This window comes from Ziziphus jujuba, chromosome 12 (genome assembly GCF_031755915.1).
Source record: "Ziziphus jujuba cultivar Dongzao chromosome 12, ASM3175591v1".
Lineage (NCBI taxonomy): Eukaryota > Viridiplantae > Streptophyta > Magnoliopsida > Rosales > Rhamnaceae > Ziziphus > Ziziphus jujuba.
Genome location: NC_083390.1, coordinates 23237109 through 23376024, shown reverse-complemented (window position 1 = coordinate 23376024; position 138916 = coordinate 23237109). Strand labels below are relative to the sequence as shown.

The window sequence follows — 138916 nt, the reverse complement described above, 5'->3', positions numbered from 1 at the left end:
GTTTAGATGCACGGACTGCAGTTTTATATGAGTCTCTTTCATCAGGATGCATATCTGCTGGATATATACATATATCATCATTATCATCATCATCATCGTCACCATCATCATAATTACTCCGAGATGGAGCTAAGTTACCCCGTAATTCATTACGAATGTCTTCCTCCATTGCCTTTTTTTTCAATTTTGCATGTTCTTTCTTCTTCAAATAATGGTAAATCTCTTTCTTCACTTCTGGAGATACATTGGGGCACTTCTTGACATTACTTTTTGGATCGGAATGTGCTAAATGATACTTTAATCTTGTTATTCCACCACTTTGCATTTTATGGTTACAATATTTGCAAATTGTACCATACTTGTTACCTTCAATTGGAATACAATGTGACCAAGCTGGATCTGCTTTTCCGCTACTACTTTCCATTTTTCCTTTTAATAATCATACATAATTATTAAGTTAATAATAATATTAAGAACAACAATAGGAATAAGAAAAATAATAATAATAATAACAAGTAAAAAAACAATAAAAGTAATAATAATTTCAATAATAATAAGAATAACAATAATAACAATATTAATAACAATAATAACAACATTAATACTAATAACGATAATAAATATAATAAGAATAATAATTAGAAGAAAAATAACAATAATAATAATATTAATAATAATAATAAACAACAATAACAACAACGTTAATAATAATATTAATAATAGAAATAATAATAACCACATTAATAAAAATAATAACATCAACAATAATAACAACATTAATAATAATCATGATAATAATAACAATATTAATAATAATATAAATAATAACAACATGATAATAATAATAATAACAATAGTAAGAAGAATAATAATAACCATAATAACAATAATAACAACCTTAATACTAATAACGATAATAAATATAATAAGAATAATAATTAGAAGAAAAATAACAACAATAATAATAATAATAATAATAATAATAATAAACAACAATAATAACAGCGTTAATAATAATATTAATAATAGAAATAATAATAACCACATTAATAAAAATAATAACAACATTAATAATAATCATGATAATAATAACAATATTAATAATAATATAAATAATGACAACATGATAGTAATAATAATAACAATAGTAAGAAGAATAATAATAACCATAATAACAATATTAATAACAATAATAACAACATTAATACTAATAACGATAATAAATATAATAAGAATAATAATTAGAAGAAAAATAACAATAATAATAATATTAATAATAATAATAAACAACAATAATAACAACGTTAATAATAATATTAATAATAGAAATAATAATAACCACATTAATAAAAATAATGACATCAACAATAATAACAACATTAATAATAATCATGATAATAATAACAATATTAATAATAATATAAATAATGACAACAAGATAGTAATAATAATAACAATAGTAAGAAGAATAATAATAACCATAATAACAATATTAATAACAATAATAACAACATTAATACTAATAACGATAATAAATATAATAAGAATAATAATTAGAAGAAAAATAACAATAATAATAATAAACAACAATCATAACAAGATTAATAATAATATTAATAATAGAAATAATAATGACTACATTAATAAAAATAATAACATCAACAATAATAACAATATTCATAACAATCATGATAATAATAACAATAATAACAATATTAAAAATAATATAAATAATAAAAATATTAATAATAATATAAATAATAACAACATGATAATAATAATAATAACAATAATAAGAAGAAAAATAATAACCATAATAACAATATTAATAATAATAATAACAAAATTAATACTAATAACGATAATAAATATAATAACAATAATAAATTAGAAAAAAAATTAACAATAATAATAATATTAATTATAATAATAATAACAATATTAATAATAATATAAATAATAAGAATATTAATAAGAATAATAACAATAATAATTAGAAATTGTTAAATAAAAAACACAATTTTAACAATATTTATTATTGAAATGCTTACTTTTGAGGATCTAGAAATTGTGAATTGATAATTTTTTTCTAACGTGGATCTTCCAAAAGTTCTTCCTTTTATAAATATAAATGTTGAATAAAGAAAGAAAAGAAGATTAAAAACTAAACTTCGCGTGCACTCAATTTCATTTTTCTGAAGCTTTATGTTTACTCTCTATGATTTATGCTGAAAGTGAAACAGACGGATTCAAAATATCAAAATATAGCTGAGGTGCTATACACCCATATTTATAGTACATTCATTTCCTTACCTCTTGAAGATTATAATTGTCTCGTGAATGTACTTTAAAAAAAAAACAAAAACGACAGCACCAACTTACCTATAATAACTTTATTTTATTATTTCTTTCCGCAATTCTCTCATTGTATTATTTGTTTCTGGAATTGTTTGATGATTTTTTTTTGTCACTTTTACTTTTTCAGTCAGAGGCTCAGAGGCTCAAAGCATGTGAACTCACAGTAAATTTATTATTTTTTTCATTTCAAATTTTTTTCCTATACTTTCGGTATCATACTTGATTAATATTTTGAAAAAAAAAAAAATCAAACAATCAATCATTTCGGCTTTCTTCAATTTCGGCTCTCACCCTCTCAATTAATTTTTTTTTAAGCCAATAACAACCAAAAAAGCAAAAAAAAAAAAAAAAAAAAAACCAATTTCCCAATTTCGGCTTCTCTCTTCTCTTCTCTTCTCTTCTCTTCTCGTCTCTTCTCTCTGTGAAACCCCCATCTCTTCCCCCCCTCCGGCCGGCCCTCTCTTTCCCCTCTTCTCTCTTCTCGGCCGGCCATCTCTTCAAGCTTCTTCTCCCGGCCGACCAAACACACAGCAAACACACACACAAACACACACACCCGAGACTCATAACACATGGAGTTAAAAAAAAAAAAAAATTTCTTTGCCTTGCTAGCAAATTGACAGATGGTTAATGGTATTCAAGAAGGAAAGATCATAAACAAAAAGAGAAAAAATTAGCTAAACGGTGGTGGAATTGAAGAAACCGACTGCGTGCGTCAGTGCGTGAAGGGGAGATATGGGAGTAGCGTCGCTGCCTCGCTGGAGCCCTGTGTATTCCTCTTTCTCGCTGTTCTGCTCTTCTAAGTTCTAAATTTTTAGTTTTCTTTATTTTTTCTGTATTTTTCTTCTGCTGGGAAAATTGGATTGATTCTTTCATTTCTGTTTGCTGCATCAATTTCCCATCATTCTCCCCGAACCGAATGATCCCCTCATTCCCAATCATTATTTTCTTTATTTTTTCTGTATTTTTCTTCTGCTGGGAAAATTGGATTGATTCTTTCATTTCTGTTTGCTGCATCAATTTCCCCTCATTCCCCCCGAACCGAATGATCCCCTCATTCCCAATCATTATTTTCTTTATTTTTTCTGTATTTTTCTTCTGCTGTTTGGTTAATTGGATTGATTCTTTGTTTGCTGCATCAATTTCCCTTTATTCCCCCTCCGAATCGAATGAATTTTTCATTCCCAATCATTATTCTCATCTCATTTCATATGTAAATATAATTATCTTCGATTAGTAAAATTGTAAAGGTATGAACCAGTCGGCCGATATATCCAGAAATTTCCACATTTTCCAGTCGACAACCGGCCCGATCTTTCCACCTTATCCACCCAAAATCCGACATCTTCACCGACAATGGACGATTCCGTCGACTTCCATCGATTCCGGCGACAGATCGACGACACGCGTGCAAGAAACTTCTTCCCCCCCCCCCCCCCCTGTCGGTGTCGGACAGCGTCGACAACGGAAATTGTCGTCGACATTTCCACTGTCTCGCCGATTTTTACTTCCCTGAGTTCAACAAGTATTTTATATTGAAGATCTTCAAGATGGTCTGTTGTTTCAACTTCACCACAACATCGTACTTTTGTTGAAGAATAATTGATTGAAAAAGATGTTCTTGACCATACTACAATGGCTCACAATCCATTTGTTATATAGTTGTCAAGTATCGATGAAAATGATAATGAGGATGAATGTGAGAGTGGCTATGTTCGCCAAATCTTAAAAACAATGGTAATATTTTTTAAATTTTTATTTACTAAATTACTTTTTAATAATTAATATTAATTTATTTATTTTGCATAAGTGTTAATAATTTTTATTTTTATTTTTTCATATGCAGTATGAAGGTATAATATCGTTAACAAGAGGATGTCAACTTCCATCTCAATGACTATACATTCATGGAAGTTTAATTAATATTATTTTTGCTTTTGCATATACAATAGTTTACCAAATTGTAAAAATATTTCATGAGATAATATTTAATTTATTTGATAATTATTTTGTTATGAAAAATGTTTATTTTAAATTTTTGTATTCTAATTATTTTGGATGAATCTAGTTTTAATTTTTTTGTATTTTAATTTTTTTAATTTTTTTGTATTTATAATATTTTAATCAATTTTAAAAAAAAATTATAACAAGAATTTTTTTTTTTTTTAAAAAAAAAGGGCGATGCATTAGAAGAAGAAACGAGTCACCTAAAATATATTTTTAGCAACACATTGTATAAAACGGTCGCCATTTGCGACCTTTAGCGATGCATTTATCAAGCTTCTTCTTTAATTGTTAAAACACTGCAGTTTTTAGTGACGCTTTAATATAATTTTTAGCGATACTTTTTTTGTGTCGCTAAAGGTTAAACATCAAATTTTTAGCGTCGCATGTCTCTTGATATTTAGTGATGTGTTTTCGTAAGCGTCACCGTTTCTTTAATATTAGGCGATACTATTAATGCGTCGCCTTTTGTCTTATGATTTTAGCGACACGAGATTAGGTGAAGTTTTATGTTCGCGTCTCTTTTTATTTTGTTTAATGCATTAATTGCATCGCCTATCATTGCGATTCTTGTGATGATATATTCCTCAAACGTCAAAATCATGCTTATGTTAATCCTCATGAAATTAATTTTAGTTTCTTAATTAGTTATTTATTGTCAATTTGGAAAGCGTCCAATTATTACATTTTTATATATTGCAGAACAATAAAACATACAAGTTGATATTTTCTCAAAAAAAAAATATATATATATATATATATGGAAGTTGAGGTTAATTAAGTACCCTGAGAGTATGTAGTTAAAATAATAGAACTGATCTATTAATTATATTGGAAAGACAAAGAGACATTTTATTCTTTTACTTGCTTATCATGACTTATATATACATATATAATCGCATTCTCCTAGGGACAAAGCCTAGAATGACATATTATGTGGCATTTAAGTGCTTAGATTATCTTAGGTTTTTCATTTCTGAAAAAAAAAATCCTTCAATTTATTTATATAATTCTTCTATAACGTGCGTAACTAATATCAAGCAAAGCCTTCATTAATTTCAATAGCTCTATATTTATATTTCAACAAATCTTATCATATACTTCTTCCTCTTATATAATTAAACAACTTGTCACTTAAATTATAATTTACTAGTAAAACCATATTTCATATATGTAAAAATACATTACATATATTTAGAGATATTATATATAGAGATATAGTAATCTCCGATCAAATTAGTCAATTAAAACCTTCCTCATTAGTCATTAATGGACTGTTATATATATATATATATATATAAATAAATACTAATAACATTTTTACATTGAGCAACGGCTATGTCAACTTAGTGGCAATCAGTCTCTACAAAGACAGCTTAATGGAATTAAGCCACTGTTTCTCCGGATGAAGATTAATTGAAAAAACAAGAGACCAAAAGAAAGTAGAACCTTAATTTTTGTCAAATTTGCAAGTGGTTTTATAAATTAATAATGATGGATGAAGGTTCTAATTTGGCTCACATAATATATATGATATGCAATGGACTATTCAAACGTCCACTCTATTATTTTCTCTGGACAAAAGACAACATAACATGTAAAGTCAAAGTTTTGAATGTTCAAATATTGGAAAAAATAAATGGGCTTCTTTTATTCTACCATAATTCCAAACGTTATATTTAGTAAGTCACTAATTTAACTGTTCATTCACAGAACCACAAAATCCTTTCTCTTCCATTTTTACCCATACCTTATAATCAATTAATTGTTTTCTTAGTTGAATCATATAATTTACATATATCCAAACACAGATATATATATATATATATATATATATATTTTTTTTTTTTGGGGGGGCCGCCGTGTCCTTTTCATTAGGCGCAATTGAACAAATATATATTTATATATTATTTTGTATGTCCAAAGTTTTTTCCTTGTTCCTATAGGCTGTTGAATAGTCCTAGCTCGGAAATTTTTTGTTTCAGAATAAGATTGGAAAAAAAAAAAAAGCAAAAGAATTATTAATCAACTTTTATCTACCGAAAATATATTATTTTCAAGCAGCAGACCAATATATATATATATATCTATATATATACATATAAATTAAATGAAATTCAACAAAGCAAGAATAGATTTGAATTTTTAGAGATATTAGGCAACAGACAAAATATGCCTATATTAAGGCATGGTATGGGGGCATCAAAATTCAAAATATAAGCTTTTGAGAGGTATAGTCATTAATATATTTTTTTTTCCCTATAGAGAAAGAAGAGAGAAAGCTAGCCATGGCTTCGGAAAAGAGCAAGATTCTGATATTTGGTGCAACTGGGTATCTTGGGAAATACATGGTTAAAGCAAGTGTTTCTGCGGGTCACCCAACTTTTGTCTATGTCCGACCCATCAAACCCAATACCGATCCTTCTAAGCTTCAGCTTCACAAACAGTTTGGATCTATGGGAGTCACCATATTCCAAGTACTTTGTTTTTTCTTTCTATTTTCTTCTTATATATATATATATATATATATATTGAGTTTTGAGCATTACAAAATATTATATGTATTTAGAATTAATGAAAGGTGTTTGGGTTTGTGGGAAAACAGGGTGAATTGGAGGAGCACGAGAAGCTTGTCGATGTGCTTCGGCAAGTGGACGTGGTGATATCTACTGTGGCTGTTCCTCAACACCTTGAACAGTTCAAGATCATCAAAGCCATGGAAGAGGCTGGTAATATCAAGGTGCGAAAAAGTCACTATTAACATATATACATATAAATAATTATATTTAATATGAACGATCATGGACTTAACAGCCTAATAGCATTGATAGGTGCCTATTAATATTGCTAATAAGTTCCTAACAGCGCTAATAGGTTGTTCTAGGACTAAAATCTAGGATCTTAGATTAGAATCTTGCTGTGTGTTTGTGTCTATATATATATATATATATATAGTGACCAAAGTCGTGTTTTGATGGATCATATAATGAAAACAGAGATTTGTACCATCCGAATTTGGAAACGAAGTAGACAGAGTGAGTGGTTTGCCGCCGTTTGAGGCACTGTTGGAAAACAAGAGGAAGGTGAGAAGAGCGACGGAGGCGGCCGGAATTCCATTTACTTATGTGGCGGCCAATACTTTTGCTGCTTATTTTGTTGATTATTTGCTTCATCCCGGTGAAAAGATCCAAGAAGTCATTGTCTATGGATCCGGTGAAGCCAAGAGTACGTATCAACCTTATGGTACATTTTTTCTTTATTATTATTATTTTTTAATGGAGTAAATTGATTAATAATTATAGAGGTAGGAAAAGACACATCCCACATCATTCCTCCGTCCATGCCGAAATTGGTTAGATTAATTATCACTTTTCAATACCAACTTTTAATAGTCAATAACATGCGTTTTGAGATTAGTGGTTGAAAATCCTTGCAAAAAGAGTTGGCTATTCATTTGAAAAACTTTGGAACATATATATATATATATATATATATATATTTATTTATTTATTTATTTTGATGATTATTGAATTATATCAACAGATGAAATTTAAAATTTAAAAAAAATAATTAATTATAAATTTAGTGATATAATAAAATTTATTTTGAAAAAATAAATTTTATTGAAATTTAATGATTAATAAATATAATTTTAAATTTCAATATTTAATGCAATATAAGATTGAAAAAAATATACTGTTAGATCTCATATTAAAGATTTTATTAATATTAATTATACATATATATATATATATATTAATGTAGAGGTAAAAATTATGATATATATATATATATATATGTGAGTTAGTTTCACATTATGTCCGTATGATAGTTACATCAAATCTTTTTTTTTTTTTAAACTTTAAATCACATCAATTGTTGGAAGTTAAAATTTAATTACTAATCAAGGTGGAAATTAATTTTATGACATACTAAATCAGTAGATATTTGGACAAAGTATACATGGTAGAAATCCAAAAAATCATTTACGTGTTTTTAGACTTGTAAAAATTTAAAGAATTATTTACATGTTTTTATCTGAAAAATAAAATTCTGATTTTAAATAAAAATACTTGTAAAAATTTATGTGTTTTTATTTGAAAAATAAAGTTCTGATTTTAAAATTATCATATTGACTTGATACGAAGCTAACTATATATATATACATATATATATATATATATATATATATATCTATGTATATATAATTTGAGATTAAAATATTTTCTATGAGTTTATAATATGTATCCATCTCTTCTCACATTCACATCAAGTTCATAATTTTAAACTAAAAATACGCATTATATCAACCATGTAAATATATTTTATAAACTTTCTGAATCAGTCAAATTTGTCTCAGACACCCTAACCATATTAGTCAATAAAGTATATAGGACGATGCATATAATATGGAGTTTTGATTCTGAAATTTTAAATTGCTGAACAAACTTTATTATTAATTTATTAATACAGTAAAATTTGATAATTGCGATTCTACCAAGTTAAAAAAAAATAAGGGGAAAGCATCCAAAAATATAAAAACAATATATACATGATCCAAATATGAAGACAGAGAAAAAGATATGGCAGACCCACTACTCCTTTAATAATTTTAATATATGGTAGACCCACTAATACTTTAATAATTTTTAATATTTGATTGAAAAGAAAATTATCGGATAGATGTAGAGGGATATTTGAAGAAATTATTAAGTTGTGTTAGGAAAACAAAAAAATGTGCAGCGGTTTTGAATTACGAGGAAGATGTGGCGGCGTACACGGTAAGAGCAGCAACAGATGAGAAGGTAGCCAATAGGGTTATAGTTTACAGGCCACCAAGGAATATTGTCTCTCAATTGGATCTCATCTCTGCCTGGGAGAAAAAAACTGGACTTACCCTCAAGAGAACACATGTTCCTGAAGAGGAAGTCATCAAGCTCTCTGAAAGTAAGTCATTAAGTTTCTTCAATTTCATTATTAAATTACCATTATTTGATTCCTTTCTCTTTTTTATTATTTTCATAAAGTTTCTTCAATTTCTCTTTTTTATTATTATCATATTTGTCAATTTTTTTTTAATCACAATTTTACTTTATAAAAAAACGAAGATAAAGTGTTTTTGAACCCATAATCTTATAGGTAAAAATGTGAAGGATATATTGACAGAGATAATCTCTTTTAATTTCATATTTATTAAATCGAGGGATGAAATTTTTTATAGAAATGACCAAATAGTCAAAAGAAAGTCTATCTTGGCAATCGGTCATAGATTTATATATGAATCAAGATTTTTTTTTTCCTTATTTATTTGTCTGTTTAGTTTTAAAAAGTTAACTCTATTTTAATAAATTCATCAGCTGCCCGTGGCACTGAAAGTAGGTCCACTTTTTTGCATGTGTCACGCACCACGTATATATATATATATATACATACCTATGGTTGTTGTCTTAGTTATGCTACTTTAATAAATTCATCATGTGGCCATGGTACTGAAACTAAGTCCACTTAAATTACCCCAAAAAAAAAAAAGAAAAAAAAAGAAGGAACTAAGTCCACTTTTTTATTTTATTTTAATTTTTTGGGGTCGGGGTATGTGTTACATACATTTTTTTTCTTCGATAGACGCCCACTTGGCTGTCCACATGTTAACAATGTCAAGGGAGTGGGACGGACCTGTTTTTTAAATCTCATCCGCGTCCCGTGGAGAATTCTCTATCTTGTCCTTGTAATTTTTTTTTGTTTCTTTAAAGGCTAGACAAGGACAAAGATTTCCCAATCAAGAACGACACAACACATTTCCCGCATTGCCACCCCCTTTTTTATAATTGATATATATATATATATATATATAAACTAGTTCAAACTTATGTAAAAGCCACCGCCACCTTTGGAGGAAGGAGGCGCGTCGTCTATGGAAGAAAGTGTAGTGGCGGCCATGGGAGTCGACGAGGGGGTGGTGGTTCTTCTCCTTCCATCCATGGCCGTGCGGCGGGTGCGTGATGGTGTTGGAGTTGCTTCGGAGGAGGTGGCGAAACGAGATTACTGGGCCATCGATGGTGTGCCAAACGCCGACGGAGTAGTAGATCGGGTCTGCCTTCTCCGATGAGAAGCATCCTTTGAACCCTTTTTGATGAATCAGGGTCCAACAGCGAGAACACCTTGGATTTCAGTACCAGATCTTGCAACTCCCAATTGAAACCTTCGGCGAGTCGGTCTTTGAATTTAGTCAACAACCTCACAGTCTCTTCATTGGCTTTCCCCGAGAATCATGATGGTAGTTGTTTGTAAGCGTTGTGAAGGTGATGATCGGCGAGGTTAAGTTGATGAAGGTGAAGCTTGGTGGCGGCACTGTTAGGACTTAGGGTTTGTAAGAAGACAAAATAATAATATATCAACATTCAATCATTCACATTATTACATAAATGAAAATATAAAAATAAATAAATAAATATGTAGATATATATATATATATATATTGGGTCATGGTTCTTATTTCCTTATCCCAGTTTAGGTCTTAAAATGTTGAACCAAATCCGCCCTGTAATCATGATTTTTTAGGGAAAAACAGCCCCATTAGGGATGATGTACCGCAGCATTCGGATTGTGCGAGCTAAATTGTGATTCCTACCACATATAGTTGTTGTCTTGTGTCTCTGTCCAAACTCCAAAGGCAAATAGAATGGGTCAAAGTCCAATTAATATTTAATGTTGGCAAAAGTTTCAGGAAGTTGTGAATTATATATGATATGCATGCATGTGTGCTTGGTCTAGGTTACTTATCTGTTTTTCAAAATTGTACTTTATATGAACAAATTCCATGTTCATTTAATATATTCTTTTGGGTTTCTGTTCTAAAAACCTTTTTTTTTTTTTGTTTTTTTTTTAATTTCTCTACTACTTTGCAGCTGTACCTTTCCCAGACAATATACCAGTTGCTATACTTCATAATGTATTCATAAAAGGAGATCAGACAAGCTTTGAACTAACCGCAGATGACTTGGAAGCTTCTAGGTTATATCCTGATTACAAGTATACTTCTATTGATGAATTCCTTGACATTTGCTTGGTTGCCCCTCCCAAGCCCAAACTAGCAGTATTTGCATGAGTTTTCTACTTTATTCATTTTCATTACCTAGCTAATTTCCTATACATATTATACATAATTTTGTATCCTTTTGAGGAATGGGTAATGTCTTTTGATTTGTTGTATGAGAATTACTTGTGTGATACTCCACTAGAGAGTCTATGTGATGAATAATATCATCTATGCTTTTCAATTATTTTGCAAAATTATTAATTCCAATTTTCTTTGTTTATTTTCTTTTAATTATATTAATTTTAAGTGACTTTAAACATAACTATATATATTTTTTTTTTTTGGGTCAACTTTTATTGGGCTCTTCCAACAAACTAACAACAGAAATTAGAATTCTTATTGTTATGTAAGAGATTCCTCATATGGCGTCGATGATTAATTTAAAAATTCAATAATTTTAGATCAAAACCAAACAACTAATGTCTCTCATTTTGGCCAAACATATCTTTTCTCCCAAACATCCTTAGTTTCAACATAAAAATAGGCAGCATCATGTCTGATACTCCACTAGCATTTGAATCCACATAAAGGAAAATCCCTTTTAAAATTGAAAACATCAAAACTACCTTGCACATTTTCCCACTTCATAGGCACCAAAACAATGTAGTACCCAACCAGCTATAGTTAATGACCATTGGACATACTGACCTTTTGCAAGATCATGCTGTCCAATGTCAGAATCTGCAGATTTGCAGTGAACATGTCCATCCTTGTGCTTATGTATGACTGCTAACTTTCTTTGTTTCCCTCCTGGCACCTCATGTAACAGCCCAGACCACCCGTATGCGATATTGTCCGCTTTGGGCCCAGCCCGCACGGTTTTGTCAAAACGCGTCGTAATAGTTAGGGAGAATCCTCTTACAACCCCTACCTACCAGTCCCACTGGCACGGGCTTCCAGGCCCAATCATGATATTGTCCGCTTTGGACCCAGCCCGCACGGTTTTACTTTCCCTCATGGGAACGCATCACAAGGGAAATGTGTCTACACCCTCTTTTAAGGCATGCTTCGTTCCCCTTTCCAACCGATGTGGAATCTCACAATCCTCCCCCCTTGGGGCCTAGGGTCCTCGCTGGCACACCGATCTGGGTATTGGCTTTGATACCATCTGTAACAGCCCAGACCACCCGCATGCGATATTATCCGCTTTGGGCCCAGCCCGCACAGTTTTGTCAAAACACGTCGTAATGGTTAGGGGGAATCCTCTTACAACCCCTACCTACCAGTCCCGCTAGCACGGGCTTCCAGACCCAATCATGATATTGTTCGCTTTGGGCCCAGCCCCGTATGGTTTTACTTTCCCTCATGGGAACGCATCGCAAAGGAAAAGTATCCACACCCTCTTTTAAGGCATGCTTCGTTCCCCTTTCCAACCGATGTGGGATTTCACACCTCGTCTCCATTAATGTTGTCATGCTTGTTTGTTTGACGAAAATCTTCTTCAGGTGCTTCCATGTATTATGGTGGAATGCTGTTTTTGAATGATCATTACCATCACCATCTTCATGATGGTGATGATGGTGGTGGAAGATGAGTCCTAGCTTGTTCTTAAACATCTTGAACTTTCCAACCGCATTCTTGGAATTTTTTCGACCCCTCGAATGAATGTTTTAATTGGACTAACATTATGAGAGCTCACATTGGTTGGAAAGGAGAATGAAGCATGCCTTAAAAGAGGGTGTTGATACCTTTCCCTTTCGACGCGTTCCTATGAGGGAAAGTAAAACCGTGAGGGGTAGGATTGGGCTCACCACCTAACTTCCAAAGCGGACAATATCGTGATTGGGCCTGAAAGGCCCGTGTCAGTGGGACTGGTAGGTAGGGGTTTGTAAGAGGATTCCCCCTAACCATTGCGACGCGTTTTGACAAAACCGTGCGGGCTGAGCCCAAAGCGGATAATATCGCATGCGGGTGGACTAGGCTGTTACAAACATTGTGTCGATGATTTTGTTTGGGATACGAAAAGCTACAACTTTCTTCAGAGATTCTAAAGCTCTGTGAAAAATTATCACGACATTCTCTGTTGTGTTGAGTTGTCCAACTTGAAGAGCAAGATGAAGGAATTGGACTTGAGCTAGTCTCCTCCAATCCTGACTGATATTGCAGATTCTTCTTCCCCGATATCACACAAGCTATTCTGTTCATGGCATTAGTGGACTCCTACTCCAACAGAATGGGCCGAATGATCATTTGACGTTTCAAGTTCTTTCCTTTCCTATTTGTCCCTTGTATCAAAGCCAGTTTCAGCTTGTGATTAGAGCCAACTTGGTTGTAGACACTACAACAGACTGAGGTGGCAGAGGAGGTATATATCTTACTGCCTTCTTTGTTGTCCCTCTGAATGAAGATGTATTCTGATTGGGACTTCCTATTGAAGTTTGATTATTATGCATTTTCCCGTGCGAAGTAGGGCTGAATCCTGGGTCATCATAACTTAGAAAGACCCTTAATCCATGGACATAACTTGACATCATGTCATTCTTCTGACTTTCCGGTCGACTCAATGATTCCTTTCTCTCTGCCATGTCCTTCACATTGGGTTCAAAAATAGGATTTGTTCTTGGTTTTGGCAGTTTTGTCCTTTGAATTTCAGTCCAGCAGCATTGCCACTCTTTACAAGTTGCTTGGAAGTATCAATGACTGGTAATCTTCCGTTATACGAGTTATTTGAAACGAATGCAGGCTTGCCACATTTGCAAGGCACCTTTTGGGCTAGACTTGAGGTCTCATACTTTCGAGTTGTAACAGCCCAGACCACCCGCATGCGATATTGTCCGCTTTGGGCCGAGGCCGCATGGTTTTGCTCTGCGACCCCTATTACACGGTGGGTCCACAAAAGGCCTCGCAAGGGAAAGGTATCCACACCAACTTATATGGCATGCTTCGTTCCCCTTTCCAACCGATGTGGGATGTTACAATCCTCCCTTCTTAGGGCCCAGCGTCCTCGCTGGCACACCGATCCGGGTCCAGCTCTAATACCACTATAACAGCCCAGACCACCCGCATGCGATATTGTCTGCTTTGGGCCGAGCCCGCACGGTTTTGCTCTGCGACAGCTGTTACACGGTGGGTCCACAAAAGGCCTCGCAAGGGAAAGATATCCACACCCACTTATATGGCATGCTTCGTTCCCCTTTCCAACTGATGTGGAATGTTACACGAGTAGACTGACTTGCTTGTGGAAACAATGCTTCATTTCCACCACCAACAGAGTCACCTCATGACCTTTCTTGATCAAAGCAGGGTGAGATGCACCAATGCTGGCAAGATGATCAAGCAGTTTTATAGCCAAAATTTCCGACTCTATTTGGTTGATTGAGTCAGAAACTTCCTTTGAGAATTTACTCTCACCTATCTGGCGAGTGAGGCCAAATGCAGATGTTGTTTTATCAGCACTGGTTGAAAAAGAAGTAGAGGAACATCCAACTGAACCACCAATGCTTGAATTACCAACCATTTCAGAGGTTCTTTTCTGTCTTGGCTCTTCGCTGCCTTTCGCCTACTTTACGACATTTTCATTCAGTTCTATCAATCCATTTGCTTGCTGATTAAGTAGCCGATCTTGAAGGCCATTTTTGCTTGGAATCCTGGCTATCTCATTGAACGGTTTCAACTCCTTAGATGAAGCCTGTTTTTGAAGACAACTTTCAGGTTTTTGACATGAGTTGCAGGGTTTAGAGAGCTTTAAAACTTCACCTTGTAACTTCTTGTTAGGTGTTTTCTCATCATTTTGCAAAGTGATTGTATGTCTTTCAGAATCATTTCCAGAATTTTAAGTTGAGATGGGAAAGGCTTTGAATTCGTGCGGTATAAGAGGTGTCAGGACCCGTCCAAAATTCCTCACCGTAACCCTAGACAAACCCTGATCCCAGGGAAATACCACCGAACCTTCCAATGGAAAATCCGGCAGCACCTCCCCTAAGGGTAGGACTAACCAAAAATTTCCTGCACTAAAAACACACTTCTATAAACATCCCCTTATTCCTCCCACATTACTACAAGTTAATTTCACAAACTTATAGCACTCCAAATGAACAACAGGGAATCAATGCAGTATTTAATAAAATGCATCCAATACAGTATACAGAGCGTCTTACAAATAAATATGGAATTAATATAATGACCGATAAAGAAGTAATACAAGATGGAGAGGAAAAAGGGAAGAAATATTTCTTGGACTTTCGGTAATGAACTGAGACATTGGGCTCGCCCCGGACGATCAACGTCTCCCAACCTGGACCTATGGGAACAGAATTTAAAAACGTGAAATGCTAATTATATCAGTGAGTGACCCTATCTACTGAACACCTTTAATATTATTAATATAACAATTAAGGGAAATTAATTAATAAGTACCCAACAGTTAAATAATAAATAATAATAAACGTTGAAAAGTAATAATTTCTCTCAAAACCCTCACTATTCGTTCCGTTGGAAATGTTTCCCTTTTAAAACATTTTCACAAAACCCGTTATTCGTATTTCCCGAAAACCAAGAGATCAAAGAATTTAATAAACAATAGATAAATACCCCAAATATAAATAAAATGTAATAAAATATAATAAATAATTTTTGAACACTTTGAGGTTTGAAATTTCTATCCGAAAAATTTGTACTTGACGCACCACACCATATACCAGTGATGCCCTCCGATACACAGCGTCCCGAGCACCGACTGGCGGGGGGTTAAAGAGAGAAACTTGCAAACGGCACTTCGGCGTCCCGACAGTACCGCTGCTGAAACCGTCATCCCGGCTAAGGAGGGGGACGGCTATGTGCACTATAAAACTTGCCTGTCCTCGGTTCAATGGCAACTCACGGGAAACATAATAACTTGCGTGCTAACCACATATACACCGGAACACCAATACTGTATGAGTGCGTCTAAAATAATTATTAAATTAATTATTACCGTACCGATTTTCCAAAAATTACCGTGGAAAATATACCAGTTTTCAATTTCATCATCCTACATATTTTCTTTTAACATACCCGGTACGAAACCATCGATAACAATATAAAAATAATTTTTTTCTCGAATCACAAAATCCATCAAATAATATTCCACGGGCATAATTATAAAATTTAAACCACCAATTAAACAAATATTTTTCTTAAAATATTTAAACCAATTATGCCCAAGAATAATATAAAAATCAAAACACAATTAATTAATGAAAATACTTTGCTCATGTGTAATAAATGCAATTAAATCACAAAAAATTAATAATCGGAAAATCCTTAATAATCCAAAATTGCATTTAGCATCAATGGGTAAATATATATAAAATAATATTTTTTTCCCGATTATATTCAAATTCTACCACATGAGCATAAATTCCAGATATCAATTTAACACCACATAAATATAATTAATTACCCAAAATATTTTTAAAGGTGGGTCACTCACCTGGAGCACGCAATTAAACCACGATCCACCATGGGATCAATTCCATGACTCACCCGTGCCCCTAGAACAACAACATTACACATCTTAAATAAAATAATATTTTATTCGGGTAAATAATACCCGGTACCCGGGGGGCCTAACACAAACGTTAACCAAAATTAACAAATTATATGTGTACGGAAATCTTGTGAGATGAAGATCACATTACCGACCTCCATTGAGCTCAATTCGACAGGCGGTGGCCGAAATTTGGCTGGAAAGCTTCGGCCGGTCTTGATCTCCTCGTATCTCACGAACCACTTCGAATTTAAATGATTGGAGACCATAATTGAACTCAGAGGACCCAAAATAGGGAGAAAGGGGTGGCAATTTGGACTGGGCTGGTCGGAAACGGCGAGAATCACTGGAAAAATTCAACCCACCGCCGCCGGCTTCACCGGCCCGATCTGGGCGCATCGCCGGCTGACCGGCCGCCAAATTTGGCTGGTGAGCTCACCGGCGTGTGGTCTTCGACGATGGCCGGTGCGTGTGGCTTGTGGTGGCTGGAGAAAGATGAACACGGGAGAGAGAGAGAGAGATGGCCGATGGGAAGGAAGAAAGAAGGAAAGAAAGAAGAAGAAGAAGAAGAAGGGGAAGGGGCACGTGGCCCTTTTTTCCCACATGGGGGAAAAGAGAAAAAAAAAAGAAAAAAAAGAAAAGAAAAAGAAATAAAAAGAAAATAAAAGAAATAATTAAATAATAACAAAATAATATTATTATATAAAATAACAACAATAAAATAATATGGTATTAAGCATGGTTGACATGTGGCATCTCAACATGGTGACACATGGTCACATTTATTAAGTCACACGTTGCACATTGTTACACGTTTAAAAAATAATATTAAAATAATACAGTATTTGAAAAACTCTACAGGTCCATAACTTTCAAACCACATGTCCAAATTGGACGTGCCGCTAGTCTACGGACTCGTATCGACGAGTACTTCACAACCATGCATGAGTCAAAGCTCAACTTTGCATGAAAAGTCAACTCTGGCATCCCTTGGACAGTCTGGACCTCAACTTGTTTTGCTCATAACTTTCAAACCGTAGCTCTGTTTTCAACGTGCTACTAGTCTACAAACTCGTGCCAATGTGTACTTTGTAACGGTACCTCAGTCAACCTAGAATTCCATCCGAGTCAAAAAGTCAACTTTTGACCCCTTCGGTCAATGGTCAATAGTCAACAGTCAACCTCGGTCAAAGTTGAAAATTTTCCGTTGTACTTTGGGACGGGGTGTTACAAGAGGAGGCTTCAACTTCTGGACAACTTTGGCTTGCTGACGATAGGAATTGAAGGACGCATTTGAGACATCAAAATGAGCTGCTATGATCTGTGACACAAAGGACTTAGGAAACATTAAGAAAATAATCATGAAAGGTCATGGATTTTACAAATGAATGTATAAATTCAGAGAGAATATGAAAAATTGAAAAGTGTCAGCTAAGGAATTATTTATCGTTTGCAGCTAAAGTTGAGAACTAATATTGATTAAATCTCACCTTTGAATGAGTCCTTGAAATTCTTTCAGTAGCATAATCCAATAGATTCTTCAATAGTTGTCTAGCTCTCTTATCTAGCAAATTTACACCCTTCACAAACGAATATGGAAAATTAGGGACTAAAAGGTTACCCAAAAAAAAAAAAAAAAAAAAACTCTTTGCGAGTATTCTCGGCCCAAATTTTAAGGAACTTTGGACCATTAATAACTCATGGCTTTTTAACCCATTAGAAGTCAATAAGCTACTCAGTCCACCACCAAATCGGTTGTCCCTATCATCCTCTTTTACAGTGTTCTTACATGTGGAATCCATACCAAAACTCAGACGAAATTTGCTAGAATTCGAATGCATAACTTCTTCAAACAGATATGATGCGTCCGTCGGCTTTCTGCCACCTGATCCACCTCATTGGTGTAAGTAGAGATGGTTGTGGGTTTTAAACTAGACAACCTAATATATACGTGGCTTCAAAATAGAGAATGTAACTTAATTTGAGTTTATGCGTCAGCTTATTTATTCATGATAATTTTATTTATTATATGTTTAAAGTGTCGCTGTGGCATAATTACATTGGAATTCTAACTTAGATCATGTTTTGCAATATAATGTTACTATATTGTTTTACGTGTTTAACTTGTTTTTCCACTTTTATTGATAACGTTTACATGTATAACTGTGTATACAATGTAATATGTGACATCATATATAGACAGTTTGACTCTTACTATATTCTATATGTGTTTGGCAGTTATAAAATTAACATTGATTCATAGTTAACTATAATATCTTATGATTTTCATGTCTTAATCTCATCACAAAAACTTCTAGAAGTTTTATACGAAGTTAACTATTCATATATATCTTATGATTTTCATGTTTTAATCTCATCATAAAAGCTTCTAGAAGTTTTATACGAACTTGAATCTAAAAGCATTTATAAACATATGAGAAACAATGAATTTACATACTAGCTTTAGATCTTTTTTATTTATTTTTTTATTTTTTGTTAATTTTTGAATGGCTTTACATAGAATCGAATTTTAGTGGCCGGCCATTCAAGATGGCCCATATAAGGTACGGTGTGGCTACCAATTTATCATGAAAAAGTATGTGTATAAACTGAAAAATTGACCTAATTAATATTATCTATCCGTCTACAGTGTGTGGTTGAAAAACTAAAACACAAGCTGAGTGTCTCTATGCCATGAATATATAATATATAAACAAGTTCAACTCATTTCAACCAAAAAAAAAAAAAAAAAAAAAAGGAAAAAGAAAAGAACAAACATTTCAATGTTGTAGCTAGTGATACAGCTTTCCTTCAGATAGCTTTTCAAGGCTATTATATGGTAAGAGACGTATCCGAACAGAATTCCTAACAATCACTCTTCAGATAGCTTTTGTAAAGAACTTGTCCGTATATCTGTAGCTTTACCGTACCAAGAAAACAGACATATTCAACAACCCATTATTTGTTTGTAATAGATGTATTATTATTTTTTTTTTAATCTAATTATGCGCTGCATCTATCTGCAGTATGTGAACAACATTAGGCAAACGAGAAAATGTGTTAAAATTTATTCTATATTTTTGCTGGACTCATTCTGATTTTACTTTTATATTGCTAACCATAATATTAGCCATGTATAGAGCTCATTAAATTAGAACTTAAATATATTTATATTATATGCCGTCATGATCAGCAAACTATTAGGAATTTAGCAAATGCAAGAAAGTTGGTATAGAAGGAAGGCACACAATGGAAAATTCAACTTCATCTTTGTTAAAACACATGGTCGACTTTAATTAGTAGTAAATTAGCTAGTAAAAGACACACAAAAGTTGGGTGGACAAGTAGAAAGGATTACAACGACATAAAGTGATAATGGCCACCATGTTTGATAAGAAACACAGGGCATGCGGAAATTGGGTCGCCGAGGTTGATTTTTTGATTAATTAATTTTTTTATTTTTTATTTTTTTTGTGTTTTTGGAAGGTACTTGGACGACTTGTCATATTAGTAGGTTTTTTATTAATCAATTTCTTGTAAAATAACTTTTTATTTTATTTCCACTGAATAATTAATATTGTTGGACTATCAATTCAGTAGAAATGTATGGTTTCAACTGGGCTTTAGACAATTTGGCTATCACGATATTCCTTGATTGTTCTCTCTCTCTCTCTCTCTCTCTCTCGCTCTTTGGGCCTACTTGATTTTCAATTAATTAATGACCATACGATACACACATACAAGCTTAAACAATAGAGGATGTGAAGCACATTTACCCAAAAAAAAAAAAAATAGAGGATGTGAAGCACATGTGTCCCGAATTTTGTCTACTTTTGCCGATAAAGATTTCAAATTAATTAACAACTAACAAAAATTTAAAACTAAAACATATATAAAATTACACATTAGATACAAATTTGTACATATCTATATTTTGTATAGAATTGAAAAAAATACTATTCTAACCCTAAAAATAGTGAAAACAATGACAATTAGTATTTTACATTTTTTGTTTTATGGCACCGAGTAAAGAATAATACTGTTGCAAAGACTCAATAAGAATAATAATAATAATAATAATAAAGCTTGACTCTCAAAGTTTTTTGAAGTAAAAATCCGAAAGGAAATTAACACAGAGATTTTTTTTTTTTTTCCTCTCCTTTTTTTGAGAGAGTGAGGACAAAAGAAGATGGACTTTTTCATGTGTTGAGCAGTTGCACGACTAAAAGTATCAGGAATAATCTTTGTTAACTTTTTTTTAGGATGGGAAAAATGGTCCACAAAACCTTTTAAATTCTTTAAGCCATGTGACCACTTTTCATCGTATTATAGTTAGGATCTTTGGTTTTGATGGTAATTTCTTGTCTGTTCTTTGTACCATTCTCTTTCTCAATTTGTTACTTTGTTACTAAATTTCCATCAATTAATAGTTTGTTTTAGTCTAATAATAAAATTCCTCAAACAATAATTCTGGCTTTATATTCCTTTACCCATAAAATAAACTAAAAAAGATTTATATATTTTGAAATTATATATATTTTGGAGTGCACCAGCCGTGAAGGTCAGAAATAATATGTTTAATTATTTGTTATTTTTTTAAAGCTATCTTCATTCAATATAATATTATAGGTTATCAAAATTATCTAAATTGATATATTCATATAATTTAAGTGTAAAAAAATAAATTTCCAAATTGAATAAGTAAATTAAAAAAATAAACCAATTACATACTGTCATATCATCTACTATACTATTTGATAAATAAAACAACATTTTAATAAAATAAGCATTATTATCTCATTTAATACATTGTTTCGAGTAAAAAAGCTTTGAGACTAGAAAGAAAATCCCATTACATATAAAGTACTGGATTTGTTCTTCTATTTTCATTTGTGCGTTTTATTTATTTATTTATTTATTACAACAACAAAGGGGGGGGGGGGGGGTTAATCCTCATGCTTATGTTAATCCTCATAAAATTATTTTCAGTTTCTTAATTAATTATTTATTGTCAATTTGGAAAGCGTCCAACTATTTACTTATTTATAAATTGCAGAACAATATAACATGTAAGTTAACACTTTCTCAAAAAATAAAAAATAAAAAATATTGGAAGTTGACGTTAATTAAGGAGTATGTAGTTACAATAGTTGAGTTGATATATAAATTATATTGGGAAGACAAAGAGACATTTTATTCTTCTTACTTGCTGAGCATGATTTTACATTGTATAGAGCAATATATATATATATTTATATACATCGTTCTCCTAAAAACAGAGGATAGAATAATATGTTGTAGGATGTTGTAGGACATTCAAGCGTTTAAATTATCATAGGTTTCATTCCTCAAAAAAAAAAAAAATAATAATAATAAAATAAAAATCATCCTCCTGTATATATATAATTTTTCTATAACAGATGTGTTTAATACCAGCTAGCCGAAGCTATATATATATTGTTACGGAATTGGGAGAAAAAAAACAAATAGCAACGGAAACAAAGAAAGCGAAGAACAAACACACAATTTATGTGGAAACCCTTGACGGGAAAAACCACGGGCAGGGAGAAGCAAATCCAATATCGAAAAATTGGTACAAAGGTGAGCAAAATTGCGCGATATCCTAAAACCCCAATTACAGCCGAAAAACCCCAAAAGCATCACGAAAGACACCTTAACATTGAACGCGGGGGGGGGGGGGGGATAGCTGTGAGCGATATCCTAAAACCCCAATTACAGCCAAAAAACCCCAAAAGCATCACGAAAGACACCTTAACATTGAACGCGGGGGGGGGGGGGGGGGGATAGCTGTGATTTAATAATCTTTGCGACAAACAATAAAAGGGACACACCAGTTGCTAACGAAGTTGGACGGCAGCTTAATGTTTATGATATTACGTTTGAAGGGGTCAAAGTACAATACAAATATAAGTTTTCTCAGGTGACTGTCTCTTAAAAACGTTGACGAAGTTTTGAAAGATTAATATATTTTTAAAAATTATTATCAACCATGCACTTAAAAACATTGACGAAGTTTTGTAAGATTAATATATTTTTAAAAATTATTATCAACCATGCACTAAAAAACAAAAACCAATTTTTTTAGTAAAGGAGAAATGAGGTTGGTTGAATAATATGTTATTTTCCCTTTAATATTATAATTATATTTCAACCTGATTAAAAAAATTAAAAAAAAAACACTTTTGGTGATTTCAACTTTTGCTTTCATTACGAAAGAGATAATACATACTTTTTGCAGTCAAAAAAATTGTGATAGTACCTACTTTCTATCCAATAATTATATACAATCATATCGAATAATCCATCGTTCCCTACTTTATATTCTATTCATTCTTCCAATTTTCTCTTTATTTTGTATACCCGACCGAATTGTGGTTTATGAGCTTACCTAAGTTAATTAATTATCAGTACGTTCGAAAGTTCTTGAAAAATATTTTTGTGAATATTGGTGGACGTCAAATATATATTCCTCATACTCAGAACATCAATATCATGCTTATGGTAATCCTCATAAAATTAATTTTAGTTTCCTAATTAATTATTTATTGTAAGCGACCAATTATTTAGTTATTTATATATTGCCGAACAATATAACATGTAACTTGACATTTTCTCAGAAAAAAAAAAAAAAAAGATGGAAGTTGACGTTAATTATGGAGTATGTAGTTAAAATAATAGAATTGATCTATTAATTATTCATTCTTCCAATTTATGTAGTTAAAATAATAGAATTGATCTATTAATTATTCATTCTTCCAATTTTCTCTTTATTAGCAAGACTTTCGAAAGTCGTTGAAAATTATTTTTGTGAATATTGGCGAACGTTAAATAGATATTTCCTCATATTCAGAACGTCAAAATCATGCTTATGTTAATCCTCATAAAATTATTTTCAGTTGCTTAATTAATTATTTATTGTCAATTTGGAAAGCGTCCAACTATTTACTTATTTATAAATTGCAGAACAATATAACATGTAAGTTAACACTTTCTCAAAAGATAAAAAATAAAAAATATTGGAAGTTGACGTTAATTAAGGAGTATGTAGTTACAATAGTAGAGTTGATATATAAATTATATTGGGAAGACAAAGAGACATTTTATTCTTCTTACTTGCTGAGCATGATTTTACATTGTATAGAGCAATATATATATATTTATATACATCGTTCTCCTAAAAACAGAGGACAGAATAATATGTTGTAGGATGTTGTAGGACATTCAAGCGTTTAAATTATCATAGGTTTCATTCCTCAAAAATAATAATAATAATAATAATAATAATAAAATAAAAATCATCCTCCTGTATATATAATTTTTCTATAACAGATGTGTTTAATACCAGCTAGCCGAAGCTATATATATATTGTTACGGAATTGGGAGAAAAAAAAACAAATAGCAACGGAAACAAAGAAAGCGAAGAACAAACACACAATTTATGTGGAAACCCTTGACGGGAAAAATCACGGGCAGGGAGAAGCAAATCCAATATCGAAAAATTGGTACAAAGGTGAGCAAAATTGCGCGATATCCTAAAATCCCAATTACAGCCGAAAAACCCCAAAAGCATCAAAAATATATATTGTACGAAAGACACCTTAACATTGAAAGGGGGGGGGGGGATAGCTGTGATGTGATTTAATAATCTTTGCGACAAACAATAAAAGGGACACACCAGTTGCTAACGAAGTTGGACGGCAGCTTAATGTTTATGATATTACGTTTGAAGGGGTTAAAGTACAATACAAATATAAGTTTTCTCAGGTATATATATTAGGCTTGAATTTAAGGTGACTGTCTCTTAAAAACGTTGACGAAGTTTTGAAAGATTAATATATTTTTAAAAATTATTATCAACCATGCACTAAAAAACATTGACGAAGTTTTGTAAGATTAATATATTTTTAAAAATTATTATCAACCATGCACTAAAAAACAAAAACCAATTTTTTTAGTAAAGGAGAAATGAGGTTGGTTGAATAGTATGTTATTTTCCCTTTAATATTATATTTATATTTCAACCTGATTAAAAAAATTTAAAAAAAAAAAAAACACTTTTGGTGATTTCAACTTTGGCTTTCATTACGAAAGAGATAATACATACTTTTTGCAGTCAAAAAAATTGTGATAGTACCTACTTTCTATCCAATAATTAAATACAATCATATCGAATAATCCATCGTTCCCTACTTTATATTCTATTCATTCTTCCAATTTTCTCTTTATTTTGTATACTCGACCGAATTGTGGTTTATGAGCTTACCTAAGTTAATTAATTAGCAGGACGTTCGAAAGTTCTTGAAAAATATTTTTGTGAATATTGGTGGATGCCAAATATATATTCCTCATACTCAGAACATCAATATCATGCTTATGGTAATCCTCATAAAATTAATTTTAGTTTCTTAATTAATTATTTATTGTCAATTTGGAAAGCGACCAATTATTTAGTTATTTATATATTGCCGAACAATATAACATGTAACTTGACATTTTCTCAGAAAAAAAAAAAAAAGATGGAAGTTGACGTTAATTATGGAGTATGTAGTTAAAATAATAGAATTGATCTATTAATTATTCATTCTTCCAATTTATGTAGTTAAAATAATAGAATTGATCTATTAATTATTCATTCTTCCAATTTTCTCTTTATTAGCAAGACTTTCGAAAGTCGTTGAAAATTATTTTTGTGAATATTGGCGAACGTTAAATAGATATTTCCTCATATTCAGAACGTCAAAATCATGCTTATGTTAATCCTCATAAAATTATTTTCAGTTTCTTAATTAATTATTTATTGTCAATTTGGAAAGCGTCCAACTATTTACTTATTTATAAATTGCAGAACAATATAACATGTAAGTTAACACTTTCTCAAAAAATAAAAAATAAAAAATATTGGAAGTTGACGTTAATTAAGGAGTATGTAGTTATTAATGATGGATGAAGTTTCTAATTTGGCTCACATAATATATATGATGTGCAATGGTCTATTCAGTACATCCCCGCTATTATTTAAAATGCAACGTAACACGTACGGTCAAAGCTTTGAAATGTTCATATTTTGGAAAAGTAAATGGACTTCTTTTTCTTCTATTATAATTCCAAACGTTACTACCATTTTTCTCTGGCCGCCATGTCCTTTTGGCCTCAATTGAAAAAATATATTATTTATATATTATTTTATATGTCCAAAGATTTTCCCTGTTTGCATACGCTGTTAAATAGTCCTAGCTCGGCAATTTTATTTTTTTTAAAGAATAAGATGAGAAAAAAAAAAAGCAAAATAATTATTAATCAACTTTATCTACCGATAATATGTTATCTTCTTGCAGTAGACCAATATATATATATATATATATATATATATTGTAAAAAATTGTAACATTAATTAAATGAATTTCAGTAGAACAAAAATAGATTTCAATTTTTAGAGATATTGGGCAACAAACAAAATATGCCTATATAAAGGCATGGTGTGGGGGCATCAAAATTCAAAATATAAGCTTTTGAGAGGTATAGCCATTAATATTACTTTTTTCCCTATAGAGAAAGAAGAGAGAGAGCTAGCCATGGCTTCGGAAAAGAGCAAGATTCTGATATTTGGTGCAACTGGGTATCTTGGGAAATACATGGTTAAAGCAAGTGTTTCTGCGGGTCACCCAACTTTTATCTATGTCCGACCCATCAAACCCAATACCGATCCTTCTAAGCTTCAGCTTCACAAAGAGTATGAATCCATGGGAGTCACCATATTCCAAGTACTTTGTTTTTTCTTTCTATATTCTTCTTATATATGTATATATATATTGAGTTTTATGTATTACAAAATATTATATGTATTTAGAATTAATGAAAAGTGTTTGGGTTTGTGGGAAAACAGGGTGAATTGGAGGAGCACGAGAAGCTTGTCGACGTGCTCCGGCAAGTGGACGTGGTGATATCTACTTTGGCTGCTCCTCAACACCTTGAACAGTTCAAGATCATCAAAGCCATGGAAGAGGCTGGTAATATCAAGGTGTGAAAAAGTCACTGTTAACATATATACATATAATTGTATTTCTTAGGAAGGATCAAGGACTTAACAGCCTAATAGCGTTGATAGGTAACTATTAATATTGCTAATAAGTTCCAAACAGCGCTAATAGGTTGTTCTTGGACTAAAATCTAGAATCTTAGATAAGAATCTTGCTGTATATATATATATATATATATATGACCAAAGTCGTGTTTTGATGAATCATATAATGAAAACAGAGATTTGTGCCATCCGAATTTGGAAACGAAGTAGACAGAGTGAGCGGTTTGCCGCCGTTTGAGGCACTGTTGGAAAACAAGAGGAAGGTGAGAAGAGCGACGGAGGCGGCCGGAATTCCATTTACTTACGTGGCGGCCAATTCTTTTGCTGCTTATTTTGTTGATTATTTGCTTCATCCCGGTGAAAAAATCCAAGAAGTCATTGTCTATGGATCCGGTGAAGCCAAGAGTACGTATCAACCATATAGTATATTTTTTCTTTATTATTATATTTTCCACATCATTCCCCGGTCCATGCTAAAATTCATTGGGTTAACTTTTACTTTTCAAGACCAATTTTTAATAGTCAATAACATGTTCTCTGAAATTAGTGGTTGAAAAATCCTTGGCAAATGAGTTGGCTTTCCATTTGAAGCACTTTGGAACATAGGGTGTATATGTGTGTGTGTGTGTGTGTGTATATATATAATATAATTAGACTCAAAAAAAGGTTCATTTTATTCTAACAAAGTAAAGCCTCTTTTGATAACTATTAAATTAGATTGAAAGTTAAAATTTAAAAATAAAAAAATGATCATATATAAATTAAACGATATAATAAATTTCTAATATAAAAAAATAAACTTTATTAAAATTTAATGATCAATAAATATAATTTTAAATATTAATTTTTAATGTAATTGAAAAATTTTTTAAAAATATTATTTTAGATTTCATATTAAAAATCTTATTGGATCTTAATTATATATATATATATATATATATGTGATATATATGTGAATCAATTTCATACTATGTCAATATGATAGTTTTACTATTATATATTTTTTAAATTTTATCAGCAATTAAAAATTAAAATTTAATTAATAATAAAGTGTAAATTAGTTTTATGGCATACTAAAATCATAGGCATTTGGACAAAGTAAACCGTGTAGTAATCCAACCAATTATCTGCATACTTTAAGCTGAAAAATAAAATTTTGATTTTAAAATTATCATTTTGATTTGATAAGAAATGGACTATTTATACATATATTATTTGATATTGAAATATTTTCTATTTATAATATATATCAATCTCTTCTCACATTCACATCGAGTTCACAGTTTTAAACTAAAAATCTGCATTAAATCAACCATGTAAATATATTTTATAAACTTTTTGAATCAGTCAAATTTATCTTACACACCCTAACCTTGTTAGTGAATAAAGTATGACCAAATATATAATATGGAGTTTTGATTCTGAAATTATAAATTGCTAATCAAACTGTATTCATAATTTAGTAATACAATAAAATTTACAAAAAAAAAAAAAAAAAAAAGAAGAAGATATACATGATCCAAATACGAAAGACAGAGAAAATTAAAATTAAAGATATGGTAGACCCACTAATACTTTAATAATTTTTAATATTTGATTGAAAAGAAAATTACTGGATAGATGTAGAGGGATATTTGAAGAAATTATTAAGTTGTGTTGGGAAAACGAAAAAAATGTGCAGCGGTTTTGAATTATGAGGAAGATGTGGCTGCGTACACAGTAAAAGCAGCAACAGATGAGAAGGTAGCCAATAGGGTGATGGTTTACAGGCCACCAGGGAATATTGTCTCTCAATTGGATCTCATCTCTTCCTGGGAGAAAAAGACTGGACTTACCCTCAAGAGAACACATGTTCCTGAAGAGGAAATCATCAAGCTCTCTGAAAGTAAGTCATAAATTTTCTTCTGTTTCATTATTAACTTACCATTATATGATACCTTCCTTGTTTTTTTTTATTCTTATCATATTTGATAAATTTTTATTTTTTTAATTTGTAACAATTTTACTTTATAAACACAGAGGATAGAGTGTTTTTCAACCTATAATCTTGTAGATAAAAATGTGAAGGAAATATTAACGGAGCTAATCTCTTTTAATTTCATATTTATTAAATGGAGGGATGAAATTTTTTTATAGAAATGACCAAATAGTCAAAAGAACGTGTTTGCTATCTTGGCAACCGGTCATAGATTTATATATGAATTAAGATTTTTTTACTTATTTATTTGTATATTTATTTTTAAAAAAGTTACTCCATTTTAATAAATTCATCAGGTGGCCGTGGTACTGAAAGTAGGTCCACTTTTTGCATGTGTTACATACCACATATACATATATATATATATATATAAAGTTGTTGTCTCAGTTGCGCTATTTTAATAAATTCATTATGTAGCCGTGGTACTGAATCTATGTCCACTCTTTTTTCTTTTTCTTTTTTTTGTGGTATGTGTTTCATACATTATTATTATTTTTTTTTTTTTTTCTTTGATAGACGCCCCGCAAGATATTTGTATTAATATACTTGGCTGTCCACATATAGAGTAGTTGTCTTGTGTCTCTGTCCAAACTCCAAAAGCAAATAGAATGGGTCAAAGTCCAATTGATATTCAATGTTGGCAAAAGTTCCAGGAAGTTGTGAATTATATATGATATACATGCATGTGTGCTTGATCTAGGTTATTTTTTTAAAATTATATTTTATCATAAATATATGAACAAATTTCATGCTCATTTCATTTATTCTTTTGGGTTTTATGATCTTTTTTTTTTTTTTTTTCCCTTAATTTCCCTACTCCTTTGCAGCTTTACCTTTCCCAGACAATATACCAGTTGCTATACTTCACAATATATTCATAAAAGGAGATCAGACAAGCTTTGAACTCACTGAAGATGACTTGGAAGCTTCTAGGTTATATCCTGATTACAAGTATACTTCTATTGATGAATTCCTTGACATTTGCTTGGTTGCCCCTCCCAAGCCCAAACTAGCAGCATTTGCATGAGTTTTCTACTTTATTCATTTTCATTACCTAGCTAATTTCCTACACATATTATACATAATTTTGTATCCTTTTGAGGAATATGGGTAATGTTTTTTGACTTGTTGTATGCGAATTACTTGTGTCATACTCCTGTCACACTCCACTAGAGAGTCTATGTGAAGAATAATATCATCTTTGCTTTTCAATTATTTTGCAAAATTATTAATTCCAATTTTCTTTATTTATTTTCTTTTAATTATATAATTTTTAAGTGACTTTATACATAACATTTTTTTTTTTTTGGGGTAAACTTTTATTGGGCTCTTCCAACAAACTAACAACAGAAATTAGAATTCTTATTGTTATGTAGGAGATTCCTCATACGACAGCGATGATTAATTTAAAAATTCAATAATTTTGGATCAAAACCAAACAATTAATGTCTCTCATTTTGGCCAAACATATCTCTTCTCCCAAACATCCTTAGTTTCAACATAAAAATAGGCAGCATCATGTCTGATACTCCACCAGCATTTGAATCCACATAAAGGAAAATCTCTTTTAAAATCGAAAACATCAAAACTACCTTGCACATTTTCCCACTTCATGGAGCACCAAAACAATGTAGTACCCAACCAGCTACAGTTAAATGACCATTGGATATACTGACCTTTTGCAAGATCATGCTCTCCAATGTCAGAATCTCCAGATTTGCAGTGAACATTTAAGTTAATTCCATCACCCAAATCATTTTCAACCCTCACAACTTTCTCCATGAGTGACTGTCCCTCTCCCTGGATGATTATCATCCCAGCTGCAACCAAACACAACCATTGAACAATAATGAAAGAAAGCTTGGTCATGTTTCTGGTTTTCTATTAATTTTTCTTCTTCTTCTTCTTCTTCTGATTCTCAGTTCTAATGGTTTGTGAACCTTTTATAATCCTGGGGGAAATAAATTAGATAGCAATAAAAGGAAAAAAAAGAAAAAGAAAAAAAGAATTGGAATAGTAATGCATAGTTTACATTAAAGAAAAGTGAAGAGAAAACAATGCATAATGTAATAAATGATTTTTGCTAACTTTACATAAATTGCAAACATTAATTGGGGTTTTCCATGAGTGAGGTCTACATTAATGTTTAAAGGATCCTTTTTTTTTTTTTTTTTCCTTTTTTCTTTTTGGGAGTAAATTAAGGCAGATTTTAGCTGCCTCTAACATTTAAAATGTTCACTAGAAATTAATATAATAACAATGATGATGATTCTCAATTTTATAAATTAAATAAATCATTGTCTAAAAAGAGGAGCAACTTTTATTTTTCCGATTTTTGCTGTATCTCCTCAAAGCCAAAGACTAGACTAGAGATTAAGTTTCTCATTTGAACCAGCATATATTACTAATGAAACCATTTTCCTGATCTGCAAATTTTGGTGTAATGAACAGTTAAAAGGTAAAGAGTTTTTACAGAACAAATATAGATCACAAATTCCAAAGCACACCAGTCATTAACTTTAATACAAAAAGTTGCTTCTTTCAAATGTCTCATAAATTGTTTATATATAATAAGGTAGATATGATCTATGCTCAAGAAACTCAACTTTAAGAAAACTAACAAAAACAAAGAAATGAAAAAAAACAAAAAAACAAAAAAACAAAAAAAAAAAAAAAAAACAAAAAGTAAGCAAGAACATAAACTATAACCCCATTGATCATCATAACAAATGTTTGGGGATGATGCTCCTATTTGAAAGCAACAAAGGCTTGCAATCATAAATGAGATGATAAAAATGAAACATTTTCTTTTATACAACATATGCTGATTTCAATATCCAAAATCACATAAAAACTCTGTTTTGTTTTGTTAGTTCATCTTAATCTTTGGTCTTTTATGGGCAAAACCAACTTTAACACGCCCTTTTCTATTAGGCAGCTTCACCCCACCATGATTCCTAAACTTCTGCCACCAATGCAACCTCTTTACAACCTTCTTCTTATGGCCAATTGGAACTTTGCCCCTACCTCCTATCCCTCCTCCTCTCTGCCTGTTTAATTTCTTTGAACGCCTAAGATGTCGAAATAGACCTTCCATGAGCGCATGAACATGTCCATCCTTGTGCTTATGTATGACTGCTGACTTTCTATATTTCCCTCCTGGCACCTCCTCTCCATGGATTTCGTCATGCTTACTTGTTTGATGGAAAATCTTCTTCAGGTGCTTCCATGTATTATGGCGGTATGATGTTTCTGAATGATCATTACCATCACCATCTTCATGATGGTGATGATGGTGATGGTGATGATGGTGGTGGAAGATGAGTCCTAGCTTGTTCTTAAACCTCTTGAACCTTCCAACTGCATTCTTGGAATTTTTTCGACGCCTCGATATGAATGTTTTAGTTGGACTAACATCCCTGTGTCGACGACTTTGTTTTGGATGCGAAAAACTACTACTCTCCTCAGAGCTTCTATTGCTCTGTGAAAAACTATCATGACTTTCTCTATCGTGTTGAGTTGTCCAACTTGGAGAGGAAGATGAAGGAATTGAACTTGAGCTAGTCTCCTCCAATCCTGACTGATATTGCGGATTCTTCTTCCTCGAGGTCACAGAAGCTATTCTGTTCATGGCATTAGTGGACTCCTGCTCCAACAGAGTCGGCCTAATGATCATTTGATGTTTCTTGTTCTTTCCTTTCCTGTTTGTCCCTTGTATCGAAGCCGGTTTCAGCTTGAGATTAGATCCAACATTGGTTGTAGACACTACAACAGAATGAGGTGGCAGAGGAGGTATAGATCTCACTGCTTTCTTCGTTGTCCCTCTGAATGAAGATGTATTCTGAATTTGACTTCCTCTTGAAGTTTGATTATTCTGCATTTTCTTATGTGAAGCGGGGCTTAATCCTGGGTCATCACCACTTAGACAGACCCTTAATCCATGGACATAACTTGACATCATGTCATTGTTCTGACTTTCTGATCGACTCAAAGATTCCATTCTCTCTGCCATGTCCTTCGCATTAGGTTCAAAAATAGGATTTGTTCTTGGTTTTGGCAGTCTTTGTCCTTTAAATTTCAGTCCAGCAGCATTGCCACCCTTTACAAGTTGCTTGGAAGTATCCATGACTGGTAATCTTCCCTTAAACGAGTTATTTGAAACGTATGCAGGCTTGCCACATTTACAAGGCACCGTTCTGGCTGGACTTGAGGTCTCATACTTTCGAGTAGATTGACTTGCTTGTTGAAACAATGCTTCATTTCCACCACCAACAGAGCCACCTTCATGACCTTTCTTGATCAAAGCAGGGTGAGATGAACCATTGTTGGCAGGATCAAGCAGTTTTATAGCCAAAATTTCCGACTCTATTTGGTTGATTGAGTCAGAAACTTCCTTTGAGAATTTACAATCACCTATCTGGCGAGTGAGGCCAAATGCAGATGTTGGTTTACCAGCACTGGTTGAAAAAGAAGTAGAGGAACATCCAACTGAACCACCAATGCTTGAATTACCAACCATTTCAGAGGTTCTTTTCTGTCTTGGCTTTTCACTGCCTTTCACCGCCTTTACAGCATTTTCATTCAGTTCTATTAATCCATTTGCTTGTTGATTAAGTAGCCGATCTTGAAGGTCATTTTTGCTTGGAATCCTGGCTTTCTCATTGAACGGTTTCAACTCCTTAGATGAGGCCTGTTTCTGAAGACAACTTTCAGGTTTTTGACATGAGTTGCAGGGTTTAGAGAGCTCTAAAACTTCACCTTGTAACTTCTTGTTAGGTGTTTTCTCATCATTTTGCAAAGTGATTGTATGTCTTTCAGAATCTTGTCCAGAATTTTGAGTTGAGATGGGAAAGGCTTTAAATTCGCGCGGTATAAGAGGAGGCTTCAACTTCTGGACAACTTTGGCTTGCTGAGGATAGGAATTGGAGGACGTATTTGAGACATCTAAATGAGCTGCTATGATCTGTGACACAAAGGACTTAGGGAACATTAAGAAAATAATCATGAAAGGTCATGGATTTTACAAAAGAATGAATGTATCAGCTAAGGAATTATTTATTGTTTGCAGCTAAAGTTCAGAAACTAATATTGATTAAAGCTCACCTTTGAATGAGTCCTTGAAATTCTTTCAGTAGCATAATCCAATAGATTCTTCAATAGTTGTCTAGCTCTGTTGTCTAGCAAATTTCCACCCTTTCACAAACAAATATGGAAAATTAGGGACCAAAAGGCTACCCAAAAAAATAAAATAAAAACAATTTTCTACTCATTTTTAAGTTTTTTCCCACCTCAAAAACTCATAATTTGCAAGAAAATATCACAATCAGAGAAAGAAAAAGAGAAAAACTACATTAACATACAAACTTTTTCAAACAATCATTTCTAAAACTATATATATATATATATATACACACAATTCTATCGTGTTGCAAATATAATTCCTCACTAGTCAAACACAAATGAATTTTACAAACTTATGTATAACAAGGTCAAATTACTAGACATTTTCCCTCAAAATAAACAATAACACATGATTATAACACAATATATACACGCACATGTATATTTATATACCATGCTCTAGGTTTGTGAGAAAACATACATTTTCTAAAGCCAAGTCATCGATGCCATTATTCTGAAGGAGTCGATATAGTTGTTTCAAGGCAAAAAGATCAGACTCTATTTCCTCAAGTTCCATATATATATATATATATATATATGATAAATTCAAATATTTTCAAGCTTATTAATTAAAAAAAAAAAAAATCACGGAAGATAGAGGTCTGTGAAGAAGATAAAAGTGAAGAAAGGTTTTATTTGTTATGTTTGCTGCGACGGTTTGTTACTCAGGCGGTGCAACCGCTTCCCTTTCACTGCCACAAACCGTCCAACAACCCAATTCTGATACCGGGCCGGGTCTAGTAGGTTAATTAATTTGGACTTAATTTGGGCCTGGACCTTCATTTGAGCCCAAATGGTTCAAAAATTTCCAAATGCACCTCTGGCCGTCTGTATGAAAAAAAAATTGTTGCAGCGGATTGCTTCCACACTTTTCTTGCCTGCCTGTCTGTTTGTATTCCCAAAATGCATTTGGAATTTGTATCAATCTTCTAATTAATTACCTGCACATAATTCATACAAATTTTGGGATTTAAAGGCTCGTTTAGAATGCTGACCTGTATTTAATCACCAAAAAAAAAAAAAAAAAACAAAAAGAAGCAAAAAGAATGCTGAACTGTATTATTTGATATGTAATTTTTTATTATTTTATTATGGCCCTGTAATTTATTCAAATGAGGATTGATAAAGTAATAATAATACAATAAAATTACAAAGGAATGTTGAATATTATGGTCTAATCTTCACTCAAGATGGTATTTGTAATCATAAAAAGTAACTTACTAATTTCTTTTATAGAAAAAAGAAATTTAAAATGATTATATATTTTGCTAAGAACTTAAACTGGTGATATATTCATATATTCACTTCAATTTACACTCAATTCATTATAAAAAAAAAAAATGCTACAAATTATGTAATATATATAACATAATATATAGAAGCCAACTGTACTCTATAATGCATGTGGTAATAGATATAAAGAGTATAGCTTAATTAATAATTAGACAGATAAAAATAGGCTGATAGCTAGCAAGACCTACCGAAAATATAAATTTAATTCCTATTTCAAGTCGATCTCCAAATAAGAAATTAAAAAAAAAAAATAATAATAATAATAATAATAATAATAATTACTTCCTGATCTTATCGCTATTCTGATTGTGTAAACACCAGGAAAAATTGTACTCCATTTTGCATTAGGACTTAGGAGGAAAATAAAAATATACCTTCTTTAATAAGCCAATATAATAAAAATAAAAATAAAAATGAAAATTAGCTGGACGTAACAAAAATAGTAGTTTGGATTCCTTTAAATTTTGACAGATTCACTTAATAATTAATATCCCAAATAGAAAAAAAAAAATTACATGTAAAAATCTTATTGGCTGATAATAAATTGTCAACATCGGAATCAGTAACTGATGCAGTCTCAAAACTCTCCTAGCCGTTCAAATCCTACACTATTTTAGCCCGAAACCTAGTAGAAGTTGAATCCTATTGGGATTCTTGTTTTTTTCTCTTTATATGTCATTAAATATGAACTTAAAACCACTGCAACAAGCACATAAACAAAGAAAATAGAAAAAGAAAACAACAATAAATAACCAAAACCCAAATACCAAAAACTCATATAAAAATCAGATCTTGAATAATAATGGAGAGAAGAAACCCAAGGAGTAGTGAATCAGAAGCCATGGAAGCCATGGAAGAAGGAGGCAAGAAGGCCATTGATAACAATGGTGATGATGAGAAGGTTATAGTGGAAGAGGCTTTTAGGAACACTGCTATTCCACCATGGACTAAGCAGATCACATTCAGGTCCGTTGTAACGAGTTTTGTTCTGAGCATTGTGTTCAACTTCATCGTTTGCAAGCTTAACCTTACGACGGGTGTTATTCCGTCGTTGAATGTCGCCGCTGGGCTTTTGGGCTTCGCTGTCGTAAAAGGCTATTCCGGCATGCTTGAAAAGATTGGGATTCTGAAACAACCTTTTACCCGTCAAGAAAACACTGTCATCCAAACGTGTGTCGTTGCCTCTTCCGGCATCGCTTTTAGCAGTATGTTTCTTTTCTTCATACTTTCTTTAAAAAATTAATAATAATAAATAATTTTCTGATCTGAAATTGAACCTGAATTTGTATTTTTCAAGAAACCTAGAAGAACATAATTTATTTTTTTGCTTAAAAATTAAAATTTTAAGTAATTCAATTTTTTTTGTGTAGTCTATCTAATGTTTTCACAACATAAAAAGACAAAAAAGAATAATAAAAAAAAAGAATAAATAAATAAAAGATTCCAGTAGTATAAAGCAGTTTTGCGCCTTTTTTTTTTTCTTTTTTCTTTTTTCTTTTGTCAAGATTTGAAGTTTAACATATATAATATGTTTTGGAATGAGAGAATGGTAGAATAATAACTTGGTTTATGGAGATGAAAAGGAAATCATTGGAATTGTGATTATAAAACTCTGTTACGTTTTCTTCAATCTTTTGTCTAACATGCTTTTTGTATGTTTTTGGTAAATTCCGAGGGTTATTACCGAGTTGTTTTGCACTATACTATAGAAATTTGACTTTTTGTTTTTTGTGTTTTTTTTTTTTAAAGGCAAATTTAAAAATTATACATATAATATGTTTATTGTGTTTTTAATGATGACTAAGCATCATTATACTATTTTATCCAATTTTAGGCAAGTGAATGGATATGTTAATGGCCCATATATTTTCTGTGATTTTGTAGTTTTTGGGTTTCTCAAATTGTTAACGAATTTATTTTATATAATTTTAATTAACAATTTTGATTTTTTTATAATGATTATAATATTATTTAGGTGGAACTGCAAGTTATTTACTGGGAATGAGTGGAAAAATAGCAGCACAAGCAGAGGAAGGAAACACTCCATCCAACGTGAAGGAACTCTCTATTGGTTGGATGATTGGATTTCTCTTTGCTGTGAGCTTTGTGGGCTTGTTCTCTATTGTGCCTCTTAGAAAGGTAGGAAACCTTTTATATCCAATTGTAAAATAGATATTATCTTCTTGATTATTTTCCTTTTTAATATTTTTAAATTTTGTTATATACCTAATTTCTCAGAATATTTTTTAAAAAAAAATTTTGAAATTTTTTTTTTTTGGCCCCCCAATAGGTGATGATTCTGAGATACAAATTAACATACCCAAGTGGAACTGCAACAGCATATCTTATCAATAGCTTTCACACCCCAAAAGGAGCTAAGCTAGCAAAGTAAGTTTACCAATCACCCTTTAGAAATGGATTATTCTTTTTTTTTAGTACAAAGTATAGATTTATAAACCACAAATTAGTGTTTTGTAACATGTGATCACAAGTCAAAACAAATTTTTGGATTAATATTGATTTAAATAATTTTTATACTTGTAGTGAAATATGATAATTGCATTAGTGCTTTTTTTTTTTTTTTTCCCCACTGACTTCATTCCCCTAATATATTATTTATGCGAAAAATTGCAGGAAACAGGTTGCTGTACTCTTCAAAAGCTTCTGCTTCAGCTTCATTTTTGCATTTTTCCAATGGTTTTATGCTGCTGGTGATGGCTGTGGATTTGTCAACTTCCCAACATTTGGTCCCCAAGCCTACAAACAGAAGTAAGTCTTAATTTTCTTTTTTCCACAAAATATTAACTATTACCCAAAATTCTTCATTAATCATGGGTATATATTGTTTCTTAATTTCTAAGTTAACAATTGAAATAACTTTTTTTCCCCCACAGTTTCTACTTCGATTTTTCATCTACATATGTTGGTGTGGGAATGATTTGCCCTTACATGGTAAACATATCTTTGCTTATTGGAGCTGTTCTTTCATGGGGAATCATGTGGCCTTTGATTGAGAACAAGAAAGGTGATTGGTATAGTGCTGATTTATCGGCTAGCAGTCTGCATGGAATCCAAGGCTACAGGGTACGTTCAAAAAATATATATATTCAACTTCTCATATATAAAAATTATATATGATTTTATGTGTATTTCATATTCATGTAACTCAATTTAATCATGGCAGGTTTTCATTGCTATAGCTATGATGCTCGGAGACGGTCTATTCCATGTATTCTACATGTTAATCAAAACAATCCACAGTCTCTCACAACAAAGTTCCGAGAAAAAAGACTCATCCACAATCAATCCGGCCATGAATTCTTCCGACTCAAACTCCGATTCTCTCCCCGACAACTACGACGAGCAACGCCGGGTCGAGTTCTTCCTCAAAGACCAAATCCCCAACTGGGCAGCTTGTCTCGGATACGTCATCCTCGCAATTGTTTCCATAGTTGCAGTGCCTTTCATCTTCAAGCAGCTCAAATGGTACCACATCTTGGTCGCCTACCTTATCGCCCCTGTTCTCGCCTTTTGCAACGCATATGGTTGCGGCCTCACTGACTGGTCTCTGGCCTCCAACTACGGCAAATTCGCTATCATTATCTTCAGTTCTTGGGTCGGTCTAAACCATGGAGGAGTCATCGCAGGCCTTGCATCTTGTGGTGTTATGATGAGCATCGTTTCTACAGCTTCTGATCTAATGCAAGACTTCAAGACCGGTTATCTAACTTTGGCTTCTCCGAGGTCTATGTTTTTCAGCCAAGTGTTGGGAACAGCAATGGGATGCGTAATGTCACCATTGGTGTTCTGGTTCTTCTACAAAGCTTACCCAATTGGTGACCCCAATGGTGCATACCCTGCTCCTTACGGGTTAATGTACCGAGGCATCGCTTTACTTGGGGTGGAAGGTATCTCTTCTTTCCCCAAAAACTGCCTCAAACTCACCATACTCTTCTTCGTCATCGCCATCGTTATGAATCTAGCTCGGGAGGTGTTGCAGCATTACAAGATCAATGCTTATAAGTACATCCCGAGCCCCATGTGCATGGCGATTCCGTTCTATCTCGGAGGGTATTTCGCCATTGATATGTGCGTGGGAAGCTTGATTCTGTTCCTATGGCAGAGAAAGAACAAACAGAAAGCTAATGATTTCGCTCCGGCCGTTGCTTCGGGACTCATCTGTGGAGAGTCTCTGTGGGGAGTTCCTGCTGCTATTCTGGCTCTTGCTGGAGTGAAAGCTCCTCTTTGCATGAAGTTTTTGACTGCGTCTGTGAATGACAAGGTTGATGCTTTCTTGAATCCCTCTTGATCATATTCATCATCAACTTTTGTTTGTACATTCCATATATATATTTTTATATTTGTGCCAGTTATTTTTATTTTGTGTAGAACTGAAAAGATTAGAATTTTTAGGATTTGGTAAACAGAGTGTTATTCTATTTGATAGTGTATTGGAAATCTTTCATGTTAGTTTAATCTCTTTACTGGAAATATGATTTGTGGGGGTTATTAATGTTATTTATGTTATTGGGAAATTACCACGTAACATTATTTTGGCCACTGGTTTGAGATATATCAACTTAATTACTTATTAATTGTACCTTTTTTTTCTTTTAAACGAGATATCCGAATATGTAAGAATTAGTTCTTAAATATATATATATATATATATATATATATGTATGTAATACTTAAATTGGTTGGTTTCACTAGTTTTCACCATTATACTTTATAAAACAACAATTTTCTATCGGGTAAATTTAGTGAATATGACTTCTAATAAGATAAAAGTTTTAAAGAAAAAAATTGTACACAATTTACTATCAAATTCCAAATTAGATAGGCATATACTGAAGTTGTTCCTCATAATTTACACATGGAATTCCATTAATTGACCCCCTACAGTACAAATAGCATAATAAAGCTTAAAGAGACTTATTTATCCAGATTTCGATAAAACCTAAAAGTTGCATCGAGAACTTGAAAATTTTCATAATATTTAAAAGGAAAACTAGCCCAAAAAAAAAATTACAAAATTATAAAATTAATAACTAAAGGTTTAAACTTTAAATACTATTTATAAAATTATAATTGTCATGGTATATAGATAGAGGAGTTTAAATCATGTTTTTCACTATCAACATTAAATAATAAAATCAAGAAGCCGTACTTGCAACTGCTTGACTGTTGAGCAACAAGCTTCGTAAGTTTCTTTTCCATCTTCTTCTTCCGGCTCAAAAGTCACCTCTTTCCACTCAATGTGCAAACTGAGCTGCTCTTTAAGGCTTTCTAACTCCTCGTAGACATCACGAGGACTCAGATGGACAGATGATGCAGAGGGACCGTCTTCATCAGGTTCTGGTTGTGGTTGTGATTGCAGCAACTCCATCATTCCACTCTGCAATGTTGAGAAAACTACACTGTTAACAATATAAAAATATATATTATTATATATCGCAAATTACATTTAGTGTTATATTATACATATTTCCAATATTAATTAATCATAAACAGAATATGAGTTTATTATTATTATTATTTTGGTTGGGATTGCATTAGTCTAGATAAATTCCAACATATCTGCCGAACAACTTAATTGATAGAACATGTCAATTTCTAGTTAATTAAGGAAGATATATAGATCTTTGAAGATAAAAGTTAAGAATTAATGAAAATAAGTCCCAACTTTAAATAAATTTAGTATTCTTATAAACCTTAACAGTCCATATTACTGAATTTTGCTGTTTGACTAAAAATTCCGAATTAAGACAGGCATGCTGAAGTCGTAAGTTGTTCCTTGTACATGAATTCCGCTAATCGAACTTACGTTACTGCAAATAGCGCAATAAAGCTTTCAAATAGTTATTCATCCAGATTTTAATAAGAAGAAACAGGTACAAGTTGTAAAATTATAAGCACATACCACAAAAAAATTACCCAAGGAAATGGCATGGATCACTTAAACATTTTAACAAGATTTAAAAAGGAAAGCAATTTAGTAAAATACATACCATAATTGTCACTAGACCACCCACTACATAATTAAAATAAAGATTTAAATGTTTCTTCCATTTTAAACACAAATAACAAAATCAAGAAGCCGTTGTAGCGGTTGATGGTGGTGATGAAGGTGGATGTTGGATTGCACCAACAGAAGTATGACCATTTGCTTCCAAACCTAATCGCTCACAACATTTAGCGATGACTGAATCATGTTCATCAATGACCTCCTGAAGTTTCTTTATCTTGTGATCCATGTCCTCATCCTGGCTCACAAATCTTGATACCACCTCGTCATACTTCTTATACATATTAAGCTAGTCTTTAAGACATTCTAAGACCTCAGGCTCAGGAGTGGACCGACGGAGATGAGGCTGCAGAGTTACTGTCCTCAAATTGTGGTCGTGATTGCTGCAACTCCATTGTTATATTCTGCAATATTGAGAAAAATGTAGTACTAATCATATGAAGAGCAAAACAAATAGTGTTATATGTTAATAGCCTCCGGCCACCATTGCATTTTCTCGAGATGAGGCCCTGTCACCAAGTAGTCTGATAGTTGATGACTATAAAATAACAAATGTAATATTTAAACCAAGGTTCAAAATCTATAAAATTTTACATATTAAATTTAGTTTTGTGGAATTACTTGTGTTCCTCTAATTGCAGGGCATGACCTCCTCTCTCCATGGTGATTGTATGGAGTACTGACCAGTCTAAGTTCGCCTGCTCTAATAGCACTCTGCACAGAAGAAAATATGAAATATATATAAGAAAGTGATACAACCTCAAAATTCATTTGCTTGAGTTTAAAATAATTTTAAGTTTTAAAGAACCTGAATTAATGGGTCATCCAAGTTTTCGAAAATGGACATTTGAAGCGACTCATAGCTTAAACCAAAAGTATCTGTCAGAAGTTTTGCTTGATCATGTGTCGTTGGCAACTTAGTACCCTCAGGAAACACTTCCTTCAACAAATGAAGCAATGTGTTAAATGATTTTTCACACCAATTATATTGTGCCTTCACGAGGATCAACATGTATACAAAACGCAATATAGAGTACATTGAACACCCTGGATATAACATCCCATTATATTCCTCAGTAGAATCTCGATCTGCACTATCTTGGCCTTCAGTATATTCTTCGTCTTTGGTATCTTCAACATACATTTCACCTGCAGTAACTTGCAATGCTGGCATCATATCACCATCCTGTTTCTCATCATCACCTTCTTGCACATCTACTCTAACTTCCTCAGCATTATCAATACCTCTTGTTGTCACTGGTTCTCCATGGAAAATCCAATTCTGATATTCCTTAGAAAATCCTTTCACCCATAGATGTCGCTCAACAACTTTTATGTCGTGAAAATCCTTATTAAGACAAAGTTGACAAGGACATCGAGTCTTGTTGTCTTTGTTCAAATGATGTTTAGCCAATTCAATGAATGACTCTACACCCCTTACATACTCATCCGACAACCTATCTTCGCACAATATCCAATTCATATCCATATCTTCCTGTTCAAAACCACCGGACCTCTTAATGTTATTTTAATTTTTTCTTATAGTAAATTGTCGCATATATAAGGGTTAGACCCCCAGATAAAACACGAATCTATGGATTTGTTTAGTTTGATGTGTTTTCTGTTTGTTTCTTTTTATGATTTTACAAAGTTATATATATATATATATATATATATATTTTCATTTTGGCTATGAATTCCCAATTTAGTCAGTTTCATACATTATATAGATTTTGGGAATTAACTGATATCACAACCTATGGAAAGGAACTGCAATATTAATAGTGGTTGAGAGAATTTGAAGATGTTGAAAATGAGGATTCAGAAGTATACATTAAAGGGGTTAGGGACGGAATGGTGGATAAATATAAAGGGAATGAGATAATATTGTAAGAAATCCATACATCATCTCAACTTTTTTATCAGAAAACCAGAATAACTAAACAAGTATTAGAAAAGTACTTGGCAGTGGGATAAAACTCAGAGAAGAGGAAGAGTTGCGGGCAAGGAAGTTCAGCTGCCGGATCTGCGAGAAAGAGAGAGAAACGAATGAGGGAAAAAAAAAACATAAAAAAACCCTAACCGGATCTGGACCACCAATCTAATGTCCGATGAGTTGCCGACGATGCCGGACCGTACACAGAGAGAGAGAGAGAGAGAGCTCTCTGATAAATGGCGAACCTTAGGAGAGTTTGACGGAGAGTTAGAGAGAGAGGAAGAGAGCGAGAGAGAGAAATATGGCGTTTTGAAGCATCGGAGGAAGAGAAAGGAAAATGAATTGGAAATGGAGCAAACATCGACTTCGCCATTAGCTACCAACAACCATTAGCGACCGTTACTTGGTCGCTGAAAGAGCTTCAAATAGTCGTGGAGGCTCCCGCGCTCTCTCAAATGCCTTTGCTCACTAAGTTTACGTTTAGGCCTAAATTGAGGCCATTACCTCCCTTTAAGCCCAATAAACTCCCATCTTTGAAGTCCGAAAAAACTCGAGGCACATTTTTAACCCATAATCTCTCTCTCTCTCTCTCTCTCACAAAAAATCTTTTAAAACAAAGGTAAAATCATTATTTTTTTCATATAATAATCTGATTATCAGAAAAAATAATTAAAATGATATATTATAAAATTTCATGAATTTAAAATTATGGGTCTCTGAAGACCATGCCATTTGTAAAAATTAATAGAATTTGTGTAACCATAAATTCTGCATTCCTCTATCGATATATATATATATATATATATTCTCAAATAAATAAATCTATATAATTGAAAAATAAAATTTGAAGTACTGTCCATTACTTAGTAGATTTATCTTTGTTCCTTGGAATATTTTTCTAAAACTAGCATTCCTATCAACCTGACTAGCTCTTATTCAGCATTCTTTTATGTTAATAAGCCACTTTACCAGCAATATTCTGAGGACAAAAAACGAAAAAAATAAAATAATAATTAATAGAAAACTTTACTGGGAATTCTTTCTCCCATAATATTTTAATAGAAAACTTTACTGAGAATTCTTTCTCCCATAATATTTTAACAGAAAACTTTACTGAGAATTCTTTCTCCCATAATATTTTATATAATATGGCCAAACTGCTTACTTTGTAGGTTTGCTTGGACAAGAAGAATCCCCAAAAGAGAAAGTGTTTGTCCTAGCTCTGAATTTTTAATTGATTAATAAATAATATATATATATATATATATATATATTTAATTTGGTAGACACCATCATGTTCAACCAGTAAAAAAAAAAAAAGCAAGGTTTGAATTGAATTATTATAGAAAATGGGATTCTTACCATTCAAAAAAGCAACCAAAATAATAATAATAGTTTGAAAATTTGAATTTGGTTTTGTTTTTATATCATGATCGGTGACGACAAAGTTCCTCCTTCCAAAATTTGCCAAATTCATATTCTTCCAAAGAAAAAGGGACCGTTCAAATTTTATTTATTATTTTTTTTTTTAAGAAAAATAAAACGTAAACGGTTGACTTGTCTCCATCCATAAAACAAGTGCATGCAACCAAAGCAAAGAAACTAGTTTCCACTTATTAAGGAAATAAAAAAATAATAATAACAATAAAAAATAGAAACATATATTTGTCTTTTTGCATGCTAATTATTAACCTTCTTTTCATTATATGTAAACCTTAAGTTGCTAGAAACTTATTCAGCAATGATTTACCAAACAAACAAACCAACAAAAATTTACAAAACATTGTAATTAAATGGCTATATTGCAACAATATATGCATATTTTTTTTTTTTGTCACAACCAAATTTTGGGATTATATTGTGTTATGCTTGGCCACAACATATGTTAAAACCTTGTACTCCCTTTTTTTCTTTTTTGTGTTTTCTGTGAATTCTAAAGTAAATCACAACCAAAATAAACTAATATTTTAGTTAAATTAATTAAAAAGAAAAAATATATATATTTTTAATGACTTTACTTTTGATTATACGGAATGGAGTAGACAAAAATATGTATAAATAAAAACATATTTTTAAAAACTGTAGTGAAAAAGACATACAATGGTTACAAAGCTTTTTATTGCAGACAGCATATTGTTACATCAGACTGTCTAAATCATATGTCTTATGGTTCCGGGCGGCCTGTCATTGAAATTTTTCCATATATTATTTAAGCCTCCTTTTCACATGTGCTTCAAAGCTTACACATGCCATGCAATGCAAACCTTTTCTATTTTCTTTATTTTATGCATTATTATTATTATTATTATTGTTATTATTTTTTTCACTTTATTTATTATTGTTGATGACAGAATTAACTTTGCTTTTACGATGTTTTTTTTTTTCATTTTGATATTTTCTTGCTTTTGGGACATCTAGAGATTATCAATACAAAGTTGAACTAAACTATTATTACCCTCCAAAAGGTTAAAGAAAAAGGGAGGGAAAAAAAAAAAAAAAAAAAAACCACAAAAGGTTAAATGAGCTGGTGTGTTCACACTCCACCACATCATTTTGGCTGTCATTTAAATTGAAATTGGATTTTGGGTTAAACAGATTTAACTTTTGAATTGTTATATATTTTGCACTTTTACTTCTTAAATTGTTGCCTTTAAACTAAGTATTTTTTTTTTTCATATTAGTTTAAATTTTCAATTTTATATAATAAATTGGCAAAATTATACATATGCACCAGTTAAAAAATGAAATAATACAGGTTTTCGATCATTTGACTTTAATTATGTGCGATTAATATCATAAAATGCATATTACAAAATTGCATAATTGGAATAAAGTCATAAAAAACAATAGTTTGAAGGAAATTTAACACTTTGTATTTTGAAGGGCAAAATGCAAAACGCAGCTCGAAAAGGCTAAATTTCCATATGAACTTATTAAATCTATAAGAGTTTCAATTTTCCACTCCACTACTTTAACATTTGAGATTGCACAACATTTGAAAACTCCAAAAACTAAAACGGAAAGTAGATATTCCATAAAAATTCAAATTCGGATATCAAGGTTTAAATGAGAAGGAAACGAACGAACATGGACAAAATGCCACTCTCTTTCTACCATACTCTTTATTCCCTTGAATCTTCAGCACCTAGTCCACAACCCACATTCATTTCGATCCCAAATTAATTGTTGTGTTTCACGTTTCTTCTTCCTTTTTCTTTTTACCCCTTCTCTTTGCCTCTACATTGAATGGTTCATATTATTATATGACAAGAAAGAGTACCGAAACTTTTCATAACTCCTCCCTTCTTTATTTTATTTTGGAGTAAAGAATTTTGAACTCTAGACTTTTGTTAGAAGAAATAGTATCTTTGTTATTAAACTGTTTTTATTTATTTATTTTTAGTTAAGTTAAAATGGATAAACAAAAAAGATGCTGGAAAAAAACAACCACTCCACAATTGTACAAGGGTATTTAGATTTAACACCACTGAAGATCCTATTCTTAATTCATTAGTAAATAAAATTCTTGAATTGCAGTTCATAGTGTCACCAATCTCTTTTTTTTCTTTTTTTTTCTTTTTTTTTACAATAATACTAAATTGATTAACGTATTTATAAAAATTATTGATCAAATTTATGGCAGATGACATGATAATATTTAATTCACATATTTTTTAATTTATTTTTCCATTTAATTCTATATTTGGATTGATGGAATAAAAAGAAAAATAGAGAAAAATATTTAAATTTTTTGTTTTGGGTGGTTAAAATAAAGTAGAAAGAAAAAGAAATGGAAGGAAACATAAGGAATTGATTTTTTATTTTAATCACTTTTATTTTATTTCCAAAATTGACAAGAAACAGATGAAAAGGAAAATGTTTTAATGAATTCTTTAATATTTTAATAGTATCCTTATTTTTATTGTATAAAAGTATTTATCATCTTCTACATCATTTTTTTTTCCGTTCTATATATTAAACATCCAAATAATAATTATTAATGAATCATTTTCTTTTCCTTTTATCTATATTTATATTATATAGATATATTAATTAATAATATCTTATTATTGAATAAATAAACTATATTTTGTTACTTGTGAGCCTTTTTTTTTTTTTTTTTAATTAGTTCTCTCTCTCTCTCTCTCTCTCCAACGTTATGTTTGGAGGCAGCTTTTTAGATAATAGAACTAGAAAAAAGAACCACTCGTGTTGTGTCCATATTACAATCCTTATCCCATGAGAGTTAGGATTAGATTTGTGTACCATCCAAAAGTTTCCTTATATGAAAGTAGCTTTTATATTTTTCCCATTTTTAATTTTATAAAAGTTTCCTTTCGAAAAAAAGAATTATGAAAGTCATGTGGCCCATGCAGATAGAGTAGTAGGGATGAGTGGATGAATTGGTTCCTGATCCTCTTTTCCTTACAATCAAAGATTAAAAATGTGCAAATTGCAGAAAAGAAAGGCACCGCTATGATAAAAAAAAGCTTCTTGGGCAGAGTAGACAGCGCCATGGTAATGTCAATCTGTTAGTTTCCATGGAGATAAAGAGAAAGAAAAGTTGAAAAGATTTTGATTGAGTCTTAAAAAGTAGGCAGAATTGGCAACTGGCATGCTTAGGAATTAGGATTAGAGGGTGGGTTGCAATTAAATATATTCTCAAATTTGTAGATATCAAATTGGAAACAAAATTATCCCAACATACCATTCCACATTCGACAAAGACCCTTTTAAAAGATTGAGATATAGAACATGGAAAATATGTAGTTAAAAGATTGCATTTCATTTTCTCCTTTCACGGACCCATACATTCAATGGTCTAATATTCTACCTCACTTTCAAACATCCTGTAGATGCCTCTTTTAAGCACATAGATTTTAATAATCCAGCTAGTTGTGCCATTGGTCGATCGTTCTCTTCTACATCTCTTTTGTTACGGAAAAAATGAAAATGATAGAAAAGCACTATACAACAACTGGTGTAAGGCAATGAAGAGCAGATCAGTAGATGCCTCTTGTAAGGACGTAAATTCAATAGTCTAGCTAGATGTGCCACCATTCGTCCTCTTCTACATCTTTTTTTTTTGTTACATAAAAAATAAAAAAAAATAAAAAATAAAAAATAAAAAATAAAGAAAATGATAGAAAAGCATTATACAACGAATGTGTAGGGTAATGGAGTAGTTGATAAAAAATGCTGAATTTTTCCTACATTGCATCTCATCCAAATTCCAAATCTTAAAATAGATTCTTGTGGTTACAATGAAGCAATTCACATTTTGGGAATGACCAAATTCACTAGGAATCTAGCTTTAGCAAAGACACTAAGAGGGACCCAATTTCCTATAAAACTAAGGGGAAAAATTATAAAAAGTTGAAACTTCAAAAAGAAATGGTTAAAAGGAGTTTGAAATCAACCAAAAAGTTCTAGATTAAAGTCTTAGGTGCTAAAATTTCCTTTCCCCAGTTTATCCACCCAAAAAAAAAAAAAAAAAATGCAGCGTGAAATCAGCCAAAGGAGAAAAATTTTGAGTTATGCGTGATTAAAATCTACTTTGATGGTCTTTTATTTATATTTTGTGTTGTTTGCTTCATGTACTGCTTGGAAAAGTTAAACAGAAAAAGAGGGATAATTGATTGTGATCCGACGTGAGATGATAGAAAATATAAGAATCAAATACCTAAAAGTCCAAAATACAAGTCATTTCACCAACTGGGTACAAATTTGTCATTTGACATAAATAGGTCCTACAACCATTTGAATCAACTTTTTTTTTTTTTTTTTTAAATTCAGTCGTTAAAAAAGTCAAAAGAGAGTTAGGTCCTCATTCATCTTTCTTTACCAATCTAGTTATCCCTTATTTTATTTGATTTTACTTTTATTTTTATTTATTATTTATTATTTATTTATTATTATTACATAATATTAAAAAAAAAAAATTTCCTTCTTTCAAGTATTTTAGAATATCTTTGCAGACTTGGTCTCTCTTAAGACAATTTCCTCAGAGAATTGCTCTTCCTGTGACAAATGTCACAGCCTAAAAGCTCCTTCCCTGTCCCCTCCTATTTTGTTCCTTTCTCTTTGGTGCTCTTTGTCCTCTCCTCTTGACTATAACCTTGGATTGTCTACCATTTTATCTCCCTTTCTTTTTTCTTTTTCCCTCTTCAAAACCATATAAATAAAAGCTACCATTTCATGGTTTTCAACAACCTGCTTCTGTTTTTAAACCCTTACTCAAGGCATAACAATGGTGGACTATAACCCACCTCTTCTTCGCCAATATGCAACCCTTTTGCACCACCCTTCTTCAAACCCTGCACTAAACTCCAATGAATGTTGTACTAGAGTGGTAATGGAAGAATGCCAACTTCCATTGATAGACCTTAATGGCTTAAAAAGTCATGATGAAAAGGAGAGGGTAAGATGTGCTATGGCCATTTTTAAAGCTTCATCTGAATGGGGTTTCTTCCAAGTAGTGAATCATGGTATAAGCCCTGAGCTAGTTAAGAAGATGAGGAGTGAGCAATTGAAGTTGTTTCAAACACCCTTTGAACTCAAAGCTACTTGTAGGCTTTTGAATGATTCTTACAGATGGGGGACACCAACAGCAACTCAGACGAACCAGTTATCGTGGTCCGAAGCTTTCCACATTCCTCTCACCAAGATTTCAGAAGAAAGTTGCTATGGACAGTCTAGTTCTCTAAGGTAATATTACTCTTTCTAAGCATTATGGAACTTGTTCAACAATATTAATGCATTGCTAATCAATCTTTTAACTGTAAAACCAACCAAAATGCACTGCCAAAGGGCTCATCTTATAACGATCTTAAAAGTAGAACTCAAGTAGTACTGATAAATTTGAGAAGAGAGAAACAAACTTTTGCCTGTAAATTCGGGAAAACGGGAAACCAACTTCTACAGTCAGCAGGTTGTGGCCAAGATGATCTCTCTAGATGAATGTCGGTTCCAACTTGCCTTCAAATGCAAGGCAGAGGGGAAAGCATGTATATGTGGCAATGACATGACCCTTTGCTTGCAACACAGGCTGACTTGATTGCTAACAATTTTGTTGCAATAGGGAGGTGATGCGAGAATTTGCAGCAGCTATGTCAAAACTAGCTAGATTGCTTGCCGGAGTTCTGGCGGAAAATTTGGGCAACCGGAGAGAAGTTATACAGGATATCTGTGATGAAAGTGCGTGCTTTCTTCGATTGAATCACTACCCTGCTTGTCCAGTATCCTCGGAGTTATTCGGTTTGGTTCCTCACACTGACAGTGGTTTTCTCACAATTCTTTGTCAAGATCAAGTTGGTGGACTTCAGCTGATGAAAGATTACAAGTGGGTGGCTGTAAAACCCAATCAAGAAGCTCTTATAGTCAATATTGGAGATCTCTTTCAGGTAAAACTCAGATTCTTCTTAAAAATTCTTCAAGGCTGCTGGCTAAAATTCAGATATATAAGCCAAAACAATGTCATAAAGTCCAATTTGTCTTAGTGGCATGATGTACCTAGGATTGCATACTCTCTGTGTGGTGTTCACATCCATAACAACAAGAAAGGAAAAAACAAAAACTCTCCATCATGGCCCACATGAAATTATTTAGTCTTAAATTATTATATTATCAAAACATTGAACTAGTTAATAATCTTTTTCATCTTCTGCAAACTATATCATAGGCATGGAGCAATGATGTGTACAAAAGTGTGGAACACAGAGTGATGGCTGGTAAGATGGAGAGATATTCGATAGCATATTTCCTATGCCCTTCTTATGATTCTTTAGTTGGAAGCTGCAAAGAACCTTCTATCTACAGACAATTCACTTTTGGAGAATACAGGAAACAAGTTCGAGAAGATGTCAGTAAAATGGGCCATAAAGTAGGCCTTTCTAGATTTGTTCTTTAGGATGAATGTAATACTGTTGTAAGACATACATAAACTTCAGACTCAGAAAAGCAAAACATGAGAGTCAATAATATAATAGCAAAACATGATTTATACTAAAGCAAATTACTTATATATATATATATATAAAATACAATAGCAAAACATGATTTATACTAAAGCAAATTACATATATATATATATATATATATATAAACTGTGTTCATGCAAAAGATTTATTCAGCTGTTCTCTTGAACTGAAAATAAATAAGAGTTTTTTTTTTTTTTTTTTTTTTTTTTTTTTTTTTTTTTTTTAACATTCCCATATTTTGGAGGGGAGGGCTTTGGATTCTCTTTCTTTGAGTACCCTTATTGCATTCTAAAATGTAGTTTAGATGTAGAAAATGTTTCACACTATTGTCATACACTCATAAGCGAGCAAATTGACCACCCACTCAGGTACCCAAATAAGAAGGCAGACCATAAAAAATTACCAGCTGATTAGCAATTACCAGTAGAAAAAAAATATATCAGCCAAACAAAAAGCTTGAGCCACTCAAGCAAAATGTCACTTCTTAGAAATAAAATACTTGATGGATTTAATAACATTTTAACAAAAAGAAAGTCACTGTGACATGACTATTTTCCCATCCTATGAAAATTTTATGATTTAGAGAGAGAATTTTCCCATTCACATAAAATTTTGAAGAATTAAAGGAAGAATAAGAGAGACAGAGAGGGCTTCTCAACCAACACCAAAGACCATCCAAAACCAGAACACAAACACGCATGCTCGAGGGTCATTCTTTGGCCCCACCTTCTCTTCATTGCCCCATCAAGATCCAAAACAATATCGGCTCCAAGTGCTTAACCTCCACAAGCTTTTTCTCTTTCGTCCACTGCTTATGAGGCAAGATTTCCTGTCACAGGTTGTGAAAATAACAACTGATGTGACAGTGTGTTGCTGGTTAAAATAAATTTGTTTGTACTGCCATATCAGTCAGTGAAAGTTCAGAACTTGTGTTGAATAGAAGTTCTCTCAAATTGTAGATTCGTTAATCTTCCGCCACAAAACCACGTCCATCAATTTTTCAAAATAGAAAGGAAGGCAGCTAAAAAACACCAAGCAATTCCAAGAAAAATAAAAAAAGAAGAAATCGCTTGACTTTATCAAGAAATATAGAGGTAGTGAGGTAATTGGAAACTAACACTTTACCTCTCAAGCCAAGATGATCCTATCCTTCAAATGATGTCAAAGCAGTAATTCTACAAGTTAATCTTCCAAAAAACAATGAAACTAAGCAGAATCAACCAAAAGGTAAAACTTGTCCAACCTGAAAGAATTTGTTTCCTTCTACTCATAATATTTGGTGAGCAAGAAAGACAAGCGGTGGAGGGAGATCAAGGGTGAGCAACAATAGAGACAACGATGAGTTGGGGGTTCTTCCTCACAAGGTCTTATGCAAAATAACTTCAATAGGTAGCCAGAAGTCAGGGAGGATACCTAGTTCTCTGTTTCGGTCATTGTTTCAAGACTCCACCTACCTTTACCAGCTACAGACGAGCAGCCCAACTTCTGCTCTATCTCTTACTCTCTCTCTCTCTCCCCCCCCCAACCCAAACTTTGCAGTGAAAAGAAACAACTCTCTCCTCAACCCAAATTTTGCAGTGAAAAGGAACGGAATAGTCACGCAACTCTATTTCATATTAGTCCATTCGTTCCTGTTTCCAATTGTCAAGTACGTCGGAATTTCAACTGAAAGGCCTCAACCATACTAAGTCAAATGGTTTATACTGAAAACAAAATTAAGCTAGAAGGTCCATAGGTATGAATAACCCTTCCAATGGTAGAAAGGATATATATTGACACTAAATCCAAGCACCAAAGCACATCTAGCACTGGCTTAAGAAAAGGATGTGCAGGGGTCCTATTATGATAATAATCAGAGACATATTAACCAAACGGACAAGTTGCCAATATTTACTATATATAAAAAATATTTACAAAAATTATCAATGTTCTATATCAATTTCTCATAAGCTGCTACTAGCGTGCAGGTGTACATAGCAGAATAAAGAATAAATGACACCCTAGGGATAGAAATCAAGATCAGATGTTAACAATGTACACTTAGCTAAGTGTCATTCTGGGTTAAGAGATCGAATCTGCTGTATGGATCCTGTTACTCTTCATATTATATGTTACATCTCAGTATTTTTGGAGCTTATTGTACTGGACAGGTTTGTGCCAATGTTTAACACATTTGAATATCTTATCAGTCAAGAAGCATCGCTACTTTGTCTTTGAGACTGCTCTTTTTTTTTGTTATGGTAGCTACTTCTTCCATAACCATATTTTTCTGGCTTTGTATTTCGAATTTGGGGCAAATTGCAACGTCATCCATCACAAATTCAGTCTTCCTTTCCTTCTGTAGGGGTTTCTTCAGCAATGGACCTAAAAACAGATCCAGCATATCACGAGCAGGATCCCCAGTGATGCTGGCACTGATGCCAGCTTGTTCACTCTTAGACCTCCTGTTTGACTTGTAAGAATTGCTAATATTTTGAGTAGGTGATGTCCGGTCAAAATTATGGCCATCAGCAAAACCTTCAGATTCAGATGTGGGAGAGATTCTAGTTGAAAGTCTGCTTTCTGATTCACACTTTCCATTTGATGCTTGTTCTTGGTCCATGTTCTTATCTTTTCTGACATACTGTAGATAGAATAGCAAAGTCAGATTCCTTAAGGAAAAAGTTCAAAACTTAATCTACATAATGCTTCTGGAAAGGAAAGAGAAATATATAAAGCTCTAACAACGGAAAATGAACTCGTGCACTTGACATTCAAGCAGGACATGGTTTGACATATTTAAGAACGCTAGACATATGGCTCCATAGCCAGATTTAAGAACATCTGTGAAAAAATTCTTCAACAGTAAAGAAAGAGCTAATCACCTCTTCAGCAATGATCATTAGATCTTCCACCGTCAGTTCCACATCATCGACATCCAGAGGCTGGACTTCTAATTCCTCACTACTTCCGAACTTCGAAATATTTGATTTTCTTCTTTTCCTAGCAGCAGAAACTTTTCTTCTCCCTACTTCATTATTCTCCTTATCTGGCAAAGTTTCAGGGCCGTTACTCTCACAGTCAGTGTCCTGCTGTTTCGAATTTCTTTTTCTTCTCTTTGGATCGCATTTTGATCGGCAATGTGAATTTTCTAACAACATTTCCTTTGCAAGAACCAAGTGCTCTTTTCCAGGATGAGACATAAGTCCTTCCTCTAAGTTCATGCTGTTTTCTTCTACAGTATCATTCTTCCTCACCTGCTTAGCAGCAGAAACACGCAGCATCCATTGAGGCAAACGCCGCCGATTATCCACATCAGAAGGAACAACTCCACCCATTTTTATGGAAGCCTTGAAATTAAATCAAGTTTATCAGATGAATTGTTCAACAGTAAGCAACCAAAACAATGTTTGCTTTGCCAGTGACAGACACTTCAAAATACTTAACATCTTTTTCTTCTATTTTATGACTTAGACACTTCAAAATACTTAACATCTTTTTCTTCTATTTTATGACTTAGAGCTAAAAAAGCTAAAAAAGCTAAAGATAGTATAATCACTTCTGGAGTTTGAATTAACTATACATCAATACAATCAATATATCTAATCAAATTTCTTCCATTATCAATTACAGTATACGTTTGTCACACCAAACAAATGCATGTGTGTATATAACTATATATAATATATACATTTTGTTTTTCACTTTTCATGAAAAAAAAAAAAAAGAAGATTACAAACTAGTATTTTAGGAAATCATTATCTATCAAAAAATAAAATAAAAATAAAAATAGCAACTTTAGTAATTCAATTTCTTGAACAGGGATTGTAATAATTTGCACATTCACAAACACATAAACAGATATATATATTATATATATATACACAACTGGTAAAGGAGATTACCTTGCCGAGAACAATCCTAAAACCCTAATTTCTCCACAAAAGGCCTTTCCCAAAGACTTGCCGAGAAGCGCGCTCTCCTGGTTTTCTACCGCCTTCCTTTTGGGCCCTTTTGCGAATCTTAACTCCGTTACACTCCTCGGCAAAAACTCTGCCATTCACCAAAAGAAATAATGGAAACGCCGTTATACCCCTCGGAAAGTATTTTCATTTTTCGTCGAATAAAAACTAATTTCACAAAAAAAACGAAAGATAAAAAAAAAAACCAATGGGTAGTTTGGTAAATGCGCCTAGAGGGGTGTATATAGTTCCTTTAGTACTCATAAAAAAGAAAGTTAAAACGTATACAAAAGCCCATAATATTAAACCCGGTTTAGCTGGAGCCCCTACGATTAGCCCATCATATATAATTTTTTTTTTTTAAATTTTTTTGGATGATAAAACCTAGAGAGTAATTACTTTAAGATTTTGCTATTTATGATTTTTAATTGACCCGTTTAAAAGTGGGAAGCGTGTGCGCAGTGGTTCCGAAGGCTCTTCTTCTTCTTCGTCTTGCTCGTAAAGCCATGCAACAGTGCTCTTCGCTACGACTCCGGCGGTTCAAACAAATCAATTAGGTAAAAAATTATTTTCTTTTTTCTCTCTTTTTCTCCCAAATCCATTTTCCAGGATTTTCTTTCCTTCCAAACAGATATCTTCAGCCCCTTTCTTTAAAAAAAAAAATAAATAAAAAAAAACTTGCTTTACTCGGTATATTATCCTATATCCAGTGTCGGTTAGGATCGTGGCAGTGTTCCTTTTCTTCTTCCCATTATTGTATTGGAATCCAATCAATTTCTTTTTTAAATATAATTTTAGTGGTTATTCGTTAATGTTTTAGGTTTTTAGTTTCAACTTTTTCCTTATAATTTTTGTCTAGTTGTTATGTAGAATAGGGCTTTTTCTTCAAATTCATACTTAGTTTTTTTGTTTTTTGTTTTGTTTTTTTTCTTACTAGTTATAAAGTTTAAATAATAAAAGACATTTTTTTAATTGTTTATTTTTGCTAATTATAATGGTTATATATATATATATATATATAGACATATAGATATTGTTGGTGCAGAGGAGGAAAGATAGCTTTAGAGGAAACTATAGTTGAAATGGTTTGAATTCTTATATTTTGTTGTTGTCTCTCTATAATAAGCAGATTAAACAATGGCATCTCCAGCTTGGTTACCGCTGGAAGTGTCACCGTCGCCAGCAGCATCTCAATCTCCTCCATCTCCAACTGGCGGCACGCCTTCTACCTCAAAGAGTTCAACTGCTACTGCAAATGACTCAATGCAAGAGTCTTTTCAGATGAAAAACCCAAATGGGTCGAGCTATGTTGCACCAGTACCCTCCTTCTTTCAGCAGCCACCATCTAGTTCTGTCAGTACTTATTGATATCACTGTTACTATTTGTTGAATTTATGAATGCATTGTAGTAAGTATTCTTGCTGAGTCTAATTCATTGTTTCTTGTAATGCAGGGGATTAAGTCTGGTGCACCAGTGTCTTCGGTGGTTCTTCAACCCCCCATCCCTGGATCGTCTTCTTCTGCTGCCCCTGCTTTCTCCTATAACATTTCACAGACCGGCTTTGCTTTCCCTAGTGGTCAGCATTTACAATCTAGCATGGTAAAGTTCAGGTTTTCTAGTATGAAAATTTTATTACATTCATGGGGATGGGTGAGATGGCATAGAAAGTAGGGTGTATTTGAATCCTTGTTGAAATATCTAGTTAGAGGAGATAAATATGGCACATAAGGTTTTTTTAGCAAGGCCTAAAATATGGTCTTGTAGTGTCCTAGATGTGTAAAGTGCCAAGCTTAACTGCCTTGAAGATGGGCTTTCTTTTTTTTTTTTTTGGTTCTTGACCCCTCATTTCCGAGAGTCGAGTTTTAGCTAAATGACTAGGGATCTTGTTATGTTGTAATTCCTTAGTAGAACTAAATCTTAAAAAGCTATTGTTATTATGATTACTATTCTATTTTTTATTTCTACTTCATCTCACCTTTCTACTGGTTCCTTCCATGTCAAATTTTGGCTCCTTGGGAGGGGTCGCCAGCTGGGTCCAAGTCTTGGAAAGGGGACGAGGTGATCATATATATTTAATTCTTCTTGTTGTTTTCCTTAGTGATTGTAATACTATAACAGAGCCGGTTACTCCATTAATTTGTCAGGGTTTTTTTGAATACTTGGTAATCTTCTACAGTATTCTTACAGCTCCCATGATCTGGGCAGTTTGCTGATCTAATTTCCTTTGAACCTGGAACAGTTCCATTGATCACGACCCTCCTATACTAGTCTGGCTGCCTCTAAGGAGCCTTATCAAATAGAATACCAGCTTGTTTTTAAATTTTTTTTTTTTTTTATAGTAACCTTGAGTTGATGTTTAAGATTAATCTTTGAAATTTGGATGCCTGATTAGTTTAAGATTTCTTGTATCAACCTATAAATCATGTAGTTATGATTTGAACACTCGAAATTAATTAGACTTTAACCGTTATTAGCAGAAGTATTAAAAGGCCACACTTGGTTTTTAGGTTAATTGATACTAGTATGTTAACTATGATGTATAGCTTACGGATTGAGGCTTAAGATTCAACTTAAATTTTAGTATCAATGTATAGCTGAATATTGTTAGACTTTGATTTTAGGTTATTTTGCTCATCCAAGTAGAAAGTGATCTAGAAAAGTTAAGTCATTCATGGTTTCATGTGACATATCTGGTAAAACTAAATGCATATCTTGCAATCTAGTCATATGATCTGCTAAGAAAGGCATATGAACATGATCATAGTGCAGAGTTATGTTGTGATGTCAGACGTAACTCCAAAATTAGTTTAGTTCTTTATGCATATCCATAGACCTATAGTATACAATTTATTTGTCATTTCCAAAGAGCTCATTTTTTCTTTTTTCCCCTTTTTTTTAATTATTTTATTATTATTATTATTATTATTTTATTAAATGATGGGTATCTGCTCTCATCTTTTTTTAAAAAAATTTCCTAAAATACACTATAAATTGCAACTCAATGGATCATGTTTTTATATTTTATCATTTTGAATTTAAAAAATTAATTCTTCACATTGTAATGATCAATGTAACTGAGAACTTTGGCAGATTTTTGACCTTAGATGAATTCGAAGCACGAGTTAACTACTTATTTTGTCGTGATCACTGGTTATCAACGTTGTCTATATTTGAGCATACTGATGAAATGATTGTTTCATAGAGCTCTTCATTTTTTACATTCTTACATTTTGTTACTTTACCTATGCAGTTTTCTCAGAAGCAATACGCTTCTACATTTTTTAGATATTAGCTGAAAATAATTTACACTAATTTTTGTCCGCTGTTATTTAATTGTTGCTAACTTGCAAATTCATTTGCTTGTATCCCAACAACTAATATTTTAATTTCCTTGCTGATTATAGAATGTATTAGCTGCTGTTGCACCAGGAAGTGGTAATGTATCTTCTGCATCAACTATCTCTCAGTCTGTTTCATTGCTTGCTCATGGTCCTTCAAGTTCCGCAGCAACAACAATGGCTCCTAACTTGGTTCCAACAACTTCATGGGTGCCCACTGGCCTACCTTTTGGTATTGCTCCTGGAACACCTAGAACTCCTGGGACACCTGGCCCCCCAGGAATGTTGCAGCCTGCACAAATATCTTCTAATCGTGCAGTAGCATCTGTAGCTGCCGATTCTTCATCTATGGTCCAGAGACCCGGTATGCCAACAGGCCCTGTTCCATTAAATTCATCTATTCAGCCACAAATAGGTGCCTCGTATCCATCTTTACCTGCTTTGGCTGGTCACCCTCAGGGACTCTGGTTGCAGCCCCCACAGATGGGAGGCATGCCTAGGCAGCCAGTTGTTCCATATTCAGCTGCATTTCCTGGTCCCTTACCCTTGATGGCACATGGAATGCATCTCCCTTCTGTTCCAGTACCTGATCCTCAGCCTCCTGGTGTTACCCCGGTGGAAAATAGTGGTTCAATTCCTGTTTCTTCTACTGCTTCCAGTCTTCAGCTGGTAGGACCTTCAGGGATGCATACACTAGTACATAAATCAGGTATTTGTATGCTTACACCTGAAGTGACTATTATGACCCCTTTGTTTCTGCTGATATTGTATGTTATATGGAGTCTTATGTCTTTATGTGTTTAACCTCTGGTTTGTCCATTCTTTCATTTGTTTTTGTAATTAACTTATCAAATTTCCTCAATTATTGCTATATATGGTTTAGCAGGTGACAGGACAAAAGTTAATGATGTTGGTGTCCAAGATAGAGCAGCTATCAATGAACAATTAGATGCGTGGACTGCCCACAAGACTGATACAGGAGTTGTCTACTATTATAATGCCTTGACAGGAGAATCAACTTATGCTAAACCTGCTGACTTTAAAGGGGAGGTATTTACCAATGGGAAGTTACATACTTAAAATATCAATTCAATTAGATACAAATGTGTTTTTAAATTGGCTGCTGAGCTCTAAATAATTTTCAAACTAATTGGATCAATAATTTGTTTTTTTATAACCAGTAGTTCCCCACATTAATTTGTCAATTGGACAAGAAAATAGCAAGCTGATGCAGGACAAGAATATAGGAAGAGGAGATAAAGTTTTACGAAAAAAGGAGAGAGAATTAGACGAAGGGGAGATAAAATAGAGGAAGAGGGTACAATTGGAGAGAATTAGATGAATATTATAAAGAAATAAATAAGTAGGCTGAAAGTAACTTTTCTTTGTTCTTTTCTTATTATACTGTGTAAGTGCAGCCTCATTTTTGCTTTTGTTGTAACATCTGATTATTTAATATTTGTTTTTCTTTTGATGTTGCTGCAGCCTGATAAAGTGTCTGTGCAGCCAATTCCAGTTTCTATGTAAGCTCTGTCTATTTATTAATTTATTTCTTGGATTTACGTTTATGCTTTCATTTAGTTTTTTAGTTTATGTTTATGACGTTGTTCTTCTGCTCTTGTTTCAACATTAGCACCGTCTACCAAGTGTTAATGTGCTAGTGATTAACAATTGGTGAAGATAATTGATTATGTCTTGGGGATTTTCTACTTACCAATGCCAGTTGAAACCTTCACTTTAGAAAAATGCTTTTTAGTTATGCTGGTAATTTTCGTTTTAGTTATTTTATGTTGTTTTGCTGTTAGTTTTCTAGTAGTAGTTTTCTGTTATGTATCTATGATATATTGCTGTTAGTTTCCTTCATGCTCTGAGCTGTATACCTGGATCGTCTTTTCAAAAATAGGAAGTTAAAGACTTTTTGGCATCGAAGGATGATGATGCTTATTCCATTTAAAATGAAATTGATAATTGAAAAAGCAACAGTTGATTGCATAGGAAGTCTTGAAAACTTTTATATTGATCCAAAATGCCAACGTGTGTTAGTAACTCCATAATTTGCTAGATGTGCTGGTACTTCTGTTTAGCAGCCTGGCTTGTTGTTTAGCATGTAATTTTCTCCAAATAGTATCATTGTTCCCTTCCAGTTCCACACTTTGTATCAACTCTCCCTTCACTATTATCCTAATAGAATAAAAACTAGAAATGTGTGTAAATTGCTTTAATGCTGTATATCAAGCGGGAAAATATTACTAAAAGATAAGACCGTGCTACTTTGTATTCTGTATCTTATATTATTTTACTTTTTATAGGGTGAACTTGCCTGGAACTGATTGGGTATTGGTTACCACAAGTGATGGAAAAAAATATTACTGCAACAATAAGACCAAGGTATGGCTTGTTTATGAAACTTCCTACGTAACATCTTTGATTTTTTGTTCTGTTTTTTTCTTAGGTAAAATCTTTGTTTTGTTTTTTTCTAGAGTTGCACATGGTGTTTTGTTGCCTGCTTCTATTTATTATGTCCATTTTGAGTATATAATGTATTTGGCTTGATCCATTTGTTAATTATCAAAACTGCTGAACTGTCTTCTTATGTTTGTTTCTTTCGTTTTCAGCTTTGGTTTTTGTAAGATTATTGAGGCTACAGAGCCAATAATATTAGGTTAGCACTCATTAAAATTAGAGTAAAGAGCACTTTGCCCCCTGAACTATCACTTATTTTGCACCTTGCTCCCTCAAACTACAAAAACCTTCACTTTTCCCCCTGAATTATTGTTTCCTTGTCTGTTAAATCACCGTTATGCTATTTTGTCTAAAGTATTTGAAAATTTAGTCACACGCTGCATATGAATGACCTAAAATAGTTTAGAAACATTTCTAAATAGAGTTATATGAATTGTAAATGGTTGTTTTCATCAAGTTCATCTGTTGAGATGCATGATTGATCTAATATGACAAGAAAACAGTAGTTCAAGGAGAAATGTGAGCATTTTTTTGGAAAATGCAAAAGCTAGTGATAATTCTGGGGGTCAAAGTCTTATTTTCTCATAAAAATTATTTCAAATATGTTAGGCTATGCATAAAGTTACTTTGGGAACTTAAGTAGCCTCAGCTTAGAGTTATTCTACATAAGAGATTAAGGTATTATAGAAAGTTGAGGACTCAACTGTGCATATGCAGAGTGGCAGTAAAGGAGAGATACGTGTTTTCTTCTAATTTATAATTTGATTGAGATAATTACATGTTGCCAACAAGCCATTGTGCAAAAAGTACTGTAGAAATCTGTCTTTATAACCCTTTTTTCTCTATAATCAGGTAAGCAGCTGGCAAATCCCAAATGAGGTGACAGAATTAAAGAAGAAGCCAGATGGAGAAGTTTCAAAGGAACATTTGATGTCAGTACCAAATACTAGTGTAGTGATGGAAAAGGGATCTACTACAATAAGTTTGAGTACTCCTGCCATTAACACAGGTGGTCGTGATGCCATAGCTCTTAGATCCTCTGGTGTGCAGCCATCATCATCTGCATTGGATTTGATCAAGAAGAAGTTGCAGGACTCTGGAGCTCCTGTTGTTTCTTCGCCAGTTCCTGCACCATCAGGAATGACGGGATCAGAATCAAATGGTTCAAAAGCAGTTGAGGCTACGACTAAGGGCCAGCAAAGTGAGAATAGTAAGGATAAGCTCAAAGATGCTAATGGGGATGGAAATTTTTCTGACTCCTCTTCAGATTCAGAGGATGCAGACAGTGGTCCAACCAAGGAGGAGTGTATTGTCCAATTTAAGGTACAGTTCTTCCTTCCATAATTCTGTTATGCAAAAAGTTTCTTCTATATGGCCTAATTGCATTGGTTTTTGAATTTTTTGGTCCTTCCATTTGGAATTTTTAAAATATTATATTCTTATTTATCTTCTTCCTATTTGTATTCTAAATTATCTTTTGTCAGAATATGACAAATTATTCGAGAAAATTAATACACTAAATACTTTTGATTTACATTTCTTTTTGCTGTTGCTTAATACAGAAGTTTTGAAGAGAAATGTAATGCTAGGGTACCCTGACTCAAGTTGGTCAAGACTAATTCCTGATGCAAACTCTCAAAATTTTAAGTTTGTAAATTTTTGTATATCAATTTTATCTCTCTCAAAAAAAACATAAATGCTGTACAGCACTGACTGGTTTGAATTTCAAGTTTTGGTCAATAGTATCATATTGTGCATGATTTTATCTAGAGATTAGATGTCTATTTTTGAAGGTCTTTTGGCTACTCTAAATGATTACTGTTATTTCTCTATCTCCTGATGCGGATTTGCAAATCTGGTGAGAAATGTTACTGATATGGGTACCCATACATGTACAGGAGATGCTTAAGGAACGAGGAGTGGCACCATTCTCAAAATGGGAGAAGGAACTGCCAAAGATTGTGTTTGATCCACGATTTAAGGTTTGTTGAGTCTAATAAATATGAATCACTTGGATGATCAATTAATTAGCTTGAAACTCTTAGTCATTGATTGGTTCAGTATCAAACAACGGTTTAAGGTTAAGAAGAGTGATTAGCAAGTTGTGGTTGCATGGTTAAATGAGTTACACACGTCAGGAAATTAGAAATTTGAGGGAGAAGAAAGAATGATAGACAAGTTAAGGTTTTCTTTTATCCTTTTCAGCAGCATCCATATCAACTTCTTTGGGGTTGCTGAAGTAAGGTATTATTTGTATATGTTTCTTATTGTGAAGGTCTGTCTGTTGCAGGCAATTCCAAGTTATTCAGCTAGGAGGTCCTTGTTTGAGCACTATGTTAAGACACGTGTGGAGGAGGAACGCAAGGAAAAAAGAGCTGCTCAGAAGGCTGCAATAGAGGGATTCAAGCAGTTATTGGATGAAGCCTCAGAGGTTTAGTAGATTGTCATATATTGAAGCCTTTTTGCTTTTGAATGTTTATTTTGTTAACTGTGCGGACTGCAAGTTGCTTACTGACCTATTATAATTTTCAGGAAATTGATCATGAAACTGATTATCAAACTTTCAGAAAAAAATGGGGCAATGATCCACGATTTATGGCCTTAGACCGCAAAGACCGGGAGAATTTATTAAATGAAAGGTATCACTTAGACTCATCTGAGTTGTTATGTGCTCAATAATTGACCGCAAACTAACTTAATAATGTTATGTGCTCAGCTGTTTTTATAAACATGCCCTTGTTGAGACAGATTTGGGATATACTAGTGGTTTATAGTAAAGAACTGGGAGTAATACTTTAGCCATGTCCATGTCTGATCCAAGCCCCTTAACAGTGTCCATTCAACATATAGTTCAACACTCATCTGAGTTGTTATATTTTATCTACTTCCATTTATTTGGATCCTTATTCAAATTTATATTGAAATGTTTCCTAGACAGAGAAAGTGATTTCTATTGATAAACCTTGAAAGCAACATGAGTCAGCAAGTAGTAGGCTAGTGACCAGATTCTCGGATTCACTTTTGGGTGTGTCCTTAAGCCCTTTATTCTCTTTGGATCTGCACGGTGAATCACCTTTATGTTCAGTATTTCCTTTAGATTGTTATGATTATTCAAAAAAAATAAACTCTTGTGTAGGGTTCTTCCTTTGAAGAGGGCAGCTGAAGAAAAGGCTCAGGCAATACGTGCTGCTGCAGCAAGTGGTTTTAAATCTATGCTTCGGGAAAAAGGGGATATAACTGTTAATTCCCGTTGGTCTAGGGTAGGTGATTCATGCATATAGGAATTTATTTGTTTGCTAGATAACATGGTTTTTGACAAAATATATTAATATCTTGAAGTTTAATTATCTTATATGTCATGGCATAAATGTGTTTCTTGGACTTTCTCTTGATGAAACAAATTATTAAATTATTAATTGAAACAATTACTTTTTTAAAAATCTAATTAAAAAAGAGAAAAAAAAAGAACAACCTAGAGAAGCTATTGGACATGAGAGATAGTGATAGTAATCAGAAATCAATATGTTCTGTTTTTGTCATTATTATTTGTTAGTTATGTAATCATCTGTTCAATCTTTATTTGTCCATTGGTCATCCACCTTCAATATCTTGATCTGACCAAGTGAGATATAATTGATCTCACTGGTTGCTTAAGTTAAAACAAAAAGATCATCAAGAATTTATTTACTAGAATACTAATTTTTTTTTTAATTATTCTAATGCATTAATTAGTTGTTTTGTTTATCAAAGTTATGTTTCCTTGTCAACCGAAGAGAACAATACAAAGACTTTCTAGGAGTGATAGGTGTTTTCCTGCACAATGATGTGATGCCTTTCTGGAGCAAGAGAATATATTATGATACCTTCCTGTGTTTATTTCTTTTTTATACAAACTAAGCTTTAATTTCCATTCTGAATTAAATTTTCATTTGCTGGGGTTCTTGTAGGTGAAAGATAGTCTAAGAAACGACCCAAGATACAAATCTGTAAAACATGAGGATAGGGAGGTTTTATTCAATGAGTATCTGGCTGATCTAAGAGCCACAGAGGAGGAAGCAGAAAGGGAAGCAAAATTGAAAAGACAGGAGCAGGTAATAACTTCCTTATCTTCCAGGTAGTTAATACTGGATTTATTACAAGGTCCAAAAGTTGTGTTCTTTAAAAAATTCTTTTCAGGATAAGCTGAAGGAAAGAGAGCGGGAATTGCGGAAACGAAAGGAAAGAGAAGAACAGGAAATGGAGAGGGTACGAGTCAAAGTTAGAAGGAAGGAGGCAATTGCATCTTTTCAAGCTTTACTTGTGGAAACAATTAAAGATCCTCAGGTATTTTTTTATTCTTTTTTTATTTTTTTATTTTTTTTTTAGTGATGGTCATCCTTAAAACGACATTATCACCATAATTTAAGGAAAATTTCTGACCACAAACTTTGGGTTTGTTAATCTGATTCTCATTCACTGGTAATATGTGGAAGAAGTTGAAGAACAAGCAGAGAAAAGGATAGAAGTTTGAAAATGGAAATCTCTGTGTGGTTTTTTTAACTTCATTCTTGCTTAAGTGGACTTAATAGTGCTATCTAAAAAGAAGATTGCATAATTGCTTAGACAACTGCAGTTGTACTCTATTTTTTATTATTGGACAGATGCATATTTAACTGGAAATGTTAAGTTTCATTTTTGTTTGTGCTGTTGGGGTTGTGTTAAGAATTAATTCTGCTCAAGATTCTACAAATATGATATTCAAGTTCTTGAAGGGCTTGTTTAAGTTTCATTGATATGGTGATCGTTGAAAATAAAGCATTTGAAAAAATGGTTCTTTGGTTTTCATGGTACTGTTGGAATGGGCAGCTATCTTTCTCATTCCTCCTTGGAACAGATATGCTAAGACTATTGCTCTAAACATTACATAAATGATTACATGTAGCTTTTGGTTTTGTGTGTGTGTGTTTTCATGAATTTGGTACAATACAAATTAACATATTCTTTTCTTCTTCATGTATAATTAGGCATCTTGGACAGAATCTAAGACTAAATTGGAGAAGGATCCACAAGGACGTGCAGCCAACCCTGATCTAGATTCATTAGAAATGGAAAAGCTCTTCCGAGAACATATAAAGATGTTGCATGAGGTAATTTTATCATTCTCCTGTCCTCTATTGGCTGTTGAAGTTAATTTATGTCGCAATTCATTCGTAGATGAAGGAATGGAATTTGTGCCCTATGTTTGCTAAATCTTCTATTGAATAGCTATTGCTCAGCTTTCGGAATATCCATTCCTTATCCAACGTTAGGAATATCCATTTCTTATTAAAACCCAAGGAGTAGTTAGTCTCACTTCAATGAAGAAAAAATTCAGATGTCTTTGTAATATGTCTTTGAATCGTGGATTATCATATAATAAAAGGATATAAATAAATTATTTTTTTTTTAAATAATGATAAAAATAATTTCTCAATAAAGAAAACACTCAAAAGCAAAAAAATAAAATACTAGTAATAGATAAAGAGAATTTAGAAGACAGGTTAAAAATTTTAACACTTGCAATATACTATCGAGCTCAATGGGAGAGTTTAAGAAATTTCAGATTTATCTTACGGCCAACCTCATGAACCTTCCTAAGCTTCATGTACTTTACTCATTTTGACCAACAACTTTACCCATATTGACACTATTAGTTGGTATTTACAGATTTCATCTCTTTGACACCCAAAACATCTTCATGATACAATCCTCTGGAACCTAAAGAATTCTTTAAGTGGTTTCCAACTGAGTAATTGTTAGTTGAAACCTGTGTTGGTGTGGATGGTTGTTATTGTTTGCTGTTGGCCCCTCGGATAGAATGACTTTGGGGCTTGATTACTTGAGAGCAGTGACTTCTTGATTGTGGATGTCGGCAGTTTGAGTCTTCTATATTTATTTAATTGGCTTTTAATGATTTTTAGTTGTTTGTACGGTATGCTCATAAAAAAAAGAATCCTTTATGAAACTTCATACTGTTTGCCATTTTTGTAGCGATGTGCACGCGAGTTCAAAACTCTTTTGGCAGAAGTCTTGACTGCAGATGCTGCTGCCCAAGAGACAGAAGATGGTAAGACGGTGCTAAATTCATGGTCAACAGCTAAACGTCTTTTAAAGCGTGATCCCAGATACAACAAGATGCCAAGAAAAGATAGGGAAGCCTTGTGGCGTCGACATGCTGAGGAGATGCTGCGGAAACAAAAGTCAGAACTTGAACGGAAGGAAGACAAGAAAATTGATGCTAAAAGCAGAAGCACTATCGAGTCTGGAAGGTTTCCATCGGGATTGAGAGGGACACATGAATGGAGATAAGCCTTTTTTTTTTTTTTTTTTTTTTTTTTCCTTTTGACAAACCATGTTTTTGATAGTCTTTTGCAGAGTCGTGGTTCATAATTTTGACGTATAAAGAGGCCCAAATGAATTCTGTATCATATCAAGTAATTAAACTAATTTAGTTTACTGTACTAAATCATGTTTAATGTCAATTGATGTGCATTTTTTAACTAGTATATTATGATTTTGATCAGTGCAAAATCGTTTTTATTATTTGTTAATCTGTATGTGATGGAAAGTTATAACTGGTTTTCCCTTTTTAGTTTGTATAAATGTCAGTAAAGTTGTCTGACATTTTTCCTTAAAAGATTGGACTGCTAAATGCACCGTCAAGTTCTGAGGAGTGTATATAGTAATCCCCTAATGTCTAGAGACAGCCGTTCAAAAATTGTGGGGTGTATCAAGTGTTCTGCATAATTTTGCTGAATAAACTTTTACAATTCCGTGGGTGTATGCAATGACGTTCATTGTGGTTCTAAATGCATGCGCAATTTTCTGAGGGGTGTAATTCTCATCCAGTAATTAAATTTTTTGTTGATGTATGCAGTAATTCTGATCATCTTGCTAAATACACCCGCACAATTCCAGTTGGTGTATGCACTAGTCTTCATTGTAATTCTATGCCCCCAGAATTTTATTTGGATATGTAGAGATTATAGTGTAATTTGCTTCACATGAAGCAGTTTTGAGTTGCTAATAATAGGGTACCAACCAAGGTCATTGCTTGCTCGCAAATGAGGATAAGAAAATTTCAATCTTTTCTAGGCAAAAATACCTGGGGCAATGTATTTTTGAGGATGTCCTTTTAGTTAAGTGAGTTTAAAATATGAAATTTGTTGATTGAAAAATCATCCTCCATCCAACATAATTTCACCTCAAAACAAAGTACAATGGTTTTTCTAAAAGATTATTCAATCAATTTAAATTCTTTTTTGACACTCAAACGCTAATTTACAAAGAAAAATAAAACGAAATACTAGAATGAAATCATAAAAGGAATTGAATCATCACTAGAAAAATCTCAATAGTTTTTTAAAGTATAAAATATATTCTTAGAATTTGCAAATTAAACTTTGTAACGTACACATTCATTGAACAAAAGGATTCTGAAAGAGAGAAAAAAAATTTGTTTGAAGTGAAGAATAAAACAAAGAAAATAAATAAAAATCTATTTCTTTGTTCCCTATCAGCTAGGGTAACGAGTCCTCCAAAACTATTTATCAAAAAAAAAAAAAAAAAAGGTACAAAGTCCTCTAAGCAAGAGGAAAAAAGAAAAAGAGAAAAAAAAAATTTGTTCTCTAAAATTAGAGTGTTATATGGACTTTGTTTTCTTGTGTCATATTAATGATTTGAAGTCTCAATGTTTGTGTGTTTAAAGTGGGACCCTTCTTCACATGTTCCAATAGTGCACCTCCCACCAAAATCCAAGCCAGAACCTAAATTCCAAATATGGCAGCAAAAATAAATAAATAAATAAATAGGGAATACTATCAATCCAACGAAAGCAAAGCCTCTTGACTTGCCAGAGTTTGTCCCCACAATAGACTCTACATTATCTCTTCCTTTCTACATTCAATCAGTGCCAACTTGTGCTTTCCTTTGGTTTCATTTGCTTCATTTAGTATAGAATATTCACTTGATTGGTTAGGCAGAAACATCAAGGAAAATTTTAATATTCATAGCAAGTAGATGCTTCAACCTCTGACTCAATAATAAATAGGACAAGAAAAAATAAAAATAAAAAGGTTTTTGGGTCTTTGAGCAATATTGCAATAATTTTTTTCCTGTACATGATGTTCTATTTAGTCCATACCATGAAATCTTTCAGAGATGATTTTGCACGGATTTGAGCAACCGACTTGTAAAAAATAATTATTTTATTTTCATAATTTGGTGGAACTTTCAAACTTTTATGACTAGGCATGTCTTTAGCACTTAGAAATATTAAGGAAATAAAAAATAAAATAAAAAAAGATTTTTTTTTTTAATTTGATTTTTCTGAACTTGCATGCTTGGATAAGTTAATTTGATTAATTAAAAATTATCAACTAGTAAAAAGATTGCTCGTGATGCTCTTTTTCCGGGTATTTAGTCACACTTGGACATATTTTAACGTGGAATTTCCACATTACATGTGGTTCATAGTCACAGATATATGCAATAATTTACATTTTCTTCCTTTGTCTTTTCTCTGGCATCCACACGCAAACACACACATATACAAGTATATAAACTTCAACATTTCATGGTGTCTATGACCCATCGAGAGGTTTTCTTGGATACAATATTCAATGCAAATAGCAACCATGTCATATATCTGTGATTTGGAGATCCACATTAATGGTGAAGAAACATTCTTCCTCAATGAGGTAATCAATTATCGAACTACTTCTATGAAGTAAGAACAATCAAATTTCTGTTATTTCTAAATAGCTGTTTTTTTTTTTTTTGACTGTGCAGAAAGTTTTAACAGCATATTCAGAGAGGCTGAAGAAGATAATCAAGCAAGAAAAGAGGAGGACCCAGATGAGGAATTCTTGCATAGAAATCCATGATTTCCCTGGAGGAGCATGTGGGTTTGAGCTGATTTCAAGGTTTTGTTACAACAATGGTGGAATCACAACCACAGTGTCTAATGTGTCCCTACTGTATTGCTCTGCTGTTTTCCTTGGTATGACTGAGAAAGTTTCGACCCAGAATCTCTTGAAACAAACAGAAAGTTTTCTTGAGGGATTGTTTTATTGGTCATGGAAAGACATAATTGTGTGCCTCAAGAGCTGTGAATCATTATTCTCATATGCAGATTCATTCGGTCTATTGGAAAAGCTAATTTGTGCACTTTTGGCAAAGATTGCTCAGAATTCAGATTTAGGACTAATTGCTGCTAGTTCTTCCTCGTCTTCATCTTCTCCAGATACTCCATCTGGGTTTAGATTATTCTCTCCCTCATCCAAAACCACCTCTGAATCAACCAAGCTAAGTTCATCAAGCAAAGCATGGTGGTTTGATGATTTGGCCAGTTTACCACCACAGATTATTGAAAAAATCATCCAGAGTTTGGGGGCTTTTGGTACTGATAACAACAGTCTTATCCTTACAAGATTTCTACTTCATTACCTGAAACTAGCAATCCATAGGAGAGTTCATAGCCGCACACAACCAGGTGTTTTCAGTTCAAAATGTGCATTTCTTGGTCTTGCAGAGACTGCTGTTAATGGGGTAATTTCAGCTGGGAAAAGGGCATTTTCTTGCAGAGCTCTGTTTTGGGTGTTGAGAATTCTGTCTGGTTTTGGATTGAGCAAAGAGGGTAGGCTTGGTTTGGAGAGATTGATTGGTGAATTGCTTGATGAGGCTACATTGGATGATTTAATGGTTTCTGGGCATGATAGAGGTGTTTATGATGTAAATCTTGTTATAAGATTGATCAAAGTGTTTGTTAACAATGATGGAGTTTCTGTACAGAAGTTGAAGAAAGTTGGTAAATTGGTTGATAAATATTTGGGTGAAATATCTCCTGATCAGAACCTTAAGACCACAAAATTTCTTGGAGTTGCAGAAAGTTTACCAGATTCTGCCAGAAACTCTTATGATGGGGTTTACAGAGCCATTGATATCTACCTTGAGGTGAATATTGCATATCCTTTTCTTTTTCTTTTTCTTCTTCTTTTTTCTTTTTCTTCTCCATAATTATCAAATAATTGATACCTTGAGCCAAAAGGTAGACACAACAATAGCAAGAAACAAAATGAGAGGATAGTATACAGACAAAAAGTTAGGATGTTTTAAAAATTCCTTCAGTCTACAGACAAAAAGTTTGGATGCTTTTAAAATTCCTTTCTTCCCAAATTTCCTCATATAATCTTTTGTGGTTAAAATGCTGTACTATAAATTTTGACTGTCTCATAAATTTTTCCTCGTGTTCTAAGTTCCTGCTTTCTCTTCTGGTTAAAGGAAATAGTTTCATGCATTGCCTTCTTTGAAGTAAGTTTATTTACTTTTGGCTAGAAATCTCTATTAGTTGAGTTCAGAGAATGTAAATATTTGTGTCACTATTGGGGGTTTGGAATGAGGTCCATTCAACCAGTGACAACTGTATCTGATGGATAAGATACAACGGCTGCAGAGCATGATAGCCAAATAATTTTCCCCAATATCAATACAGTCTATTGGACATAAGGAATGCCTTATCCAATCAACCAGATATCAGGATTTAGGAAAAGGGCAAAAAGAAGAAGAAAGGAAAACATCCAGCCGGGTTTGGAAAGGAATATCTAATTATTTTGCTTGAAACAAAAGGAGCCCCCCATTTAATTACAAATTACATTCTGCTTTGAAAGGGAAATGGTTGTTAGAATCAATATTACTATTTACTGTTCTTGATAGTAGAAGTCGAATCCTGATTCAACCACAATTTGCTTAACTAGTTTCCACTAAGTGACCAAATTTTTAACCTGTCATTACCCAAATAAGATATATAGGAATTGCTTAGTTCACGTAATTGTAATTACTTTGAACTTGGTTCGGTCCAATCCTCTTTAATTTGTCCTGTGTTCTAAACAAAGCTTTCAATGTGTGATAGTTCATGTCTTCATGAAGTCCTACAAATTTTGTCTCTGGTATTAATTGCTTGCTTGACATGCCTATCTCTAGTACGTGCTATATGAAATTCCTCATCAAAAAAGTTCCATATAGACAGTTATATATCTCTATCTCACAATTAAGTCTCTTATGCTCATTTTTTATCTGCCCTGAATTATCATTTTCTAAATTGATGTCCCAAAATTTTTTGCAGGCTCACCCGGCACTTCCATTCGATGAAAGGTCGAAACTTTGCAGATGCCTAAACTATAAAAAGCTCAGCCTTGAAGTTTGTAAGGAGTTGGCAAAAAATCCAAAAATCCCACCTAGGGTTGCAATTCAAGCCCTTATATCCCAACAATCCAAAGTGCCCAAAAATGAACTTGATCACTGCAGGAGTCTAAGTAATGCAAGTGATTCCCAAATGGGTTCTAATAGTGGTAGTGATAAGGAAAGCTTTGCAGAGGAAAATGGAGATGTGAAGATAAATTTACAAAGAATGCAAAGAAGGGTTGTGGAATTGGAGAGTGTTTGTAAAGAAATGAAGGGTCAGATGTCAAAATTGGTTAGGCACACTGTGTTGACACCTACTCAGGCTAGAGCTTTGCCTAAATTATGTTGATAATCTTTTTCCTCCTCAATCTTCATAGTGATATATATATGTATATATATATATATCAGTTTGTGAAAGATTAGTGTGAGATTTTTCTTCTTTGTGATAAATTGTGAATTGGGGAGTTTTTCTTTAGCTATGGCATATTTTTGTCCATATGGTATCCTATAGGCAAGTCACGTATTAGATGAGAATTTTGGATTTTTTGCATTGTAAAGTTTATCAATAGAAGTTTCAAATGAAGAACTTAAATAATTGCTAAACTTGTGAAAATAAAATTCTCATCAAAATTAAGGGATTAATTGAAGAGTTATTTTAGAATTAACCCTTATACAAACAGTGCTTTGTGTTGTAAAATATATATGCTTATAATTAAAGAAATATCAACATATTTTAAAATAGAATGAAACAAACAGTGCTTCCTTTCTTTATCAAGTAATTAAAGAAAACCTTTTCCTCCAAAAAGAACAAAAGGGTGATTAAAGAAAACTTTTCCTTTTCCCAATTGTTTTCAAGCTTCAAACATAACCTTTACAGATCAGCTTAACCTTTAAAACTTAGTATGACTATGCTATTGTTCAACTTTTCTAGATTTCACAATTCTATACATGTCTAGGGTACGTGCATATAGATTAACTTACATATATATGATATATATTCATACATACATGAAAATCAAAACTGAAAGTAAATAATAATAATAATAATAACGATAAGGATCTTAATAATGGGGAATACAATCAATAAAAAACAATGGAAAATGCTAATGAAGCAACCGAAAGCTTATTACCAAAATAATAATAATAAGCTAATTATTTTTTCATGCATCTGTCGAATGGATGCTTCTGATGGTGTTCCACATCGAAAAAAAAAAAGAACAAATACATACAGATAGCGCATGGATTCCATGAATGTGTGTGTGTGTAAATTGCTATTGGTTGATTAATGTTGGAATATATCTATTAAAAACTATGAACGTAAAAGAGATTCTGCAGTTGTTGAAGGAAAAATCCAACTTGTTTTGCCCAAACATAAAACCATTAGCCGCCCTTTTTTTTGGTTTTGGTTTTGGTTTTGGTTTTGGTTTTGTATTTTTGTTTTGAAGCGTGGGCAATGAGCATGTGAATAATAATGCCAAACATTGTTCTTCCCGTGAGTATCCAGAGAAAACAAATAATATCATATTCACTTATCTACATCTTACACCTTATTTTCTTACACACACACACACACACACACACACACACACACACATTGCACATACACAGACCTGTTTAGAAGATCACACATCACATATAAGTTTTTCCCAATGGGACCAAGGCTGTTGAACATGGATTCAAACTCAACCTATAAGGCTATTATAAAGTCAAAGATTAGATTGGCTCATAGCCTCATAGTCCTAAAAACAATTTGAGAAAGGCTTGGCGTGTGACCGTTAGAAATTTCAAATTGCACGCATGCACCAAGACATTGGAAAATAAATAAATAAATAAATAATCATATTTGTGGTTATGATCTGTCCTAAACATATTACAATGGCAATGCACTATAACATGAAATGTTAAGAATAACATCAAAATTAATAATTTAAAACTAAAAGGTAATTGGACAACTGCGGGAAACCAAGTACTGATTTATGGGAAACCTACTCTCATCTTAGGTTGAAAATTGTTTTCAATTTTAATATATTATTTGCTTTGTAGTTTCTTTTGGTCGTGTCTAAAATTTGGTAGGAGTAAAAAAGAAAAATGCAGTTAGGTACCTACTTTTTGGGAGTGTCCAAATGTGATTGTGGGTTTAACTGTTGAATCACTAAAATATGTGCTGGTTATTACCAAAAAAAAATATAAATATAAATAAAATTATGCCCATCGTATTCCGAAATATACATGCACAACTTTTTGTAAGTATGTATGAAGGAATTCCGTAATAATTCTAAATTACAGCCACAAATTTTGTGTAGTGTATAGAGCAAGATTCATTGTGTTTTTAGATACACTTCCACAATTTTGTATAGGTGTATAGATGGTCATCATCGTAACTGTAAATACACCTGCAAAATTCAGGTGGGTGTATACGGTGAGTGATTCTTGTTGTAATTCTAAACAGGTCCCAAATTTTAAAGGGTGTAATAAGTAATTGTCTAGTGTATCTAAATACACCCACGGAATTTCAGTGGGTGTAGAAAGTAGTACAATAATAATTCTGAATGCACACTGAATTTTGTCCAGGTGTATACAGTAATCTGGATTGAACTACTATATACACACTTCAATATCCAAGGAGTGTATATAGACCAGTTAAAGCACTGGGACAATTTCGTCTGGGATGTATAACGTAATGCAAAAGGGACACTCGAAATGCATGAGCCCAAAATTCAGTTGGGTGTTCACGGTTTCACTAAATTCTAAATACTCACGCAACTTTTATGTGGCTATATATCCTGTCATCACGTTTCAATACTAAATACATCCACCAAATTTCCCGGGGTTGTATAGAGGAATTTGCATTATGTTTCTATATACACCCTTACAATTTTGCGTGAGTAAATAGAGTAGTTTCCATCGTAATCATATGGCTAAACATAGTGCAAAATTTCGGAGGGTATATTTGGTAGGCATCGTGTTAAATGCACACAATTATTGCAGGGTGTATATAGAAATTCTCAAATTATAGCTTTCATTTCTTGATGAGTGCAAATAGTAATCTCGTTGCCAGTTGGATACAATTGCACATCTCAATCGTCATTCTAAATACACCCTCACACACTTCATGTAGGAATAAACGGCTGGGATTTGTAACTCTAAATACAGTCACAGAATTTTGTCTGGTTGTATACAGTTCCATTGTACTCCTAAATACACCAACAATTTTCTATGTAGTGTGTACGTTTCATTGAATTTCTATATACACCCACATAAAACCCAAATCATTCTAATTCACATCCACAGAAATAGTTTATCTTTAGCAAATGTTCCGATCAATTTGATTTCTAATTTGACCTGAGTACAATCTTTTAAATGGAAATCCAATACTCCAACTACAAATCAATTCCCAATATCATTAGAGGGCTTTCTACTCATTGGAACGATTACTTTCTAGAAGGCCATGCACAGATGGCTAAAAAAATTATAAGAACTAATCTCAGAAAAACGATGAATGAATTATTCCATTTTGCCAAAATTAGAACATCATTTATCAGATATAGCTCTTAAACTAAAATCCAAAACTACCTACATCTTTTCATTTTTCATTTACAACTGTTGAACATAAAGCTATAGGGACACGGAGTGGACTGCTTACTCTCTCTTCTGGCTCTATATAAACAAAATATTAAACTACAAGAACTTACAAAGAAACCCGTATTACAGTTTTCTCAACAGGAACTACAGTGTTAGCAATTTGTACCCAACTATAAAAGGTTTTTGAAGAGTTTTTAGTACTGCCAAAAAATAGGGGAAAAAAAAAAATTTTAAAAAGAGGAAGTTATGAGCTGCTGCTCTGAATCGGTTGTACGGAGCATCGGTCGTCGCCTACAGGTGTATTCAGAATCTTCCTCAGAGAACGGTATTGCAGACGAACATTTTCTCCAGTCCCAACAATTTTAAGCAAGTACCTACAAGCATACATAAAAATAAAATTTGGAATACGAAATTAAAACCTGATTTATTCTAGTATTAACCAATCACTAAGAAGGTGACTCAAGATTATCACATGATCTCAATGCAACAGTCTCAAAGAGCCCAGCCTCGTTCAAATATGGATGTCATACTAAAAGCAAAAACATAACATTGTAGTACACAACTGAAAAGCATTAACTTTCTACATTCAACATCAGGTGCAGCAGCTAAGAAATTTGAGGTTTCAAACATAGTAACCAGTATGCAATAACAAACCAAAATTAAGAATTTCAATGAATTATTTTGATCAAGGTATGTCAGAAAAAAATGCAGGCAGCAAACCTATCAATAGCACAAGCACATGAAGCTAGGTCCTATAAACTCACCAGCCGTTTAGACATTGGGATGTGATGACTGCTTCCTTGCCTACAAATTTTTCTGGTGTCCTTCTATTTCCCTATAGAATTAAGTACTCTCTTTCACATCCAATTGAAGAAGAAACTTACCTCAAGTTAATGTAACTAATTAAATTTTGTCAAACCAAGGAAGAAAGAAACTTACCTTAATTACCACCTTTTCATTTACTGAAAATGGATACTGAACACCACGTTGGAATCCATCATCACCAACATCTCCATTCTCCTGCACACAATAAAGTCACTTATAAAAAAAATTTGTTGAATGGGATCTACATCTTGACATAGAGTTGCAGTTCAGAGGATGTTAATTTTCATAGTACTATATATTCGAAACACAACCATTGATATTCACCTTGAAATTAGAATTCTAGTCTTAGTGAACCTTGTTTCAAAAGTTAAGGTAGTTTGGCAGGTTACTAGAATTGTACAACTGAGTGAAGACCTTTACCCTTTTAGTTAACCAGTTCAAGGGTCAAAAAACAGCAGTATAATTCAACAATACAAATCACAGAATATACTAATTGCCACAGCAAAATTTCTTTAATTCATGCAAATTAAGATAGCTTCATTTTCAATATTCTTTTACCATCATCAGGAGTGCTGACAGAATTAAAGAATTTCTACATCCCAATATATCGATTTAAAAGTGCAGAAAGAATCGGATATTTTTATAATGTTAAGGAATATTATTACAAATTCTTTTATGTGTTATACCAATCTTTCATGTGAGTTCTAATGTGATAAAAGATCTTTAAGGCATGAACAGCACACAACCCAATGACAATAGAAGTATGTAAAGACAAGACACCAGCCTCCACAGAATATGAAACAAGAAGGAAAAAGTCTATCAAAGTAAACTTCAGAACTGAAAAGCGAGTAGAAAGATAAAGTTCTGCCTCCATCTATGTGTCACAGAGTAAAAATAGTACCTTATGCTTCAGAAAGCTATTTCCCTTATTCCTTACCATCAAAATTCAAAAGTTGACACACTAAGTTCAAGACAGATGCACCAGTACAAACAGAAAGATAAAGCCTTCCAAGCTATACAGTTATTGAAAAAATAAAAAATAAATAAATAAATTCTTCATCTATGTATATATCCAGGTGGATGCTATACTGGCAAATTACTGTCAATGATTGCAGATAAATTTCGCATTTCAGTTACCAAAACAAGAAAACTTTTCCATGCATCACTAAATGACTTGTTCAATAAAGTTTTGGATGTACTTTTAAATTACTGTATTCATGTCTCATTGTCTAGACAAACCGGAAAATAGAAATCTCAAGCTTCTTTCAATTCTAAGCATACCCTGCTTGATCTTCTTGATAAATCCATTTGGTCACCCAACTCTTTCCGACGCTTTCGAAGAGCAGCATTGTGAAATAACCTTCGACTGTCCTCATGCTTGACAGCTGCAGCAGCAGCTCTAAGAGCTGTCAGGAGAACAAATCTACATCAAAATATAAGAAAGATACCCAAAATAATAATAATAATAATAATAATAATAATTTCTATAGGAAGTAAAGAGAAATATAGCATGATTACATTCTAAAGGCCGACTACAGAAAATGTCACAGAGAGAGATCCAAGGTGATGAAAACAAACCGAGAAATGGAACATACCAAGATTAGGGATCAAAGATCCACTCTCAATTTCTGCACTGCAAAGGGTACATCTTGACTGTGAAGGAAACAATAATAGTAGTTATATTTCTTTATCTTCGAATCAATAATCAATAAATTAACTATGTTAAGCTAATCAAGAGAGTATGAGAGAAGGTAAATCTCACAGTACTAAAGCACAAAGGATATAATGAGAATAGTAATGAAAGAGGGTAGATGATAAGGTAAGAATGGCTGTGCATCGCTAACATTATTAGCAAAAGCACAGGTGAACAGAAGACTTTGCTCAATTTATTCAGGGCCATTCATGTGGCCATCTGTGGGCCCCTATGCCATCATAGTATTTGTAGCAAAATGTCAAAATTTCTTCAATTGGTAAGGAATTGCCCGACTTACCATTTCAATAACTCTTCTCAACATGACTCCGCCGAATGAGTGCCCACATGAAACAACCATTGCATCTTCAAGAAATGCACCACTAAAGCATTGATCCCGCACACCCCACCCCAAAATCAATTAGCATCATATCAAACAGAATCAAACATTACAAGGGCAAATTTTCTTTCTTGGAGAACAAAAGACTATATAAAAGTATGAGCAAGTTAAAAGCCAAAAACATTTTAAGTAAGCTATTAAAAATAAAATAGAAAAATCTATACAGCGATAATTTTGGTAGATGAATCAATAACATGTTTTAAATTCTCAATCAAAACTTGAAAATTGAATTCTGAAAAATATTCATCCTACAAAGCTTTATCTAATTAAAGCAGAACTGCCATTTGAAATAGCACTTTGGAGGTCCACCATCAGAAAATGCTAAAAGACAATATAATATATTAAATAAAAATTACCCCTCCACAAAATGTTGCTAAATGTGGAAGTCAATTTTTGTGAAATACTACAAAAACAACTCTAACTATGTAGATATATGTTAATATGCCATAGGATCATAATCATTTTTCAATCTTTTACAACCCCAAATGGTTAAGTAGGTATCAACCAGTATATAAATTGAGTTTATGCAGGCTAATATTACCAATCAGCAGTAAAGTGAGAAAATTGTTGATAAAAGCAAACTAGATGGCAGAGAAAATAGTAAGTGCCAGGGTAAAGAACTCACGATAAGGGATCTGAGAGAACACTTCTTAAAGATGGTTCCTTATTCAAACTGTTCCGAGCTAGCTGTGAATAAAAAACCAATAATAAGGACTCTTCTTATGACATATATATGTACATACATATCCAATATACTTTTATACACACAATTTTCAGTTTATTCTATTCAGGACTGGGAGGGGACTTACATAATTATTATCAGAGCGATTGCATAATATGTCTTCCTCAGCAGAAAGGTCATCCATGAACTGGCTAACAGATATTGGTACATAGCTCTGAGGAATGACATGACCAGCTGCTGCAATTGGAGAACAATCTAACACAGCATTGCCCTGTGGCATGAGTCTAAATGCTAGAGATATCCTACATTTACAAGAGCCAACAGGGTCATTCAAAGTGAACATTTTGGAAAATGGATAGTGACAAGTGGAACACTTTGCACCAAAACACACAAAGTAGAAACTGGAACTCAATAATTTTACCTCCCACCACCATTACTGCCTGAGTTATCAGGGGCAGTTCTATATGATGCAGCAGGGCGGAGGCCAGCAGTCGCATGGCTAAGTGCCTTACCTGTTAATAGTAAAAGATCTCCAGGACATGACCCACTATCTGCTAGGTACCAGCGACCATTGGGGTCACAGACCTGTAAAAGAAAATTATTCGAATATTAACATGAGGAACACATCATTGGGGATTTTTTCTTTTATAATTTTTTTTTTTTTTAAATCTTTGCTTGATTATTATTATTATTTTTTAACTAGATCTTCTTACTTTATATTCTTCTTGACCTTTTATTGATGATTTTCCAATTTCAGAGTCTGCTCCCTCTAAGAGGATTTTGAAGGTATAATGCTGCTTAAGGTGAGAGCATTTGCAGAAAGGCCAGTCAGTTATGGGGAGGTCCTCATTATTTTGTGGTAGAGAAATTTTGGAGTTCTTGGGTTGGGTCAATGAATAAGAGGATAACTTATGATAAGTTCCAAGGACAAAACTTTATGGGGACAGAATTTACTATTTGACATTTTTTGGACAACTGTAGAGAAGGAGTTTGAGAGAGTTCCTTCTAATGATAGATTAAGATCTAGAGCATTGTGCTCTAAATGTTAGTTTTGAGGCTTATTATGATTATGTTTGTACATGGTCTGACATTACAAACAAATCATATTAAATATAAAAAATCACCTGCATGTGTCAATCCATATAATAACATAATAAAACACATATGTTTGCTTCAAGCAGTAGAAAGGCACCTGAAGACCAGGACTGTCAGAAGAAATCAATGTCAACAATCCCTTCTCAACTTCGCCATTGATTCCTTGTTTCCCTCCCCCAGTAGCACCTTTTCCATTTTGAGAAGCATTTGAATACGTTGCAACAAGCACTGATGAGGACACTTCACTAGCAGGCAATGGGGTGTCATCTAGTAAGTGATTAAACACACTGCAGAGTTTATTTTAGTTAGATATACAGATTGATAAACTAACATAGAACAAATAAGCAAATAAAAGTTAAAGATCCATCATCACCATCCTTACTCGCTTCGCAAACGAAGATGCCTAGCTATTGCACAGAGAGCAGCACGAGATACCTTACCCATGCACCTAAAAATATCAGCCATGCATGGGGGAGATGAATCCCAATCTTCCAAAGCCCTGCAACAAGATGTGCTCATTATAAGCCAGTTCCAATTATGACAGTTGCAAAATGAGACAGAATTGTGACACAAAAAGCTAAAAGCATCCAAACAAGAGGCACATAAATAGAACCGGTGATATAAATCAAACCATGTTGAGTGACGACTGATCTTGTTGATGAATGCCGGAAAATAAAATACACTCAAACTGATTCATGCTCGAAATTAGCTTTTAGTTCTCAATGGTTAAAAGTATATTTATTTACTTATTTCGGCACAAATCCTTAAATAAAACAAGTAAAAAATAATGGATTTTAACACTTAACAATTTTTATTTTTTTTTATTACCATAATTGCGTGCTATATTTCTAATTCTAAAACTTCAGCACCTAACTGTTCACTACTAAAACTTCATAACTCAATTTTCAGTTCTATTACAGAGCAAACAAATTTGCATCACATGAATCAGCAACTCAAACATCCACAACCCAGCAACACTCTTCCACAAATTACACCATTCCCAGTTTTCCACAAAATTCAAAGCTCTCTAACAATACTAATCATAAAAGAAACAAAAGCAAATTAATTTCCCCAAAAAAATAGAAAGAAAAGAAAAAGAAGAGCATGGGAAACTCGTACCTTCCAGCCCTATACATATAAACCCCACGGCTTCCCTTCCCAACACCCTGCTGAGCCCTACTCCTGAAATACAACCTCGCGGCCTCCAATCCACACCTCATCAACGCGGCATCATCGCATCCCAATTCGATAACCGCCGCATTATGCCTCATCAACGACCCCGAGAGAGTCTCCACAGCCCGCAAATAGTTCCCAACTGGTGCTCCATCATAGGGTGCGATCTCCGAGAGCCGTACTCTGGCCAACGGGCACGTCATGGTCACAGTGGTCTGCTCCGGGTGCGCAACGGCAATCGGCAAGGGTCTGATTGCATGGTCGCCGGTTGCCAGCGCCGGCGGAGGAGGAGGAAGTGGTTGACGATGGGAAGAGAGAGGAGCGAGAGAGAGAGGGGAAGGCTGCTGAGACTGCGTGGGAGTGACCGTAGGTGATCTAAGTGAGACTGTGGCCGTTACGGTGGTTGTAGAAGTTGTGGTTGTGGTTGTGGTGGTGGTGGCGGAGGAGGAAGGTGGGTTGATTGGGTGCGACGCGAGTGCAGAGTTCTGCTGCTGCTGCATCATGATCACAACCATCAATCATTCTGAAAATGCCCAAAAAAATAATCTTTTTGATTCTATGATTTTTGAATTTCTCTTTTTTCCTGATTTTGCCAAAAAAAAAAATTGGTTAAACGGTTTTTCAAGGTTTCTCTCTGGGTTTTTCTCCCTGGGCTTTTCTTCTAAGCTTCATTTTCTTTTTTCAGAGTACTCTGTAGCGTCTCTTGATATTTCTCTTTTGGAACAAATTCGGGTTCTGGAAAATATCGTTATATTTTAAATATATTTATATATTGATATATATATATATATATATATATATATATATATTATTGAAATAAATAAAATTGAAAATTTGTGAAAAAGAAAAATAAGGTTTTAGCTTTAGGGTTTTTGAGAGTAGAACGACCATGAAAGCGGGAGAAGAAGAGGGAAAGAAGCACTGCTTCTTTTTTTTTACTTTTTTTTTTCTTTTTTTAAAAATAATAATAATATATTAAAAATAATAATAATAATTCTTATTCTCCGTAATGTTTGGGACGCTGCTTTGTTGTGCTGTGACCGATTTTAACTGTTGGATAAATGTTACATGGTGAATATTCCAGTCGGCACTCAGCTTATTTCACATTTTCACGAAGGAATGTATTTTGAGAAATATATGAACCTTTTTTTTCCTTTTTTCCTTTTTATGATAATGTCGTTGCTTTCGAACACAATCTTACAACAAAATTGTACATATTCATTTTTCTTTTATTAAATTATTAAGTTCTTTAGAGATGCCTGAAACATCAACTGTATAATTATAGTGATTTCTAAAGTTACTTACAAAAGCGTATATGTAAAGTTGCTTTGTCAAAAAAATAAAGTATATGTAAAATTTGTGAATAAGAGTATTAGTTAATTTATTTCTCAATTTTGATAAATTACTTTATAAATTTTATAATTGAGTTATAGCTTTTTTTATCTTGCAATAATAATTGGTTTTATAGTTTATAATACTCAATTTTAACGTTATAATAAATATGGGTGCCACAAATTATTATAATTTACACGAGTAGCACAAAGAAATCACAAACTTATTCAATTTCAAAAAAAAAAAAAGTATTTTGTTTTGCTTGTTTCTATAGCAAATCCATGGAATTCCCATCTCTACAGAAATTTAAAACATTGAAAAAAAAAAAAAATGTCGACTGAATATTTAAAGAAAAACTAAAGAGGAAAAGCGGAAAGTATGGAGAGAAAATGGAGATGATAGAGAAAAAGTGTTCTTCTCTATGAAATAAATAGTACAACTTTTAACTCTTGGAATTATAAATTTACTAGCTTCTTTTTCTTCCATGAAGCTGAGCTAAATGTGGAGTTTATACAATATTAATTAATTCCATATTAATAGAATACGATATTTAAATAACAAGAAAATTAAAGAAACTTATCCATCTAAAAATGAATAGGTAACTAAGAGGATTCTCACATAATGATAAGGCAATTATGGTTTTGTTAACATCAGTAAAATTGAGAAAAGGAAGCAAGCAAGTAGATTAGTCTCATATGCAATTTCACTTTTCACTCACATTCAGAAAGCAATATGAACAACTCGTCGTCAGTTATTGCTCCCATCTCCATAGCTCTTTCTAATGAACTTAGACTCCCTCCATCTTTAATCGATGGACCAGCACCTCTGCACAAATAACATGCCAGCAAATGCATTATAAGACATCAATACAAAGGAACAAGCCATTTCAACAACGCGTTTTTGTAAACGTTCTGTCTATCAATCTAGGAGCAGCACGCATAATTTCTCTGAACATGGACAAGTTATTCGAGCACTCTTCCCTCTCAAACTAATCAATAATCAGGTTCTTTATATCGAATTTTGGGAAATCTACACATTATTAGTTTTCCTTATAGAGAACCAAAAGTTCTAAACAAGGAGAACTTCCCACCTTCTACCCTCTGAAAAAATGTAAATACCGATTTTGCTCCCCCATGGTTTTGGATAAAAAGATGAATAATATATAATATGGTCAAATTTCATATAGGGCTGAATGGAGCATGGATACATTACCTTCTGAGTAGAAACTTTGCCAATGGGGTGTTCCTAACGGAGATGCAGTGATGCAAAGGAGTCCTTCCATGGAAATCACGTAAATTTATGTCTGCACCAAATTGCAGCAACAATTCAACCATCACAAAATCTCCACCGTGGCATGCCAAATGCAGAAGTGAACAACCCTGAAGACAACTTCCAGGGTCATTGGAGTCCTTGATTCTCCTACAGGATGATGGATCTTGCCGTTTATTTTCATTAGCGTTGCAACCAGAGTCTTTTGCTTTGTCATGGTGAAATAAATCAACATGGAACACTTCATCAAAGGTGGTGTTTATGATATTTAAATCTGAGACCACAATTAGACGATAGGCTTCTCTTAAATTATTGGTCTTAACTGCTTGCCATATCTTCGAAGCAAGAGAATCTGTTCCAGTTACAGATTCATCTTTAGCAACCAGCAATTTCTCCACATACTAGAACAACAAAACATAATGTGCCAAATCAGCCATTACAGTGTTTTCACAGCAGAAAAATGATGGTAAAGAGATGGAGAAGGACATGTTAAATAGAACAACCTCTTAGGATGTAAAAGAGAAATGAATCAAACCAATTACCTTTGAGTGGATATATTTTTCCCTATGATTAATAGAATCGTTTGGGCAAGGCTTTGTAATTGAAGTGATTGCGGCATTTTTGTCGTCCACTCTGCATGAGATATTTATTTTCAGCTGAAAGCTGTAAATTTATAAATTAATTACCTAAATAATGCCACTAAAACACTATTCAGTATATACTCTGCCGTGTCAAAAAGGTTAAGGACCTCACAAACAAGATGATTATTCCAGCTGTAGCACGCTGAAATTTTACAATTTGCCTTTTTTCTTCCTTTCTTTTTACATGGATAAAAAGCAATATTTTACTTATAAAATCATACAGTATATAAATAGAGGATGAGACTCACAGATCATAAACAAAACAAAGAACGACAATAAAACAAAACCTAACAAACACTTTTAAACAAAACATCCTCCCAACAAAAATTATCCTTGAAAGACATGCCATATTTCTAATTACAGGACATATTTATACATTACATTTCTATTCATTATCCAAAAAACCAGGAACTCCCTAAAAAAATCAAACATCTTCAATTACATCTTGCCAGATTTTAAAATCAGCAATCAAATTTCCATGCTAGAACTACTAAATAAACTAGGTAACATTTCCCACAACTTATATTGCATGTACATGTACTTACCGACTATTTTCAAGCAGAAGCAATCCCTCCCATAAAGAGTTACAATAAGCATTACCCAAGTTGCGAAATAAGTCCAAGATAGTAGGTTCCCAAACCTTCACATCCAGCTTTAAAGATCTCACCTGCAGTTGGTTTGAAAATTCATTCCTTTTACCCTCGGGTTACAAACAATTGATATAATATCAGTAATGCTTAACTCTCCTTAGCTCCTTAACAATGCAGATACAATGACCATAGTGATGATTATGAAAACTATGTAAAAAGCAACAGAATATTTCTCATTAAACCAATGAATAAGAGTACCATAGTATTAGCCTACTTAGGGCTACAAGAAAGGAAACTATGCAGATACGCTATTTACAGAATTAAATCTTAAGAAGCAGATGGAGAAAATATATTATACCATACATTACAGAAAATAATTGAAAGACAGTACAGCTAGTGTTTATATTACATAACCTGCCATCTTACTTTTGCAGGTTACAGATTCAACTTTCTAAAAGAATGGCAATGAAATCATTTCATTTTCTACTCTAAAACAATTAATAAATTATACATGATAAAGTTAAATATACATATAAACAGTATAGGAAAACAAAAATAAATAAATAAAATAAAGCATCAATTTTAGGGTAAATTACATCAACCTCCCCTATAGTTTGCAAGTTTTGCAAATCTACCTAGAATTAGCAACCTCCCATTAAATTTTATTTTTGTTGAATTAACTTCCCTTCTGGACTTTTTCATACATTCAATCTTCATGTAAAGTTGAGGACCAAAAAGAAAAGAAACATGTAAAGTTTCACATAATTATGCAAGAAGTAAATTAAGATCACAAATCTAAAAAGACATGGGAGATACCCTTACAGACAAAAAATAAAAGCAAACTCAAATTCAATTTCATCGCGCACCTTGGAAACATGAACACCAAGATTCCGGTGAACACCAGAGCACTCAATACACAACAATATACCAAGATTAAGAGATGCCCAATCAGGATCTGGAGCACTGCACTCCGCACAAAAATCATTTCCAGGTACTTCTTTGAGAATAGTAGAAACACTATCTATATCTAGTGGCTGAACATCACAAGAAGCACCGCCAGCAGATTTATTATTCTCCTGATTTACAGTTGCAGGAAAAGGCTGCAAAAGATACAGCTAACCTTTTTTAATAGAAACTTTACTTGTTGGATGCATATTTTCATAATGCATTGTGAAAAAAAGGCATAGCTTTTACAGAGGTAAACCTGTCCATAAAACTGAGAGTTGAAGAGAGATACAATAGCTCCAGTTAATTTGTTCATCCAATCCTTCCTATCTGCCTCATTTTCAGCCTGACTAACCCAGGAGAGAAAAAAGTCAGCATTCATAATTTTGTCCAAAAAGCTTCAGCTAATCTACCTCAGTTGTTTAAGATAGAGAAATAAATTCTAAAATACATAATGTACTCCACATAAAAATAACATCAAAAAAAAAAAAAAAAAAAAAAAAAAAGAAGAAGAAGAAGATGAAGAAAAAGAAAAGAAACAGAGACAGAGATAATTCTATGATCTACATATAACATATTCTACATTAATTATTTGTATCTTGAAGCTTGCTTTTTGTGATGTTCTTGTATCCTTCATAACCTGATAACTTTCTAACTTTAAAACGAATGGTGTCAATTTTGCATCCAGAACTTTCTTATTCGTTGGCACTTACAGTGACCAAATTAATGCTTTTGCTAAAAACAAGCCGGTAAATATTTTTCAATGTTCAGTGCTGCTAGGTTACAATCTTGCTTTCATGAATTGAATTTGTCATGACCTTTTACCGTACGATTAACCATGAGTATGCATTGTGGTTTACTTAAGATGAGTTAGGTCATGCAGACAGCTAAGTTCAAAAATGCAAAAGCAAAACAGAACGTCTAATGGCCAATTTAATTACCTGCAAAGTATAAGTCTTCAAAGGAGACATTATTCTAAAGCAAAGCCGTAGATCTGTATCCTCTGCGTCCATCTTTATAGTTGACATGCGCAAATCAATAGTACGGCAGCCCAGAATGTCTTCATTAAATGAAGATGCCCTATTGTGCTTTCGGAATCTACTAAACACACCACTGTTATGTTCACCTGAGCGAGTGTATTGCTGCGACTGAGAGCCCTATATTCATGACAGGGTGAAGCCAAAAGAAAAGGTCATCAATCTATGATAGCAAGAGAACAACAATACATCCAGAATGCTTTACTTTTCAAATAAATAAATAACTAAAATTAATTCAGCCAAGATTTGACACATGTAATAGAAATTGTAGATAAACATACAAATCCATAACAATATAAATATATAATTTAAATTTTGAAAGTATACAAGGCCACCAAGGTTTATCTTCTAATAGGTTTTGTTAAATATGCCTGGTTGGATTTTTTTTGTTACCTAGAAACTCTACTTCACTAAAAGATCATTTTGTACTCCTTGTATCGCACTGCTATAATCTTCTGATCACTTTCTAATGAATTTCATCCTAAACCACCAAAAGAGTAGCAATTTATAATCTCATGTTCATCTGAACAATACAGCATAATAAACAGCCAAGAGAAAGGAGTTTTTCATGGAAGAAACTCTTTAGGCTAGCCTAAACAATAATTCAATAGAATTGTGACAAGAAACAAGGCAAAAATTTAGAAATGCAAATCAGCAACAACTTTGAATATAAAAGTATAACATACCATAGGTTTTGTGCCCTTAATTCTATAATAATACAAAGCTCCTTCACTGTTGAGTACAAAAAACCTCCTCTTCCAATCTCCCCTCAAATTTGACGATCGCTTCAACAGATATCCTTGCTTGATTGTTTGGACCTAACATCAATTTAAAAAACAATTAAAATATACTATGAGCATCTTTTCTTTCCAGTATAACTAATTGTCAGAGTGTCAATAAAGAAACTTGCAGTTCGATAATTTAAATAATTAGACTGTTAGAAGTCAATACATACAAAGACAAAGTTATTTTTGCTCAAAATCAAAAACTTCTTAAAAAAATAAAATAAAACCTTACCTCCCCGGTTGTCGTGGACTGCATGATTGCTTCTACGTTTTTGTAAGAACTCAAACCAAAAGCACAAACCCCATCAACTGAAGGAGGCTCTAAATTACTGGAAGCTTGCAGACTATCAAGCTCGGCTTGCGTCCTGAATTCCTGAATCCTTTTGGCAAGTTTATCTTGTTCAACTTTGGCCTGTTCTTTAGCTTGTTGTGCATATGTTAACACCTGATTTCAAGGAACATAATTAAGTATTAGTTGACCATTCAAGAGAATAGTGATCCTAGACCTATCGACAAATCAATAAATGTTGGTTGGTATTCATTTTTAAAAATTCCAATCATTAAAAATAAATAAATAAGGATGCCATCTCAACATATATAGAGTTGTAGTACATCTATAAGCAATGAACATATAAAGAACAACCATTAATTGTTAATTGACTAGGATATTAGCACTTATACATTAAGAAGCTGTGTGTGTAATAGCCAAGAAAGTGGAAAGAGAGAAAGGGGAAGAGTGATAAAAGAAAATTGAAAGGATTGAAAAATCCCTCACAAAAATCAATTCCTCCAATAATGAATGGATTAAAGGAAAGAAAAGTCTAATAAAATCATTTTGCTTACGTTTGTGTTTTTATCCCCATTTATTCAATTAAAAATAAAATGATCTGAAGCATTTTGATGGTAAAATAATAACTTTAACAGAACCACCATGTCACTCCAAAATAAGCTCATATGCAAACAAGTAGGAAGCATATTAAATAAACACCAAGTAAGATACTTCTAAATGGTATACAATATTGAGCAATCAACAACATCAAATTAGATGGCGGATCGGAGCACCTTACACTAAATTTTACCCTGCATTGAATTTAATGCATTATAAACCATCTAAGTGGTGGGTAATATCAATTTTTTGTCTCATGTACAAGGTACAATGTCTCCTTACATTTAAGGTTCCATCCGTTTAACTCATTTGTAAAAATTGTACAATATTGACAAAAGGCAAAGTAAAACTGTACCTGATGAATATATGGTTCCATTTCACTCAACAATTCAAATCCCTAAAGCATAAAGAGGTTCTGTTTAGTGTACCAAATGTCAAAATATTAATCTGTAAATACATATAAATCAAGTCAATATACCAGCTTAAAATATCTTAGATGAGCATCCATAATTGCACTAAAAGATTCCAAAAACTCATACTTCTTCTTTGCTTCAATATTCATCAGTGCGTTTACCTGCGGTCCTTAAATCACACAGAAAGATTTATCACAAGCAGATAGAATAGGGGAAAACTGGATAATAAGATGAGATTCATAAACATAGAAGACATACTAGATTGAAGCGGCTTTTCTCAAAAGCTGATTTTGAATTTTGTAGATCCTGTCATAATAAGGGACAGTGAGCTCTCTATTTGAACACTGAATAAAGCCAATGCTGGCCAAGCATTACTTTTACTCAGCCACCACAAGCCAAGATGCCAATTTTTATTAAAAAGATGCAAGATACTATGGCCTTACCTAGTAATGACCTTATTGTGAATGGTGTGGATTGAAAGTAATAACAGAATTTTTGAAGTAACAGGAGACGTTGTGGTTTGCTTTGAAAGAGACATACTTAAATTTCTTGGTGTTCTCTGTAAAAATTGTTTTCTCCAGAAGCTTAACTATATTCTAGTAATTGGATTCTTAGTATTGGAAAAAGAGTTGTCAACTGTTTTTTAGGTTTCTTTTATCAAGTATGTATTTATTGTCCTGCTCATGATTAATGCATCAAATTGGAAACCTAGTCCACATTTATTTCATTGTGATGTATTTTCTAAATAAAGTTCGTATTGTGCTACTTATCAAATATAGATACAAAAGAATAAATATACAATCAAACTAAATAAACAGTGATTAAAAGATAATAGAAAATCAATAGACTAAGAAATCTCTAGATTGTCAATAGTTACATAATAAGCCATGAAACTATTGAAGTTAATTACATGAAGAATAGAAATATTACCTCCTCTAGCTCAGCAACAACATCTCCCTTTGTATTCTTCTTTAATGATACGAACTTTTCTCGTGACTGACATTAAGTATAAATAAGCTACCATAAGCAATTAAATTTGAAGCCAGAAAGTACATGAGATGTTAAGTAACACCATTTTAGAAATTGAAAAATAATCAATGCCTGTAATAGGAAAAAAAAAAAAAAAAAATCCTAAAGTTGAAGAGTGCATCATCAACTTATACACACTAAAAACCATACTTTCAAACCTTCGGTTGGGCCCATCTATAAGAAGCTCTCCCTTTCTTAGGGGACTAGGCTTGTAAAAGAAATATGTATAAAAAGAAATAAATTTATAGCCCTACATCACTACTCCCTCTCCAACATTATTTACACAATTAGGAATTGTCATGAGACTCTGAATACCTGGTCATAAGCGTGTATTGCTTTGTCAAAGCGTTTTCGGGACTCCTACAAAATTAATAGATAAGCACGTGAGTAAAGAAAAACAAATAATATTTTTGAGAATTTCATTTAATACCTAGCATGTCCTTATTAGAAAGCAGACCTAAGAAAAGTTAGAGTAAAACCTTTCAACATTGAGCTTCAGGAATATGAAATGTATCATGTACAATTTAAAAAATAACAAGCTAAGTATATAGACTGCTAGGATATAGACTAAGCATTTCATATTTGATAATAACAAACCTAATCATCAAAAATAAATAAAATTACAAACCCAAGACAACAGAGATTAATTCAAACCACGAGTTGCAATACAAAATAACAAATAGCATAAACATTCTATAAAAACGGTAAGAGTGGAAAAACAAAGAATTTCAAGACCACCAAAAATAAACAAAACAAAACCACTGCAGCTGCTCTAAGCATTCAATTATTGGAATATCAATTAGAGGCACTAACCCAAGCTGTTAAATTCCTATGTTGATGTTGTAGTATACACAGTGCACATATTCAAAGCTCAATACTAAAGCCTAATATTTTGTCAAGCACTTTTTACTTTTTCTTCTCTTTTGGTTTTCGTTCCTTTTTTAAGAGACATGGCTCTTATAGAAAATAAGAGAAATACAAGCTCAGGGACACCAGAAATCCTCCAAAAGGAAGAAACACAACAAACTTAAAAAATACCCATTACTTAAATTTCTGAAAACCCCATATTCCTCATATTCATAAAAACAACAAAGAAATAAAGATATTTGAATTTTTTTCTCTAGAAGAAGCCGTGATGACAACCAGAATTGAATTTTATCCCACATAAATTCCTCATCTTATGAATTATGATTAATGATTTTGCTCCAAAAATTACGGATTCCACACAGAAAGTGTTCATAAATGCACATTCGGACAAGTATGTGTGTCTGAAAATGGGTTTCTAAGGAAAGCAAAAAGGCAAACAAAAAGGTTAGAATGAGATTAGACACATCGGGTAATGAGTTATTGTCTAGATTCATTGCTTATCTTCTGATAAATGTACCTTGAAATTAATGTATATCTTGGATTCATGCACTAATTTCTTTATAAACAGTGTAAACGAAAAGAAGGAATAGGAAAAGATTCCAGAAAAAAGAAAATGAACTATTTTCCTGATTTTCTATGATTCAAACCTAAAATAGGTGCAATGTCAAGGTTCCTAGGCGTGATTCCTAGAACTCTACTAGGGTGATGCTAGTAATCTATCCTTAATCTTTTCAATTCCTTTCCATCCCACATCACATTGAAATGGTTTTTTATGCCTTCTGTAAACTTAGATGAGGAAACACATCATTAAATTGCCCAACATGCTTCTCCCATCTAGCATGTTTATACTAAAGTAAATATTTTTATCTAAAAACAAATTAAGTATTACATTGCATCAATGCCTGTAGTAATTTTGAAAGTGGTTAGCATAGCAGCAAGAATGGAATAAAAAGCACCTTTGCATCTTGCAAATCAACTGTTATGAAGTGCGTCAGCCTATCAATTAAGACATGCTCTACCTGTAACAGAAAATTTTATCAACTCAATAGAAATTAAATATCCCAAAACAAAGCACGAAAAAGAATAAGAGATCCATGCCTAAATATCACACATAATAAACTATACGTTACTTGTCTTTTATTTTTCAGAATACTGGATATTGTTAAAATAAAAGAAAACAAATCATTTCAAGAGGATGATGAGATCTCATCCTCTAAAGAAAGAAACATATAAACTTATAACATATTACAAAAATCAGGCAACAAATATGACGTTCGGTGCTATCACTAAAAATGACCAAGGCACATGAAGGAGACTGCAGGAAACTCCATAAAAAGCTATCATTTTTCGTAAGGGGAATGAAGACAGGCAACAAGGCCATTTTTGTTAACACGGAAGAAAGCATCACATAGTCATGAAATGGAAGGATTACTTTAGTCATGAAATGGAAGGATTACTTTTCTCACTTCATCGGATAAACCTAGTTCATCATGTTCACTGGCACAAGCAGACTAGTTCCCTTTAGCTTTTAGTGTTGCCATAGGCAGTTTTGCTTATTCTAGGGTCATTAACTCAAGAACAGACAACATGTTCAGTTCCTCTCATTATTTTACTACAAACATTCTTATCCTAGACATAAAAAATCAAATTAGTTGGTCGTATAATGGCTGTTCCTTATCCCTTTTAACATATTGGGAAAATGTTGTCTTATCTTACAATGTATTGCCTTTATCAATAAAGTCTTTTATGAAAATAAAATGAGGTCTAATCAGGATTTCAAGTAATTCAAGTGATTCAGTTGTAGTTCTGCTTTGAAATCCATATAATATTTCATAGGTAATAATGTTCTGTTTCATATTGAAAGGAGCAAATGAATTTCTTTTCTTTTGATAATAAAGGAGCTAAGGCACGTCAAATGTACATCAAATCAACGAACAAGTCCAGACCCACTAAATGATATGCTTGGAAGTGAAAAAAACACAACTTTGCCTGTATTATCAATTAAGAAGGCTCTACACAAAACGACTTGAACTGACTAGTTAACATAATTAAGAAGATAATTAAGAAGATCATATCTATTACTTGGCAAGTTGAAGACTCACTTGGGAACGGAGAAGCTCTTTATAGGTAGAAAGCTCACGAAACGCAGTAATATATTTGGACATTACAGGACCTGGAATAAGAAAATCAGAAATGGAAATATTACTCCAAAACTTTACCAGGTTGGTCATTTTCAGCTATACAACCAACAAAAATTGTAACATTTTACTTCTTTTGTTAACTATTAGTATTATCACTGTCTAAGCCTATTTCAAAATTAGCAACTTAATCTGTACACAACTAGGAATCAAGATACTTCATCCAACTGTAAATACACAAAGGATACCCCTAGCAAATTGCGAAATTTACATTCTTTAAGTATAAAAGTCTATTACCAAGAATAAGCATATCAGATTCCATCCAACCCAACAAGACAAGAAAAATATTAATCTTTCATTTACTAGCACAAACCTGGAGAAATATGTAACAATTATCCACCTCTTTTCCTTAACAAATATATCAATATCTATATAAGACAAACCTATCTAATCAAAATAACTTCGTAGAATTCAACAGAATTAAAATCTTCTTGATTAAATATTGTTAAGTTACCATCAATCCCAAAATCTTAAGTTGTTAAGAAATGAACTTAATCATGTACCAGGCCTACACAACAGATTACAGGTAAACACTCATTCACCAGCAGGTCCAGCCAGCAGAGAACAAAAAGAAAGCATTTCACATGCAGAACAATACATTAGCAAATATCAGGATCAGCAGAATTCGAACAGAATACATGGAAGACAATTAGGTCCTAATACCTGATTAAGTTACAAATCAACCCCAAAAACTTTAGCTGTTAGGAAGAGACCCAACGATGGAAACTAAGCCAGCATAACATATATTACACTTAGGAAATCTTACTACATTTAGTATTTTATTAGCCCCTTATTGGTTATCAATTTAGGTTTTTCATATTAAATACAAAGATCAAAGCTTCAGCTCAAGCTTTAATTGCAATGAAAGCCTTTTATGATATCACTCCATTTATGGTATCACTCCATAAGAAGTATCACTTTAGTTTTTCTTGTTTTGGTAGAAGTATCATTTTAGGGTGTTAAAGTTACAATTAATACTAAATGCCTCAATTGTTGAGAGGTGAACTCAATTATTTATTTTTAGCCAATGCACAACATATGCTTAATACCATCCCTCAAACATTCCAACAACAGAACAAAAATTGAACCATATACATGCAGCATAAACAAACAAATATAGGATTATCAAGATATGAACACAAAACCATAAATTAGGCAATAATGCGATATTAGTTACCAAAGCCAAAAGTTCAATCTATTAGGAACTCATGCCAACAATGGATATAAAACCAACACAAAAACCTTAAGATTTTGAATTAATAAAGAAAAGGAAGTAATGAAGACTTCAAAATATGGAACCAAGACAACCTCCTATGGATACACTAACAGGATCATCTTGCCCACCACCAAATGCTTCCAAAGAGTCAGCAAAAAAAATGTCCCCATTACATGCTTCTCCAAGGGCAGCCCTGTGAATAGACAAGACAACAATTAAAAAATACAAAATAAAAAATGAAAAAATCTCTGCCATGGCTTTAAGCTGCCTTTAAGAAGCAAACATATATAACAATGTAACTGAATTAAAAACCTATAGTAGCCACTAGCGTTCTATCCTCCTACAAATAAAGGAAGTAAATGGCTTGAGGATCACATCTAGTAGGTAGGTTTTCAATTTATGGGCAGCCACATCTAGGAGATTTGCTAACTGTTTTGGAAAAGATCTAAGGAGCCACTTTTAAGAGCGTTTCAGAAATCAACATAGGTTGGAAAATTGCATATCTAGTGAAATTGAAATATCTTACATGGCATGGTAGGCAATCACCCACAATTGAGCAATGCAAAAAGAAGAGTTGTCTAATATTCCAGTCTCCACCAGAGTTAACCTCGTGGACAGTATTGCTCATGCAAGAGGATCAGCATTTATGTGCAGTTTCCATGTATGAATATTCTCTATTTCAAGATTGTTGGTACATAAAACTTGTCTAGTACTTCTGAAGATTCACAGAACCACCAACAGGTGTGATGCAGGACATAAAAAGATGTATGTTAGAGGATCCATTTGAAAGCTAATTGAAGCTTAAATTTACCGTATGCAGGAACTAAGAACAGGCAACAATAATAGTTTGGCTTGGGGTATTGTCTGAGATGGAATGGCTAGAGAAAAAGGAAGATCACGGCTTATGTGAAAAGTACAGTAATCTTAGTTTCTGTATTTCTCCATCTAAATAAAATAATAACTTAGTCTATAGATATTTTACTAGATGAAAAATCCTCTCAAAAGTTCAACTTCAAGGATGAAAGTCTATGTTCTATTTGAAGATTAAATGCCAAACGCTCATACATATACAAAGGTTACCTCTTGTTTACTTACATGGATTCAAATCCTGAAGAGTACCATATAAGGTAATATAGCATGGATATAAAGGCAATATAAATGCACAAAACTAAGAAGCTACCAAAATTTAAAAGGAAACTAATTGAGGACACCAAAGAGACAAAGCTAATACAGCCAAATAAAATTAAAAATAAAATAAAGGCAACAAATAGGAAACCATTATTTTTCATGCTTTAATTAAGCAGTTACTTTTCTGTCACAACATGATTTATTTGCAGATACGTGGGGTCTCAGAAAATTAGGCTTATCCAAGCACCCTAAGTTTGTTTTAACTTTATATATGAACAATTCATCCTTAGATACATAGAAACTCATAATTGTTGTTTTTATAAGCATTTATTTCCATACCTAAGTCCCAGATGAATGAAAATGTAACATGTATATGCAGCTATCAGAAAATAAATGTTACAAATCAAAAAACATAAGGAAGCTTATCTCAGAAAGATAATAAGATGGCTACCATAGGAAAAACTAGGAAAACAATTTACATTAATAAGAGAATTTAGCTTCCATTATGATGCATGCATGTATATGTACCTATCAAAAAATAAATGTTACAAATCAAACAACATAAGGAAGCTCGTCTCAGTAAGATAATAAGAAGGCTCCCAAAGGAAAATCCATGAAAACCATTTATATTAATAAGAGAATTCAGCTTCCATTATGATGCACGTTTATTTTATTCATAGTTACAACATAACCTTATTCCAAACAGCTCAATAAGATAAATACTTTACAAGAGACTGGGAAAAAAAAAAAAAAAAGAAAGAAACCCATAATATTCTTTATCTGCCCATGGAAAACCTGATAATAGATGAAGTATTGCAAGAAACTCACATAAACTTCTTACACCCTTTGTGTAGTTTTTGGCATCGATCCTTCAACTCATCAGCTGTCTGCTCTAAAGAACATATCTGTTAAAGAAAGGCAACTTGGTTAACATATATTAATAAGTTCCAAATCAAAATTTAAATTCTTGCCGCACTAAATCCCCTCCCCTTTGTTTACACAATTTAAAAAAATAAAAATAAAAATAAAATCAATAAATAAATAAATAACTAGATTCCAATTATTTTATAAATCCTAAATTGCTGGCTGTCTAGAATTTTCAACAAGCTATTCAGGTCTCAAACCATTGCAATTCAAATCTAGAATTCAAATATAAACATCAATGTAGTAAACAAATAGCAATAATAAAAATCACCTAACAATCTTCTTTAAAATAAAAAATTCAGATCAACTTTCCAATAACCAAAATTGTTTAGGACGTAATTCAGATGATGCAATGTTTCGATTGGGAAATATGGAAAGACCAACACTGTTGAATCGAAATACGCAATGTGAGCTTCATTAAAACAGTTTTAGTGGAAATTCATCACCAAAGTGCCAGCTGTTTTTTATTAGAAACATCAAAATATTTTACAAGAAAAAGAACTACTATAAAGAAATATGGAGCATGATGGCCGAAGTAAGTTCGTCCGGGAATAGTCAACAACCTGATCAGCGAAATCTCGGAATAAAATAAATAAATAAATAAATAAGCATTGAAACAAAACTACGCCAAACACAGAATCCACGGAATTCTCATTACTGAAAAATACGATAAAATTTAACCAAAACCAAGTAAATAAACACAGACTTGACGTTGTAACAATGAAAATCCACACTGGAACCTAGTTTTCTGCTTACTTCCAGATAAAGCAGATCCAAAAACAAATAAATAAAATTGGAAAAAAAAAAAAAAAAAAAAAAAAGAGAGATGAAAAATTCCAGTCTGAAATGGAAAATTGGATAGCGGAATGGATTTGTATACCTGGCTCTGAAACATAGGGGAATCGTCGAGTTTGAGAAAGGACGCCATTGTTATAGCTCTCAAATCCCAAACTCAATTTTCAATTTCGAGTCTCTGCTTGATCCACCGAAAGCGAAAGCAACTGGCCTAACAAAACTGACCGTTTTGTGATTGTGAAGCCCTCAACTCCCACATGTTTTTATTTTTGGCTTTTCGTCACCAACTCTGTCGTAAAATGTCAAACTGCGCAGTGACCGTTGGATTTCATCTATCTGCTCTCCTATCTATCACCTTATCCTTTCGCCACGTATACGTTCTTAGGAGAAAAAGTCAAATTTAGTGGCCCCGCGCTCACTAATCCCAGTAATAGTAAATAGTAATCGCTTTTTACCGAATTGATTTATTATTATTTTATTATTTTTGCCAACTCCATTTTATTTATTTATTTATTTTTATTTTTTTTTTGTGTGTTATGGAAGGTACAATGACCGAAATGCCCTTGTCCAGAGAATCATATGGTGGAACTTCCCGTTGGCTGAAACTTACATGTTCTTCGCACATGAATCAGATTGAATTTAACGATTTTCTTCTTATTGTTATTTGGCTAATATTGGTTATTATTGACTACCATTTTGGGACCTGCATTAAGCACTATCAGCAGAAAAATTTTCTTAGGATTCAAACAGACTTCTATACATCTAAAACTCAGTATTTGATCCGCCGGGGATTTTCAAGTAAAATTTGATTTGAATGACAAAGGCTCTCTCGGATTTCTTTCAAGAATTAATTGACCGAGAGCAATCACCAGAGGATGCTTTAGATGGCCTACCAAAGTTGCTGTTTTTCCATGGTGAAATGTAGTAAGAAATAGGAAACTAAAGAATACAGCTGAGGATTTTTCCTTGTTTATTTTCTGTAATTTTTTTTCTTAATACTTTGTCCTTTCCACCATTACATTACTTGTATTCATCCATTCATGTTAATTTAAAAGCATGCTACACTACGCTGTGAAAATTTTCTAGTACATGTATACATCAGAGTATTTATGAACGGTACTGGTGATGAAAGTTTGAACCAAGATTAATTCTGGCCTGATCTCTGTTGTAGCTGTTAGTAATCTTGAGGTTGCTGAGGTCGCTATCTTTGGTAGTTATCTTTGGTAGTTTGGACCAAAGAAGTCAGTGTCTTCGTATTTATGGTTCATTGTTCTTCATAAAGATCTGCTATGCTGCCACGTTTTTTATTACTTGAAATCTCATTATTCTTGTGATCCACGTTCATGAATCGAAAGCCCATGACGTACCTATATTCACCGGTCCCAAGGCAACGGGGACAGTAGTCTAGACCACTTCCGCCGCAAGTTCTACACCTGCAAAGTGTTATCAAGTCGCTGACAGTCTAAGGGAGTTCGCACAAATGGGGCCAACATTCTCAGTGTAGTTGGAAAGTTTAAATGTGCATGACAAGTTGGATACCTCACCATTTTGGCCATTCCCCCTTAGGGAGCATTTCCAAATGAATATGGTTTGTCCTTCCTGCGACATTACGAGAAAAGTATTCATGACATGAATACATTAATTGGTGACGTAGATCGTACGATTCTAAGTTCTTAAGTATGTTTAGATTTTCATGTTGATGTAGGATTTTTCTATGTTATGTTAACCTTTCAATTTCTATCATTGAACCTCAATTATCTTTAAGATTTCACTTGACTCGAGCATTACCTTTATTGGACCATATGCTTTGTTTGTAAGCATTGAAATTACACTAACTGCAATTTTTAATTCCTATTGTGTGCACTAAGATAGTTCCCATATATTATTAAAGCAGTTTTAGTTTAAACAGCATACTCTTGGTAACGTGCTAGTTTTACCACACCACTATTTCGTTCAATCTCCACCCAGAACAAACACACCTGCCCTTATTCTTAAACCCCTTTTAAACTAATTAGCCAGTAATGAGTGTATTGACTCTATTTCCGAGCTTAATGCCTGAATTTTGATACACTTGACCAAAAGCTAGCCCCATTTACAAAACAATTAAGAACTCATCCATTCAAAAGTGAACTGTTAGATGCTCTAGGGTCCAACTGTTTTAAATAAACAAAGGGATTGTCCATGCAGACTACTTATCCCATCTGCAGACTTTTTTCCATTCAATTACAGATACTATCTAAAAATAACAGACAAACAAGGATGAATTATTCATTGCTTAGGACCACCTATTTTCAGAAGTCCTAGCTCACAAAGGATTTTTTTTGCCAAGGAATTTGAACCTTAGGTACCACAACCAAATGTGCACTCAGAGGCAAGGTGCAACAAAAATGCCCAAGGCATTAACTGTTAAACTAGAAACTTACGTAGTGTATGCATGCATCAATTACTTCTATGATATTCCTAGTATGTTGTGTTGTGTTTGTGAGACAGAGACAGTGAGACAGACCTTTTCCGCGGCACTGGTGGCAATCAATTCTCCCACTGCCCAAGCAGACTACACAAGGTGGATCAGGCCTCCTTTTAACCCCTTTCCGAACATTTGACTGCGAAAGTAAAGGTGTCCAGGAATTAGTAACAATAAGATTAACAGCTTAGCAAGAATCAGATATTTGTATACTTTTCCATCCCTCCAGCATAACTAAATTTCGAAATCAAGATTGATGATGGGAAATATGGTAAAGGTCCCATAAACCAACAAGAGATAACATTACAATTGCTATTACACTATGCCAGCACAGATATATTCCTTCTACTCAAAATTAATAATCTTTCAAGGTTTTTTTTTTTTTTTTTTTTTTTTTTGGGGCCCAAAAAAGCATGGCTCAATCATATAAGTACATGAGTTCATATATCTACTTTGAAATGCATTCTTGTAAATTTCTTGCCAAAACCAGCACTGTAATGTGTATAGTAAGCAATGTAATGAATGATCCATCCTTTTTTTCAGATTGAAACACTTTCATATGCATTGTACATGATTAAAATTAGATAGAACAACAAGGGAAAGAAATCAGTTAAAAGAAATAACTACAGTCATATTAAAGAAAGCTAAAATCTAATTAAGAAAATGAAACCATACAAAAGTCTAGTAATATCTCAGATTAATATAAACTCCAATAAACATAATATTACCAAAAAATATATATATATATATATATTTACTCCATAATCATGAGTGTTGAGTTCTTTCTTAGCTTACCATTTTTGGACCATTAGCTCTGCTTCTGGTTGGCCTAAGGGTTCCAACTTCACCTGAACTGCTCGTCAGTGGAGAAGAAACCCCTGAAAATCGTTGTCAAATTTCACCATTAATTTGCACACACACACACACACACACACACACACACACACACACAAAAAGAAAATAATAATATAATATTAAAAAAATAAAAAATAAAAATAAAAAAAAAGGCCCAACAGATTTCCAAGGATAACATAGAAATATTGATTAAAAAAACGCACCGTTTGGTGAAACAGAAACACGGAAGCTCCTCAAGCCGTTAGGTAGTTGCAGAATGAAATCCGCCATTTTTATTTTTGTTTTTCCTTGAAAACAAGCTCTTTTTGTGTCGCCGAGAAAATGATATGGGAAAGTGGGAAACTATTATGATAGTATGTTTTATGATGACTTGATTTCATAAGAACCATTTGATAACAATATTCAATTTTGAACGGCCCAGATATGATCTTCACCGACAAGTTTCTGTTCAAGTTGGGCCCCGTCTCCTGCGTTACAAGGACAAATTTAGGGCCCGTTGGCATGTATTAAAATAGCCCATTTTAACAGTTCAGTCCAATGGACTCCAACTACAAACTTTTTCTTTCTGTATACACCCCCTTCTGTTTCCAAGTTCCTTTAGTTTTCTACAAATTTCCTACTTTTTGCAATCTTATTTAATTTTCTTTCTCATTCGATACATATAATTTTTTTGAATAATACTATTTTTTTACTAAAAAGGTAACTGATATGGCGATTAATGTGACTTTTAATTATACTGGTTGAAAAAATAATATAGGTTAGATTAGGTAAGGGAATCTTAGAATGATAAGTAAAATTTAATATGAACCAATTACATTTATTGATTACATAATCATTTTGGGAGAGGATAATGATAGTTTATTAAATGATATCTAGGATATTTCCTTTTAAGAACTTATCTTTTTAGTCTGATTTTGAATTCTTTATTAGATTTCCTACTCTTTGTAAACCTTCTATTATTAAAAATCTTCAAGTTTGGAAATTCAGTTCTACAATTCAATTGTTTCAGCAAGAATTGAAAATTGATTAAGAAAGTTGAAAATTTTCTCAATAAGATAGCCATTTGGATTTGGATTTGGATTTGGATTCTCTGAAAAAATAAATAAATATAGAAATGAAACAGAATAAGAAAAATGTCATGTGGGACTCAAAAACCAAGAAAACGACCTAAACAAAGAGACAAAAATTGGAGAGAGAGAGAGAGAGAGTGTGTGAGACGTAAAAAAGGGACAGGCTCTGATTTTGTTGTCTTCCAAAACGTTGAAAAGTGAAATTATCTTAAGAAGTGTGGAGAATGAAAACCATGTAATTCGTCAATTGGCTCATAATTTCATATAACGCAAACAAAAAAAGACACCGAGCAAAAAGACCTCAGAATGGAGAAATTTACCATCTCCTTCTCAACCAAGAAAAAAAAAACAGTTTCAGAAAACCAAGAACAAAAAACAAACCCAATTTACCGTTACTCCGATATGAAAAAGAAAAAAACCAATCCGAACAACTCAAAACAAACCCACCTTCTGAAACCCACCCAAGAACCATACCCATATATCAAATCCCAACAAACAGACAGACGGACAACAGACCTTGAGAGCTTGAGAGCAGCTTCTTCCATGGCGGATACCAGTACCAGCAGCAACATCAGCGGATCACCAATAACCCACTTAGCTCAGGACCACCTCTTCACCATCCTCCTTCTCCTACCTATTGATTCAATCCTTTCCTTTGCCATGACCTGCAAGAGATTCAGGGTTCTTACTTCTTCTGACACTTTGTGGGAATCATTGTTTAGGAGGGACTGGGGACCCACATCAGTTGATGTTCTCAAGTCTTCTTATTTCCATCATCAGCAGCAGCAGATTCCATGGATGAGGCTATACAAACAAGTCTATCAGCTGGATTATGTTTCTTGCCATAAATTATCTGGCCCAGATGCTAAATTGTTGCTACCTAACCCCAGGGCCTCTCATTCTCTCAATTTTGTCTCTGATTGCTTGGTCTTGTTTGGTGGTGGCAGTGAGGGAGGTTAGTCAATCATACTTCAAAAATGGCCCCTTTTGTTCCGGTTGTCTTTTATCAGTTATACTATTTATTTCTTTCTATAAGATGCCTTACTATAAGTTGTTTTGGTTCTTTGGGTTGTATCTAAAGTTGGTTAAGTCCACTGCTATTTAGTCATTGTGGCATCTTAATTTTTTGTGCTGGGATTACAATTTGAACTTCATATGACTAACAAATCCTAGTTAGAGAGAGAGAGAGAGACAGAGAGAGAGTTCAGCTCATTTATTACTTGGTGAAAACTACCAATTGACTTTCCTCATCCTAAATCTTGAATGAACCTGTATAAAATATGTATTCCATTTTTAACGCATATCCTGACCCACATAACTTTTAGTTGCAAACTGTAAACTGTTACATCAGCAACATAAATTTATAACAAATATACAAGTTCCTTTAAATTGTTCAACATGTCAATAGTAAGTTTGAAGTCTCAGTGACCAATCAACTTTAGTTTGGTCTTGGACGAAACTAAACGATTTACTTCAAAGCAACCTTTTTTCTAAAGACAGAGTTCCAGCTTCATTTTGGGTTCTGGTTTTGCATTTCTGCTTTCATATTGAAATAATAGGTCATCCTATGATACAGGCCAGGTCTTACCTTAACCACCATTTGTCGTAACCAAAAACAGATAAATGAAAAACTTGATCGTTAAAGCAGTAAATGCTTCCAATTACTACTTCCATGTTTGTGATTACCTTTTATGTCCATCTGTTTCACATTTAAGTTTAGCTATTACAAATGGGGGATCCCAGTAAGCATACTACTCCAGTGGTAAAACATTTTTCGTGGACAAGTACTTTTCCTATGAGAGGACAATACAAAATGGAAAACCGAACTCTGTTATCAGTGAGCAAAGGGTTAATCTTTTCTTGATCTTCTTTACCAGATTGCTCTTAGGTATGTTGCAGACATCCAGCACATTAGAAGACAAAGGCTTGGTAAAGGAGAGAAGATAGGATATTCTTTCTTAAAAATAAGCTTCTGGTGATTCATTAATCCTATTGTACATGTTCAATATGTTTTATTGCACTTGAAGATGTTAGTTGTCTGAGGAAATGAAGTGTCTTCTTATAAGTTTCCAGCTAAATGCATGCTTCTTTTTCTTCGTTATGTGCATTTTTAGTATCTTTAACATTCCATTTTGGGTGTCTATTCTATTTAGGACGCCATCTCGATGACACATGGGTGGCGTATCTCGGCAATGGTTTTCAAAGGATGTCGAAGTGGCAGAAGGTTAATTCAGGCATTCCAAGTGGTCGATTTGGGCATTCATGTGTTGTAATTGATGGTTTTCTCATTCTCTTTGGAGGAATAAACGACCTAGGGAACCGTCAAAATGATACATGGGTGGGGCAAGTAGCATGCCATGAAAACCTTGGTATCACATTGTCATGGAGGCTGCTTGAGGTTGGTACAACTCTTCCACCCCCACGTGGGGCTCATGCTGCATGTTGCATCGAAGGCAGGAGGATGGTGGTACATGGAGGAATGGGTTTACATGGTGTCAGAATTGGTGACACATGGGTTTTAGAACTTTCTGAAAATTTTAGTTTCGGAATATGGTACGAGATTGTGGCTCAACCATCGCCTCCACCTCGTTCAGGACACACATTGACCTGTATTGAAGGAACACAATCAGTTCTATTCGGAGGGAGAGGATTGGGTTACGATGTACTTAATGATGTCTGGCTTCTAGACAGTTATGAGGGTCATCTGAAGTGGTTACAAATACTCTATGAATTACCAAGTATTCCTGAAGGAGTTTCCATTCCACGAGTTGGTCATTCAGCAACTCGAACCTTAGGAGGCCGTCTGCTAATTTATGGTGGTGAGGATTCAAATAGGCAGCGTAAAGACGACTTTTGGTTGTTAGACATAAGTGCAGTTCAATCCATAAGAGTGCAGCCAGCTAGGGTGATCTCCAAGAAACTATTTGCTAAAATGTGGAAAAGGGTGAAGGCAATTAATGATAAACCCAAGAGCCGATCTTTCCACCGTGCCTGTACTGATCATTCTGGACGTTATTTGTATATCTTTGGTGGAATGGTGGATGGTGTACTTCAGCCTGCTGAATCATCTGGGTTGATGTTTGACAGTGAACTTTTTCTTGTGGAGCTTGTGCTTTAAGATCATGCAACAAAAGGAACAGCATCAACCATGTTGCTTATTGGTGGTAGCTTCGGACGGAGTAAAATCAATGGTGCTTTTGGAAAATGCCCTTTCTTGTACATAGTAGCTTTGTATTGTCACCCATCAACTGCGAGTTTCCTGCATAATTTGGTAATGAAAATGGTAAAAAGCAACTCCAACTTCATGTATTTTTTTGAAAGTTCTAAATTTGTAAAAAAAATAAATTAATAATAATAATAATAAATAAATAAATAAAATTAAAAAAAAAAAAGAAAAAAAAAAGGGGGCATTGCCTTGGCTATATTGTGATTCTAACAAACTTGCAAGCCCAGCAAGAGATTCTGATAATTAGGTTGGACTCCGAATATACATTTTAAAATTTTCTTCTTCTTTTTTTCATTTTTTTTTTTCAAGAATCTTGCAACCCAGAAATTAAAAATCACAACGCGTCTGCATTAAAATTTTCTTGCCGTGAGTTACGATTGATTAAATATTTTAGTTTAGAGCCTCAATTGTATTTAATCATTTTATAGAAATTGTTGTTAAGATTTTATCTTTAAAGGAGAAAGTAAATCTTGCCTTATAAATTAATTGAATCATAATAAGCATAAAATCCGATCCAAAACTTTCATTATAAATTGATGTATTCTTGGATCCCCGTCGAATTAAATTTTGACTACATTTTCATTTGCGTTTTTAATAAACTTAAAGTGCTTACAATATATGATTTTTGATTGAATATTTGAGCTTTTAAGTTACTTTTTTCTCAAAGCCTAAAAGAAAGCAGCAGGTTCGGACTCTATCATCCAAATTCAAACGCCTTTAATCCAGAACCAATAACACCCGCTTTGTTTAATCAGTTTTGCAGAAATGCCCTTAATATTTCCAGTAGAAAAGGTGAAGAAAATTATGCCACTCTAGTTGAACTCCAAATTTGGATATGCACATTCAACCTTACATGACCATACTACTACATCTACTCCATGACAACAACTTGGTTGTACAGCAAGAAGATCAGTGTACCAGATTTGCTTAATTAGGTAACTTTCTATTCGCTTGTAACAGGAAGGAACAATATTTTGCTTCCAAAATAAAAGAATAATAGAAAAAGAAAAAATTACATGAAAAACATAACAATGCGGTTGCAAGTAGACAAAATGGTTACAGGTAGAAAAACATCCTACCAAAAGAATCAACAGAAAACAATCACTTGTTTAATTTTAATCTGGTCCTCCACATTTCTCCAATGACCTTCCTTGGTGCTGGGTCATCTGGTCCTTTGTCTCGTTGCCCGGACGTGAAATACAACCATCCATCCCAGAATCCAACCAGTGTGGTTTTTACTCGATATGGTAGTTTCCCAATCACTGACCACTTCTGCAAATATAGAGAGAGATAACTGAAATTAGTTTTTCTATTATTCATACCAGCAGCAACAGACTCATATTTCTGTGTGCAAGAAGGCACTTGTATATGTTTGAGTCTGAACATTTACATATATAATGCAAGCATATGATTTGGCATCCAAAGTATACCAAGGAAAGAACTCAATACCAGTTTATCCAAATCAAACTGGAACACTTCTCCATTCAGCACCATCTTTTTCGTTACAGGGTGCTTGTCTGTGGTGCCTCCAACAATAACCATAGAATTGTTAACAACCACCCAAGCAAATTCGATATGGGAATCAGGTTTTGGCATAGAAGGTAACACTTTCCACTTCATCTCATCATCCAACATGTAAACATCACTATACACAACCTGAACCAAACAAGAAGTAATAGCAAATGAGACCTGGAATATACCATATTCCTTATTCAATTTATCTGGTACCTATGTAGATTATTATCATCATTATTATTTTGGTGGAGGACTCAAAAAAAGGTTCGGATTAGTTGTTGACTACTTCTTCTTGATAGGTTGCATAAAAGACGGGGAGTATATATTATTTCCTCATAAGAATAGATAAAGTAGAAAAGATCAAACAATATCTAATATCCATATGATTGTCCACGTAAAAGACCAATATACTTGTTTATTAATCCATTATTCCAATCAAAATTACCGTTATGCATTCCAAAAAATAAATGAAAAGTTATTAAGAATAATGAAGCTTGCCAACACCTACTCACTGGGAAAACTTCTTAGCTGTGTAAAAACAATAGTAATGAAAGGAAAATGATGTATCTGTTTCCCTAAGGTTAAATACATCAGAGTAGTAACTGGTTATAAGATTAAAACATAAATATATCGTAGTAAGTAACTGGTTATAAGATTAAAACATAACAATATAAAAATTGGCTTACCTCATTCCTCCGAGAGCACTTAAAAATAGGAGATCCAGGCTTTGCCATGAAGTCACCTTCTTGACCACCAATAACATAAAGACGACCATCGACCACAATACAAGCCCTACCAGAAAACAGACATGAACAGGATTTATCTGGTGAACTGAATTAGAAATGTTAATTTTGTCCTGTCAAGTAAAAAACATCAGAATGACCTTTGCAGTCTATGTCCATGCATCAGCCATAAAGGAGTAACATGATTAAGAAAAGGAAGACATAAGCACAGTATGGATTAGAACTAAGTGGGGCTTGAAGTGCCAATTACATCTCTAATATAAAACTCCACAAACATAAATTTTTTCTTTCTCCTCTATGTCTAAATGCTAGTTTCTTCATATGCATCTTAAGTTACAAATCAAAGGACATAAATGTAAATGTAACTAAATTCAAGCAAAAAAACACCAAGTGCAAGTTTTTGAAACCACTTTGTAAAAATTTCTCCGATTCCTTTTAGTCAGCGTCCTCTAAAGTTGTTGAAGAATTATTTGGAATGCTAATTTTATTTATTTTTATTTTTATTGACTTCTTGAGGATGCTTATCCTCTAAATTTAAATTATTGAGATGATGTATTATTCATAAGGTTTGGTTTCTGATCAGGAGGGAAGTATCCAACCAAAAAAAAAAAAAAAAAAAAAAAAAATGCAAATCAAAACTCACAAGAAAATTCATGAGAGATCTAGAATCAGTATCATAATTAGCTATTTTTAAAATATCTTTAATCACTAAGATACATTTTCTAACCAAGAGAACTGTTAAATGCAGTTCAACTTATTATCACAAGCTCACAAACCTATGAGGTCCTCCACGGGGAATAGGTATTTCAGTTCTCCACTCCTTCTCTAATGTTTTTCCATCCTTTACAGCAAGACTCCAATGCTCCAATGCAGGCGTATGCCGATTCTCCTTGCTACCTCCCATCACATGGAGCCTACCTCTCCATAATTGAGTCGCTGGTGCATACCTGAAAAGTATAACATACAAACCTTTCAGTCAAAGTGTGAACTGCAGAAGAAAATCATCGCTAAGAAATCTTAGACCGCAGATACTTGCAGCCATTAACGGGTTTCTAAAAGTGACTAATTACCAATCAGACTTAGACCGCAGATACTTGCAGCCATTAACGGGTTTCTAAAAGTGACTAATTACCAATCAGACCCAGCAATAGAAGAAATGCACATACAATCAGTTAATGAAGCAAACTTTATATGGATTCTATCTTGTCAGTGGGGCACATACCTAGGAACAGGTAAAGGGGGCATGTCATGCCATTGCTTTGTCTCTGTATCAAGCACAAATGTATGAGCTGTAGGTCCTCTGCACTGTGGCCCATATTGTCCTGTTACAACATAAATGTACCTCCCATCTGTTACCATTCCTAAATGTGAATGTGCCATTTCTTTTGGCATATCAAATCTTCCTCCCCATGTGTTATCAGTAAAATTGTAGATATCAACATGAGAATGTACCTAATGAATATCAACACAATGACAAACAGGAAAAATTACTGCCAATACATAAGTATAAAGTAACAGAAGAAGAAAATATCTTTCTTCTTTCAGTAGAAAATCCAATATATTGAAATTTGCCTATCATATCCTCGCAGTTTCTAATCAAGTACATTCTAATACCCAGCTTAAAAGACTTGAAAAAACTAAAGCAGCCCACTAAATTGTTAGAAGCACAAGCTCTAGTCACAAGAACAATATAGTATACTAAAGCAGTTAACAGAGCTAGCTAGCTTTCAAAACAACAATAATGCATCATATGGTCTAGCAGCAGTACAACTAACTTACATAGTCAATAGTGCCATATCCAGCAAACACATACAGAAGATTCTTAATCTGTATTGCTGCCCCATCCAGACGAGGCACAGGGGCAGAAACCATCTTCTCCCATTTTAATTCTGGTGCGGGCAAATCAGCAAAAGTTGCTGATAAAACTCTGCCTTCAACGGTAGCATTTTGATGATGGACAGCTTTCTCCTATAGGCAAGATGGATTGGTGATTAGTTTTGAGAGACGAAAATAAGGATTGATTACAATTTTCTTACCAAAATTTAAACCAGAAAAGTAACTTCAAAACCATTATCAGCCATAATGGGGCAACCAGAAAAGTAACTACAAAACCATTATCAGCCATAATGGGGCAATCAGAAAAGTAACTTCAAAACCATTATCAGCCATAATGGGGCAATCACTGGTTTTCTGAAACTCAAAAACTATTTCGACCAACTCAATCAAAAGGAACCTCCAATATAGGACCTTTCATTTTTCTCAAAAGTCTAGAATCAATTCGAATCAGAAATCAAAATTCTCTATGTGCAAATAATAATCCCCCAAGACAAATAAAAAGTGTAACTGTGATTCATTTGTAAACATTCATAAAGAAGAAAACGACTTCAATTATGAATCATACAAACCAAATATTCAATTTAAATAGAAAAATAGTTATATTACGCTCAGGTAACTGGGGAGTCAGGGGTCACTTAAAACCCAATTATGACCAAACAAGACTGGATATTGTAGATTTCCATTTGCTCTTTATTGCCTACATTTTCTAGTCAGACCTAAAAAGTGTAAAAAGTGTACAAATAAGAATACAGAAAACAAAGACGCACCAGATTTTGATCCAATTACTCAAATCTCTAAAGAGTAGAAAAACGTAATAGAACACATTAAGCTAAAGTAGAACGGGAAGACCAAAGGTCCCTACATGACCAGATACATACAATGACTCAAAATCTTTATATTTCACAACTCCTAAAGTTTCTGAGCACCAAAAACATAACCCAGATAAAATTCAACCATAACCAAAGCTTCAACCAAAACTACCAAAGATTTCTTTTTTCAACACTTTCTAGTAAACCAAACAAAACCCATTCGAAAATCCACAGCAAAAAAACCAAAAATCAGCAACAATGAGAGTGAAGAAGAAACGAACCTTACCTTGGTGGGTAGAGTATTATGGTCGGTGTTTATAAAAGGAGGGGCTTTGGAATTATCTATAGGATCGGGAACCCAGTTGGAAGAGATGGAGAATCGAGAAGAAGAAGAAGAAGAAGACGAAGAAGAAGCCCAGAAAAGATCGACAATGAGAGCAATCCCAAGAAGACTCACGCAGATAAGCAAAAATCTCGCCGATGTGTGCTTTCCAGATGGCCTAACCATCTCACACCAATATAAATATATATATATATATATATATATATATATATATACACCAATTCTTTTTGGTCACTAAAAATTCAAAGGAAGGAGATGAAAATTCGGTTCCTTTTTAATAATTTTGGGAGCAAAACAAAATTATGCGTTTACAATTGCAGACACTCAAATGTGAAAGATCTAACTTCTTCCCACATATTGAAAGATAGAGAAGAGACAAACAGCTCAGACACCGACGTTCTCTATCCATGGAGTCATTAACTAATGGATTTTTTGCACCGTAGTCCCTGAATTTCCACGATTTTTCAATTTGACCCCTCAACTATTTTTTTTTTAATAAAGTGACAAAGCAATTTGAACAATACCATGAGTACCATCTACGTTTTTTCTTTTTCTTTTCTTTTCTTTTTTTTTTTTTTCCCTTTTTTCATGAGAGGAGTGACATTTAAATAATAATAATAAATAAATAAAAAGGCTGATAAAAAAATTTTCGACGGAAGAGAAAAATATTTGTTTATTATTATTATTGTTATTAGTGCGGCTTGCAATCAGAATGAGAAGGGTGGAAAGATTGTTGACCAAATTTCCAACGTTGGATTAATTCCAGTGGTCAACATTCATGTGATGGAAACATAAACACCGTCTTTGACTTGTTTATTGGCTGCCCATATTGCTAGAATAATACTGTACTTTTTTCTTTTTGTTTTTTTTCGCATGTTGGCCTGGTTATTTTGTTAAGAAATAAAAATATCACATTGTTTTAACAATGACATCTTTGCATGACACTATAAATTTCATCTGGCAGCCTCAAAATCAGGCAAATTAAGAAACAATAGCTTATTTTCACCGGTAGCTTTCCAATTGATTTTCTAACCAAAAGGTAAAAACTCCCCCAAAAAAAAAAAATAATAATACTAAATAAAATTATTCTTTGCATTTTGGACTAAATAAAATTAAGCAAATAAAAATTCCTATAAGTTATATCAAAGTTACATGTCAAATTCCATAAGTTAAACAAAAAAAGGACTTAATTCTTACTTATTTTGAAAGGAAACAGACCCTCTTTTTTTTTTTTTTTTTTTTTTTACAAGTCAACAACCATCTTGCCTGATTGTAAGCAAAACCATTATGGCATTATAAACCATTTTCTCTTTTATTTCTGCAAATTATATACTCGTCCTTTGTTTATTAGCTTCCAAAGAGCAGCCTTTGCTTCTTCTAATGTCTCAACCGAATGTCCATCTTCAAATGAAATTCTCTGTACGTTGAACTGCGAATTTTTCACCAAAAATTCAAATACTTGTTGGCGTTGAACTTAAAAATAAGTTCATATCGCAATGTCATTACTCTAAACATATACCTGTGCGCCTTGACGGACCCGTATGTCTGTTCCTTTGCTGTCGATGGATATAAGTGCAGCATCATCCACCTCACTTTCAGTGGACAACAGCTCTTTTAGGGGCTTTGAAAAGAGTGCATTAAGTTCCTAAGAGATAGGAAAACGAAGCTAATTAATCTCAAACTATGCCTTATCAGTCAATAAATAATGTGTTAAAGTTACAAGCTGAAAAAGAAATCATCTTACAAAGCCATTGAAGCTGATAAGCTACAAAAACTGTGTAATACAATTAGGGAAAAGAACAGTATGGTATGCATGCATGCATGCATTCAAACAAATACATGCAGATCTTGTCGTAACCGATGGTCTTTGGGAAAGAATTCAAAAAATTCACCTTCAAGTTGTGTTCCCCTCCATCAACTGCAATCTTATCAGGCTGAAGGGCCTCGTATTCCTTGACATCTACCCAAGCCACAGTGCCAAAACCACCGATGAAATATATGTCACTGGCACAAATAAGTAAACAAGATAATAGAAATGTCAAGAAATCCATTTGAAGTTGTAATGTTGGAAAACATGGTTAAGATTTGGCAATAGAAGAAAAACCAAAATTACAGAAATAACAATGAATAAACAAAAAGGCAGAGAAAGAGGAGCAGATAAACAGAATAGCATGAGAGTATTGTAAAATAAAATGACGCTTTGCATTGATATCCTAATTGTAACCAAGACCTTAAACAAAGAATGCACTGAGATCTTATTAATTTTAAACTCTGCTTCAACTTTCATTAGTCTGCTCAGGGTATTTGCTAATTACATTCTTATCCACATACATGTGAATAGATCTAATTTCTTTTCTCAAAGGCACCCCTCTTTCAATGCTAATCTCCTTTTACAAAAGAAAAAATGTCACGTAAGAGAACAAGAGACTTGTGAGATTCATCAATACTATTCAGTCTGTAGTACTTGTTCTGTTTATTTTTATTCCAAAATCTATGCCTTTAGATTGAAGCCTAGGAAAGAAAGTAATTAACTATTTGTATTGAAGCCCTAAGGTGGCCAAATCAAGACTCAGATTGACCTCCTCTCTAGTTCCTTTAGCAGCAAAATTCAGTCTTAAAAAACCATTGAGGCAATAAGAGAACTACTGTTTTTGCCCAACTAAAGGCCATGACTCCAGTAGTTTCATGGGCATCATCTGATTCATCTATATGAAGAAATTTCATCTCCTCTGATTGTAGCTTTACCTTCCTAGATAAGTTGCTTCCCACTAACAGAAACGACAAGGCACAAATAGCAGCACAGATGGTCTTGAAGAATCAAGACCTTTACCACCAGACCAGTAGCATAAAGTAGATCCTCCAGGGAACCCCAAAAACAAGCTTTTTTAAGCAGCTTTCTAACCATCTTTTGCAAGGAATATATATAAGTCCATAAAATATACACCCTGTTTTGACATTTGCGCTTTCAAATATAGAAATAGTCTAAGAAAATCTGCAGTCAAATCGACAGTTAGCACAACATGCAAGGGAAAGAACACAAACACAACTTAGTGTAGTTACCAAAACAAGTATAAATTGCATCCGAGATCTATAAATCAGGCCAAGATAAATTAATTACGAAGACAAACCTTATATTCTGCATCCTGAAATAGTAGAAGTTCCCCCATTGTTGTGAAGGCCCCTGTTGGTGCTTTGCTATATATTGTTTATGAGCCCATTCCTACAACCACAAACAGATACGATATGTATACTTCTATAACAGATGTGACTTTGTTAATTCATGCATGTTTCTTATCTTATTATTGTCTACTAAATCCATGACATTTCAATGAAGATAAGATATATAGGGAAAAGAGATCTATATGACATTCACACTAGATTGCGTAACAAGAAAGAAAAGAGGGAATGATATAGAGAATAGGAGGCATGCAGATCACAAGATAAAAGATGAAGAATACTTGTCCCTTGAGCTGTTCAGTTGGAGGGAAGGAAAACAAGAAGTAATCAGAAAACTAATATGATTTTATGATTATATCCTGGTAGTTTATTGGAAAAGGAATATATAATCGTTTATTCTTTTCTTCCTACAATCTCCCAAATTCTGGAGGAATAGTTTCTTGTAAGAAGTCTACATAGAGAACTTGTTTGGCCAAATAAGAAAAAACAAGAAAGTCAGGTGCCTCTGCGTTACCCAAAGCAGTTTTACCAGGGTATAATTTGGGTAGTTACCTGTTGATTCTCTTCAAGTGGGTAGACATCACCAAAAATTGTCACCCTCGCATTTGACAAGCCACTCCATCCAGGTATCTGAGAACTCCAAACTATCAATAAGATCCAAAATTGGAAAACACTAATATGATTACATTGACAAAGAGAAATGGTCAAATTACTAACCTGCACAACTAGTGTGCATCTTGGATCAGCTAATAGATTCCGAGTGTGGATGGCCAATGGAGAAAATGAAAATATAGGATCTAAAAGTTATGAACATCATAAAACAAAGAATTAATCAACACAAACACATGAAACATCCATGCTTAATAAATCATCAAACCAAACATCAAGATACAGACAGAGATAATAATTGGTCCAAAAAGGATTGTAGGCCATTCAATAAACAGACTTTAAAAAAGTCTCCAAATTTCAAAACAAACAAACTCTTCTAGGTTTTATGAAGGATAAAGTACATAGAGACTGCCCCATCATTTCCTGTGCGTTATTAGTTGAAACTAAAAGGTAAACATGTATTGCCCTAATACCTTTGAAGCCAAAGAATAAAAACAAGTCAACCTAAACAAAAAAAATAAAAAATAAATAAAAAATAAATCATAAAAAATAAATCATAAATAAATAAAAATAGATGACTTACGGCCCATTGAATCTGGTGCAAAATCTACTAATGAACCAAAAGGATATCCTTCTCGCCGATGGTGCATTCGGGACATTACAGTGCATAAATGAGCAAATCTGGCCTTAAATAATAAAGCAAGATACATTTAGTAGCTTACCGTTAGAAACATAGCAGGATATATGTAAAAAGCCACCAACTATGGAATAAACAAAATCTAATATCTAAAATATATATGTGAAAAGCCACTAACTATTGAATAAACAAAATCTAATATCTAAAATAAGGGATAATTAGGAAATAAAAGAAAATTAGTAAATGTTGTTGAGGACAAAAAACTGCTGCCTTTACCTGTTCCATAAGATTGCGAACAGCTAATGCTGGACGAGGTAAACCATGAGCTGAAGTTGCACTCTGCACACCACCAGAGATTGGTGTTCTAAAAAGTCCAGCTCTAGTACCACTTCCACATTGGGATGTAAGAGGCGCATCCGTGTTTAGTGCTTCATGTACATGCTTCTCACTACTTTCATAGCGATTTAAATTACCCTTCAGAAGACAAAGCAACCTATTAAAACTCCGGAGTAGCCGTTTGGTATATCCAAACATTGTCGATTTCATGAAAAGAAAATATTTTATTACATCAAATAGGTACACACTACAACTATAAGCAAACAGCGGATAGTTAAAAATCGTTCAAAACCATTAAAGTGTTTCATTAGGGAAATAACATCATTATAATTGTCACAACCAATTCTTCAATCTTTCCAAAATGCCTAAATTGCCTTCATTAAAATAAAAAACCATATAATGAAAATCAACTATCTCTTTACCGTTAGGAAAATAAATTCTTAACAGAATATAATATATTTGTCCATTAGCTATGGCACTGTTTAAGTAGCACATTTGAGGAATGCTCCTTTCACTTCAATAAACATTTTGCAAGATTGGCATTCTACATTAAACCAGTGCTTCTAAAATTGTTAACCAAAAGCTCAGACCCATTATAAAAGTACCCAAACAGTCACTATGAAATTGTATACTGACCTTTTGTCTGAATATTGATCCGTTTTCAATTTCTCATAGTTCTTCAAAATTTCCATAAGGATACACTATTCAATATCTTCTCTTTTTAAAAAAAACAAAAAGAAAAAAAAAGGCAAAGATTCGAATATCTGCGAAATACATTATTTCAAATTTTTTAACATAAAATCCCATTAATATCTGATTCAACTTTCAAAACAATATTGAATTAGATTAGAAAATAATAAAAAAAAAGGCCCTTTAAATTAATGTTTCTTTCCTGTTTCTGATTCTCCTAAGTACAAAACCGAATCAAAATTGAAAACAACTTTTACAAAATATCAATGCATAACCAAGAAAATATGCCAAGAAATGAAATTTACCTGAGACGAAGAGACAATCTCTTCAGAAAACGAACCAAACCCATTATCCAATGGCTTCCCATCTTCACCTTCACCACCACCACCAGACTCAGGAGCCTCCTTTGATAGAGCTAGACAGCGAAGCCCAGAAGAAACACCACTCTCGCTGATTTTCAGTGACCCAATTCGCTTATTCGATGTTCTCAAGCAAGAACATGAGGTATTGACAACTGGGTATGCGTCTGGTAAGTTGGGTATAAACACTGAGCTTGCAAGGGCTTCCATGGAAGACAGAGACAGTAAAGAAAACCTTTTTTTTCGCGAAGCCTTTTATAGTGATTCGTCAATGTTTACTGGCAAAATTGAGGTTTCTACGTGCGCTCTAAATCTTCGTATACCCGAAAATGTAAAACCCGGACTTCTCGACCCGAACCGGCCCGGCCAAGCCCAAGTTCAACTCCAAAATGGTGTTGATATGATTAAAGAATTTATATAGAAAAAAGAATATGTAAATCATGAATTTTGAGATATATTGCCATATATACAATTCATTCTATCTATAAATTGTTCTTTTATAATTTTAGGTAAAAGCATTTTAATATATTTTCTGTTTTGCAAAAACCTTATTTTTTATTTTAATATTATAAAAAAGTCCCTCACAGTTTATTAGCTGCGCGACAAAAACCATTTGGTTCTATCATTGATACAGAATTTGGCATGGCAAAATTTGAGGCAACCAAATTAACAACTAAACAAAAAATTATTACAGAAAAGTATGCAAGGGGTTTTTTTATATGGTAAAGTTGCAAAGACTAATTTTCCATCAAATATTAACCTCTGATATTGATTAACCAAAAATCCCCACTTGGTTTTCTTGGATCTCCGTTTCTAGAAGAATAATATCAAATGCACACAATTTCATTAAGTTAATTTTTGTAAGCAGCAGAGCAAATTAGACAATTCAATATGTCTAATTTATTAATGCAATGTAATTAATTAAGCACTTTGGGTATCTTACTCAAAGGAAGAAAAGTAAAACAGAACAACAAAGTCCCACAAATGTCTATTCTAACTAAAAAGTGACAAGGGAAAAAAAATAATAATAATTGAAGGAAAAAACATTTCAACCTGCACATAAGAGGTACTTCCCAACTCTCTCTCTCTCTCTCTCTCTCTCTCTCCCTCTCTGTCATCATTGACAATTTTGTTTCTTTCTTTTGAAGTTTCATTATATGTTTTTCTTTAATATCAAGTTTTCTCAAAGTTATTATTTTGGTAGTTTAAACATCCCAACATCTTCTCTACTTTTCATTATTCCTTCAGCCTTACCTTTTCTTTTTCCCTCACATTTTTTTTCTTTTTTCTTTTTTCTTTTTTTTTTTTTTTTTTTTTTTTTTTGGTTATTTCAATCGCTTAGCTTTCCAAAGCTCTTGCCTAGCTACTTCTGATCTATATAGAAACTTCTTGGTCATTTTGGTCTAAAACAAATCTGGATTTCTGAAGTCAGTTTCATCTGGTTATGCATATATAAACAAGTTTATGGTCATCTTCTGGTGCTGGGATTTGAAGAATCACATTGGTTTTTGATGCAATGAGAAAGTTGCAGATTTTAGCATGGATATCAGGTAAATGTCTATGGATTTCGGCATTAGCAATTACTGTAGTGTTATTAGGAGCATTATCTAAGTCATCTACAAATAGGGTCATTTCCAATAAAATCAATGTTTTTGATGATATACAACTACCAATGAGAGTTCCATTAAAAGGGAATGGCTATCCTCCTATTCTTGCTTATTGGATCTGTGGCACCAATGGAGACATTAAGAAAATGCTGAGGCTTCTTAAGGCAATATACCATCCAAGAAACCAGTATCTTCTGCAACTCGATGCGGATTCATCAGATTATGAAAGGGAAGAGCTTGCAGTTTCTGTTGAATCCGATAGGGTTTTTCGATCGTTTGGAAATGTTAATGTTGTTGGAAAAAGTTATGCCATTAATCAAATGGGAGGCTCAGCTGTTGCTGCAACTCTTCATGCTGCTGCATTGCTTCTTAAGCTTAGTATTGGATGGGACTGGTTTATTACATTGAGTGCTTCTGATTATCCTCTCATGACTCAAGATGGTAATTGCAATATAGGATTAATTTTCATCTCAAACTTTTCCTTTTTTTTTTTTTAATTTTATTCATATATCGGTCAAAACCCATGACAGTTTTCAATGATGCTAGCTAGATTTCATAGAGTGGCTAAATATTTTCAATCGTGAAACTTGCAAAATATAGCTTATTTTTCATAGAACATTAACGTATATATGTAATTCACTCCTATATATAAACCATGTCACACATTTAAAACTCAAACTTTTCCTTCTTTTTTTTCCCCCCCATTTCATTTTCAATTTGTCATGAAGATGACTCATACAGTGGACTAAACATTAGTAGTTTTGAAACTCTGCAGAATAGCTCCAATTTCATAGAACATATAAAAAGTATAGAAATAGACATTAACTTTGAATCAAATAGCAGGCAAGGTAGGGTATCAATTCCCTGCAGAGTTTAGAGTATCCAACTCCAAGGTTTAAGCAAATCTTTAGTGGATTTATTTTAGCACCAAAATGCCTCATACTGTGGAGCTTTTAAACTTAATAGGACATCTTAGGTGTACCATTAACAGCAAGGTTAACTAAGACAGTGTATTGGAAATTTGTGCAGATCTTCTCCATGCTTTCACTTTCTTGCCAAGGAATCTCAATTTCATCTTATATAACAGAACTCGCTGGAAAGAGTGAGAAAAATTGTCATCTAAACCAAAACTACTTAGCTTTCCTTCATTGAGTGTTCAAGGAGTACAAACTCTATTTTTCTCATTTTTTACATTTTTTTTGGTACTGCAGGCGGCAAGAGATAAATCGAGTTGTCGTTGATCCAAGTTTATATCTCCAAAAGAGTGCTCCAATCATGTATGCTGTAGAAACCAGAGAAAACCCAGATGCTTTCAATGTATTTGGTGGTCAGTAGTTTTCCGAACAAATGCATATATATATATATATATATATATATATACACAAAGATTCTTTATTCAGGGATCTTGGATAAATCTTTGTTCAGCACAACATCAAGAAACAAATTGCCTACACTGTACATTTTTGCTGATGTTGTCCTGAACAAAAATTTATCCATGATTCCCTGATGAGAAAAAAAAATTATAATATTTAAATTATATGCATATACATACATACTTACATACATAACACCATGTTATGTCTCTTACCAAAAAATAACACCCTGTTATGTGTTTGAACAATTGAAATATTTACCAACAGGTTCACCCTGGGTGATTCTAACAAGAGATTTCATGGAGTACTGTGTAAAAGCATGGGATAATTTCCCAAGAAAGTTGCTAATGTACCACAGCAATATGATAAACCCTCTAGAATCATACTTCCACACAGTCCTATGCAATTCACCACCTGATCTTCAAAGTACCATAATCAACAACCATCTTAGGTACATTGTTTGGGGGTCTTCCACAGATGGGGAACCACAATTCCTGACCATGTCAAACTTTGAGCAAATGCTTGAAAGCAAAGCAGCTTTCGCTAGACCTTTTCGAGAAGATGATCCGGTGCTAGACGATATCGATGAAAGCGTTATAAACAGACCTCCTGGTGGATTTGTGCCTGGAGAATGGTGCTCTAGACATGGGAAGAATAATAAGAGCTTTGAGAATGGTACAGAGGCTGATAATGAAGAATTTTGTGGAAGTTGGAGCAATATTAACAGTGTCAAACCAGGTACTCAAGGTATAAAACTTAGAATTTTGTTGAGCAAACTTGCTGCTGATGTGGGAAAGAAGAGAAGTAATCAGTGTCAAAACCAAATGGTAAATTGATCAATTATAGGAATATTATTGCAAAAAAATATATTTATTTGCTTCCTCATATGGACAGTTTTTTTGGCAAAAGAGAGAAAAAACTATATATAGCATTTTTTTTTAATCCAATTAGGATTGTTGATCATTTTGCATATAGGTTATAAACTGAGCTTAATTTTGACTAAACATATTAGATTAACTAGTGTCACGATAGTGGATCCTGATGACCACAAATGTTATTGGATGAGTTGCACAAAGATCTTGTTCTGTTTGACTTCATATTATATATATTAAAAGGTAATCTAGAATTAAAAATTAATTGGGTCATCGAATCAGGGTCAACTTAAACATAAACTTGAAAATGAAATGTTTAATAGTTATATTAAACCGAATTATCTAAATTTAAATTTGCTGTTTTACAGTTAAGAAAATCAAAAGAAAACAACAATTTAGTGCATACTGATATAATTCAGATGAGAAAGATCCAAACAGGAGCATAAGGTGCTAAAGGGACCCATCTGTGCAGCTACAATTCATACAACAAATCCAAAAATTTGGTGAATATGCAACGAATCTAACTCATAGAGATCCATTCTACGACGCAATTACAAATAATATATTATTGTGAACGCTACAGTTGCCTTTACGCACAAGGAATTTTAATTTATAACTACAAAAAAAAAAAAAAAGAAAAAAAAAAGGGGGGGGAAGAAAAGGCAAACCAATTATTTGTAATTTTGTATGCCAATCAAATTACTATCAAAGACAACTGAAATGTTTTATAAAAAGTCCTTATGATATAAATTATAATACCAAATATAAATATTAATCACATAGTGAATCTTAATTCTCTCAAGTACAAAATTAAAAACACTTTACATAAAATTCATTCAGTCACAAATAGTCAATTACCATCGCTAATAAGGTTTAAACTTAATTTTATGAGGCTACAATATAATTTTTTTTTGTTAACAATTAATATATAAATAAATTATCTTTTATTAATTTGTTTATTTTTAGACTAATAAGCTTTTGCATTGAAATTGCTTTTTTCAGCTGTTGTCTGCTGTTGGGGAAACTAATAAATATCACAACCTATTTACCAAAAATTAATAAACAAATAAATAAATATCACAACCAACTCAAAAGTTGCAATCAAGAGTGATATCTGCAAACTTAATCAAATATAAAGGATTCGTTATATGCGGCTTGTCTCTTCAACAAACCAATTAATTATTTACAACATGTATTATATTAAATTTTTAATAATTATATTAGGTAGTATCATAATTAAAGATAAAAAGGAAAAACTTATGGTTAAAAATGAAGCTAGGTAGACCCTAGTCCCTAAAAATCTAAATACCATTCATTTATTATGTTGATTAATCATCAAAGCCCAGTTGGCCACTCAGGTGTCTTGAGACTGTATCCAGTCACTCATGACCGTGAACCTAATATATTGAAAATTCCAAATTTAAAAAAATCAAAAATCAAAAATCAAAAATCAAAATAAAAATCCTACCACTTTCTCTTTCTTTCTTTCTTTCTTTCTTTCTTTACTTTTCCTGGATTTTTTGCAGACGACTTTAAACTTGAACCACAACAAGAGAGCTTTGCATAATTTCCCCACCCACCAAACCCCTTCTGATTGCTTCTTTCTACTGTCACAGGATAGAATTGGCCATCTCTAGACCTCACATTCATCATTCTTTTTGTGGCCATTAATTCTTTAATTATTATATCCAAGCATTACATATATACCATGACCTTACTCTAAAATGAAATGTTATAATAAAACAAGTTATATTCTTGGTCAGGTACAATTATGTTGAATGCAACACATTTACTTTGTACTACGCTACTTTTGCAGGTGAAGTAATTAAAATCCGCAGACAGTGTTTTTTTTTTTTTTTTTTTTCAGTCCATAACTAGCTGATTTAAAAATTTCAGACAAAAAAGATAGTAAATTAATTTGTGTTTAAATAAATTTAGAAAAATGCAAGTTGTGAATTGAACTGAATTTTTGTTTTTTTTAGTGAATATGAATTGAACTGAATTAGCATAAGTTGAACCATAAGTTGTGATATTTGTAAGCAGATAAATTATTTATTTTATTTATATAATGTATGGTTGTAAGCTAGAGAAATCGAGCTTGTTATACATATATAATTTATATGTGTGCGTAAAGTCGGCATCGAAGACTAATATCCGAAACTTTGGATAGCGTGAAAGACTAGTCTCTATCTTCTATTTGGAAAATCAATTTAATCAAATATGCATTAATTCTTGAAAAAAAAAAAGAATAATAAATAGAGAAAAAAGATTTGATCAACGCATTTCAACAAATGTGAAATATAAAGGACCAACAAATGCTAACTATAAATGGACCCACTTTGCATATCTAATACTTAATAATGAAGCCAAAACTATACTACCTAATATTTAAATTTGTGGATTACGATTGACAAAAATGAGCACAACATATATTTTATTTTTAGATTAAATCTGGCCACTTGACATACACACGTAATTAGTATGCATGGATCATGATCTATTTCAATAAAATATATATTTGTTGAATAAAATTGATTGTAAATCTAAAATAATAATAATTTAAGTAAATAAATAAATAAAAAATAACCAACAACAACAACAAAAAGATAATGCCACCGTCAAGATTGTTGCATAAAATATGTATTTTGGGTCATTTCCTACTTTATTATACGACATTTTCTCTTCCAAGATAATGTCACTCTATACTATGATATAATACCAACCAACTCGAGATTCTTACAATAGTACACCGTAAATAAAACAAATTTGTTCTATCCATTTTATGAGCCAAAAACTTAAACAAGCAAGCATCAATTTGTTTTTCATCTATTTAATATCATATTATTGAAAAATTATATAATTTAATATAAGGAAGGAAAAAAAAATAGAGATGAGGTAAAATAAAAGTTCTTTTTTTTTTTTTTTAATAATTTTCCCAGCAAAATTACAATATTCTCAGTTAATCCTAAATGGATGTCCTTTGACATGTTACACAATATGTATGGATTTCACTCTACATTTTTTTTTTTCTTTTGTTTTTTCCCCCTTTTTTACACAGAGCACTCGGCCGAGCCTTCCTCCAAGTCACGCCGGCCTTTTCTGGCCCTCAGATCACGAGCTATCTTCATCCCAACGGTCAAGATCAGCTTAGCTGGTACTCCAGATACCTCTTCCAGACGTCTCAGACTCTGACACGTAGACATCGATCTGTTCCCATAGAATTTCAACCCCAGCCAAAACGACGCCGCGAGCATTACTTTTGAAGGCAACAAAACCCCTGTCCTTCCCAAACAGAATCGCAACGCCTTGGACGCCAACGACACGACCATGAAATTACAATTCAGCCCCATTCTTGTACACCAATTTGCGAAAATGCCCTCCCCTTTCGCATCCACGCTGGTTGTCTGAGTCCGCGGTTTGATGGTCCACTTCTCGCTCTTCACCACCTTATTATTCTGAACAGGGATATTCGCCGACGTAACCTCGCCAGAGAATCTCGACGGCGTATTCGAAACTTCGCCGGAAATATCCGTGACGGAGCTAGACGAAGCGATCCTCTCCTCCAACTTACTTCGGCGCCGACGACGATCGAAACCGCCGACCTTCTTCGCGGAACAGATAAACGATTCGGTGGTGGAGATACAGGCGGAAGATTCCGAACTCATCGAGGAATCAGAAACCTCACCGGCCGAGCAAGCACGGCAAACCGGAAGGAGATGCCGGAAAACGACGTCGCCGCCGGTGACAAGGTTCTCGGAAAGGTCTTTGCATTTGGAGCATATAGATTGTCGGATATGGCGAGCGACGAGGAAGTTAGCGCCGTGAACCCTAACATCGCAATCAAAGCAAAGAAAGGCCGAGTCTGAGGCACAGTAGAGAAAAGCTTCTCGAGAACAAAGCTCGCAAACCCTAGCTTTCATTTTTAATATTATTATTATTTTTCTCCAGAGAAAGAATGGGTGTTTGGGAAGAAAGAAAGAAAGAGAAAAGGAAGAGAAAGAGAGAAAGGAAGAGGAGAGCAAAGGAATCCGCGTAGCGAGGGTTTTGAAAGGGGAATGAAATCAACGAAAGAAGAGAAAAAGATTTGAAAGGAAAAGAAAAACGAAAGAAATGAAAAGGGAAATAAGGGGAGAGAAAGGCGGTGAGGGAGTGATAATTGGCTTTTTTGTGGTTTGATAAGTAAGACTTTGAAACGAGAGGTTGTGGAGAAAATTTAAAGAGAGAAAAAAATAAAAATTTAAGTGAGAGAAAGAAGAATGGTTATGAAAAACTGGTGGTCTATATATATATATAGAGCGGTCGTTTGCCTCTTACTCTTTTGTCCACATAAACCTCGTTTCCCTCGAAACTTGCTCAAATATTAATTCCTTATTTGTCATTTTTGCAATCTTGCCCCTTTTCTTCCTTGCTTTTTTTATTTTTATTTTTTTATTATTAATTTTTTTTTTTGCATGGTTGTTTTCGTTTGGACGCTGGAAATAATGCACGAAATTTATTTGCCTTCTAAAATAAATTTTGAAAAAAATAAAAGAGAGAACGAAATTGATTTGGAATAAACAAGTTTATATCATGCAAAAATAAAAAATATTGATGAAAAATAATAATAATAACATCACATATATTTAACGAATTTTGCAGATATGTCCATGTGCATTTCATTTTTATACAAATATGAAGACTTTTAACATATCTAGAAAACTTGTAAAATAGAAGGGAAAAAAAAATTATATAGTATTTCAGAAGAAATTTATAACTTATTTGGTTCTTAGTAAATTTTAAACGAAAATTATTCCTGCAAAGTTACTCAATAATCAAGTTTTCAATTGTGGTGTTTGGTAAATTTTGAAAATTTACTAAACACTCAATCAACTAGTAATCATAAAATATTGACTGTAAAATTCTTCAATTTGTGATTTAAAAAACTATATTTCTTTGTTTTTACAATTATAAACTAATTTATACTATTATTTATCACCCATTAGAAGAATAAAACAATAGTCTCTGTATATATTTTCCTCAAATTGTCCTTTAGAATATATTTTTAATTTTGGAACCAAAGTTGATGTTTGGGGTTTAAACATGAAATAAAAAGAGTTTTTGGGTGAGAAGAGAATTTAGCGAATTCCATGCAACAATATCTTCGGATTTATTATTTTTTTAATATTTTTGAAATAGAATATTTGGGATTAATTTAAAAGGTTGAAACTAGTAATAATAAATAATATATGTGTGGTTGGTCTTACAAAATATCTGGCTGCTTAAAAAATAACTAAAGGGTAGGGTCCCACATTTATCTGCAACCAATTCTCTGCCAGGAGTTATAGATCATCAATATTATTCCAACACGTGGCAGAAATTCCCACGTCATTTCATTCCAATCGCGTCATATAGAGTCCAGACAAACAGAACCAGTCCTCCTATACTTTTCACATTTCCTTAAATGCCCCTTTCAACTTCTTAAAAGTCTTCCTTCTTCGAATCTTCCATTTATTTGCACATCGTTTTAATATTCATTTTAGCCTTTAGAATCATAAGGGGGACAAAAAAAAAAAATGTTTTTGCATAAATGTCTCTCAAATAAATTATATTTAAAAGAAAAAAAAATACATAAGCTTTGTATTTTCAATAGTATTTTAATTTCCTGTATGAACCTTTTTCATATGGCTTCTAAAAGCTGATTAATTTAAAAATGTATATCAGCAAATGAATTTTTTTGAAGGAATGGTTGATTGCCATTGTTGTTCTTAAACATTAAGGGAGCTCACTACATTTTGTTATTTATTTTCTAAAAGGATAAACTTAAAATTGTTTCTTGTGTTGAATGGAAAGCCGTTTGCTTTTTAGCAAAATATAAGGAATATATTCATATTTATAAGAAATAAAAATAAAAAGAAAACTATAACATAAACAAACAATTATATGTATATATATATATATATATATATAAAGAACTTTTTGATTTTGTTTTTGCTCTAAAAAAAATAAGAGGGAAGTTTCATCTTGTTGGGGATATTTTGGTAAAAGTGAAAAGGATGGCACGACTTGTCTTGTTATGCTTTTCAAACGTTCAAAAGAATGTAGTGGCATCTGGCATGGCAGGAACCAGGAGACTTAGAGGGTGGGGGACCCACATCCTTGGCGTAAAAATGCTCATAACAAAGTGGGACCCAAAATTCAAAACAGCAGCAGATGACGTGTCTAAATCTAGCCCGATTGTTAATTCAATTGCAGCCACACAAATTTGAATCAACTGCTAGTACAACCACAAAAAAGAATGAGAAAATTTCATCAGCCAGGGCATGATAGCCACGTGTCCGGAATGAGAGGTCTTTAGGAGCTGACGGCATGAACAAAGTGCACACGGTACGACGCGGTGGTTGCACACAAAATTGGTGTGACTGTAATCATTTTGGGTGGGACCGTGGCACCGTGCTCTCGTGCATTGCAATAGGTCCTCCTCCTCTGCCTCTTAGAGCCGGTTACGTCTCCTGTTAATAGGTGTTTGCATAGTATGGTATTAGTATTATATTAAAATTTGATCAATTTAAACGGAAATAAATGAATTTAAATTTATTTATTAAATTATTATGTAATTTATTAATTTATTAAAAATATATTTAAATTTTAAATTTTAAATTTAATTTAATTTTTAATAATAAAATAATATTTTTTAAAAAAATTATAAATGGACTTATTTATTTTTAAAAAGTTAAATTAAAAAAATAAATCAATACATATTTAATAGTAAACTAAAAAATTTTAATATTATAAAACGTATAAAACTATAAAATATTCTTTTTTAATAAATTTATCATATATTATTAGTAAAATCTATTAATTTATTAAATAACATTGATATCATCAATTTATATTTATAAATTATTATAAGGATTTAATGTCGTGTTATCATGATGAAATTTTGGCAGCCTACTGCCTCTCCCTCTTGTATCTTTGTGGTTTTTTTTTTTTTTTTCATAATTTGAAAGAAAAATGTAAAAAATTTTCAGGAATAAAGAGAAAAGAAGATGGTGACTATTTTGGTAATTTAATACTAAAAGGGTGTGTTTATAGCTAGTTCGCTTCTGCATATAGAACCTTCCTTTTTCTTTTTTGAAATATTCAAAGATAGGCTCAAATGAACAATATTTCTTCAACCGGCCCAAAACTCGAATCCAATAGGACCCATTTCTTTGCATGATTGGTATTATTTCAATTACATTTCCGAACAGTTTAAAAATATTCGGCCATAATGTCTAAAAGGTTTTTTTTTTTTTTTTTTTTTGTTGGGGGGGGGGGGGGGGTATAGTATCAAACATGTCTAAATGAAAATTTTAATCATGTAAAGATAAATTTTGATTGTGTACAAAAAATAAATAAATAAATAAAAACTTCCTTTATAGCAAGAATAAGACATACAAACTGGTTTCTAAACATGAATTTACATTCTAATTTAAACAAAATGCAATTAGTTATCACTTGGATACTAATGTTAAAGCACCAACAGAATCCAATATGCCCTCTTGTAATTTAATTGGTTGGTATAAAAAATTGGTTCGTTTTTTCTTAAAAAATTTTAATTAAAAATAATCAATTAATATTTATCATCTTCCGTTGATGCCACTCCAAAAGTAATTGAATGTCCGGTGTTAAAATATGCCATGTCATAGCCAACCTAGCATCTCAATTAAATTTTTTTATTTTATTTTATATTTTTTTGGAAAAACGTAAAACCTTTTGCAGAAGCTAGAGTTTCTCCTTCATCTTCTTCCCTCTATGGCTTCTCTCTTCTCCATCTCTATCAGCCACTTGAAGCTCTTCGTCAACGACCCTTTAAAATTTGTAGCTCCTTTTTTAATTATTTATTTATTTATTTTCCTTTGTAATTCTGAATCACCAAAGCTAGAAATTTTTTGAAATAAACCCATTTTTGGTTCAATTTCGAATTTTTCACAATCTGAGTTTGGGTTGGGTGATCTTCCATGGTGGTTTAACAAAAATATAAAAATAAAATAAAAAAGATTTGGTCGTTTAAATGTTTTTTTCCATAGCAATTAATTAATGGATATTCTAATATTTTTCCCCTGCTACTCTAAAAATCTTGTCCGAGATTTAGATTAACTTGATTTTCAATCTAAGTCTTATTAGGTAAATTTGCACCTGTATAACTAAGGAATCTCGTCAGGTCGTTGCTGAACAAGCATTTAGCCTCCTTGAGCATCAAACAAGACTCCAATGGCTTTTCCTAACAAATTAAAAGAAATATAGATCTAGATCATTTGCCTTAAAGATCTTATTTTGTCATAAAGTTTATAACAATGAAACTTGACAAGCCTTGAAGACAAAAGCCTTTTTTTCTCTTGGAAGAAGGAAGAAGAAAATGTGCAGTCTTGCACATCGTTCCAATATATATATATATATATATATATATATTTTAAATAATAATAAAATAAAAATTTATGGAAATGGTTAGCTGACGTGACTAACTTTTAACACCTTCATTAAATCAATTGAAGGCAAGAGTTTCTCCGGATTTTATTCTTAGTATGGTTCCGTTTAGAGGTGGCAATTTGGATCATGACATAGCAATATGATTAAAAAATGACACGAAATAAATAGATTTAGATTTATTATAAATGGGTTCGAATCATAATTGGATCAATCTGTTTAACATGATTATTAATCGTGTTATTTTCGGATTGATCTGTTTAATTTGAAATTGATCCGTCATGATCTATTTATTAAATATGTCAATTTCAATCTGACACGATTATATATCTATTATTTAAATTATAATTTTATCTATAATATAATATTTAATAACTAAAAAATATTATAAATTAAAAACTTTATAAAAACAATTTTCTATTATTAATTTTTTAAAAATAAAATATAAATCTTTAATAGAATAAAAATAAAAACATAAGTTAATTTTCGGGTTAATAAGTTAATTTTCGGATTAATAGATCAATTTTAAATTAACAGGTTAATAGGTTAACACGATCCGTTAAAGTAATCGTGTTAAACGGATCGTGTCGTATTGACCTGTCTATAAATAGATCGGATTAGTATTTTAGATACCTGACACGATTAATAAATAGATCGTGTTTGAGTTAGGTAATTTTGATACAATTATTAAATAAGTTGACACAAATACGACCCATAAACACGAATTGCCAGATCTAGTTCCACTCGTGGTCGATGACAAATACAGCAAAAACTTTAATTTAAATGGCCACAATTAAAATCAATCAAAAAAGAAGTAGAAGAGGAGAGAACGTTTTGGGAGGTTCACATGTTGTGCACATGTTGTTCATGGAATAATGGAAGAGGAGAGAACGTTTCAGTATACAAACAACTGAAATTGTAACAAAGATAAACTAAATTGTAACGCGTTGGTTGTTGATAGGCAGAGAACAAGTAAAATTGAGAAAAATAAACTAAATTGTAACGCGTTGGTTGTTGATAGGCAGAGAAGAAGTCAAATTGAGAAAAACCTCTTTGATTTTTGTTTTTGTTTTTTGTTTTTTTTTTTTTTTTTTTCCATGATTGAGATCGAGACTGTCCGACGCCACCAAGAAAATGATCGTTCGGCAGTAAATTCAACTACATTTTATGTATTGAGTCTGAGTACGCATTTTGGTGTTTGTAATTTTTTGTTGGTTCCATGTGACATTTGATTTGAATCTATTATTGCGTGTCTAGTTATCTTTCTCCTTTTTTCTTTTTATCTTTTTTTTTTTTGGGTCATTTTTTTATTTGTATTTTGTTTCAGACTTCAATACACACATAGTTATTATAGATTTGAGTTTTTTTTATTAGAAGTTCTTTTATTGATCATAATTATTTATGTGTGTTTCTTGAAGAATATAAATTAGTTATATTTGACTTATTATATATTTTGAAAAACAAAACAAGTATTATAAGTACAAAAATGATTACTGCTAAAAAAGCAATAAGGTAACGAAAAAGGAATATGCAGAAATATAAGATCCTAGTTCCAAACTTTTTTAATGGTAGTTATGAAGATTTGGAAAAGCAAAAAGAATCAAAGGACGTTGTCCATAATTAGTAAAGAAAGTACGAAAAGTTATAAAATTGTAAACTTAGAAAAATTGAAAGCATCCAAATTAACATTTTTTTACCAAAAAAAGTTAAAATTTTAATTGCTCACTTGTAAATATTTGAAACACATCTAATATTTTTAAGTTTTATTCTTGTACTTTAATAACTTTTCCTTATGTTGCGCAAATTTTGATTGGTTGTTTTGGAAGATTGAGATCGTCTCGTCCTTTTTATCTTTTTTAAATTCTATCCTATCATTTAAATTGTCATATTTTATTTAAATTTTTATTTTAATTATTTATAATAAAATTATGGTGTAGATCATCTGCATGTAAATTTATATTAAAATCAATACTTTTTTGAAAAAGCATCGATATTATTGTTACCATAGCAAAAACCGATGCCTTTTTCTTTAAGAAGACAATAAAAATAAAATATAATGTTTCTTTGATTTCTTTCTTTCGTTCAATTCCAAATGAAAATTAAATCTGGTTAATGGGCTCATATTATAGTGGAACCCTTTAGTTGTTTGCCTATTTGACTAATTGGTTTTACAATAATTTTTTATTCTACAAAATAACAAATTATTTTTAAAATAAAAAAAGCTTTTCTATCATTTATTTTCAAAAATAATTTCAGAAACAAATTAAGAAAAAAGAAAAATTTAAAAAATATTCAAAATGATATTTTCTGTTTTGTATTTTTTAATTTAAAAATTATTTTCAAATACCACTAATCAAACACTCCTAGTTTGCTTTCATAAAATAAATAAAAATAATTTTTTATTTTTTTATTTTTAAAATAAAATTTTAAAAATTGAAAATAAAAAACATGCCCAAACAAGTTAGAAACCCAATTTACAAATATTTTGTTTGCTTTTTTTGTCCTTCTATTTAATTTCTTTCTTTCTTTATTTATTTTTCCTTCTTGGCTAGCTTATTAAACTCTTCATCCCCTGTTCTCCATTGATGCATGGTGCCAGTATTAAATTCCCTTTCAATTATGCAAATATTAATGTTATTCGAAACACTATATTTTTGCCAATTATATTGTCATCTATGCGTGAATTAGACCTTTAGAGGTTTAATTATCAATCTTAAAACTTTCAAAATTTCATAGATATACCCTACAAACAGTAGGCGGAGAGTTTTGGAAAAACGAAATAAAATGGAAGTGACAAAGGTTGACGATAGAGAAACGTAAACAGAATGGAACGGGGAACAAAACTGTACCCATAAAGTGAAAAGTAGTGCATGAAAAGCATACCTCCAATAGTATAGAGGTCTCTTGTCCATAACTTACTGCTCACCCATGTAAACGACAATAAGTCCAGCAGGAATGTACTTGCTCATTCTAGTGCTAAACGATAGGTGGAAATTAACATATGATCTACGCAAAATAAAATAAAATATATATATATATATACACACTTAGTTAACCATGGAAAAAATTACTATTTACTATGACACCAAAACAATAAATATTATACAATTACTCAAATTAAGATATATATTTTCAATTTTTAAATTGAAGATAAATAAATATAATTAATTATTGAATATATGTATATGACATAACATATAATTCCATGATGAAATTTATTTATTTTTAACTTAAACATATTCTCATGAAATTACACATATGTATATACATAAATGCTACAGGACGGACAGTTTGCATATGAATCCGTTATTAATGTTATTTTTATATGATAATATTAATATTGTAGATCTACACGTTGTTGATGATCTGCGCTATATATAGATGATCTCTATGTATATATATATATATATATATATATATATATATGTAGTAAAGCTAGCTTTTTCACCGCAACCACCATGTATCACGATCTTCACCACCAGACCTGAAAGACCAAAGCTTGATGAAAATCAATTCAACTCCCAACTCCGGCTGAGCCAATGGTGGAGCTAGAGAACCCCGGCAAAGCGGGCACGTCGTCCGGTTGAAGAAAACCCATTTGTTTAAGCAACTTTTGTGAAACAGATGAGAACACCTTAACTCTCCAATCTCTTCTCCTTCATCAATGCTGCTTAAACAGACAGCGCACTCTAAATTTTCGTCCTCGCTTTCACGACGGTACTTGGTTGTACTTAGTTCCTTACTACACGTTATTGTTACATTTTGACAAGGATAAGGGACTAGTACTGAAAAGGAGTAGCAAAGAAGGAAATTGAATGCCCATTTTAAATGGGTGAAAATGGAAACCATGAAATTCCACATGATTTGAGAAATCTAGCTTAGCTTTGCTTAAGATAAAATGTAGGGAAATAAAAGTTTTTTTGAAATCAAGGATTTGGGGAAGAGTAAAAATCTTGAGATTCATGGCCTAGAAGAAGAAGGTATATTTATAAACTTGGTTCTTGAGAGAGAAGTTATTCAGCACAAGAAAAATGTTTTTCACAAGCTGTGAGGAATAGTGATGATACTAGTCAAGTTCGAAAGAAATGCAAGATGAGCCACTAGATATTTATTTTTTCTTCGATTGAGATAAGAGGATACAGCACAATGCCAAATATGTGGCTGGCGATGGGAAGCAAATATGTGTCAATCGTTATATCAGTTTGAAATTCTTAAGGTTTTGTACCCTTGTGGGTCCTTTTTATTTTGGCCGTCCATATCATGTAGGTATTTGCCACTTCCAAGGGAAAAGTTTGAAGTTATATAGGAAAAAAAAAATCTCTTTAATTAATAATTTAAAATTAAAAATCAGTTAATTCCGTAAGTGGTAACTTAATATGTATATATATATTATGTTGTGGAATTTTGTGAAAGAATTGTTTGGAATAAATCAAAACTATACATATATATATATATATATATATATATATATATATATATATATATATATATATATATATATGTTAGTAGATTGTTATGGGTTTTAATATATATTCTATTATTTTGTTAAGGGGAAAAAAAAAATAGAATTCCATCTCAATGTAAGGCATTGAATAAGTAATTGACAAAGTCAGGTAGTTGATCTATAACTATTATGAAATTTGAGAGACAATAAATGGTCTGGAAAAAAATTTAAAACAAACTAAAAAAAAATTAGAAAAATATGCTCCACAAAAAATAACAAAATCTTTATGGCTATGTAGTCTTACTGTATATATGGTAAGGACAAAAGAGAGAGCAATTATTTTGCTATCTTTCTTGTTTTCAATTAATTTGGTGGGGTAGTTTTGTTAATTGGAATTATTTTCGATGTTTCGAATTCATGAATTCAACTTTTAAATAAAAGTACAAATAATTTAGTAATTAAATCAATCTCCTTTGGCACAAATAATTTTTTTTTTAACAATTTATTTAACTACAAACTATCTATTTCTTCTGTCTTGTGTATGATTTGAATTCGTATTTTTATAGACACAAATAAAAATATTTTACCATTAAAACTAACACATTTCATCTAGCACGGGTAAAACTTAATAGGAAAAATTAAACACAAGCATTTTTTTTTTCCCTTTATAATAGTCCACCTTATATATATATATATATATATATATATATATTTTTATATATTCAATCAAAATTAATACTTATCCACAAAAGCGATTATATGGAAGAAAAACAACTTAAAGGAAGTAAAAACCCCACGTGTTTCACGAGAAAAAGGAGTCAAGTAATGTGGGTGAGACATGAAAATTTGAACGAAGATTTAGAAGTCTGTATTGTTTAACAACATAATAAATTCGGAATTTGAAGTCCTTTTGAAAACGTTAATCTGCAAATCTGTGGTGAAGCTTGAAAGAAACCGTGAAAAAGGTTGACACTTTGAGACCCCAGCATTTATTCTTCTCACGGTTTCCACGAGAAACTGTACTTTAACGCCAATATATTTTCTTTAGTTCTCACTAACATTTTTTTTTAAATTACAAATTATTTTAAATTTTACATTTCATTATTGCGAATCTAGGCTCTCAACCATTAAAACTATTCTCTTTGTCGTTTCACTAACATTTATTTGCACTTTTTTTGTCTTCTTTCTCTCTCTCTCTCTCTCTCTCTCTCTCTCTCTCTCTCTCTCTCTCTCTTTTATTATGACAGAAAATTGCCCCCCAAAAAGCTTATTTGAATCTTGTAAATTTCATATATATATATATATATATATATATATATATATATATATATATATATATATATATATTTTTTTTTTTAAATAAGAAATTAAATATTTAATTATAATTATTTTGCTATGCCCTAAATTTTTACCATGGCTAAATGAGACGAAAACTTATATAGAACCGATGTATGGCTACGTGATACAACTACCCATAATTGATTATTCATTTTTTAGGTTGTTCATGATCATTGGACGTTATACAAAAGACAGTATAACTGTTGTATACAATTATTATTATTATTATTTTTTTATTATTTATAATTACACAAATAATAGCACCCATTGAAATATATCGAGTACTTTAAAGAACTATAGAGTAGGGAGCCAATAAAAACAATATAAAAAGTAAGTTTATATATATATATATATACACACACAAATAAAGATTTTTAATATTAGACTGTCTGTTCAGCGACAAAAAAGAAAGTGACCTTATTAATAATCTCTTCTCAGTTTCTCTGTCATGGCTGTTTGAATCCTACTCTTTCTATCACAAACACTGTGCAAGTGCTTCTATCCATGGGTTGTTGATGGATATGCCAAAAGAAGCTATAACTTCTACTAAAGCTCAATCAAAGAAGAAAAAAAAAAAAAAAGGGAAAAAAAGGAAGAAGAAGAAGAAGAAGAAGCTAGGACATCTTTGAGGGTTAAATGCCTTAATATACGAAAATCTACATCCTACTATTGTTTGAGGGTTTTCATTTTTTTAGTTTAAAATGTGTTAATATATATAACTACTAAAACAATTAAGTCTTTGTTTCTTCGTTTACCATCAGTTTCAGTTTCAGAAAAATATCGCATATTTACCGCCCCCGCCCCCCCCCCCCCCCCCCCCCCCCCCCACAAAAAAAAAAAAAAAAAAGAAAAAAAAAAGAAAAAAAAGAAAAGAAAAATATCTCCACACATATGCCATGTCAATATTGCTTTATGTAATATCACTTTCCAATTATTAAGGGAATATTATATAATATCGTTTATTCTGTTGCCTACAATGGGGTAAGCGAATTTTTCATTTTTCTCCAAGCAAATTGCCCAACAAAGCCTAAAAATTGAACTCTCAGAAACTTGCATAATTTGATTTTGAAGCCTCATATATATATATATATATATATATAATCAACAGGTAATATTGAAGCAGGCCATATCAAACCTAGGAAGATATAAAGCTCAATACTCAATGGAGAATGACAAGAACAGGGAGAAAAAAAAAAAAAAAAAACAAAACAAAAAAGAAAAAAGAAAAAAGGAAGGAAAAATTACCCTCCCATTTATGTTATCCTTTTCAACTGTGTCACCTTCTGAAAATCTGGAACATAGAAATTCTTTTCCACCTCCCAAGCCAGTTGGGACATGCTATTGAATGTTGACTTTGCACCTTTTTCATCAGACACTTCTGAGGGAAATGGAATGCGGACCTCGAATATACCTGCTTGCGGAGACCAGATACGCATGTCGAATATACCTGCTTGCGGAGACCAGATACGCATGTCGAAGCCTAACCGGTCAACCCATATTAACTTTGCTTCAGAAACCTGCCAGACAAAATGAGAAAGAAGCTAGGATAACTTTTCAACTCAAACTTAGATCAGCTGAACATGATAGAAGACTTAATAAAACGTGCAATTGGCACAAACCGGGAATTCTAAATCAACAAAAATGTTGCAAAAGCGATTAACATCTTCGATATTATGGATGTTAATATCGTTCACTAGCTTTTCTGCAATGTCTCGAAGAGGATCAGGGGGTGCGTTTCTGTAATCTGAAGAATTGATCCAATTACCAACCTGAAATAGTATCAGATATTAGATAATATGCTTTGAGTAAGATCAGTTAAAGTGTGTCAAAACCAATGTTTCACCTGTATGTAAAATTGAACTATTTTCATTTACTTTTTGTTTGAAAAATATGGGTACTTATGCCCAAAGCAAACTCATTCTGCAAGTGCAGTATATCATACTAACCACTCCACAAATTAGAGGTCACTCTTTGATGCAGGATCTAGGAAAGAGAAAGAGAACAGAAGGAGAGAGAAAGAGAGAGGATGAGAGAGGGAGAAACTATATCTGAAATAATCCTTATTATATACCTTTAGGACAGCAGTTAAACCTACGTACATAGTAACTAACAAAGAAATCAATCACTAATTCTACTGAAAATAAGCAACATTCCTAAACTAATAAAACTATAACATGCTAGACAAAATTCGAGAAAAGTTGGAATTTATTCATAGAAATAACATATCAAACGCATAACACAAACAACCCAATATACCTCTTCAAAGTCTTCCATTTGAAGTACTCTTTCCACTGAAACAACATACATGAGATTTTCATCCACTCCTTCACCAAACCTCTTCTTCCATATCGAATTAAGCCGCTGAGAAAAATGGCATTCAACATTGTACTAAATAGTTGATAAAAGAACTAATTATATCCTATGATATATGTATGCTCTGTATACATGTACATGAAAATATAAGCTGATCAAAGCAACATAAATTTAAGTATGTATTTGCATACAGAGCCAGGACACACATTCACATGCTCTCTATGCATATTGAGTTTGACAGACCAATAAAATTCAAGAAAATAAGAAGCATAGGACGGGAAAAAAATAAAAATAAAAATATTAACACAACAGCCCACATTGTTGTTAGTATTGTTGAGTATCCAATAAAAGATGTACAAATGCATCATTGTGGACAAAAAGTGATACATAAGGCAATTAAAATCACTGCTTTTGAGAATTATGCCTCATCTAGATTTGAGTTTAGCTCAAATGCACGTGGACACAGACATAAGTCTAACAAAACCTTCAGATTTGATGATCTTATTAAACATTCATTTTGATGCTTCCAGAAACAAACCTCATTTTACTAATATGCATCAGGAATACTGGAAAAGCAAATACCGAACTTTATTAACAACTTAAACTAATTCACAATTTACATGATCTCGTTTATCGATGCAATTCCGCAATGCAACAAATATAAGTTTGCTAACCCCCATTATCACCCCTTACAACGCCCAAATGACTGCATCTTTCAAGCCTACTAGCCATCAAATGCACCTCACATTTACTAGATTTGGTCTGTCCTTTCTATCCTACATGGTACACCATCGATAAGTTAGACATCAGTGAAACACAAAACACGTAGTTTAAAGATATCCAGGGCTCAGAAATGAGAGATATCTGCCCCTGTCCCTATACTTCAGAACTTCATGGAAGCTTATCAGTAATGAAAATCAGCCTTACTATTTACTTACCATGATAAAGTTTCGACCACACTAGTATAATGTCTGCAGCTTTTCCATTGTAATCATTTATATCTTAACTTCAATCATCATAGCCATGGGTTTGTTACTGCTTAAAATTGTGTTCCTACTGATAAAAATACCATCTTCAGACACAAAACTAATCACCTACCACATATGTTTCAGGTATTAAAGTTGAATTTAGATTTGGGGATTTAAAAATTAAGGGTTTACTACTTCATTACCTAAATCAAATTGTTTGCATGCAATTCTATGCAAGCATTAAATGAAAGAATTATTTTTCACCTTTTTGTTATGGATTCAAAACAGAACTCCTGATTTTAGAGGCAGAACTCGAATTAACAAATCTCTCCCAAAAACAACTGCAACTTCATACAAATCTCTAGCCTTATTAAGAACTTTCATACAAATCTCTTGCGCTAAACCAATTAACCCACCACTCTAATTCCACTCTAATCACCGTGCAACACTAATGGTAGTCTACAAAAACTAAAAAAGAGAAGGTTTCTAATCAAAGCACATACAATGTACCTTCACAACCATTCTATCTTCCGGTTTATCAATGTTACCCAATATAGTGCACTGAGGAGTCCGCAAGCCACACTGATCTAGCTGCAAAATTCAAAGGCATACCTTATCCAAAACTTATATGAAACTTTACCCAATTCAAAAAATTCAACTTTTAAGTCAGAACCACCAAGAGAAAGAGATAGCGAAAAGGAAATATAATGAGGAAGCACCTGAACATGGAGACTAGACGACTTGTTGGTAGAAAACTGTGCATTAGATGAATTCAAACACAAGACCGGAGTTCCTTCATGGTCAACAGCAAAGCGAACGCCAATACCCAGAGGCCATCCCACTTCGGTCAGCGTGGAAAGGGTTCCAACCGATGATAACTCCATGATTGTCCTCGAGACCTCGGCAGGAACCGGCTTGTTGTTCCCCAATTTCAAATGGGTCGGTTCGGATACCGTTGAACGCGAGCATTTTGGAAATTTCGATGGAGTTTTTGGAAACGAGATGGGTTTTGAAACAGTG

General features: G+C 32.7%; 20 protein-coding genes across 36 annotated transcripts in view; 8 read left to right on the top strand and 12 right to left on the bottom strand.

Moving 5' to 3' along the window:
• The window catches only part of LOC132800165 (uncharacterized), a 1919-nt gene extending 1867 nt beyond the window's left edge, over nucleotides 1–52 (bottom strand). The window contains exon 1 of the mRNA XM_060813186.1: nucleotides 1–52. This exon is cut by the window's left edge and continues 530 nt beyond it. Coding sequence (XP_060669169.1) covers nucleotides 1–52 — 52 coding nt within the window.
• Nucleotides 53–6466: 6414 nt separating this feature from the next.
• On the top strand, nucleotides 6467–11642 carry LOC107429598 (isoeugenol synthase 1). Of its 4 annotated transcripts, none has more exons than XM_025078040.3 (5): nucleotides 6467–6839; nucleotides 6968–7102; nucleotides 7359–7605; nucleotides 9106–9309; nucleotides 9985–10106. In XM_025078040.3, exons 1-5 carry the CDS (start codon nucleotides 6651–6653, stop codon nucleotides 10044–10046), a joined length of 837 nt encoding a protein of 278 aa, XP_024933808.2. In that variant the 5' UTR covers nucleotides 6467–6650; the 3' UTR covers nucleotides 10047–10106. The 4 variants fall into 4 exon arrangements, with proteins under 4 accessions (XP_024933808.2, XP_024933809.2, XP_015895795.2 ...); XM_025078041.3 differs by lacking the exon at nucleotides 9985–10106 and adding an exon at nucleotides 10113–11225 and having other exon boundaries at nucleotides 6468–6839; XM_016040309.4 differs by lacking the exon at nucleotides 9985–10106 and adding an exon at nucleotides 11268–11642 and having other exon boundaries at nucleotides 6469–6839.
• Nucleotides 11643–26433: 14791 nt separating this feature from the next.
• Nucleotides 26434–30218, top strand: LOC107406299 (isoeugenol synthase 1). The gene is made up of 5 exons (XM_016013409.4): nucleotides 26434–26708; nucleotides 26831–26965; nucleotides 27205–27433; nucleotides 28710–28913; nucleotides 29834–30218. The coding sequence occupies exons 1-5, from the start codon at nucleotides 26520–26522 to the stop codon at nucleotides 30031–30033; spliced, it is 957 nt and encodes a 318-aa protein (XP_015868895.2). The 5' UTR covers nucleotides 26434–26519; the 3' UTR covers nucleotides 30034–30218.
• Nucleotides 30219–30458: 240 nt separating this feature from the next.
• Nucleotides 30459–30875, bottom strand: LOC132800164 (S-protein homolog 3-like). Its single transcript, XM_060813185.1, has one exon. The coding sequence runs from the start codon at nucleotides 30873–30875 to the stop codon at nucleotides 30459–30461; it is 417 nt and encodes a 138-aa protein (XP_060669168.1).
• Nucleotides 30876–31255: 380 nt separating this feature from the next.
• Nucleotides 31256–34764, bottom strand: LOC112493055 (uncharacterized). The gene is made up of 3 exons (XM_060813184.1): nucleotides 34581–34764; nucleotides 34110–34183; nucleotides 31256–33999 (listed from the first exon to the last, which is right to left on the bottom strand). Exons 1-3 carry the CDS (start codon nucleotides 34702–34704, stop codon nucleotides 31876–31878), a joined length of 2322 nt encoding a protein of 773 aa, XP_060669167.1. The 5' UTR covers nucleotides 34705–34764; the 3' UTR covers nucleotides 31256–31875.
• A 1383-nt stretch (nucleotides 34765–36147) lies between these two features.
• Nucleotides 36148–40040, top strand: LOC107406298 (probable metal-nicotianamine transporter YSL7). Its single transcript, XM_048462234.2, has 6 exons — nucleotides 36148–36685; nucleotides 37456–37619; nucleotides 37771–37868; nucleotides 38115–38249; nucleotides 38375–38564; nucleotides 38665–40040. The coding sequence occupies exons 1-6, from the start codon at nucleotides 36283–36285 to the stop codon at nucleotides 39787–39789; spliced, it is 2115 nt and encodes a 704-aa protein (XP_048318191.1). The 5' UTR covers nucleotides 36148–36282; the 3' UTR covers nucleotides 39790–40040.
• Nucleotides 40041–41148: 1108 nt separating this feature from the next.
• LOC112490057 (uncharacterized) lies at nucleotides 41149–43963 on the bottom strand. Of its 2 annotated transcripts, XM_048463042.2 has the most exons (4): nucleotides 43471–43963; nucleotides 42317–43003; nucleotides 42130–42222; nucleotides 41149–41912 (listed from the first exon to the last, which is right to left on the bottom strand). In XM_048463042.2, exons 2-4 carry the CDS (start codon nucleotides 42995–42997, stop codon nucleotides 41829–41831), a joined length of 858 nt encoding a protein of 285 aa, XP_048318999.1. In that variant the 5' UTR covers nucleotides 42998–43003; nucleotides 43471–43963; the 3' UTR covers nucleotides 41149–41828. The 2 variants fall into 2 exon arrangements, with proteins under 2 accessions (XP_048318999.1, XP_048318998.1); XM_048463041.2 differs by having other exon boundaries at nucleotides 42317–43963.
• A 5358-nt stretch (nucleotides 43964–49321) lies between these two features.
• Nucleotides 49322–51570, top strand: LOC107429538 (gibberellin 2-beta-dioxygenase 6). Its single transcript, XM_048462863.2, has 3 exons — nucleotides 49322–50152; nucleotides 50526–50847; nucleotides 51126–51570. Exons 1-3 carry the CDS (start codon nucleotides 49695–49697, stop codon nucleotides 51351–51353), a joined length of 1008 nt encoding a protein of 335 aa, XP_048318820.1. The 5' UTR covers nucleotides 49322–49694; the 3' UTR covers nucleotides 51354–51570.
• Nucleotides 51571–53286: 1716 nt separating this feature from the next.
• LOC107429535 (uncharacterized) lies at nucleotides 53287–55525 on the bottom strand. Its single transcript, XM_016040244.4, has 3 exons — nucleotides 55308–55525; nucleotides 54288–54752; nucleotides 53287–54046 (listed from the first exon to the last, which is right to left on the bottom strand). The coding sequence occupies exons 2-3, from the start codon at nucleotides 54738–54740 to the stop codon at nucleotides 53609–53611; spliced, it is 891 nt and encodes a 296-aa protein (XP_015895730.1). The 5' UTR covers nucleotides 54741–54752; nucleotides 55308–55525; the 3' UTR covers nucleotides 53287–53608.
• A 237-nt stretch (nucleotides 55526–55762) lies between these two features.
• LOC107429542 (pre-mRNA-processing protein 40C) lies at nucleotides 55763–67690 on the top strand. Of its 3 annotated transcripts, none has more exons than XM_048463073.2 (16): nucleotides 55763–55921; nucleotides 56494–56717; nucleotides 56818–56964; nucleotides 58770–59412; nucleotides 59590–59753; nucleotides 60189–60226; nucleotides 61013–61091; nucleotides 62019–62489; nucleotides 63065–63148; nucleotides 63457–63597; nucleotides 63699–63805; nucleotides 64303–64426; nucleotides 65114–65257; nucleotides 65343–65489; nucleotides 66170–66292; nucleotides 67176–67690. In XM_048463073.2, exons 2-16 carry the CDS (start codon nucleotides 56502–56504, stop codon nucleotides 67491–67493), a joined length of 2946 nt encoding a protein of 981 aa, XP_048319030.1. In that variant the 5' UTR covers nucleotides 55763–55921; nucleotides 56494–56501; the 3' UTR covers nucleotides 67494–67690. The 3 variants fall into 3 exon arrangements, with proteins under 3 accessions (XP_048319030.1, XP_048319029.1, XP_048319031.1); XM_048463072.2 differs by having other exon boundaries at nucleotides 59587–59753; XM_048463074.2 differs by lacking the exons at nucleotides 55763–55921; nucleotides 56494–56717 and adding an exon at nucleotides 57395–57423 and having other exon boundaries at nucleotides 56835–56964; nucleotides 59587–59753.
• Nucleotides 67691–69647: 1957 nt separating this feature from the next.
• On the top strand, nucleotides 69648–72861 carry LOC107429530 (BTB/POZ domain-containing protein At3g19850). Its single transcript, XM_016040237.4, has 3 exons — nucleotides 69648–69883; nucleotides 69975–71138; nucleotides 72307–72861. Exons 1-3 carry the CDS (start codon nucleotides 69806–69808, stop codon nucleotides 72712–72714), a joined length of 1650 nt encoding a protein of 549 aa, XP_015895723.2. The 5' UTR covers nucleotides 69648–69805; the 3' UTR covers nucleotides 72715–72861.
• A 2988-nt stretch (nucleotides 72862–75849) lies between these two features.
• On the bottom strand, nucleotides 75850–82713 carry LOC107429543 (uncharacterized). 2 transcript variants are annotated; one of them, XM_016040253.4, is made up of 12 exons: nucleotides 81759–82707; nucleotides 81022–81138; nucleotides 80737–80926; nucleotides 79966–80129; nucleotides 79672–79846; nucleotides 79488–79549; nucleotides 78764–78845; nucleotides 78368–78425; nucleotides 78054–78178; nucleotides 76887–76967; nucleotides 76712–76782; nucleotides 75850–76321 (listed from the first exon to the last, which is right to left on the bottom strand). In XM_016040253.4, exons 1-12 carry the CDS (start codon nucleotides 82325–82327, stop codon nucleotides 76192–76194), a joined length of 1824 nt encoding a protein of 607 aa, XP_015895739.1. In that variant the 5' UTR covers nucleotides 82328–82707; the 3' UTR covers nucleotides 75850–76191. The 2 variants fall into 2 exon arrangements, with proteins under 2 accessions (XP_015895739.1, XP_024934293.1); XM_025078525.3 differs by lacking the exon at nucleotides 76712–76782 and having other exon boundaries at nucleotides 81759–82713.
• An 853-nt stretch (nucleotides 82714–83566) lies between these two features.
• LOC107429544 (ADP-ribosylation factor GTPase-activating protein AGD4) lies at nucleotides 83567–98234 on the bottom strand. Of its 5 annotated transcripts, XM_060813403.1 has the most exons (20): nucleotides 97953–97968; nucleotides 96977–97053; nucleotides 95547–95735; nucleotides 95113–95213; nucleotides 93709–93779; nucleotides 92563–92625; nucleotides 91055–91099; nucleotides 90641–90706; nucleotides 89969–90016; nucleotides 89776–89871; nucleotides 89653–89694; nucleotides 88644–88856; nucleotides 88313–88444; nucleotides 87531–87746; nucleotides 86849–86935; nucleotides 86511–86759; nucleotides 85600–85721; nucleotides 84956–85076; nucleotides 84357–84814; nucleotides 83567–83969 (listed from the first exon to the last, which is right to left on the bottom strand). In XM_060813403.1, coding segments are annotated over exons 3-20 (2247 nt in total). In that variant the 5' UTR covers nucleotides 95549–95735; nucleotides 96977–97053; nucleotides 97953–97968; the 3' UTR covers nucleotides 83567–83854. The 5 variants fall into 5 exon arrangements, with proteins under 5 accessions (XP_060669386.1, XP_060669384.1, XP_015895740.3 ...); XM_060813401.1 differs by lacking the exon at nucleotides 95547–95735 and having other exon boundaries at nucleotides 97953–98234; XM_016040254.4 differs by lacking the exon at nucleotides 95547–95735 and having other exon boundaries at nucleotides 86511–86744; nucleotides 97953–98218.
• Nucleotides 98235–98807: 573 nt separating this feature from the next.
• Nucleotides 98808–101548, bottom strand: LOC107429534 (uncharacterized). Of its 3 annotated transcripts, none has more exons than XM_048462462.2 (5): nucleotides 101390–101548; nucleotides 101127–101209; nucleotides 100374–100470; nucleotides 99412–99466; nucleotides 98808–99300 (listed from the first exon to the last, which is right to left on the bottom strand). In XM_048462462.2, exons 1-5 carry the CDS (start codon nucleotides 101454–101456, stop codon nucleotides 99132–99134), a joined length of 471 nt encoding a protein of 156 aa, XP_048318419.2. In that variant the 5' UTR covers nucleotides 101457–101548; the 3' UTR covers nucleotides 98808–99131. The 3 variants fall into 3 exon arrangements, with proteins under 3 accessions (XP_048318419.2, XP_060669387.1, XP_048318420.1); XM_048462463.2 differs by having other exon boundaries at nucleotides 99162–99300; nucleotides 99407–99466; XM_060813404.1 differs by lacking the exon at nucleotides 99412–99466 and having other exon boundaries at nucleotides 99161–99300.
• A 932-nt stretch (nucleotides 101549–102480) lies between these two features.
• Nucleotides 102481–105565, top strand: LOC107429527 (F-box/kelch-repeat protein At1g51550). Its single transcript, XM_016040231.4, has 2 exons — nucleotides 102481–103211; nucleotides 104410–105565. The coding sequence occupies exons 1-2, from the start codon at nucleotides 102563–102565 to the stop codon at nucleotides 105372–105374; spliced, it is 1614 nt and encodes a 537-aa protein (XP_015895717.2). The 5' UTR covers nucleotides 102481–102562; the 3' UTR covers nucleotides 105375–105565.
• An 839-nt stretch (nucleotides 105566–106404) lies between these two features.
• LOC107429546 (kelch repeat-containing protein At3g27220) lies at nucleotides 106405–111118 on the bottom strand. Its single transcript, XM_016040258.4, has 7 exons — nucleotides 110672–111118; nucleotides 109520–109708; nucleotides 108963–109192; nucleotides 108517–108687; nucleotides 107684–107789; nucleotides 106932–107138; nucleotides 106405–106754 (listed from the first exon to the last, which is right to left on the bottom strand). Exons 1-7 carry the CDS (start codon nucleotides 110891–110893, stop codon nucleotides 106584–106586), a joined length of 1296 nt encoding a protein of 431 aa, XP_015895744.3. The 5' UTR covers nucleotides 110894–111118; the 3' UTR covers nucleotides 106405–106583.
• A 678-nt stretch (nucleotides 111119–111796) lies between these two features.
• On the bottom strand, nucleotides 111797–116827 carry LOC107429545 (uncharacterized). Its single transcript, XM_048462460.2, has 9 exons — nucleotides 116483–116827; nucleotides 115428–115625; nucleotides 115098–115200; nucleotides 114623–114702; nucleotides 114458–114535; nucleotides 113857–113948; nucleotides 112621–112732; nucleotides 112248–112373; nucleotides 111797–112157 (listed from the first exon to the last, which is right to left on the bottom strand). The coding sequence occupies exons 1-9, from the start codon at nucleotides 116744–116746 to the stop codon at nucleotides 112041–112043; spliced, it is 1170 nt and encodes a 389-aa protein (XP_048318417.1). The 5' UTR covers nucleotides 116747–116827; the 3' UTR covers nucleotides 111797–112040.
• Nucleotides 116828–117837: 1010 nt separating this feature from the next.
• Nucleotides 117838–120496, top strand: LOC107429537 (beta-glucuronosyltransferase GlcAT14A). 2 transcript variants are annotated; one of them, XM_025078208.3, is made up of 5 exons: nucleotides 117838–118086; nucleotides 118228–118584; nucleotides 119173–119245; nucleotides 119355–119470; nucleotides 119784–120496. In XM_025078208.3, the coding sequence occupies exons 1-5, from the start codon at nucleotides 118053–118055 to the stop codon at nucleotides 120350–120352; spliced, it is 1149 nt and encodes a 382-aa protein (XP_024933976.3). In that variant the 5' UTR covers nucleotides 117838–118052; the 3' UTR covers nucleotides 120353–120496. The 2 variants fall into 2 exon arrangements, with proteins under 2 accessions (XP_024933976.3, XP_015895732.3); XM_016040246.4 differs by having other exon boundaries at nucleotides 117839–118584; nucleotides 119784–120495.
• A 2788-nt stretch (nucleotides 120497–123284) lies between these two features.
• Nucleotides 123285–124654, bottom strand: LOC107429528 (B-box zinc finger protein 32). Its single transcript, XM_016040232.4, has one exon. It carries the CDS (start codon nucleotides 124306–124308, stop codon nucleotides 123439–123441), a length of 870 nt encoding a protein of 289 aa, XP_015895718.1. The 5' UTR covers nucleotides 124309–124654; the 3' UTR covers nucleotides 123285–123438.
• Nucleotides 124655–135693: 11039 nt separating this feature from the next.
• Nucleotides 135694–138916, bottom strand: part of LOC107429532 (glutamyl-tRNA reductase-binding protein, chloroplastic) — a 3388-nt gene continuing 165 nt past the window's right edge. Inside the window, exons 1-6 of one of the 3 annotated variants that reach the window (XM_060813746.1) lie at nucleotides 138616–138916; nucleotides 138407–138487; nucleotides 136872–136976; nucleotides 136235–136384; nucleotides 136063–136132; nucleotides 135694–136026 (exon numbers count right to left, since the gene is read on the bottom strand). The exon at nucleotides 138616–138916 is cut by the window's right edge and continues 148 nt beyond it. In XM_060813746.1, coding sequence (XP_060669729.1) covers nucleotides 135869–136026; nucleotides 136063–136132; nucleotides 136235–136384; nucleotides 136872–136976; nucleotides 138407–138487; nucleotides 138616–138916 — 865 coding nt within the window. In that variant the 3' untranslated portion in view covers nucleotides 135694–135868. Of the gene's footprint in view, nucleotides 136133–136234; nucleotides 136385–136871; nucleotides 136977–138406; nucleotides 138488–138615 lie in introns of all 3 variants that reach the window. The other 2 variants (XM_016040238.4, XM_060813747.1) reach the window with 2 other exon arrangements.

What these genes read in the sequence shown, in the direction of transcription:
- LOC107429598 (XM_016040309.4), top strand. Translation starts at nt 6,651, where the DNA reads ATGGCTTCGGAAAAGAGCAAGATTCTGATATTTGGTGCAACTGGGTAT. An exon ending in TGGGAGTCACCATATTCCAA is followed by an intron (nt 6,840 to 6,967) that starts GTACTTTGTTTT and finishes GTGGGAAAACAG; the next exon opens with GGTGAATTGGAGGAGCACGA. An exon ending in AGTCATCAAGCTCTCTGAAA is followed by an intron (nt 9,310 to 11,267) that starts GTAAGTCATTAA and finishes ACTACTTTGCAG; the next exon opens with CTGTACCTTTCCCAGACAAT.
- LOC107406299 (XM_016013409.4), top strand. Translation starts at nt 26,520, where the DNA reads ATGGCTTCGGAAAAGAGCAAGATTCTGATATTTGGTGCAACTGGGTAT. An exon ending in TGGGAGTCACCATATTCCAA is followed by an intron (nt 26,709 to 26,830) that starts GTACTTTGTTTT and finishes GTGGGAAAACAG; the next exon opens with GGTGAATTGGAGGAGCACGA. An exon ending in AATCATCAAGCTCTCTGAAA is followed by an intron (nt 28,914 to 29,833) that starts GTAAGTCATAAA and finishes ACTCCTTTGCAG; the next exon opens with CTTTACCTTTCCCAGACAAT.
- LOC132800164 (XM_060813185.1), bottom strand. Translation starts at nt 30,875, where the DNA reads ATGACCAAGCTTTCTTTCATTATTGTTCAATGGTTGTGTTTGGTTGCA.
- LOC112493055 (XM_060813184.1), bottom strand. Translation starts at nt 34,704, where the DNA reads ATGGAACTTGAGGAAATAGAGTCTGATCTTTTTGCCTTGAAACAACTA. An exon ending in TCTCACAAACCTAGAGCATG is followed by an intron (nt 34,184 to 34,580) that starts GTATATAAATAT and finishes GAAATTTGCTAG; the next exon opens with ACAACAGAGCTAGACAACTA. An exon ending in TTTCAAGGACTCATTCAAAG is followed by an intron (nt 34,000 to 34,109) that starts GTGAGCTTTAAT and finishes ATGATTATTTTC; the next exon opens with TTAATGTTCCCTAAGTCCTT.
- LOC107406298 (XM_048462234.2), top strand. Translation starts at nt 36,283, where the DNA reads ATGGAGAGAAGAAACCCAAGGAGTAGTGAATCAGAAGCCATGGAAGCC. An exon ending in AAAGGAGCTAAGCTAGCAAA is followed by an intron (nt 37,869 to 38,114) that starts GTAAGTTTACCA and finishes GAAAAATTGCAG; the next exon opens with GAAACAGGTTGCTGTACTCT. An exon ending in CCCCAAGCCTACAAACAGAA is followed by an intron (nt 38,250 to 38,374) that starts GTAAGTCTTAAT and finishes TTTCCCCCACAG; the next exon opens with TTTCTACTTCGATTTTTCAT.
- LOC112490057 (XM_048463041.2), bottom strand. Translation starts at nt 42,997, where the DNA reads ATGGATATGAATTGGATATTGTGCGAAGATAGGTTGTCGGATGAGTAT. An exon ending in TGGATGACCCATTAATTCAG is followed by an intron (nt 42,223 to 42,316) that starts GTTCTTTAAAAC and finishes TCTTCTGTGCAG; the next exon opens with AGTGCTATTAGAGCAGGCGA. An exon ending in CTGCAATTAGAGGAACACAA is followed by an intron (nt 41,913 to 42,129) that starts GTAATTCCACAA and finishes TCAATATTGCAG; the next exon opens with AATATAACAATGGAGTTGCA.
- LOC107429538 (XM_048462863.2), top strand. Translation starts at nt 49,695, where the DNA reads ATGGTGGACTATAACCCACCTCTTCTTCGCCAATATGCAACCCTTTTG. An exon ending in GGACAGTCTAGTTCTCTAAG is followed by an intron (nt 50,153 to 50,525) that starts GTAATATTACTC and finishes TTGTTGCAATAG; the next exon opens with GGAGGTGATGCGAGAATTTG. An exon ending in ATATTGGAGATCTCTTTCAG is followed by an intron (nt 50,848 to 51,125) that starts GTAAAACTCAGA and finishes ACTATATCATAG; the next exon opens with GCATGGAGCAATGATGTGTA.
- LOC107429535 (XM_016040244.4), bottom strand. Translation starts at nt 54,740, where the DNA reads ATGGGTGGAGTTGTTCCTTCTGATGTGGATAATCGGCGGCGTTTGCCT. An exon ending in TAATGATCATTGCTGAAGAG is followed by an intron (nt 54,047 to 54,287) that starts GTGATTAGCTCT and finishes TTCTATCTACAG; the next exon opens with TATGTCAGAAAAGATAAGAA.
- LOC107429542 (XM_048463072.2), top strand. Translation starts at nt 56,502, where the DNA reads ATGGCATCTCCAGCTTGGTTACCGCTGGAAGTGTCACCGTCGCCAGCA. An exon ending in AGCAGCCACCATCTAGTTCT is followed by an intron (nt 56,718 to 56,817) that starts GTCAGTACTTAT and finishes CTTGTAATGCAG; the next exon opens with GGGATTAAGTCTGGTGCACC. An exon ending in TACACTAGTACATAAATCAG is followed by an intron (nt 59,413 to 59,586) that starts GTATTTGTATGC and finishes TATATGGTTTAG; the next exon opens with CAGGTGACAGGACAAAAGTT.
- LOC107429530 (XM_016040237.4), top strand. Translation starts at nt 69,806, where the DNA reads ATGCAAATAGCAACCATGTCATATATCTGTGATTTGGAGATCCACATT. An exon ending in AAACATTCTTCCTCAATGAG is followed by an intron (nt 69,884 to 69,974) that starts GTAATCAATTAT and finishes TTGACTGTGCAG; the next exon opens with AAAGTTTTAACAGCATATTC. An exon ending in CCATTGATATCTACCTTGAG is followed by an intron (nt 71,139 to 72,306) that starts GTGAATATTGCA and finishes AATTTTTTGCAG; the next exon opens with GCTCACCCGGCACTTCCATT.
- LOC107429543 (XM_016040253.4), bottom strand. Translation starts at nt 82,327, where the DNA reads ATGGTTGTGATCATGATGCAGCAGCAGCAGAACTCTGCACTCGCGTCG. An exon ending in ATCTTTGATCCCTAATCTTG is followed by an intron (nt 78,179 to 78,367) that starts GTATGTTCCATT and finishes TTCTCCTGACAG; the next exon opens with CTCTTAGAGCTGCTGCTGCA. An exon ending in TATCAAGAAGATCAAGCAGG is followed by an intron (nt 76,968 to 78,053) that starts GTATGCTTAGAA and finishes TATTGTGTGCAG; the next exon opens with GAGAATGGAGATGTTGGTGA.
- LOC107429544 (XM_060813401.1), bottom strand. Translation starts at nt 98,000, where the DNA reads ATGGCGTCCTTTCTCAAACTCGACGATTCCCCTATGTTTCAGAGCCAG. An exon ending in AAAGGGTGTAAGAAGTTTAT is followed by an intron (nt 95,214 to 96,976) that starts GTGAGTTTCTTG and finishes GTCTATTCACAG; the next exon opens with GGCTGCCCTTGGAGAAGCAT. An exon ending in AAAAATATATCCACTCAAAG is followed by an intron (nt 84,815 to 84,955) that starts GTAATTGGTTTG and finishes TTGTTGTTCTAG; the next exon opens with TATGTGGAGAAATTGCTGGT.
- LOC107429534 (XM_048462462.2), bottom strand. Translation starts at nt 101,456, where the DNA reads ATGGCGGATTTCATTCTGCAACTACCTAACGGCTTGAGGAGCTTCCGT. An exon ending in GAGCTAATGGTCCAAAAATG is followed by an intron (nt 100,471 to 101,126) that starts GTAAGCTAAGAA and finishes TTACTTTCGCAG; the next exon opens with TCAAATGTTCGGAAAGGGGT. An exon ending in CCACCAGTGCCGCGGAAAAG is followed by an intron (nt 99,467 to 100,373) that starts GTCTGTCTCACT and finishes GTAATGTCGCAG; the next exon opens with GAAGGACAAACCATATTCAT.
- LOC107429527 (XM_016040231.4), top strand. Translation starts at nt 102,563, where the DNA reads ATGGAGAAATTTACCATCTCCTTCTCAACCAAGAAAAAAAAAACAGTT. An exon ending in TGGTGGTGGCAGTGAGGGAG is followed by an intron (nt 103,212 to 104,409) that starts GTTAGTCAATCA and finishes TATTCTATTTAG; the next exon opens with GACGCCATCTCGATGACACA.
- LOC107429546 (XM_016040258.4), bottom strand. Translation starts at nt 110,893, where the DNA reads ATGGTTAGGCCATCTGGAAAGCACACATCGGCGAGATTTTTGCTTATC. An exon ending in AGTGCTCTCGGAGGAATGAG is followed by an intron (nt 107,139 to 107,683) that starts GTAAGCCAATTT and finishes TGTTTGGTTCAG; the next exon opens with GTTGTGTATAGTGATGTTTA. An exon ending in AGTTTGATTTGGATAAACTG is followed by an intron (nt 106,755 to 106,931) that starts GTATTGAGTTCT and finishes CTATATTTGCAG; the next exon opens with AAGTGGTCAGTGATTGGGAA.
- LOC107429545 (XM_048462460.2), bottom strand. Translation starts at nt 116,746, where the DNA reads ATGGAAGCCCTTGCAAGCTCAGTGTTTATACCCAACTTACCAGACGCA. An exon ending in CACTTGAAGAGAATCAACAG is followed by an intron (nt 113,949 to 114,457) that starts GTAACTACCCAA and finishes TTGTGGTTGTAG; the next exon opens with GAATGGGCTCATAAACAATA. An exon ending in GGGTCCGTCAAGGCGCACAG is followed by an intron (nt 112,158 to 112,247) that starts GTATATGTTTAG and finishes AAAAATTCGCAG; the next exon opens with TTCAACGTACAGAGAATTTC.
- LOC107429537 (XM_016040246.4), top strand. Translation starts at nt 118,053, where the DNA reads ATGAGAAAGTTGCAGATTTTAGCATGGATATCAGGTAAATGTCTATGG. An exon ending in TCCTCTCATGACTCAAGATG is followed by an intron (nt 118,585 to 119,172) that starts GTAATTGCAATA and finishes AAATTTGTGCAG; the next exon opens with ATCTTCTCCATGCTTTCACT. An exon ending in TGCTTTCAATGTATTTGGTG is followed by an intron (nt 119,471 to 119,783) that starts GTCAGTAGTTTT and finishes ATTTACCAACAG; the next exon opens with GTTCACCCTGGGTGATTCTA.
- LOC107429528 (XM_016040232.4), bottom strand. Translation starts at nt 124,308, where the DNA reads ATGAAAGCTAGGGTTTGCGAGCTTTGTTCTCGAGAAGCTTTTCTCTAC.